At 45.7% G+C, this 144,179-nt stretch overlaps 2 protein-coding genes across 2 annotated transcripts in view; one reads left to right on the top strand and one right to left on the bottom strand.

Annotated features, from left to right (window-relative positions):
* The window catches only part of LCMT2 (leucine carboxyl methyltransferase 2), a 394,048-nt gene extending 370,520 nt beyond the window's left edge, over nucleotides 1-23,528 (top strand). The window contains 1 exon segment of the mRNA XM_083170637.1: nucleotides 22,982-23,528. Coding sequence (XP_083026763.1) covers nucleotides 22,982-23,140 — 159 coding nt within the window. The 3' untranslated portion in view covers nucleotides 23,141-23,528.
* A 25,870-nt stretch (nucleotides 23,529-49,398) lies between these two features.
* Nucleotides 49,399-134,008, bottom strand: LOC146058353 (tyrosinase-like). The gene is made up of 4 exons (XM_083170636.1): nucleotides 133,189-134,008; nucleotides 72,253-72,454; nucleotides 58,889-59,024; nucleotides 49,399-49,783 (listed from the first exon to the last, which is right to left on the bottom strand). Exons 1-4 carry the CDS (start codon nucleotides 133,993-133,995, stop codon nucleotides 49,600-49,602), a joined length of 1,329 nt encoding a protein of 442 aa, XP_083026762.1. The 5' UTR covers nucleotides 133,996-134,008; the 3' UTR covers nucleotides 49,399-49,599.
* Nucleotides 134,009-144,179: the final 10,171 nt, after the last annotated feature.

Below are 144,179 nucleotides of genomic sequence, written 5' to 3'. Positions count from 1 at the left end.
TGTACTGTTTTGGAGAATATTGGGGACAGTGGCACTCGGTCAATACAGTGACTTAAATTAAATTTAACCCACGTGGAGAAGCGGTGTACATTCCTGGTACAATTTATTGTACTAGCTAAGATGGGGAAAACATCAACTGCGGCAGCGCGGTTAGAAAAATATGCGCGAGCTCAGAACACAAGTAACTCGACTCCCAGTACTCCACACTCTACCCCAGTAAAAGCTGGAGGGACACAGCCACATAATGAAGTAACCTTACAACAAGTGCTAGACGCAGTTAGCACGTGTGAAACTCACCTATCAGGGCAAATTGATAAGTTACAATCGGATCTCACTCTGCTGAGAGACGATGCCCAAAAAATAAGGGATCGGGTACTAGAAGTGGAGAACCGAATCTCATGCCTAGAAGATAGTATGGTACCAATGCAAAAACAGCTAAAAAGTACGTCTAGCAAAGTTACTGAGCTGCAGAATAAAGTTACTGATATGGAGGGGAGACTACGTAGGAGCAACCTACGTGTTATAGGTCTTGAGGAGCGAGCTGAGGGGAAATCCCCGGAAAAATTTATGGAAGAGTGGATACTGCAAGTGTTTGGGAAGGAGTCCCTAACCCCCTTCTTTGCAGTTGAGCGTGCACATCGAGTACCCTCTAAACCCCCCATCCCAGGTGGTCCACCCCGCACTATGCTGTTAAAACTTTTGCATTTCCAAGATCGGGACAATCTGTTAAGACTGGCCAGATACAGCGAGAATATGTGCTTTAACAGACAGAAAATATCATTCTTCCTTGATCTCCCATATACAATCCAGAAAGAGAGATCGCGATTTAAGGAGGTGAAGAGCAGGCTCAGAGATCTGAATTTAAAATATTCTATGATGTACCCCGCTAAACTTCTTGTGATGCATAATGAGGAGTCTAAATTTTTTCTTTCACCTGAAGATGCAGCAGACTGGTTGAATAAAACTTACCCGGGCCGCACCCAGTTGATGGCCAGTGGAGACCCAGCATTGTAAACTGGACAGTAGATAGTACACAGAGTCTAAATCCTGAGTTAAAAAAAAAAAATATATATATATATATATATATATTATGGAATGGTTCAGTGACCCAGGGCGGGGGGGGAGGGGGGAGGGGGAGGTTAACTACAGCGTATATTGAGGGTATGAATTAGTAAATGTAAGTTTTGGAATGTAATATAATACCCTTAAGTATTGAAGGTCTGGGGAGCTGAGTACGCCTTAAAAAAGGTAAACCTTAGTGGCAGAGTGTAATTGCCTCCAAAGGGAGTTATAGTGTAGTTAAGTGTAGAAGAGTGAAGAAGGGGGATATATTAGGTATGCCTAAGGGGATAGGTTATACAGGGTGGGGGGGGGGGGTTATGTGTTTGTTTTGTATTATATGTAAAGTATGTTAATTGTATAACCTGCAACCCCGGGTTGAAAGGAGACCTGGTATCGGAGCTACGGTGCTGTTGTGAAAGGGTGGAAATGGGGGAGAAAACTGGCAATGGTTAGGGTGTTAACATGGAATGTTAGGGGGATAAATGAAAAAATTAAGAGGTCACTTGTGCTGAAGCAATGTAAAACAATGGCCGCAGACATTATATGTCTTCAAGAGACCCATTTATTTGGGGATAAAACCCTAGCGTTAAGAAGACCATGGATTGATAAATCGTACCATTCCCAGTTTTCTCCTTCATCCAGGGGGGTATCGGTGATAGTAAAGAAAAATATTGGATTTGAATGTATAACGAGTAAAATCGATCCGCAGGGGAGATATGTGTTCCTAGATGCCTATATTGCAACATGTAGAATCTGTATAATTGCGGTATATATTCCTCCGCCATTTTCCTATGATGTGCTCAGGAAAGCAGTAGATTTTGTAGCTGAAAGACCTGCAGCACAAATTATATGCCTTGGGGATTTCAATGCGGTTATTAACCCAAAAATAGATAGACTACAGATGAAAATGGTAAAGCTTGTGAAAAATAAAGGACTGGCCGAATTTATTAATCAGTTAGGATGGCGGGATATCTGGAGAGAGAGACATCCTAGTGTTCAGCAATACTCATGCTACTCTGCCCCACATGATTCCTTCTCAAGGATTGATATGATCCTAGTTTCAGCCGAGCTAACCAATTATGTGGCGCAGATAGAATACAAAGCACGAGGTATATCAGACCATTCGCCCGTAATTATGCAATTAGATCTGAACCTCGATAGAGGCTTCTCGTATTGGCGTTTTCATCCAAGCTGGCTGACTAGATTTAAAAGTGGTGAAGTAATGGGAGGGGAAATCAATGGTTTTTTCACACAAAATACTAGCACTGCCAGCAACACAATTGTATGGGAGACATTTAAGGCCTTCCTAAGAGGAATTCTTATGAAGGAAATTGCTGGGGGAAAAAAGAAAGCCCGGGAATTAGCTAATACACTGGAGGTGGAGATGGTCAGGTCGGAAAACCAGTACTTGATTGATAAAAGCGAGATCTCTAAAGTAACATGGTTAAAAGAACAGCAGAAATGGCTGGAGCACCTCCAGGTAATGGCTACCTTCCGAATCCTAAAAAGTTCTCATCAACTATATTTAAATAGCGATAGGGCAGGTAAATACTTATCATATATGGCTAAGACAAATGCACCCCCTACTACTATAACTAAGATTTATTCAGACAGTGGCCTGATAGTTACCTCTACCCCGGATATAGCAGAAGTCTTCGTGAAACACTTTAAGGATGTATATAGGTCCAGATTGGAAATAGAGACGGAAGATCTAAAAAAAAAATTAAGTCAGCCTAGGCTGTCGCTCCTGCCGGAGGAAAGTAGAGAGATGTTGGAAGAACCTTTCTCTCTTGAAGAAGTGGAAGAAGCCATTTGATTGATGCCCCAGGGTAAGGCCCCAGGGGTGGATGGCTTACCGAGTGAGGTATATAAATTTTTTGGGAAGAACATGGCCAAACATATATGGCAGTCATTTAGGGGGATGGAATTGGATGGCAAACTACCTCATTCAATGACGGAGGCTGTAATCAATGTCATCCTAAAAATAGGCAAAGACCCCTTAAAAGTAGATTCATACAGGCCAATTTCTTTGATCTCTACCGACGCAAAGATTTATGTGAAGATTATGGCAGTGAGATTGGGTAAGGTAATCCATTATATGGTGCATCCGGATCAAACCGGTTTTATTTGTAGTAAATCTACTGCCATTAACCTCCGCAGGGTCTTTTCGTATTTGCAATGGGCCGGAGTTATGGATAAAAGTGTTGGGGTAGCGTCATTCGATGCTAATAAGGCATTCGATTCAGTAGAGTGGCCCTTCCTACGGCAGGTGCTGAACAGCTTTAGTTTTGGACCCCGTTTTATTGAGAGTGTTTTTGTTATATCAATCACCTACGGCAAGGGTATTGGTTAATGGGTACGTATCGGAATCCTTCAATTTATATAGGGGAACCAGGCAGGGGTGCCCGTTGTCACCGCAATTATTTGCGCTGGCAATCGAGCCCCTGGCCTGTAAACTTAGAGACACTCTGGAGACCCGAGGGGGCCGAGACGCTTACAATATCATTTCACTATACGCTGATGATTTATTGGTTGGGCTCTCTGACTATCAAAGAGACCTAGATAATGTGCTCGAAGTAATTCAAGCATATGGGAGCTATTCTGGGTTAACAACTAACTTAAGTAAATCGCAACTACTCATTACTGGAGGACAAGGAAATTTGGTAATCCCTTCACCTTAATATCCACCAAGGGTGAACCAGTTTAAATATCTTGGCATTTATGTGGCGGTTGAAATGGGAAGATATGTGCGAAATAATCTGGACCCCATAATTATCGATATGAAAAGTAAATTTAAAAGCTGGTCAAAACTCCCCCTCACTGTAATCGGACGTATTAATCTAGTCAAGATGGTCATCTTGCCCAAGGTATTGTACGTGCTTCAGCATGCACCGATATATATTGAAGATGCTGTATTTAATAAGATTCAAGGGGTTATATCATCTTTTGTATGGTCAAATAAAAAACCTAGGGTGAGGATGGCCTCATTGACTAGATCGCGAAAAAAGGGGGGACTTTCACTGCCCAATTTTAAGTTATATTATTATGCCTCACAATTAGCACAAACAAAGGGATGGATGAATGGGCAGGAACACCCTACTGAGTTGCTTAGGTTACTGGCATCTGTGGTACCTAGGCATACGCCTCTGCAGGTGCTACTGACTAAAGCGAAAACTAAAGCTCAGGCTCCCTTAAATATGCAGGCTAGGAAGATATGGCAGTGGGTTAGTAAGAACCAGAGGATAGTTGGTACGGATCCAGATACATTCCTGTTCTCCCTAAATAGTACTGAAATAATCAGAGATCATCAGGTAGCGCGAATATGGAATCAATATGGAATCACGTCCATTGGCCAAGTCTACAGTAATAACCATCTGAAATCCTTCACTCAGCTGCAGGAAGAGTTCGAACTCCCAAAACAAATGTTTTTTAGATTTTTGCAATTGAGGAGCGCACTCCTGCTGCAGAATAGAGGGGAAGGCTTTGGTCTAATCAAATCCCCAGTTAAATTGCTTATAAGCAAGATAGGAAAGAGCAAAATAATCTCAAGATGTTATCAATTCCTGTTGGAAAATACACAAGATGAAGACCTAGTTGGGCTAAGGGCTAAATGGGAAAAGAAGGTTTCAGGGATTGATATAGAAACATGGAGAATTGCTCTTAATTCTACTACAGTCGCAACTAATTCCACTAGAGCCGAACAAATACAGTTCAATATATTGCACAGAACATATATGACCCCGGAAAAAAGTTGTAAATTTGCGCCCAACTATATTAACAAATGTCCTAAATGTGATGAATTGCAATGTGGTTTCTTTCATTTAATCTGGGAATGTAAAATAGTACGGAAATACTGGCAAGAAATTGAATATATAATGGAACAAACTGGCATTCCGTTGCAAAATGCCTCGCCCCTGGCATATATTCTGGGGGTTTGGCAAAATGACCAACTCACGTCTGGGCAAAGGCAATTGGCTATACACCTGTGCACCATGGCCAAAGTAATTATTGCACGTTCCTGGATGGCTAAGACTGGTCCAGAAGTTAGAACATGGATCAACTTGGTGAATCTAACTAGTGAACATGAGAGATACATTAGCCTTACACGTAAAACCACAAAAAAAATCTTTGACACATAGGAAGGTTGGTTTAGGACTAATACTATAAAAAATAAAAACATGCCCAATTGGGCTCTTATACACGAAAACACTTAAATACAAATAGGTAAATGTTAAAGGAATTAAAATAATATACATTTAATAAAAATATAAAGACAAAATAAAATGTATATAGTATTCACATTTAATTAAAAGGGGGGGGGGGAACACACACCATAAATACTAGAAGTAGGACACATATATATTTGGAGCTACGGTTGCTCACCCTTTTTTTATTTTTTATTTGGTATTAATCAAATCACTGGTAAAAAAAACAGGAAGAATATAGGGCGTGTTGTATGTTTTCTTACCTACAATTTGATAAAACATAGTTTTTATTGTTAGATGTATAAAACAATGCCATAATCTCCTCCAGGTGTTTTATTAGAAGTGTAGGACGCGAGTAGTAGATATGCCGGTATCCATTAGTAAAATGCCTTTAAATAAGATTCTTTGAATTCCCCTTGGTTAAATGTTCTCGTATAAGATTAACCCTTATCTCATCAAGATGTAACAAACTAATAATATAGAGTGATCTGTTATAGAGTTCCAGCGATATGAATACCCACCTTATAGAGTAGAGGCACAGCTCTCTGATACTTATGTTTTCATATTTCTTTACAAAATATGTATTTAAATCCCAAATGCGGAGGAAAGCAGGTTATGTGTATGTTTGTATGTTAGTATTGTATAAGAAGCAAGTAAATGGTTGTAAATGTATTAATTGTATTGTATATCTTTTTCGGTATTACAGGTTGAGTATCCCGTATCCAAAATGCTCGGGACCAGGAGAATTTTGGATAACGGATTATTCCGTATTTCAGAATATTTTAATATTTCAATGATGTATTTTGAAGTATCTTGCATTTATGCTGTATAAACACATAATATACACACAAATATATTTTATTACCACATAAAATACACACAAACATATTTTAATTGTTCAAAAAACAAGGTTTCAAAACGTGAAACAAAATGTGTGTACTATCTCAGCACTGAATTTGAATGCCAAGCAATCATTGTCTTGCACATATATAGTGCCAGTTACATATCATGTCCCCAGTGATGCTGTTACATATGTCCCCAGTGAGTTTTTAGCAAAAAAAAAAAAATTTTCACTTTCTGGAATGTCCGTATTTCGGAATAATTCGGATAACGGATATTCGGATACGGGATACTCGACCTGTACTATGCTTGTTTGTATGAAATGCAAAGGGAGGAAAAATTTAATAAAGATAAAAAAAAAAAAAAAACACATTGGGGTCAGTGCCAAGCTACACACACACACACAGATACCTACACACAGTGCAGCCTACGGAGCTGCTGTGGAAGAACCACATATAATTACTAGCCTGCAGCCCGGGCACTCCTGCTCCTCCCCCAGCATCTCCTCTGAGCTCCCAGCTTACTCTGCTATCAGTCTTCCCTCCAGCAGCTCACCGCACTAGCTCCCCTCCCTCCTCCTCCTGGATGCCTCCAGCGTGCAGCGGGGGTGTGTTTGTAGGAGAAAGAGATCTATCGCTGCTGCAGTGCTGTTGCTGCCACAACCTCTGGTGAGTCAGCTGTGCGGTCAGGTGACTCTGCTGGCCTGGGCGGCTCAGTCTGACGCTGTCTATGTCCCGCGGTGCCTGGCTGGCCTTTTATCGCGCTAAGCTCCGCCCCCATTGCGGCCATACTCGCACATGCGCAGTCCAGATTTTAGGATGGGGCTGGAATATTCCGGGGGATTGAATGGGCTTTGCGGGGCCTGAAACGGGAGGCTCCCGCAGAATGCGGGAGTGTAGGCAAGTATGGAATAGCCTCCCATCAGAGGTGGTAGAGGCAAATACAGTAGTACAATGTAAACATGCTTGGGATAGGCATAGTGATATCCTTACACAGAAAGAGTAGTAGATAAGTGGAATAGCCTCCCATCAGAGGTGGTAGAGGCAAATACAGTAGTACAATGTAAACATGCTTGGGATAGGCATAGTGATATCCTTACAAAGAAATAAGGATCAAATATGGTTTGAGGTAACGTGTTTAATAAAAGGGGCAGACTAGATGGGCCAAGTGGTTCTTATCTGCCGTGAAATTATATGTTTATAGGTTTCAGGGACTTGGAGAACCACAAGTCCCAGCATGTGGGGCAATAAAGTAGTGCCCCAGAAGTACAAACATACCTACTGTCTGGCTGCCCTTTCCGGGAGAGGGCAGCCAGCTCAGGGGGGGGGGGGTGCTGCTGCTGTGGGGAGTGAAAAGGGGCGGGACGGGGGGGAGCCACACGCGTACCTACTTGTTTATGGGCGTGGCCAGAGCACTTGTGCCGTTTTAGCCCTGCCCACCGCCGTGCAATGCCATTTTAAAGGCATTGCACGGCGGTGGGCGGGGCTAAACCGGCGCGATTCGCCGAAGGGGGGTCGTGGGTGCCGGCAAGGGGGGGGGGGTCGCGAGATCCGGGCGGCTTTGCGGGAGGGTTGCCCTTCTTTCTGAGGGGCCGGGAGGGGGACCTGATTTCCGGGACCCTCCAGGCCATTCTGGCAGGGTAGGCAACCCTGAGTACAAATAGTAAAAAAAAAAAAAAAAAACCACACAGACACACTTACAGTATAACCTTATTTCACACGGAGCCCATGCATATCAACTCACCTGCCTTGATAGAAGATCGGTCCTCTTCTCCAGTAGAATCCATAGTCCGGTACCTGTAGAAGCAAATTATACTTACCACACTGATCTTCAGGGCTTCTCTGGACCCTCTGCAATGCTCTCCGGTATCTGTGGGCGGGTTTATTTACATCCGGAGCTCCACCCCCAGATTGGGACTTAGCCCCGCCAGCCAATCATAGTCCGGGAAAACCACCATGCCGGACCATGATTGGCTGGCGGGGGTGGACTAAGTCCCGGTCTGAGGGCGGAGCTCCGGACGGAGTAATATACCACCCATTCCCTGGTACCTAGCCTGCGACCCCACCATCCCTCCTCTGGTACCTGGCAGCTGGTACCCCCACTCCCCTGGTACCTGGCAGGTGGTACCCCCGCTCCCTCCCTCCTCTGGTACCTGGCAGCATGTGGATCCAGGGCTGCTAGTCGGCATGTGCCCGGCTGATGCATGAAAGGAGGAGGCTGCAGCAGGTGCACAGACAGAGCAGTTTGTAGCGGGGCACTGGGGATCCGAGCAGCGTGATCCATGCTCAGGAGGCATCGGGGTCCGTTAGGAGAATGTGAAGTCAGGGGCAGGGTCCCTGCCGAGGATGGAAACTAGCTAGTTCCCATCCTCGGCAGGGACCCCTCCGCTGACTTCACATTCTCCTAATGGACCACCAGTGCGGCGCAGGGTGGAGGGATTAGTTGGCGCTTACCTCTGTACCACATCCTGGACGTGGATGTGGTGTGTGTGCACTGCAGGAGGACAGGGCACGCAGCCAGTGTGTGGTGTGCGGGTGTCACCCCAGCCTGTCACTCCAGGGTGTCACTCCACGGGGGGCAGGGTTGGTGGGCGATGCGGCGGCGGCCACGAAGTTGCCACTCACTGCGAAGATACGGGTTCTTCAATCACTCAGACACCGAGCAGATGAAACCAAAATATGGTTTATTTTTATCACAGCACACACATGTAGATAAAGACAGGAACAAGAGGCAAATGTAGCATATAAACGTTATCGGGTAGCAGTCCAATGGCAGTCCTTGTAGCAGCAGTTCCAAAGCACAAAACTATCACTTCTCCTCACAGCAGTGATAGCAGATAAGTCCACACGATACCTAGACAGAGCATAACCTCTTAGTCCAGGACAGTCCATCAAAATCTCCCCCCTGGCTTGTGTGCAAGTCATTTTAAAAACTTCTCAATTCCCACGGTGCACAAACCAAAAGTGGGCTTGCAGTGGATCTTGATTGGTGGATTCAAGAGTCAGGTATCACCCCCTCCCAGCTACTGCTGCTGCCCACCCCTGCTGGGGTCGGTTCCAGAAAGTCTGCTAGTGACCAGAGATATGCAAGGGAGTATCAATACAATGAACAATAACCAGCTGATTGCGTTATGTGCTGATCACCCCCTGCGGTGCCCGGTCCCACTAAGTCTGGTATTGACACAAAGGAACTGAAGATAGAGACACAAACACAGTCTGATTACATTATGTCCTGATTACCCCCTGTGAACAACCTTCCTGTTGATAGCAGGGGAATTGGATCACCCCCTGTGGACATAACATATGGGTGAATCCATGCAATGTTCTTTCCTGGCTATTTCCTGTCAGACCATATTTGGGCAAGAGCGATCTGATCTGGAAATACACGCAGCTATGGGGAATATAGACATACATAGAGAACAATAGGGCTAAAATGTACATTAATTACTGTGGAGTTCTACAGCCTAATACTATATGATCTGGAAATACACACACATATATGGGGAATAGAACATCTGCAGAGAACAAGAGGGTACAGACTGACTAAAGTGTACATTCATCACTACAAATAATAAAATATCATAATTACAGTCTTACTGTCAGTCTGCTAACCTCACACTCACCTCCATACCATCCAGTGGGGGACACCTGCTCCATCTTCCGCCCTCCAGTGGCCAGCACCCTAGGCAAATGCCCAAAGCTGCATAGTGGTGGCGCCGGCCCTGGGTACAGGATATTAGTGGTATTGTAGTGTTTGCAGGTAGGGGGATAGCAGTGGTAGTGTATTGTTTGCAGGTAGGTGGTACAGGTTATTAGTGGTAATGTAATGAGTGCTGGTAGAGGGATACAGGGTAGCAGTGGTAGTGTAGTGTGTACAGGGTAGTAGTGGGAGTGTAGAATTTGCGGGTAGGGGGGTACAGGGTAGCAGTGGGTAGTGTCATGTTTGCAGGTAGGGGGGGTACATGGTGTTAGTGGTAGTGTAATGTGTGCAGGTAGGGGGGTACTGGGTATTAGTGGTATTGTAGTGTGTGCAGGTAGGGGGGTACAGGGTATTAGTGGTAGTGTAGTGTGTACAGGTAGGGGGATAGCAGTGGTAGTGTATTGTTTGCAGGTAGAGGGGTACAGGGTATTAGTGGTATTGTAGTGTATACAGATAGGGGGATAGCTGTGGTAGTGTATTATTTGCAGGTAGGGGGGTACAGGATATTAGTGGTAGTGTACTGTGTGCAGGTAGGGGGATAGCAGTGGTAGTGTAGTGTTTGCAGGTAGGGGCTAAGGAGTATTAGTGGTAGTGTAGAATTTGCAGGTAGGGGGGTACAGGGTAGCAGTGGGTAGTGTCATGTTTGCAGGTAGGGGGGGTACATGGTGTTAGTGGTAGTGTAATGTGTGCAGGTAGGGGGTACTGGGTATTATTGGTATTGTAGTGTGTACAGGTAGGGGGATAGCAGTGGTAGCGTAGTGTTTGCAGGTAGGGGGGTACAGGATATTAGTGGTAGTGTAATGTGTGCAGGTAGGGGGGTACAGGTTATTAGTGGTAGTGTAGTGTGTACAGGTAGGGGGATAGCAATGGTAGTGTATTGTTTGCAGGTAGAGGGGTACAGGATATTAATGGTATTGTAGTGTATACAGATAGGGGGATAGCTGTGGTAGTGTATTATTTGCAGGTAGGGGGGGTACAGGATATTAGTGGTAGTGTACTGTGTGCAGGTAGGGGGATAGCAGTGGTAGTGTAGTGTTTGCAGGCAGGGCCGGCCTTAGGCATAGGCAAACTAGGCAATTGCCTAGGGCATTTGGAATGCCTAGGGGCATCAGCAGCTTCTGCTGATTAAAATGATATGCAGCATGCCTATATTCTGTGTGTGAGTGAGGCTGTATCTGAATATGACATAGTGTATTCATGGAAATCACTGTAACATAGCATTCCGTATGCAGGTACAGCCACAGTAGCACACAAAATATAGGCATGCTGCATATAATTTTAATCATCAGAAGCTTCTTGTGTGGGCTGGTCATAACAATGCAAATAAGATGAATTTTCAGCAAAAAAGGCACCCAACGTTAGCAGAACTGGCCAGGAGCTGCATGGCCTATTGAGACAAGATGTATGAGGAATCATCTGTATCCAAGCAGAGGCACAGGTCACAGTTTCAGCGGCTGTGCGAGTGTTGTCTGTGGGTGGGTTGGTTGTGCAATAGTGTTCGGCATATGTGTAAGGGGCATTATGTGTTTCATGTATATAAGGGCATTAATAATGTGCAACATATGTGTAATTGGCATTATGTGTGTCATGTGTATAAGGGCATTAATAATGTGCAACATATGTGTAAGGGGCATTATGTGTGTCATTATGTGTATGTAGGGCATTAATAAAGGTTGGCATAATGTGTAAGGGGCATTATGGTTATAAGGACATTAATAATGTGTGTCATGTGTAAGGGGCATTACTGTGTGGTATTATCAGGGGTGCAGAGAGAAAGGGGTAGGGGGTACAATTTACCCAGGCCAAAGTCTGATGGGAGGGCCCAGTGGGGGCCTCGGGCCTCCTCCCCTTAAGTGACAGCAGCAGCTGCAGTTCTACTCCTCTGCCCAGCACACACTGCTTTGTGCTGGGTTGCAGTGTGGCCATGGAGGTGGTTAAAATACAATATTTTCTCAGGATTTTTTTCTAAGGATATAATGTGAATAATGTGCGGAGTAATGTATATAAGGTAAAGTGTGATGTAACATGAATAAGGGACACCATCACATGATATAATGTGAATAAAGTTGCACTACTATGTGGCATAATTTGAATTGGGGTAAAATTGTGTGGCCATGCCCCTTCCCAGCAAGAACACACCCCTGTTTGGGCTGTGTTTCTATTTAAAATATTGCGGAAATGATGACTGCTATGATGAGGGTTGATGGTGCTGGGAAAGGGGGGGGGGGGGGCACCAGCCAAAATCTTGCCTAGGGCGTCATTTAGGCTAAGGCCGGCTCTGTTTGCAGGTAGGGGGCTAAGGGGTATTAGTTGTAGTGTAGAATTTGCAGGTAGGGGGGTACAGGGTAGCAGTGGGTAGTGTCATTTTTGCAGATGGGGGGGTACATGGTATTAGTGGTAGTGTAATGTGTGCAGGTAGGGGGGTACAGGATATTAGTGATAGTGTAGTGTGTGCAGGTCGGGTGATAGCAGTGGTAGTGTAATGTTTGCAGGTAGGGGGGTATAGGGTATAAGTGGTATTGTAGTGTGTGCAGGTAGGGGGATAGCAGTGGTAGTGTAGTGTTTGCAGGTAGGGGGTGTGAGGTTAGCAGACTGACAGTAAGACTGTAATTATGATATTTTATTATTTGTAGTGATGAATGTACACTTTAGTCAGTCTGTACCCTCTCGTACTCTATAGATATGTCTATTCCCCATACATGTGTGTGTGTATTTCCAGATCATATAGTATTAGGCTGGAGAATTCCACCAAAAGACAATCTCCACAGGGGGGTGATCAAGACATAATGCAATCAGACTGTGATTGTGTCTCTATCTTCATTTCCTTTGTGTAACGCTGGTCAATACCAGACTTGGTGGAACCGGGCACCGCAGGGGGTGATCCAACTCCCCTGCTATTTACAGGAAGGTTATGTCCACAGGGGGTAATCAGGACATAAACCAAATTACCTTGTGGTTGTTCCTCCTTATTGACACTCCTTTGCATATCTCTGGACTCTTTGGAACCAGACCCAGCAGGGGGGCAGCAGCAGAGGAACAGCTGCAGCTTGAAGGGGGGGATATACCTGACTCTTGAGTCCACCAATCGAGATCCAGTGCAAGCCCACTGATGGTATGGGCACGCGTGGGAATTTAGAAGGTTTTAAAATGACTTATACACATGCCAGCTCCTCATGTTAGTCGCAATCCTGGCTCAGGGGTCATACCCTCCACTGGATCTTATGGAACACATCGTTTGCCCGGGGGGGGGGGCATCCTACTAAGCTCTGGTGTGGAGCGTCCGTTCTGTGTGGATTTACACAGGTTTCGGCTGTCACTGCTGCGTGGAATAAGTGATAGTTTTGTGATTTGGAACTGCTGCTACAAGGACTGCCATTTTGGACTGCTACCCGATAACGTTTATATGCTACATTTGCCTCTTGCTCCTGTCTTTATCTACTTGTGTGTGCTGTGATAAAAATAAACCATATTTTGTTTTCATCTGCTCGGTGTCTGAGTGATTGAAGAACTCGTATCCTCACATTTGGCGGCAGCGACAGTGGGATCATTCAGACACCAACCATCGAGCACAGAAAGCACAGAGAACAGAGGATCAGACCATATGTAAGGAAACGGAAAATGCAGTAAGGTGAAGTTCAGCAAGTGAGCAGGTGTCATTCCTGTGAAAGGGAAAATGTTTCCAAGGAAAGAAAATTGATGCCTCAAGACCCCTGGAGCAGAGGAGCTCAGGGATGGAGGTTCTTCAGTGTATCGGCAGGCTGGGAAGCCGGATCTGTTATTTATTGTCAGAAAAATGCAGTATATCTGGAAGTACTGGGAAGAAGCTCAGCAGATGATCAGCGGGTGGAGAGTATCCAGCATACAGGACAAGTTGTGTTACCTGGGGGATGCATTCCTGCACTGTAAAGGTGAGGCCACCTCGTGAAATCTGCTGGGGGAGCCAGAGTTTGTAGAATTTACAGAGGAAGTGATTGCTACAGTTACCCAGATGCTACAAAGAGGACAATATTCTGAGGCTGAAGGACAAGTCCAGAATAAATTGATGCCCCAGATAGAACCAGAGGAAAGGTCCAGAAGGGGGCTACTGCAATCTGGGCAGACAACCGAGGGGTCTGCCACAGAATTATTTGTAACCACAAGAGAAGGGTCGTTGTCAGGGGGGCCCCATTGCCCTTGAAGAAATGAGTATGGAGGAGCTGATAGCAGAATGTCAGCTGCGAGGTATACCCGTCCAATCCTGCACGCGCAGGGAAATCATCCAGCAGATCCTTCAAGATCAGGGGGATCCTACAAAAGCATTTACCGATTATCGGGCATGGATCCTCCATTTCGGTGCACAGCTGAGTGTGTGGGAACAATTGGAGTGTCTGGAGGAGTGCTTTATTGTGGCAGAGGAAGAGGCGACTGATCACAGGCTCCTGGACACCCCAGCATGGCGAGACCAGTGTCGCAGGGTGGCTGATGAAAGGCACCGCCTGCAACAGTTTCTCCCACAGCCTAGGGAAGAAGCTGGTCAGTGTTCTATACTGAGGGAGGTTATCCCCAAAGTGAAGGAAGTGGGCCCGTTAGCCAGGCACCCCAGGAGGAGCTGCACTACAGCTTCCCTTTTGCTGAGATGGAAGATGAAGAGCTATTATCCTGCTGCCAGGGGATCTGATATTCGCCAACATCCAGGCCACAAGAATACCAGTCACAGATGACGTCTTGTTTCAGGCTGCCCAGCATATTCAGCTGGGGAAGGAGGTTATCCAGGAGGAAGAGGAGTACGCAGAAGTGGCTGCAGGTGAGCAACTGGCTTTTAAGGGGACAGAGCTGATGCGGCCTGTCCTGCAGCCACCAGAGGAATTGTTCCTGATGGAGGGTCCCTCCTCAGCCCTGGGCATTGAAACCAAATGCTGTACTGAAATTTGCCATGCCACTAGTTTGGGTTGAAGGGAGGAAGGATGTGACAGAGTGGCGGAAGTGCCAGGGCCAGAGCCCTTATATTGGCCTGCTGTTTGGCAGCTGTTCCTTGTGCAAGAGGGGGAGGTGGAAAGTGCTCCCTGCCCCATTATGCCAGAGGCAAAAGTATTCGTACACCCTATAGGTGTACCCAGTGTAAAAGGTTACAATGTTGAAGAGAGGGGGTACCCAGTGTGAAGTTATCAGACTCTCACTGTAAGACTGTAATTATTATATTTTATTAGGTGTAGTGATTAATGTACTTTTTAGTCCGTCTGTACCCTCTTCCTCTCCGTAGATATTTCTATCCCCCAAATCTGTGTATTTCCAGAACCATAGTAGTACACTGTATATCATATAGTATAACACTCTACATCAGATTCTGTTACCCAAATATGGTCGGACAGGAAATACCCAGGAAAGAACAGTGTATGATTTCACCAAAATGTTATGTCCAATTACCATACTATTGTTCCTGCTATTTACAGGAGGGTGATAGCTGAGGGACAATCTTCACAGGGGGTGATCAGCACACAACGTAATCAGCTGGTGTTTGTTCCTTGTATTTACACTCCTCTGTGCCTTTCTGGACTCTAGTAGACTGTTTGGAGCCTGACCCAGCAGGGGGGGGGGGGGCAGCAGCAGTAGCTGGGAGGGGGATAAACCTGACTCTTGAATCCACCAATCCGGACCCAGTGCAAGTCCACTGATAGTTCAGGTACCGTGGGAATTTAGAAGTTTTAAAATGACTTGTACACAGGCCGGCTCCTCCTTTGTGATTTGGAACTGCTGCTACAAGGACTGCCATTTTGGACTACTACCCGATAACGTTTATATGCTACATTTGCCTCTTGCCCCTGTCTTTGTCTACTTGTGTGTGCTGTGATAAAAATAAACCATATTTTGGTTTCATCTGCTCGGTGTCTGAGTGATTGAAGAACTCGTATCTTCACACCCAGCATCTGAAGAAGAGGAATTGCTAAATCCCTTGTTAGTTCAAATGTATAACTTAGATTGTGATATTGCCCTTGCTGATTCTGCAAACCAGCCGCCTTTTACAAGATGGGTTTGGTATGATGTCACACTGGGGGGTGATCAAGACATAATGCAATCAGACTGTGATTGTGTCTCTATCTTCATTTCCTTTGTGTAACGCTGGTCAATACCAGACTTAGTGTAACCGGGCACCGCAGGGGGTGATCCAACTCCCCTGCTATTTACAGGAAGGTTATGTCCACAGGGGGTAATCAGGACATAAACCAAATTACCTTGTGGTTGTTCCTCCTTATTGACACTCCTTTGCATATCTCTGGACTCTTTGGAACCAGACCCAGCAGGGGCGCAGCAGCAGAGGAACAGCTGCAGCTTGAAGGGGGGGATATACCTGACTCTTGAGTCCACCAATCGAGATCCAGTGCAAGCCCACTGATGGTATGGGCACGCGTGGGAATTTAGAAGGTTTTAAAATGACTTATACACATGCCGGCTCCTCATGTTAGTCGCAATCCTGGCTCAGGGGTCAAACCCTCCACTGGATCTTGTGGAACACATCGTTTGCCCGGGGGGGGGGGCATCCTACTAAGCTCTGGTGTGGAGCGTCCGTTCTGTGTGGATTTACACAGGTTTCGGCTATCACTGCTGTGTGGAATAAGTGATAGTTTTGTGATTTGGAACTGCTGCTACAAGGACTGCCATTTTAGACTGCTACCCGATAACGTTTATATGCTACATTTGCCTCTTGCTCCTGTCTTTATCTACATGTGTGTGCTGTGATAAAAATAAACCATATTTTGTTTTCATCTGCTCGGTGTCTGAGTGATTGAAGAACTCGTATCCTCACAGGGGGTTACAGGATATTAGTGTTAGTATAGTGTTTGCAGGTAGGGGGGTATAGGATATAAGTGGTAGTGTAGTGTGTGCAGGTAGAGAGGTACAAGGTATTATTACTAGTGTAGTGTGTGTGCTGGTAGGGGGGGTACAGGGTATTGCTATTGTAGTGTGTGCTGGTAGGGGGTACTTTATAAGTGTCCCTTTTCTATCTACAAACAGAGATGTGGGGCGCTCTTGGATATCAGGATGAAAAAAGTTTTATTTAATACACATAATTTAAAAGGTATACATAATTAATACACATTAATGCATAAAAAACACACAAGAAAATAATATTAAAAAATAAAAAATTAAATATAAAAATCAAAAATAAAGGAATAAAAAGAATTGCAATGGATGGTAATTTAAAGAATAATAAATGCGTATATATTGACTACACAATAGGTATATAGCAGCACATCAGCTCAGCGTATTCCACCAATGTAAATTCTTCTTTGCCCCTTGTTAGGGTCTAGCAGGTGGATATATACGAATATAGGAGTACAGTTCCTTAATTAAGGTTTTAAGTGTCCAGGAGTTGTGACTGAGACCAATTGGTACAAAGTAGCTAGTGTGCACACTAAGTAAAGTTTGCAGATATAGCTTGGCATAAGCGTCAGTATGGTGAAAACGAATGAGGGAACAAGGACTTCTGTTTTAAAAAGCAGCGTGAAAAAAACAGTGTCCGTCCTGTCCCTTTGCAGGTTCTTACCAGTCGTTGTCTGCTGGTTAATCCACAAACTTGCGCTGGAAGGATAAATCAGCACTACAGCGCCCGCTCTCTCTGCTCTCCGCTCGGCTTAAGAGTGAATGTTGCCGGTCAGCCGGTATTTAGTTATAGCGATAGCCGTTTTCCTCCTGCAGTCTCCTCGCTTGGAGGCTCACACGGCGCTCTGCCACAGCGTCCGTGGGTGATGGTATAATTAGCGGCTTGGAGGGAGTGTAGATTGATGGCTCAGCGTCTGGCAGGTTTGTAATGAAGAGAGCGTCCTTCCTTGAATATGCTGGAACGCGTTTCGCCGCGCACTGGGCGGCTTTGTCAACCAGGTGTGAGAGGTAACTTCTCTGGTCTGCTTAAATGCTGGTCTCTATTAGGCTCAGGTGTCTCTCATTACGTGATCACCTGTGTGATCTTTCAAACTGTAATTCTCCCAGCAGGATTCTCCCTCTCAAATGGAGGTTACATAGATACTTGTGTGGTCTCAAGTGAGTTTGCTTCATCGCTGCTGGTGAGTTTGTAGGTGTACCAATACGTGAAAAGTGCAATTTCTTTTAAGAATAATTGATTAATAAAGAAGAAAAAATAATAATGAAGAAAAAATATGAAAAGTTTTTTTAAAAATAAAAAACATACAAATAAACAGCATTAGTCTAAAAATTATATATATGAATACATATATAATAAATATATATAAAAATATATATAGAAACAAATAATTCATCCTTCATGCATAAGCCACTATGTGGGCTTCCTATTCTGTGGCTATTGCGGACAGACTTATGTGGTGTATCTCCTATCCAAATATATGAATATACATACAAGGAGGAATAATTATGATGAGACCCCTCCAAATTGGAGACAAGTTACCTACAAGAAAAATAGGAGAGGGAGCTCAAATAGGTATGACTATCATAATGAACCATATCAACAAAAGCATTTTTTAGAGAGAGGAAGGAGAATGGAGAGACCCCCAGAAACTCATGTCAGTCAGTACTCACACCCCAACCGGTACGAGACCCTAATAAGAACCCCAAAAAGAGCAAGAGACCTAGACCAAGAGGGAAACGGGGAGGAAAAGGGAAACTCAAACAAAAACCAGAGGTTCAAATAGAACCTGCTGGCGTTTTCAACCTCTCTTCCAAACAACTCACAGATATAGAACTGGGAATTCTTTCGAAAGGCATGAAATTTGCCCCTACCTCAACCCCTAATTATTTTGAGTTATTTATAGAACTTAATAGGTTTGTACGAGCTCTGTGCAGAACCAGGTATTTTGCAATCAATAAGAAAAATGCAAATGAAGAAACTGAAACTATACTGGAGGATTCAGATGAGATAGGAATACAAATGCTCAATGAATTACTGCTAGAAAACACTGATCACACATCTGAAGATGTGATGACAGAGACGCAAATTTATAACACAAATAGAAAAATCTTTAAAAGAAAATCCCAGTTCTTCCCTACACAATATAAATCATGTGCCATAGACACATTCTATCAAACAACCCTGGAGGAGTTTAAAAGTTTGTGCGAATTGAGAACCCATCCAGGGCAGTTTAACTTGGGGGCCGAAGAAAGACAGGCTCTAAAAAGGTTATCATGTGACCCCGCCCTTGTCATCAAGCCGGCTGACAAGGGTGGGGGAATCGTGGTCCAAGACTATGAGGAATATCTAAAAGAAGCCAGGCGCCAGCTAGCAGATGAGGCCTTTTACAAAACCCTCCCATATGACCCCACGCCTGTGTTCAAAAATGAGCTGGTCGAAATGTTACAAGGAGCTTTAGAAAATAGTGCTATAAATAAAAACGAATTTGATTTTTTACACTCACCTTATCCTGTCACCCCTATTTTTTATCACCTCCCCAAGATTCATAAAACACTGCATGATCCACCTGGGAGACCTATTATTTCTGGGATTGGGGGTTTAACATCTAATTTATCACAGTTTGTAGATAGTTTTTTACAGCCACACGCCTCTTCTCTGAAATCACATATAAGGGATACCACTGATTTTATCCAGATGGTTGAAGGCCTCCAGTGGGAGCCTGGATATCAGTTTGTCACCTGCGATGTCCAGGCCCTATACACCAACATTCCACACCAAAAAGGTGTGGAGGTGGTCTCGAGCTATTTAGTCACTGATGAGGACATTTCAGGGGAGAGGCGGAAATTTGTCTTGGATTCTATTAAATTTATTTTAACTCACAATTATTTTCTGTTTGATCACAAGTTCTATCTACAGGTCCTCGGTACAGCGATGGGGACCAGGTTCGCGCCTAGCTTCGCAAATTTATTTATGGGTGCGTTCGAACATGAATTGGTTTGGGAAGGAAGCTATGCGTCGAACCTGGTCCTGTATGGTCGCTATATCGACGACCTGTTCTTTATTTGGCACGGTGACACTTTATCTATTACAAATTTTGTTGATTATTTAAACACTAATGATTTTGGTTTATCCTTCACTTGCACGCACCACCCGACACAAATTAATTTTTTGGATATTATGGTGGAGGTGAGAGATGGAAAAGTGACAGTTTCTAGCTACAAAAAACCAGTAGATGTGTGTAGCTTTATTCCCTATTCCAGTAATCATAAAAAAAGCTGGCTTAACAATGTACCGAGAAGCCAGCTTCATAGGATTCGAAGGAATTGCACTTCGAATACCCAATTTAAAGAACAGGCAAACAACCTTCTAGAAGAATTTAAAAGTCGGGGTTATCCACAAAAAATATTGGAGGAAGCCTCTAACTATGCAGAAAATCTGAATAGAGAAGAAATACTCAAGAAAAATAAATCTAAATCTGATAAAAAATCACAGAAAGATAGGTTTGAAAATAAGACCCCCTTCTTTGTGTCTACCCACAACATAGCTGCTGGCAAAATCACATCCATCATCAAACGAAACTACAAACTTCTCAGTACCGACCCAATACTTAAAAATAATCTAGATGCACAACCCCCTATAATTTTCAAAAAGGCCCGCAACCTCAAAAACATTCTAGCCCCAAGTCAGCTCAAAGATAAAAAGATGAATGGGAGAAATCCAATACAAAGGACTTTAATTGGTCCCGAAGTACGAGGGTTCTTCAGGTGTAACCATATGCATCTACAGATGGTAGAGGCATCAACTTCAGGCAAGAAATTTGAGATAGAGACGTTTATCAACTGTGCCACGCAATATGTGATTTATCTTTTAATATGCCCATGCCACATGTATTACGTTGGACGCACAACGCGACAACTTAAAAACAGAGTGACAGAACATCGAAGGAATATTCTGAATAGGTGTACTAATCACAGCATCCCAAGGCACTACTCTGAAGTGCACAATGGTGATCCTAAAGGGATGCTGGTGATAGGATTGGAACACATCAAAACAACAAGCCGAGGCGGGGACCGTTTCAGGACTCTGTGTAAGCAGGAGGCGGCATGGATCCTGAAACTGCAGTCCCTTAAACCCCAAGGCTTGAACGAAAACATAGATTTAGAGTTTATTTAAAGTTAACATTTATTAATGGGTTTATTATTATTATTATTATTATTTTTATTAAAGTCTTGGGCTCCCTCCTTTGAAGCTTATGCCCTGAACTGTTCTTCCCAGTTCAAAAATTCTTTTCTATCCCTACAAATTAACCTTTGTCATCTCACCCTTTCCTCTTTCTATAGACATGTGCGTACACATATATGCGTGTGTATGCTATGCACACGCATGTGTATGTGCGCAACATTTGAGATATCGGATGATCAAATATCTGTACATATCTCTCCAACACATTAAAAATTGGATCCCTGCCCCTATATTCATGTAATGTTAAACCTGAACATAGGTTACTATATCTGTTTTACTTGTCTATGGCTATAATATACGTGAGATTGGTTATATTATTTTATTATTTAACCAGTCTGGTCTTTAATAGATTATTTTGTAATAACTACACCTATTCACTATGTCTGATATTCCCTAATTGGCATTGATCTGTCTCAATCTGAGAATAATGTGGGGATTGTCAGATGCTAAATTATTTGGTTACAGTTGGGGTGCTTTACTTTAGCTAAATACATGATGCTAACAACCAATGACCCGTAATTTGCTGTACAGAGATCGAACAATGTGTATGTATATTCATATATTTGGATAGGAGATACACCACATAAGTCTGTCCGCAATAGCCACAGAATAGGAAGCCCACATAGTGGCTTATGCATGAAGGATGAATTATTTGTTTCTATATATATTTTTATATATATTTATTATATATGTATTCATATATATAATTTTTAGACTAATGCTGTTTATTTGTATGTTTTTTATTTTTAAAAAAACTTTTCATATTTTTTCTTCATTATTATTTTTTCTTCTTTATTAATCAATTATTCTTAAAAGAAATTGCACTTTTCACGTATTGGTACACCTACAAACTCACCAGCAGCGATGAAGCAAACTCACTTGAGACCACACAAGTATCTATGTAACCTCCATTTGAGAGGGAGAATCCTGCTGGGAGAATTACAGTTTGAAAGATCACACAGGTGATCACGTAATGAGAGACACCTGAGCCTAATAGAGACCAGCATTTAAGCAGACCAGAGAAGTTACCTCTCACACCTGGTTGACAAAGCCGCCCAGTGCGCGGCGAAATGCGTTCCAGCATATTCAAGGAAGGACGCTCTCTTCATTACAAACCTGCCAGACGCTGAGCCGACAATCTACACTCCCTCCAAGCCGCTAATTATACCATCACCCACGGACGCTGTGGCAGAGCGCCATGTGAGCCTCCAAGCGAGGAGACTGCAGGAGGAAAACGGCTATCGCTATAACTAAATACCGGCTGACCGGCAACATTCACTCTTAAGCCGAGCGGAGAGCAGAGAGAGCGGGCGCTGTAGTGCTGATTTATCCTTCCAGCGCAAGTTTGTGGATTAACCAGCAGACAACGACTGGTAAGAACCTGCAAAGGGACAGGACGGACACTGTTTTTTTCACGCTGCTTTTTAAAACAGAAGTCCTTGTTCCCTCATTCGTTTTCACCATACTGACGCTTATGCCAAGCTATATCTGCAAACTTTACTTAGTGTGCACACTAGCTACTTTGTACCAATTGGTCTCAGTCACAACTCCTGGACACTTAAAACCTTAATTAAGGAACTGTACTCCTATATTCGTATATATCCACCTGCTAGACCCTAACAAGGGGCAAAGAAGAATTTACATTGGTGGAATACGCTGAGCTGATGTGCTGCTATATACCTATTGTGTAGTCAATATATACGCATTTATTATTCTTTAAATTACCATCCATTGCAATTCTTTTTATTCCTTTATTTTTGATTTTTATATTTAATTTTTTATTTTTTAATATTATTTTCTTGTGTGTTTTTTATGCATTAATGTGTATTAATTATGTATACCTTTTAAATTATGTGTATTAAATAAAACTTTTTTCATCCTGATATCCAAGAGCGCCCCACATCTCTGTTTGTATTTTTGTAATTTTGGAGGTTGGCAACCCTCTTACGTGGTGGCTGCTGGGTATTCAGTTACACCCCAGTCATCTCCAGCGCCTAAGGCACATTCTCTCCTGCATAATCCCTTTTCTATCTCCTCCTCCTCTATAATGTGTGATGATCTTGTTCTCTTCCAGGCATCCCTGGAGTGGCCGCTGATGTTACATGGCCATAGTTCTGTGCTGCTGCCAGAGGATGGGGGCCTGCTGCTGCTGGGAGGAGGAGGAACCTGCTTCTCTTTTGGAACACATCTAAATTTGCAGCCTTGTGTTCTAGAGCTCCCATTTTTGCTGTGACACATTATTAAACCACACTGCCCATTACACCACACTGCTCAATACACCGCACTGCTCAGTACCCCACACTGCTCATTATACCACACTGCTCAATACACCACAATGTTCATTAAACCACACTGCTCAATACACCGCACTGCTCATTACACCACACTGCTCATTACGCCACACTGCCCATTACACCACACTGCTCAATACACCGCACTGCTCAGTACCCCACACTGCTCAGTACCCCACACTGCTCATTACACCACACTGCTCAGTACCCCACACTGCTCAGTACCCCACACTGCTCAATACACCGCACTGCTCATTACACCACACTGCTCATTACACCACACTGCTCATTATACCACACTGCTCAACACACCACAATGTTCATAAAACCACACTGCTCATTACACCGCACTGCTCAGTACCCCACACTGCTCAATACACCGCACTGCTCATTACACCATACTGCTCAGTACCCCACACTGCTCATTAAACCACACTGCTCAATACACTGCACTGCTCAGTACCCCACACTGCTCAGTACCCCACACTGCTCATTACCCCACACTGCTCATTACACCACACTGCTCATTACATCACACTGCTCATTACATCACACTGCTCAGTACCCCACACTGCTCATTACACCGCACTGCTCATTACACCGCACTGCTCATTACACCGCACTGCTCAGTACCCCACACTGCTCAATACACCGCACTGCTCATTATACCACACTGCTCAGTACCCCACACTGCTCATTACACCTCACTGCTCAGTACCCCACACTGCTCATTACACCGCACTGCTCAATACACCGCACTGCTCATTACACCACACTGCCCATTACACCACACTGCTCAATACACCGCACTGCTCAGTACCCCACACTGCTCAGTACCCCACACTGCTCATTACACCACACGGCTCATTACACCACACTGCTCATTACACCACACTGCTCAATACACCACACTGCCCATTACACCACACTGCTCAATACACCGCACTGCTCATTACACCACACTGCCCATTACACCACACTGCTCAATACACCGCACTGCTCAGTACCCCACACTGCTCATTATACCACACTGCTCAATACACCGCACTGCTCAGTACCCCACACTGCTCAGTACCCCACACTGCTCATTACACCACACGGCTCATTACACCACACTGCTCATTACACCACACTGCTCAATACACCACACTGCCCATTACACCACACTGCTCAATACACCGCACTGCTCATTACACCACACTGCCCATTACACCACACTGCTCATTATACCACACTGCTCAACACACCACAATGTTCATAAAACCACACTGCTCATTACACCACACTGCTCATTACACCGCACTGCTCAGTACCCCACACTGCTCAATACACCGCACTGCTCATTACACCATACTGCTCAGTACCCCACACTGCTCATTAAACCACACTGCTCAATACACCGCACTGCTCAGTACCCCACACTGCTCAGTACCCCACACTGCTCAGTACCCCACACTGCTCATTACCCCACACTGCTCATTACACCACAGTGCTCATTACATCACACTGCTCATTACATCACACTGCTCATTACATCACACTGCTCAGTACCCCACACTGCTCATTACATCACACTGCTCATTACATCACACTGCTCAGTACCCCACACTGCTCATTACACCACACTGCTCCTTACACCACACTGCTCATTACACCGCACTGCTTATTACACCGCACTGCTCAGTACCCCACACTGCTCAGTACCCCACACTGCTCAGTACACCGCACTGCTCATTATACCACACTGCTCAGTACCCCACACTGCTCATTACACCTCACTGCTCATTACACCACACTGCTCATTACACCACACTGCTCATTACACCACACTGCTCATTACACCTCACTGCTCATTACATCACACTGCTCATTACATCACACTGCTCATTACATCACACTGCTCATTACACCACACTGCTCATTACACCACAGTGCTCATTACACCACAGTGCTCATTACACCACAGTGCTCATTACACCACAGTGCTCATTACACCACACTGCTCATTACACCACACTGCTCATTACACCACACTGCTCATTACACCACACTGCTCAGTACCCCACACTGCTCAGTACCCCACACTGCTCAGTACCCCACACTGCTCAGTACCCCACACTGCTCATTAAACCGCACTGCTCAATACACCGCACTGCTCATTATACCACACTGCTCATTACACCACACTGCTCATTACACCACACTTCTCATTACACCACACTGCTCATTACACCTCACTGCTCAGTACCCCACACTGCTCAGTACCCCACACTGCTCATTAAACCGCACTGCTCAATACACCGCACTGCTCATTACGCCACACTGCTCATTACACCACACTGCTCAGTACCCCACACTGCTCATTACACCACACTGCTCATTACACCACACTGCTCATTACACCACACTGCTCAGTACCCCACACTGCTCATTACACCACACTGCTCATTACACCACACTGCTCAATACCCCACACTGTCCATCACACCACACTGCCCATTACACCGCACTGCTCAGTACCCCACACTGCTCATTACACCACACTGCTTATTACACCACACTGCTCATTACACCACACTGCTTATTACCCCGCACTGCTCATTACACCACACTGCTCAGTACCCCACACTGCTCATTACACCGCACTGCTCAGTACCCCACACTGCTCATTACACCACACTGCTCATTACCCCGCACTGCTCATTACACCACACTGCTCAGTACCCCACACTGCTCATTACACCACACTGCTCATTACACCACACTGCTTATTACACCATGTTTATTTATGTTCTTCAAAACAAATTGGAAAAACTCTTAACATTAAAAAACTGTAATTTCAAAAAAAAAAATCATGACTCTTTGCTTCATACACAAAAGTAACCTGGCTTGTAAGGGTCCTGTCCTTTCTGCTATCTGCATTAGGTTCCAAGTCAGGCCATATAGTCCAAGCCGCACTGAGAATACTGTATTAAGGGTTGTTTCCCAATTAGCTCTCTAGTGAATCCAGCAAGTTATGCAGTCCCCAAGGTGTAACAAAGCAATGGCCAGTATCAGCTGGCATGGACAGTCCCCAAGGTGTAACAAAGCAATGACCAGTACCAGCTGGCATGGACAGTCCCCAAGGTGTAACAAAGCAATGACCAGTACCAGCTGGCATGGACAGTCCCCAAGGTGTAACAAAGCAATGGCCAGTATCAGCTGGCATGGACAGTCCCCAAGGTGTAACAAAGCAATGACCAGTACCAGCTGGCATGGACAGTCCCCAAGGTGTAACACAGCAATGACCAGTACCAGCTGGCATGGACAGTCCCCAAGGTGTAACACAGCAATGACCAGTATCAGCTGGCATGGACAGTCCCCAAGGTGTAACAAAGCAATGACCAGTACCAGCTGGCATGGACAGTCCCCAAGGTGTAACAAAGCAATGACCAGTACCAGCTGGCATGGACAGTCCCCAAGGTGTAACAAAGCAATGGCCAGTATCAGCTGGCATGGACAGTCCCCAAGGTGTAACAAAGCAATGACCAGTACCAGCTGGCATGGACAGTCCCCAAGGTGTAACAAAGCAATGACCAGTACCAGCTGGCATGGACAGTCCCCAAGGTGTAACAAAGCAATGACCAGTATCAGCTGGCATTGACAGTTCAAAAGGTGTAACAAAGCAATGACCAGTATCAGCTGGCATGGACAGTCCCCAAGGTAAAATACAGCAGTAACCAGTACCAGCTTGCATGGACAGTACCCAAGGTGTAACACAGCAATTACCATTATTAGCTGGTATGGACAGTCCACAAGGTGTAACACAGCTATGACCAGTATCTGCTGGCATGGACAGTCCACATGGTGTAACAAATCTATGACCAGTATCAGCTGGCATGGACAATCCCCAGTGTGTAACAAAGCAATGACCAGTATCAGCTGGCTTGGACAGTCCCCAAGGTCTAACAAAGCAATGACCAGTATCAGCTGGCATGGACAGTTCCCAAGGTGCAGCTACTGACACATCATAGCTAAAATGCTAATACAAATCAGGTGTTTTAGGTGACTGCCTCATCTTTTAAAGCCATAAGGTGGTTGGCAGGTGTGCTTTAAATAAAGAAAAAACGTGTTCATTTTAGCTATGATGTGTCAGTAGTTGCCAGGTTCTTGAGAGACCAGTTGTTAGTGTAGGCCTTGCAGTGAAATGGGGTTAGGGTGAAACTTAAAAGGGTACTTGTGTACTAGCACGGCGCCTCGATAATTAGTCACCCGATTTTTTTATTTCATCGCATGCCATACACCAGATGGCATGCGATGCGATTTTAACGCATATACAATATTAAATTGTATAAGCACCCTAATGGGTGCTTACAATGCCTAAATGCACCCCCACGCCACCCCCAAGTATAAACGTGAACCCGAAGCGTGGCAAGCGCAGCGAGTCCTACGACCTTTTCATACCCCCACTATCCACGTCGGCGTGGAGTTGATCTTATAAAGTGTGGCGAGCTACCGAGCCCGAAGCGTGGCAAGCGCACGCGGATACCTGTGAAGTCCGCGAGGGGACGCGGATACCTGTGAATGTATCCGCGTCTCCTCGCGGGGCTCGCTGCGCTCACCACGCTTTGGGCTCGGTGGCTCGCTGCACTCGCCACACTTTATAAAATCAACTCCACGCCGACGTGGAAAGTGGGGGTATGAAAAGGTCGTAGGACGCGTACCGCCGCCCCTCGCGGGCTCGCTGCGCTCGCCACGCTTCGGGTTCACGTTTATACTCGGGGGGTGTCGTGGTGGTGCACGATACAATTTTAAAATTTTATGCCATTGTAGAACATTGGCCGATATCGCGTTGCATCTCATCGCATGCGATATGGTCTGCGATGCGATGGGTGCCGTGATAGTACACAAGTACCCTTAAATGCATTGATCAACTCATGATCTAAAATTCCATTATTTATTGAATTGATTATTTGTATGTTAAGGTGAGTTAGTTTGTTGTGGTGAGTGCTGGGCCCTGTATTTGTATTTACTATAGTGTGTGGTCACAGGCCACTGCACCCCAACCTGGGAGGTGTGGATGCTGTTTGCACCCCATTCTTGTGAATGGCGAGTGCGGTGGTACATCTGTATCTATATATATATATATATATCTATCCACGGATAATGAGCTGCACTCGGAGACTTTGTAAATCTGTGAACCCATGTCGACCTCGCAACCTGTTGACTGTTTCACCTGTACATTCTATATGTCGGTATTTTGACCTTGTCAGGATTTTAAATGTTGGGATTTTGTCCTTGTCGGGATTTTGTACTTGTCTGTATTTTGACCCATTCTGGATTTTGACTGCATCCCATTGCCATACATTAGGGGTATTTTTACTCTACACAGACCTATTAGTATATAACTAAATAAGTATGGCATATAATATCTATCCTTCGACTCTTAACAAAAACCATTTTACTTTAAATACTAAGCTTCACTGACATCTATCTATCTATGCCTAGTTATACATGGAGACGAAATTTAAAGGACTGGGTAGTAAAAACAGATGTTACCCATTTGGGCAAGCCTGAGGTAAGAGGAGACAAAGCATGTATCAAGCATGTCTTGACATGCGACACACAATACGTAGTGTACGCTATTATTTGCCCCTGTGGGCTTTATTACATTGGGATGACTTCTAGGAAGTTTAAAGAGAGAATGGCCATGCACAGGTCATCAATTAAATTTGCCCTGGCTGGCAAGAAAGCGGACCAACCTTTTGCAGTGCACTTTAGAGATCTCTGCCACCCTCAGGAGTCGTTACGGTATCTAATCATAGATCATGTACCACCGTCCAATCGTGGTGGTAATCATATGAAAAGGCTACTCAAGTTAGAGGCCACTTGGATCTATCGCTTAGATACTGTGGCTCCTAACGGTCTCAATGAAAGGATCGTTTGGAGCTCATTCATGTGAATTTATGCAGTGCGGTATCGTATTTCCAGAGATTTATTGTCTTGTTCATTCCAGCTTCTTTTTTGTATGTGATTCATTTGTTTGCTATGTATGTTTTTTCTATCTGACATGGTGGGGTGGCCGACCTGCTAGGGTGTCACTGGTGTGAGCAGTTGCACTCTGGTCAGTGTCCGCTTACCCCGCACTGTCACTATATATTTATCTGACATGTCAACTTCCCCGGGGGTGAGAGAACCGTGGGAAGCTTCTGATATTGTTTTATTCATTAAATAATTTGTATAATATTGTGGTTGTAAGGGTGAATCCCTGTAGCAATGTCTGCTGCCCCAGAGCTCCATGATTGCAAGCGTCGGTCATTGGTTGCCATAGTGACGTATCCGTGGGTGAGAGCCGCTGGAGGCGTCATCATGGGCACCGACTGATGACACGGCACGTGTGAGCGACGCATCTGCACCTAGACACACGTTGTGTTTTCCGGCTACCATGGTGACTGATCTACGGGTGAGAGCCGTGGACGTCATCAGAGGGCACCGGTGACACAGGTGCGTGAGCTGAGAGTGCTTGAGCGGAGGGGAGGAGACGGCGCCAATTTACCTGCCCTATTTAAGGTATGTGAAATGTAAATGTTGTATCTGTATCCCTCTTGAGAAAGGGGTAGTGACCCCGAAACGAGCCGTTGAGGCTGATGATACAATAAAGACATGAACCCTGTTTACCACAGTGCCGTGTCGACTCCCGGTTTTCTGGGGATCCTGCATGCTGTTTATCATACAAAGGCACGTGGACTGTTTGTACCTTCATGGTGAGTGCCGAACCAATACATATATATATATATATATATACTGGGGGTACGAGCCGGCACTCACTCCTTATGATAAATCAACTGCCTCTGGGTGCCCTCCGCATAGAGTAAACAGGTAGTAGATAGAAGGCGGCGTCACTCCAAAAGGACTTGAGTAAAGGTATTTATTTGAGCATCACATCAATGGACACAACGCTATGTGTCGACGTTTCAATGGCTATGCATTTTTCTCAAGACAGCGTGTGGCCAAACAAACATGAATAGATATGCATACAGATATTTATACTCACAATACCACGTGGAGGTCCGTCCGGCCGGACAGACCTGCAAAACAAAATACAACAGGAGGTTACTTAGGCATATGTAACAACAATAAACAACAGTTATATAACGATGCAATTACAGGCACAGTAAACTGGCAGTGTCACAGAGCACGTATGACGGGGAGGAATTACAAGAACACATCCCAATTTAGCCGCTCATTCAGACCTTGCGGCTTGGAGGTACCTAACTTGTAAATCCATTTGGATTCAAGTTTTAGTAATAGTCCATCCCTGTCACCCCCACGTTTAAGGGGGGGCACATGGTCTATCAGAATGAAGCGCATATCGCTGACAGTGTGAACGGCCTCCAACCAGTGCCTAGCAACAGGCTGGTCGGCCGTTTTTGTCCGCAGAGCTGCATTAATGGATGAACGGTGCATGGCCATTCGTTCACGTATGGTCCGCACCGTTTTGCCAACGTAGTGTAATTTACATGGGCAGGACATAAGGTACACAACGTGAGTGGTTAAACAAGTGAGTACATGCTTGATATGTATAACAGATGAATTGGCCGGGTTCTGGAAGTTCCGGCAGACTATCATATTCTTGCATGTTATACAATTAAGGCACCGGTAACAGCCGGGTGCCCTCTGTAGAAATGTGGTCGAGGTCGATCTGAGTTGGGCATCAATGCCGGTGATATCGGTGTGTACCACCCGGTCTTTGATGTTCCTTCCTCGAGTATAACAGGCCATCGGTCTGACATTTCTGAAGCAGGGTAATGTACTGTCAGTTTTGACTATGGGCCATAAGGCCTTTGTGGCTCTCTGTACCACAGGGCTGGATGTAGAAAATTCCTGCTTCAGGGTAGAATCTCTGTGTTGGAGTGCGGTTTAGGGACCAAGAGCGATTGTCTAGGCAGAGCTAAGGTCTCCATTTGCTGCTTTTTAAGTTGGGCTAGATCGTACCCCCTGGTGGCAAAGCGGGTGACCACTTGATTGGTACTTGCAAGGGCTGCTTCCTCAGTGCTGGATATGCGTGCCACCCGTAGCAGTTGGGACTTAGGGAGCCCTCTCTTGAGGGGCTTGGGGTGGTGACTTGAGGCCAACAGCAGGGTGTTTCGATCCGTCGGTTTCGAAAACACCGATGTCGATATATGGCCCTGTTTGATGGAGACTAATACATCAAGATAATTGATGTGTTCACTCTGGATGTTCATGGTGTATTTAATAGGAGAATCGCTCAAATTGATGGAATTGACATGCTGTTCCAAAAGATGTATCGGTCCAGACCACAAGCAAAACAGGTCATCTATGAAGTGGACGTACAGTAGAGCATACTGTTGGAAAATGGGATGATTGAGAAAACTTGTTGATTCTTCCGCGAACATATAAATGTTCGCGAAGCTGGGGGCCACCGGGCTCCCCATTGCACACCCACTAGTTTGTACATAATATGCTCCATTATACAAAAAATAATTCCGCTCCAATGTGAGGGACAGCAGTTTTAAGAACAAAGATTGGTCCATGTCACTGATGTTATTCTTGTGCATGAATCTAGCCACAGCCTCCACCCCAGCTTTTTGTGGGTTGGAGGTGTAAAGACTGCTCACGTCCAGTGTGACTAGAACAGTATTCTCTGGAATATTAGTGAGATCTTGTAACCGCATCAGGAATGCAGACGTATCTTTTATGAATGTTGGTTGTCTTTGTATGTAAGGTTGGAGAATAATATCCAAGTATTTTGAAACAGGCTGGTACAATGAATTGTTGGCACTAATAATTGGACGGCCCGGCGGGTGCTCAACCGACTTGTGGATTTTCGGAACCGTGTAAATGATGGGGGTAACCGGATGTTTTTGAAATAGTGCTTGTGCCAAGTCCATGTCAATGACATGGTTTTGTACTGCCTCCTGGAGAATACCTTCCAATTCCTTTTGATACTGACGGGTAGGATCCGTCGCAAGAAGATGGTAAGTCGAAGTATTGCTCAATTGAGTTTCCAACTCACGTTTGTAGTCGTGCAGGTCTTGTATCACGATTGCTCCGCCCTTATCCGCCGGGCGGATAATAATGTGGCGATAGTTAGACAAAGTAGATAACGCATTTTGTTCAGCTCGGGACAAATTATGATGGATGGAGGGCTTTGCTGCATTGTACTTAGTAACAGATTCTGCCACCAGACGTGTGAATGTGGGTACGGACTTATTGGTCGAAGGAGGGTCAAAAGTAGATTTGATACGTGACCTAATAAAGTCCTGTGTGACCGAGTTGTGTAAGGGCTCAGGTTGATGTTGAAAGTACTCCCGCAGACGCAGGTTACGATGAAACCTGTGTTGGTCGATCTGCCATTGCACATCATTATGGGGATTAGTTGGGACGAATGTAAGTCCTTTGTTCAATACAGATAATTCCGGGTCGGTGAGGGTATGAGATGACAAATTATAAATCAGGTTCTGAGGGCTTTCAGCTCGCGTGATCCTTTTGTTTTGGCCCCCCCTGTGGGTGGACGTCCTCTTGCTCTGCCTTTTTTGGGCTGAGCGGCCGGATCCTGCCCTAAAGGGGGGTAACCCCGATGTCTGTGGATCATCAGAATCCTGGACTCGAAAGTCGCTATCCGAGTTTGAGGTGGGGGTTTCGCAACTGCGGTTTTCCCGTCTCCGCCGGTAATCGTTTAAACCGCTTCTTTGATAGTTCATTGGTTTAGAGTCGCCTTGGTCCCTAAACCACGCTCCAACACAGGGATTCTACCCTGGAAGCAGGAATTTTCTACATCCAGCCCTGTGGTACAGAGAGCCACAAAGGCCTTATGGCCTATAGTCAAAACTGACAGTACATTACCCTGCTTCAGAAATGTCAGACCGATGGCCTGTTATACTCGAGGAAGGAACATCAAAGACCGGGTGGTACACACCGATATCACCGGCTTTGATGCCCAACTCAGATCGACCTCGACCACATTTCTACAGAGGGCACCCGGCTGTTACCGGTGCCTTAATTGTATAACATGCAAGAATATGATAGTCTGCCGGAACTTCCAGAACCCGGCCAATTCATCTGTTATACATATCAAGCATGTACTCACTTGTTTAACCACTCACGTTGTGTACCTTATGTCCTGCCCATGTAAATTACACTACGTTGGCAAAACGGTGCGGACCATACGTGAACGAATGGCCATGCACCGTTCATCCATTAATGCAGCTCTGCGGACAAAAACGGCCGACCAGCCTGTTGCTAGGCACTGGTTGGAGGCCGTTCACACTGTCAGCGATATGCGCTTCATTCTGATAGACCATGTGCCCCCCCTTAAACGTGGGACAGCAGAGTGCCGGGACGCACATCGTTTATATATATATATATATAACGGAAGAAAGGATGGCACTCCAGGGTCTTTGATCAAACGTGCTGTATTTCAAAGCAAATTAGCCAACGTTTCGAGGGTGGTCCCCCTTTGTCAAGGCGTGTGGGTGATATTTTCGAACTCAATCACTTATTTTGGAAGAAAGGTTTGTAGAAAGAGGGTATAACCCCAAGAACATCCAAGAAGCACAGACTAAGGCATGGGTCTTCAAACTGTGGCCCTCCAGATGTTGTGGAACTACATGTCCCAGCATGCCCTGACAGTTTTGGCATGCTCTTATAGGAAAAAATGTGGCAATGCATGCTGGGACATGTAGTTTCACAACATCTGGAGGGCCGCAGTTTGAAGACCCATGGACTAAGGCCGTTGAGAAGAATAGAAACGAACTCCTATCTGGCAATGGTAAGAAGGAAAGAAGAGAAAACAATTAGGCCATTCATCATGCAGTTCAATCGAGAAAATCATTTAGTCAGGAAAACGTTGGAGAAGCACTGGGGTATACTATTGAAAGAACCAATTTTATTTGAAAGAGAAAGAATGTCACTGGGGTGGTGCACTTCAGGAGAAGGGGGTATTCTTAAAAAGTAACTTTTAATTGAAGTAGCTAAAAAAGTTGCGAAATATAGACTAAACACAAACATATAAGACACGGACAGTGTAGTTAAAAAGGACACTAAGTCCTCACACAGTGTTCCCCACTGTCTAGCCGTCCCCTTATAGATTAATGTAGCAGTGGTTGCGCGTCACCGTTAACACATAAATTGGTTAACCCAGTTATGTCACTTATTACCCTACACTTTAATATATGTCAGGGAACTAATATTGTGTCCCGTAGGTAGAAGTGATAGTTCAGGTTGTGTGTATGGGGGGTGACAGGTGCTTTACATACATTTGGCAAGGGATACAGCTCCGAGCCTGTGCTGTGAGGCTACGAGCATATATTCCCCTGACGCTGGCCGGGTGATACCGAGGCAGTCACATCCACGCGCTGGCGGCTAAGTCAGCGCTAGAGTGTGAGACTGGCCGGGGAGACCCGCCGTTGTCTGTTAGCCGTGGTTCAGATGTCGGGTTTGCGCCGGAGTGTCAAACAGTAACACTGCCGGTCAGTCACCACCCCGTCTGGAGCTGCGGTGAGTGGCGCCACCACACCGCTTCTGAGGCTCCACGGACTCACTGGAGAGTGAAGTCCGGTTTCGGTAACGTCGCAGCGTTTAAGCTAGACATATACAAAATACATTTCAAGGGGGGAAGGGAGGCAGGGGGATATGCACTGCGGGAGCAGTCGGTCTGCGTACGCTTCGCAATGGAGCTTCGTTAGGACCAACCTGACAATTGTACGGAAGCCTATTTATACCATATGAGGGGGTGTCTGTGGGCGTGTGACGATTTCAAAACGCCCATGTGCAATAAAATAATGGTCATTGTGCCGTATGAGACATACGGGATTCATTCATCAATGGTGAACAGTATAATATGCAGAATTAAGACAGACATCTGTGTCAGTCCTTATGATTCTTATTGTATGTTTCATATGTGATTTTACCACAGTAAATTTTATTCCGTGATATCGCATGGTGTGGACAGGATTTGGTCCTGTTATAGACACAGGTCCTAGTTACATGCATTTGGTTGGGAAGGAGTTATGCGGGTATGTAGTGCAATGAAATCCATTGAATTTAGGAGTTTTGTACAGTGGGAGGATATAGGTATAATCCACATAAGGTATTAAAAAAATGCAGGCATAAATATATTTCCAAGGGCTTATTATAAATTGGTAAGTTTCTTGTGATATCGTGTGGTGTGGATGAGATAATAATAGTGAAACGGAGAAAGATGCTGGTTTGAGGTACATTAATATAATCTAGTGTCATATTGTACGGAGTTTGAAACAGACATCCGTATCAGTCCAAGTAATTCTCCTTCCAAGTTTCAATAATGATTTTACCACCAGTCGTGTTTCATAACTTGGTACAATATAGATGGGATTAGGTCCTAATATAGACGCAGATCCTATTCTCAGACATTAGGTTGTGCGTGGACGGGGTCAGAAAAGGAATATTATGAATAGGGTTATTGTGTAGTGAGAAGGTATATCGTGTAATATGGATGAGATAATAATAGTGAAGCGGAGAAAAGTGCTGGTTTGAGGTACATTATTATAATCAAGTGTCATAATATACGGAGTTTGAAGTAGACATCCGTACCAGTCCAAGTAATTTTCCTTCTATATCTCATTAAGGATGTTACCGCCGATCGTGTTTCATGACTTGGTACAGTGTAGACGGGATTTAGTCCTAATATAGACGCAGATCCTTTTCTCAGATTTAGGGTTATGCGGACAACTAGTCCTGTAATCTCCATTGGATTTAGACGTTTATATAAAGTAGGAGGATGTTAGTGTAAGTCACATATTAAATGGGGAGGATGCAGACATGAGTGTCTTGCAAGGGTTTACTATAGATAAATAGCAGAGAAACTTTCTTGTAGCGTCGTATGGTGTGGACGGGGTCATAATGGTGAAACGGGAAAGAAATGTTGGTTTAAAGTATATGGAAGGATTTGATATATATTCCGATATTATATATCAGGTCTCGCCCAACATTAACAGATAGAAAAATATATATTTTCATTCAAAAAACGATCTATAGGGCTATGTGAAAGAAGGGAAAACCTCTTTTGTCCATCTGTCATGCTGGTTTGATGACAGATGTTAATGGGAGCACAGATATGATGAGTCTTATATAGGTGCTCCAGACGTTGATGCTGCAGTTTTAATTATGCAGCAGTAATGGGTTTGCGTGGGATATTGTTTTGGAAGAAATCTTATCCATATTTCTATATTTTAGGTGTCGTGTAAGGAGGGCGCACCCCACCAACACGACAAAGCACAGACCCCAGCGCCAGCCGCGGAGGAGTCGGGAAACGAGGTGAGTATTGCAGGGTGTATAGAAAGGGATTTTGGACGCATCCATATCATAGAATGATTGCATGGGTGCTCGTGTTATAGTACGTCCATAAGTGATGTACACTGATTAATAGTAGTGATGACAGTGAGCATAAGTGCTGCCAGCAAAATGGGGATATGTGGGAAATAGTGGATTCAATTGTGGAGTGAGAGGGTAGGTTAATTTAGTGCGGTCACTATATTCGGTGGACCAGTAATCAAATGACTGGGCTCCATCCTTAGTTAAGAGATAAGAGAAGTGAGTGGACATGAGTGTTATGACATATATGAATCATCTGGTGCAAATATATACTTTATGGTTAAAGTGATAAGGGAGGAAAAAACAAGTGGGAAAACTCATCAAACACTGTGTGGTGAAGTCAAACAATACAAAACTAAACCGGTGAGGGAAGGGGGTTGGTTGTCAAAAGTGGATGTGGTGTAACATGATGTCTGAATGGTACTTCCCTTCCATGGGAATACCCATATCAGAGTGATACAGGGTGATGTCTGTATGGTACTTCCCTTCTTGGGAATACCCATATCATAATTCGAACACGGTTGAGGTTGTCTGAAATACTAGATAAATTCCTTATTGAGTGGAATATCATTATATAAAAACCGTGTAGTTGTTCTCTTCGTTCAAACCTCCAGGAGACACAGTACCCATCAGGAAAATCAAGCGGGTTTCTTGTCTAAGAAGTTCCCGGTCCCAGTCTCCCCTCCGTATTCCCATTTCCACATTCTTCATTCCGAACACTTTTAACCCAGATGGATTACCCCCATGATACTTAAGGAAGTGCCTAGCCACTGGTGTTAAGGCTTTAAATTTTTCTTTGTCTTTGGCTGCATTCCTGATGCTCAGATGGTGTTCAGCAAATCGTTTTTTGAGGGGTCTGCGGGTCTTACCAATATAATGTTTGCCGCAGGGGCACTCCAGATTATAGATAACCCCCGCGGTTTCGCAGTTGATGTATTGGTTAATTTTCCAAACTTTGTCATATTTGTCAATGTAATTTTGTCTGGGAGTCATGTGAGGGCACATTTTACATGTCCCACATTTGTATGAGCCTTTTTTAGTTATTTTGGCTCTGGTGTCCTTGTCCAAATGGCTATGGACTAGAATGTCCCTCAAGTTACTACTCCTCCTCCAGCTGATTTCTGTTCTGTCCCCCAAGATTTCCACCAAATCTTGGTCCGTCTTGAGGACATGTAGATGTTTATTAAGTGCTTCTTGTACTCCACGCCATTCCTGGCAAAAAGTACCAATGAATCTCACTTTTTTTGGTTGGTCTATGCTTTTAGCCTTAGGGACAAGTAGAGATTCTCTATTATATTGGCATGCTTCTTTTCTGGCCCTTCGTATGGCTCTTTTACTGTAGCCACGATGTCTGAGTCTGGTATCGAGTTGATTGGCTCTTTCTTCGTACACATTCGGTTGGGAGCAATTGCGCTTGGTCCTTAGAAATTCTCCCTTGGGAAGACCCCTGATAACCGGAGGGAAGTGTGCACTGCTGTTATGTAACAGCGAGTTTGTGGCCGTCTTTTTACGAAAAATGTCGGTAGATATAGACCCATCTGTTTCTATGGTAATGCGGAGATCCAGGTATTCGACCTCTTTCTGACTGGTGTGGAAGGTGAGTTTGAGATTCAGGTTGTTGTTGTTTAACTCTGAGATAAATTCATTGAACAAATTTATATCCCCTTCCCACACTATAAGCAGGTCGTCGATATACCTGAGCCAAAGAAGAATATGCTCAGTATATCTTTCATGTTTGTCGGTGAACACACACTCGCGTTCCCACCACCCCAGGTACAGGTTGGCATACGTGGGGGCACAAGTGCTCCCCATCGCAGTCCCCTGCACCTGGAGGTAGAAATTATCTTCGCACACAAAGTAATTCTTTGTCAAGACAAATCTCAGTAATTTGATGATGAATTCGTTCAGGGGTGTGGCCAGGTCCATACTCATGAAGTATTTGGAAGCCTGTATACCATGCGTGTGTATAATGCTGGTATACAGGCTCTCTACGTCACAAGTGATTAACCAGGATTCAGAGTTAAGAGTAATGTCTTGTATTTTATTCAATACATCCATGGTATCACGTACGTAGGATGGTAGTGTGGGGACAAATTTTCTCAAATGATGGTCCACAAACTGTGAGGCCCTCTCTGTAAGACCCCCCATCCCGGACACAATTGGTCTGCCCGGTGGGTTCTCCTCACACTTGTGGACCTTTGGCAAAAGGTATAGTGTGGGGATCTTAACTTCTTTTACCAGGAGAAAGTCATGCTGGGTTTTGGTTATGACACCTTCCCTATAGGCTGAGTCTAACATCCTCTTATATCCCTCCAGATAGTCATTGGTGGGGTTGAAGAGGAGTCGTTTATAGCATGAAGTGTCCCCCAATTGACGTGCCAATTCTTTGCGGTACTTATCTATGGCCCAGAGTACCACATTACCCCCTTTATCCGAGGGTTTTATGATGGTATCCTTCCACCCCAGGATTTCCCTGAGGGCTTCTCTTTCTTGTGGACTGAGGTTGTCTTGAAAATCATGTAAATTCTTACTGATTTCAATGTTGTCTAGATCTCTACTGACCAACTCCACATACACTTTTACTTGGGGACATAGGGAGAAGTCAGGGGAGAATGTGGACTTCTTTTTCAGTTTGGTGTTGTGGGTATCTGGATTCGCTGTTAATGAGTCTATTGTGGTTCCTGATTCACTGTCCTCATAGAGTTCACCCAACGTTTCTAGTATATTTAAATCCTGAGTGTCAAAGAATTGGTCTATACATGGTTGGGAGATTTCTCTGTCAGACACATCATTGACCAGTGTTTCTCTGAGAGCGTTATCCAGTCTTTTTTTGAAGAATTTCTTCAAAAGGAGTTTTCTTCCATACAGATTGAGATCTTTTTCAAATTCGAATCGATCTAAGGATTTGGAGGGCGAGAAACTGAGACCCTTGTTAAGTAAGGAAATCTGATCGTCACTAAGGATGTGGTCAGTAAGGTTGATGATCCTCAAGGAGTCATCTGGGACTACCTCCTGTGTCTCCTGATGTCCTGACGGTCCTCCCTCCACTCTCTTGGTCCTCTTTTTGGTCTTCTTTTTTCCCCTCCTCGTCCTCCTAAATCTCGCCCCAGGTTTTCCCTTAGGTCCCTGGGACTGACCCCTAAAAAATCACGTCTAGTTCTAATATTGGGGTTTTGATCTGATTCATAGTCGGAGGAGTCCACTTCTGAGGTGGTATATCCCCCATTGCTGCTATGTATGGGTGCTCTCCTATTGTTGAGATTCCACCTGTACACCTTGTTGGTCTGAAAATCGTTCTGGTCCCTGAGTAATTTACTCTTTTTCCTGCTAACAGTTTCCTTTTCTATATTATCAAGGTCTAGTTTGATTTTCTGGTACGTTCTCTGGAATTTATCCAGAGATTCGAAATTCTTCAGTTTCTCGCTAATGACAGTGATCTCTTGTGCATATTTGTTAAGCATGATTTCATCATGCTTCACCAATATATTAATGAGACTGAGCGAACAGGTGGTAAGTGTTCTCTCCCATTCAACTTTAAGTGACTCATGGGCCAGTTCAAACGATGGAAAAACTTTGGGTCTGAGACCCCTGGGAGTTATTTGTTGTTTAATGTATGTCTCAAAAGTGGCTTTGTTCCAGAAAGTACGCGTTTGTTTAGCCAGGGCTGTTTCTAGGGCATATATATTGTTTAGCCAATCTTCTTGGGTGGTGTTAATCTGTGATATGTCCCTTTCAAGCATAGTTTCTAGGCTTTTTTTGAAATTCATTTGCCTATTATTGAGCTCCTGGCTCAGACTAAAAGTCGGCATCGTGGGTGTGGTATCGGGGAGTAGCGACATAACGCTGTTAATGGTCACACAGTTTCTCGTTTCAATTGTCAGGTTTTAATTCATATGAACACAATATAACAATAAAGACACAATTAGTGCCGTGCTGACCGGTGCAGGAGGGTGAATTAATTCACCATATAATTGGAGCAAAAGGAGAAAGGGTTTGCACCAGTCGCACAGGAAAAATATTTGTAAATATAGATAGGAACCCCTTGTTATTAGATCACATTACTTAATTCTTAGCGAGATCTTGATAATGACAAAGTATAAGGGGGTGCTACCACTGGACATGGAAAGAGACAATTTTATTTGAAAGAGAAAGAATGTCACTGGTACTTTTTGCCAGGAATGGCGTGGAGTACAAGAAGCACTTAATAAACATCTACATGTCCTCAAGACGGACCAAGATTTGGTGGAAATCTTGGGGGACAGAACAGAAATCAGCTGGAGGAGGAGTAGTAACTTGAGGGACATTCTAGTCCATAGCCATTTGGACAAGGACACCAGAGCCAAAATAACTAAAAAAGGCTCATACAAATGTGGGACATGTAAAATGTGCCCTCACATGACTCCCAGACAAAATTACATTGACAAATATGACAAAGTTTGGAAAATTAACCAATACATCAACTGCGAAACCGCGGGGGTTATCTATAATCTGGAGTGCCCCTGCGGCAAACATTATATTGGTAAGACCCGCAGACCCCTCAAAAAACGATTTGCTGAACACCATCTGAGCATCAGGAATGCAGCCAAAGACAAAGAAAAATTTAAAGCCTTAACACCAGTGGCTAGGCACTTCCTTAAGTATCATGGGGGTAATCCATCTGGGTTAAAAGTGTTCGGAATGAAGAAAGTGGAAATGGGAATACGGAGGGGAGACTGGGACCGGGAACTTCTTAGACAAGAAACCCGCTTGATTTTCCTGATGGGTACTGTGTCTCCTGGAGGTTTGAACGAAGAGAACAACTACACGGTTTTTATATAATGATATTCCACTCAATAAGGAATTTATCTAGTATTTCAGACAACCTCAACCGTGTTCGAATTATGATATGGGTATTCCCAAGAAGGGAAGTACCATACAGACATCACCCTGTATCACTCTGATATGGGTATTCCCATGGAAGGGAAGTACCATTCAGACATCATGTTACACCACATCCACTTGTGACAACCAACCCCCTTCCCTCACCGGTTTAGTTTTGTATTGTTTGACTTCACCACACAGTGTTTGATGAGTTTTCCCACTTGTTTTTTCCTCCCTTATCACTTTAACCATAAAGTATATATTTGCACCAGATGATTCATATATGTCATAACACTCATGTCCACTCACTTCTCTTATCTCTTAACTAAGGATGGAGCCCAGTCATTTGATTACTGGTCCACCGAATATAGTGACCGCACTAAATTAACCTACCCTCTCACTCCACAATTGAATCCACTATTTCCCACATATCCCCATTTTGCTGGCAGCACTTATGCTCACTGTCATCACTACTATTAATCAGTGTACATCACTTATGGACGTACTATAACACGAGCACCCATGCAATCATTCTATGATATGGATGCGTCCAAAATCCCTTTCTATACACCCTGCAATACTCACCTCGTTTCCCGACTCCTCCGCGGCTGGCGCTGGGGTCTGTGCTTTGTCGTGTTGGTGGGGTGCGCCCTCCTTACACGACACCTAAAATATAGAAATATGGATAAGATTTCTTCCAAAACAATATCCCACGCAAACCCATTACTGCTGCATAATTAAAACTGCAGCATCAACGTCTGGAGCACCTATATAAGACTCATCATATCTGTGCTCCCATTAACATCTGTCATCAAACCAGCATGACAGATGGACAAAAGAGGTTTTCCCTTCTTTCACATAGCCCTATAGATCGTTTTTTGAATGAAAATATATATTTTTCTATCTGTTAATGTTGGGCGAGACCTGATATATAATATCGGAATATATATCAAATCCTTCCATATACTTTAAACCAACATTTCTTTCCCGTTTCACCATTATGACCCCGTCCACACCATACGACGCTACAAGAAAGTTTCTCTGCTATTTATCTATAGTAAACCCTTGCAAGACACTCATGTCTGCATCCTCCCCATTTAATATGTGACTTACACTAACATCCTCCTACTTTATATAAACGTCTAAATCCAATGGAGATTACAGGACTAGTTGTCCGCATAACCCTAAATCTGAGAAAAGGATCTGCGTCTATATTAGGACTAAATCCCGTCTACACTGTACCAAGTCATGAAACACGATCGGCGGTAACATCCTTAATGAGATATAGAAGGAAAATTACTTGGACTGGTACGGATGTCTACTTCAAACTCCGTATATTATGACACTTGATTATAATAATGTACCTCAAACCAGCACTTTTCTCCGCTTCACTATTATTATCTCATCCATATTACACGATATACCTTCTCACTACACAATAACCCTATTCATAATATTCCTTTTCTGACCCCGTCCACGCACAACCTAATGTCTGAGAATAGGATCTGCGTCTATATTAGGACCTAATCCCATCTATATTGTACCAAGTTATGAAACACGACTGGTGGTAAAATCATTATTGAAACTTGGAAGGAGAATTACTTGGACTGATACGGATGTCTGTTTCAAACTCCGTACAATATGACACTAGATTATATTAATGTACCTCAAACCAGCATCTTTCTCCGTTTCACTATTATTATCTCATCCACACCACACGATATCACAAGAAACTTACCAATTTATAATAAGCCCTTGAAAATATATATATATGCCTGCATTTTTTTAATACCTTATGTGGATTATACCTATATCCTCCCACTGTACAAAACTCCTAAATTCAATGGATTTCATTGCACTACATACCCGCATAACTCCTTCCCAACCAAATGCATGTAACTAGGACCTGTGTCTATAACAGGACCAAATCCTGTCCACACCATGCGATATCACGGAATAAAATTTACTGTGGTAAAATCACATATGAAACATACAATAAGAATCATAAGGACTGACACAGATGTCTGTCTTAATTCTGCATATTATACTGTTCACCATTGATGAATGAATCCCGTATGTCTCATACGGCACAATGACCATTATTTTATTGCACATGGGCGTTTTGAAATCGTCACACGCCCACAGACACCCCCTCATATGGTATAAATAGGCTTCCGTACAATTGTCAGGTTGGTCCTAACGAAGCTCCATTGCGAAGCGTACGCAGACCGACTGCTCCCGCAGTGCATATCCCCCTGCCTCCCTTCCCCCCTTGAAATGTATTTTGTATATGTCTAGCTTAAACGCTGCGACGTTACCGAAACAGGACTTCACTCTCCAGTGAGTCCGTGGAGCCTCAGAAGCGGTGTGGTGGCGCCACTCACCGCAGCTCCAGACGGGGTGGTGACTGACCGGCAGTGTTACTGTTTGACACTCCGGCGCACACCCGACATCTGAACCACGGCTAACAGACAACGGCGGGTCTCCCCGGCCAGTCTCACACTCTAGCGCTGACTTAGCCGCCAGCGCGTGGATGTGACTGCCTCGGTATCACCCGGCCAGCGTCAGGGGAATATATGCTCGTAGCCTCACAGCACAGGCTCGGAGCTGTATCCCTTGCCAAATGTATGTAAAGCACCTGTCACCCCCCATACACACAACCTGAACTATCACTTCTACCTACGGGACACAATATTAGTTCCCTGACATATATTAAAGTGTAGGGTAATAAGTGACATAACTGGGTTAACCAATTTATGTGTTAACGGTGACGCGCAACCACTGCTACATTAATCTATAAGGGGACGGCTAGACAGTGGGGAACACTGTGTGAGGACTTAGTGTCCTTTTTAACTACACTGTCCGTGTCTTATATGTTTGTGTTTAGTCTATATTTCGCAACTTTTTTAGCTACTTCAATTAAAAGTTACTTTTTAAGAATACCCCCTTCTCCTGAAGTGCACCACCCCAGTGACATTCTTTCTCTTTCAAATAAAATTGTCTCTTTCCATGTCCAGTGGTAGCACCCCCTTATACTTTGTCATTATCAAGATCTCGCTAAGAATTAAGTAATGTGATCTAATAACAAGGGGTTCCTATATATATTTACAAATATTTTTCCTGTGCGACTGGTGCAAACCCTTTCTCCTTTTGCTATTGAAAGAACCAGTTTTAGGACCAAACCTGCCAGAGAAACCTTTTATCGTCTTTCGGAGATCCAATAATCTAAAAAGTATACTGGCCCAAGCAAATTGAAACATTTGAGCCAAGAACATCGAGATAGAAATGTATTTCTGAGTACAGCGAACGGGTGTAAACCCTGCAATAGATGTATAGGATGTAAATTCATGGACAGGACATTTTTTTTACATACCACATCAGAACATCGAACATTTAAACTTAACACTGCCTGCACATGCATGACTAACTTTGTTATCTATAGGATAAAATGCAGTTGCGGACTCACGTATGTGGGAAAGACAATGTGACTATTAAAAATCCGAATCCAAGAGCACATGCGTAATATAAAAAATAAATTACTACTGCATAGTCTCTCAAGACACTACTCGGAGAACCATGACGCCAAAGTGGAAAAAGATAACTTCTCATTCACAGTGATAGAATATATCAAATGGGACCCCAGAGAGGGAGACAGAGAACTAAAATTATCCCAAAGAGAAAGCTTTTTGATCTACACTCTAAATACTTTAATACCAAAAGGATTGAATGAGAATATGGATATCGTCTCCTTCCTTTAATTCAGTGACCAAATGACCCTTAGAAAGCTTGGGACCCACGCCTCTTTAATCTATTAATAATATCATACCTGACTACGAACCACCTTTATCTATCCATATAGGATGATTAGTTATCATGATAACTTGATTTCTGACTATCCTAGTTTCTGATGATTGATATCATGTTTATTATCATCTTTATTCCATTTCTTCTATAATCATAGGTTCTAATTATTTTAATATTTAGATTATGTGACCCACTAATTGGAGATATCAATCTATTTCCTGAGATATTGTCACCTATTGATATGAAGCCACATATCTACTAAGATTATTTATCACTCTTTATACTTGACGATATTAATTGTCACATTGTACGTCACTCTAAACGGTCCATCATTAAGGTTTATATATATGAATTGTAAGTCACTGTAAAACGTTTTATTATTAAGGGTCTATATATAAATCAATTTATCACTGTAAATGTTTTAGCATTAAGGTTTATATGAATTGTACGTCACTGCTAACGTTCTATTATTAAGGTTTATGTATGTGAATCAATTTATCACTGTAAATCTTCTCTCACACACTTATATGTACATACTAATCTAATTATGCCACTGTAAATATGTGTTCATTATATTGTATATAATTGGACAGAGGGGGTTGCGGGTTCTGCACTCAAATAGTTCGATTTCTGCCCTGTATTGTCGGGCTCTAACCGCTATTTTAATTTTGTGTAGCGGGGGTGCTATCCTGACCAACTGAGGGTCAGTAATCAAAAAAGGGGGGGGGGGAGGTTGGGAAGAAAAGCAGTTGTTTATGGATGCACTCCTGATCCTCAAGGATCAATAATTTGTTTACAATGGATTTTTCTTTTCAGATAAAACCGTGGGGGTTCCTGTTGTCTTTATTGAATCTGTGTTTGACAAGGAATTACCCACACATTTGCGAAAATAAGAAGTTAAAAATATCCCAACATACAAACATACTCAAAGTGAAGAAGAATAAAGATTGGTGTTGGAAAGAATTTTAAAACGTGTAGGCAGATTCTAATAGGATGATATTAATTTATAATATTTGGGTGGTATTCCCTTATGATGTGTGTGTTGTGTTATTCTATGTCACACCGTTTATATCGATAGGGTCACTTTTGTACTTGCCCTAAATTAGATTTAGGAGATATGTGGGTTTTTCGAATAATTGTGTTGGTATTGGTCTTGTAATTTTATTCATACAGTTTTCATGAATAGATCACTCATATATATTGGCCAGAATTTTCAAGGCTCTATGTCACAATCTATTATGCGTATATGCTCTCTCCTGTGGATTATGTGATTTGGCCGCAGGTTCAGCTCTATGTCACACTTATATTTCAATGTGTATATTTGGTTCTCCACAGAATACTATTGATAATCTTGTGTGTGGTTTGGCCACGAGTTTGGCTCTATGTCACACTTATTCACAAGATTTTTGGGAAGTTCTATCACATATATATATTTTGTTGTTACATCAAACTTAGGTGATGGGTTGGGTGTTTGATATGGCCTTGAATTTGGCTCTGTCACACTGAGTTTTGACTCTATACGGTGATTTTGGCCGCAAGTACAGCTCTATGTCACACTTGTTTTGAAGGTATATGTTTGGTTCCCCAAGGAATGCTATTAATATTCCTGTGTGTGATTTGGCCACGAATTTGGCTCTATGTCACACTTATTTTACAAGATACTCGTGAAGTTCCCTCATATATACACATTTGGCTGTTTTTTCAGCTTTAGATGGTAGATTTAGGCGTGTGAAATGGCCTTGAATTTGGCTCTATGTCACACTGAGTTTATTAACTGAGGGTATTAATGGGACATGTCAAACCGTAAGATTTTTTGTCTTTGGAATTTCATAGCTTTTTTCAAATATTTTTTTTTTATTCTGAAATGTAAAATTTCACTGTAAGAATAACCATTGGATTTTTAAAAATGTTTAACAATAACACACCCTTGGCAACGAACATTACCACTGGCTACAAGCATTAAAAAACCCTGGTACCCAGGGAGCAAGTTATATGCCTTTTCAGATCTGAAAGAAAAGTATAATTTATCACACTCACAGTTCTATATGTACCTACAAGTGAGACATTTTGTGCAGATGTAGCCCAGAGCAATGCAGGGACAAACAGAAACAGACCCGATAAACACTCTCCTCACAATTACTCGCACCTCTACCTATAGGCTTAAGCTATACTATTGTCACCTAATAAATACCGAAAGGGACAAGATATGAAGGAGGTCTCTATCTAATTGGAAGGTGGACATTCCCGGTATTCAAGAGGTTAAGGATATTATGGTTCACCCTCTCCTGACATATATATATCTGTTTTCAGCATCTCTGAAAGAAGTATCCCTTAAGATTATGTCAAGAGCCTATATAGTGCCGGTTCAAAGAACACACATGGTACCTGATGCTTTGGATAGGTGCATGAAGTGCAACAGAACCAAGGCAACTCTGTTCCATAATCTTTGGGAATGTGGTAGGGTGGCAGTTTTCTGGAATAAGGTGACTAACTTTATTAACTCTGTATTTAGCATTAAGGTCTCAAAGTCACCACTGGCCTGTCTACTGCTGAATTTTGGGGGATGGGATTTGGGAACCAAAAAGAAATTGATCATCCCTACATTATCTGTTGTGTTATGCTCGGCTAGTAGGCTGATACTTAATCATTGGATAAAAAGATCTGCACGTTTGATTACAGAACTTAATTAAGAGTGTCATTCTAAAAACAATCACATGGAAAGAAGAGCAGCGCTTCCAGATGTGGAGAGCGGCGTTGTTCGCTTTTACAAGAAATGGGGTATTTATATCGAACAACTGAATGAGTGTACTAAGGAACATATTTTCAAACTATTCGATAATACCACCCCCACACCTGCAACTCCACCACCCGCAAAACAACTGTACCCACCCCTCCCACACCCACAGCACCCCTCACACCCTCCCCTACCTGCGGCAACCCCGCATCTGCCACTCCCTCATCCACCCACCCGACCTTCCTCTACCCGCAGTATCCATGCAGCCAGCTGCGGCAACAGCACACCCGCCCATCACCCACACGCACTACCCACGCACCCCTCTCGGTGCACAACCACACATAACCAACCCACGCGGCCCACCCCGCACTTACAACTGGCCCACCCTTGCACCTTTCCATGCGCATAGCACCCTTGCACCCAACCCTCACACACCCACCACACCCCTACCTACGACTTCACCACCCGCAACACCCCGATATCCACGTGCCCAAACAATGCACCTGTCCATCTCCATCACGCAGTTCCCCCCCAACAACTAATCACTCTTCATACCAACAAAACAACCTACACCCCCTTCACAATCAAACGCCCTTTTCAGCTTCAACATTTAATTTATAACTAAAATACCAATACAGGTCATCCTCCATTTAATAAAAAACACATTTTACACACTAAAGTCGTTCACATGTTAATTGGCCAGAGCCCCTTACGACAGTGTGAAGAGCGCCCGTAGGGCACGATAAATCACCTAGTTTACACATATATACACACACACACACACACATATATATATATATATATATATATATATATATATATATACAGTATATATATATACACACTATAAATCCTGTATTCATCTCCCCCTTACCATAAACACTGTCTGTTACACCTACGGCCCGATTCAGACCCTCACCCTGGGCTGCACATGTCCGCAGATCAACGAGCAGGTAGCCACTGCCCACTGCCTTATAAGGGTACACATCCATTCATAAGCGCCACAATCAGTTCATGTTTACTTACCATTGAATGATTGGGGCGGGCGCCAACATCATGTGCCCGCCCCTAGCTGTTATAACCACACCTGCATTTGCTGGGCAGTCCCAGTGTTTGATTGGGTTTGCCATGGATCCACCTGACACGTCCATCACCTGTCACTCAGGCCCTGCACATGCGCATTGTGGAAAATGCAAAGTCCGCAAACCATAGGATGGCAGAATTTACACCTGGAATTGGACCCTAATTCTCCAATATTCTCCCTTTCCTCCGCCCGCAGCAGCAGTGGACCACAGTGCAGCAGGATAGCTGCTTCGGGCTGCTAATGATCAGCTTACACCACACAGCGGCGGCCTGTACCCCAGTAACAACAATACACAGTTCTGCTGAAATATTTATTTTGCAAATGCTGGTTACAATGTATGAAGGATAATTCACTAGAATATAATTGGCTAATATCAGATTGATTGCAACGTCTTCTGACTGATCATATGTAATAGAATTCTTACTAAGGTTAATCAGTTATTCCGGCAAGCTGATGATTCTTTATAACAATCTTTTAATCATTAAATCTGTTTTGGTATATTGTTTAATGCAGAGATAACGTCAGATAAAATCACCATCATCTCTGCGCCATTCTGTCGCCATAGTCTAATAACCATTATAGGAACTGTAGCTATACCCTATGTCATAGCATGAAAGATACAGATCCCTATTCTTAACGCACTCAGGGTATGGTGTAATGCAGTCGTCTGCTCTATGCCCTACGTATGGGACATCCGAGGGATAATCCGAAGGTTGGATAGATATTTGGTCACCAAATACGCAGAATGCCCTGTAACAAGATAAAACGAAGAACAGCGTCAGTGGGATTTTATATCTTTAAGAGATGGATTATGCCAGACATACTTGGCTAGGTTGTCAGATATCTATGTATATAAGCATAGCTGGCACTACCCACTCAGCTAAGGGTGGCACCAGGCTGGAGAGGCGCTCTTCCTGCTCTGCGCCACTCCTGTCACTGCACCTTTCACACTGTATAACAGGCAGCTGGAAGCCCTTTCCACCCCCCTGAGACAGCATCATTAGCCTACACAAGGTGCGATGGTCGGATTCATTTTGAACTTTTAAGTTCAAAGCGCATCGCATGCAGTTCACATTGTAGCTACCGCGCATCACATATCGCAAGGCAAGAAAGTATGTGCAGCCCATACTGTATATTCTGTACTAGTTCAAATCACACACTGTTGTAGTGCCTCTCATGCCATACTGTGTGTGGGCACCTTTAGAAAAGGGGGCTAGGCTACACTGCGTGATGGGCAGAGCTACATGGCCAAGGGATGCAGAGAAGAGGATGAGCTGCTACAGATCCAGCAGCCACTTGTAGGTAAGTGGAGGGAAAGCGAGTGAATCAATGTGTGTGTGTGTGTGTGTGTGTGTGTAAACAGCAATATTGGGGGCATTATGTATATGGGGCAGAGGTTAGGGTTACCACCTGTCCGGGATTACTCCCAACAATCCGGTAATTAAGCCCGGTGTCCGGAGTCCGGACGGGTGACGTTTCCGGAATATCCAATGTCCGGGAACAGGCAGGGGGGGGTGATGTTCTAACATCTGCACCCCAGCTCCGCCCCTTATCGCCGCCCATCGCATTCATAATTATCACATATGCGCTACCTGGCTGCTGCTGCTGCGGGGGGGGCTGGCTTTCCTCCTTCCTGCACCCGGAAGAGGATCAGTGCAGGGTCCAGGCAGCACAGCTCTGTGCTGCCCGGACACAGGAAAGGGGGGGCAATGCGGGGCGGCGGGGGTCAGTGCGGGACAGAGGTGGGTCGGTGCGGGGCGACGCATTAGAAGCCCATAGGCGGGAGATGCTTAGTGCGTCCCAAAATGCGGTAAAAACTCGATAATGGGGTTTTTACCGCATTTTTAGCTTAGAGAATCTCCCCCTACAGTATATATCCTTAACAATAGAGGCCCTTAAAAAGTCAGTAGCTGCTAGGCAGCTGGGTTTATATTATTGTATGTGTATGTTGTATAAGATATATATATATATATACATATGAGTAGAATTCAGCCCGGCACTCCTCCTAAGGATCTTAAGCTGCCATGGTGCCTTCTTGTAACAATAGTATAAATCGTTTGGATGGACAAAAGAAGGCACTCTGGAGGTCTTTGTATAGAAACAAATTTTAGTGAAGCAATACCAACGTTTCGGGGTCTGCTAACCCCTTTGTCAAGGTGCATAAAATAAAACAAGTCAAACATACCTTATGTCAGTGCTGAGGTGTGTGCGGGAGCTCCCGCTGCTGGGGAGGGCGGTGTCTGATGTCACTACTGGTGTGATGCATCACATGGGGGAAACTCTCCCAGAGTCTCAGACAAAGGGGTAGGGTCATAGGGAATATAGAGTGTAAACATCACTGATGTGACTGATACGCTCTCTGTAATGTGTGTGTACATGTGATAGGGAATATAGAGTGTAAGCAGCACTGGGGCAGGGGCTGATGTGACTGATACGCTCTCTGTAATGTGTGTGTACATGTGATAGGGAATATAGAGTGTAAGCACCATTGAGGCAGGGGCTGATGTGACTGATACGCTCTCTGTAATGTGTGTACATGTGATGGGGAATATACAGTGTAAGCAGCACTGGGGCAGGGGCTGATGTGACTGATACGCTCTCTGTAATGTGTGTACATGTGATAGGGAATATACAGTGTAAGCAGCACTGGGGCAGGGGCTGATGTGACTGATACGCTCTCTGTAATGTGTGTACATGTGATAGGGAATATAGAGTGTAAGCACCACTGGGGCAGGGACTGATGTGACTGATACGCTCTCTGTAATGTGTGTACATGTGATAGGAAATATAGAGTGTAAGCACCACTGGGGCAGGGGCTGATGTGACTGATACGCTCTCTGTAATGTGTGTGTACATGTGATAGGGAATATACAGTGTAAGCAGCACTGGGGCAGGGGCTGATGTGACTGATACGCTCTCTGTAATGTGTGTGTACATGTGATAGGGAATATAGAGTGTAAGCACCACTGGGGCAGGGGCTGATGTGACTGATACGCTCTCTGTAATGTGTGTACATGTGATAGGGAATAAAGAGTGTAAGCACCACTGGGGCAGGGGCTGATGTGACTGATACGCTCTCTGTAATGTGTGTACATGTGATAGGGAATATAGAGTGTAAGTGTGAGGTTATCAGATTCACTGTAAATCTGTAATTACTATATTTTATTAGGTGTAGTAATTAATGTACTATTTTAGTCCGTCGGTACCCTCTTGTTCTCCATATATGTCTATATACTCCCTATATGTGTGTGTAGTTCCAGATCAGATCGCTCTCGCCCTAATATGGTCTGCCAGGAAATACCCAGGAAATAAGTCACCAAAAGGTTATGTCCCATTACCATACTTTTGTTCCTGCTATCACAGGAGGGTGGAAGCTGAGGGGCAATCTCCACAGGGGGGTTTACAATTCTTTGCAAACCTCTGGGCTCTAGCAGACTTTGTGGAACCGGCCACCACAGGGGGTGATCAGCCCATAATGTAATCAGCCGATTATTGTTCCTGCTGTTTACATGAGGGGGATAGCTGAAGGACAATCACCACAGGGGGTGATCAAATTCCCCTACTATCAACAGGAGGGTTGTCCACAGGGGGTGACCACCACATAATGTAATCAGACTGTGTTTTATATCTTGTGTTGACTCTGCTATGCATATCTTGGCTACTTCCAGACTTTCTGGAACCGACCCCAGCAGGGGGCAGAAGCAGATGGGCAGCAGCAGTACCTGGGAGGGGGGATAAACCTGACTTGAATCCACCAATAGGGATTGAGTGCAAGCCCACTGATGGTATGGAGAAGCGTGGGAAATTGGAAGTTTTTAAAATGACTTGTACACCTGCCAGCTCAGTATGTTAGTCGCAATCCGGTCTCAGGGGTCCTACCCTTCACTGGATCTTGTGGAACACATCGTTTGCCCGGGAAGGGGGCATCCTACCAAGCTCTGGTGTGGAGCGTCTGTGTTGTGTGGATTTACACAAGGTATCGTGTGGACTTATATGCTATCACTGCTGTGTGGGCTAAGTGATAGTTTGCCCTGTGGAACTGATCTGGGACTGTGACTATACAAGGACTGTCTGTTTGGGCCTGCTACCTGAATATCTTTCTACTCTGCAATTTACATTTGCCACTGTTTATTGTCTATTTGTGCGTGCTGTGGAAAATAAACCATTCTTCTGGTTTCATCTGCTCGGTGTCTGAGTGATTGAGGAACTCGTACCCTCACATTTGGCGGCAGCGACAGTGGGATCATTCAGACACCAACCGTCGAGCACAGAAAGCACAGAGAACAGAGGATCAGACCATATGTAAGGAAACGGAAAATGCAATAAGGTGATGTTCAGCAAGTGAGCAGGTGTCAGTCCTGTGAAAGGGAAAATGTTTCCAAGGAAAGAAAATCGATGCCTCAAGACCCCTGTAGCAGAGGAGCTCAGGGATGGAGGTTCTTCAGTGTATCGGCAGGCTGGGAAGCCGGATCTGTTATTTATTGTCAGGAAAATGCAGTATATCTGGAAGTACTGGGAAGACGCTCAGCAGATGGTCAGCGGGTGGAGAGTATCCAGCATACAGGACAAAGTGTGTTACCTGGGGGATGCATTCCTGCACTGTAAAGGTGAGGCCACTTCTTGGAATCTGCTAGGAGAGCCAGAGTTTGTAGAATTTACAGAGGAAGTGATTGCTACAGTTACCCAGATGCTACAAAGAGGACAATATTCTGAGGCTGAAGGACAAGTCCAGAATAAATTGATGCCCCAGATAGAACCAGAGGAAAGGTCTAGAAGGGGGCTACTGCAATCTGGGCAGACAACCGAGGGGTCTGCCACAGAATTAATTGTTACCGCAAGAGAAGGGTCGTTGTCAGGGGGGCCCCTAACTGCCCTTGAAGAAATGAGTATGGAGGAGCTGATAGCAGAAGGTCAGCTGCGAGGTATACCCATCCAATCCTGCACTCGCGGGGAAATCCTTCAGCAGATCCTTCACGATCAGGGAGATCCTACAAATGCATTTGCTGATTATCGAGCCTGGATCCTCCATTTCGGTGCCCAGTTGAGTGTGTGGGAACAATTGCAGTGTCTGGAGGAGTGCTTCGTGGTGGCAGAGGAAGAGGCGATTGATCGGGGGCTCCTGGATACCCCAGCATGGCAAGATCAGTGTCGCAGGGGGCGTGATGAAAGGCACCGTTTGCAATTGCTTCTCCCCCATCCTAGGGAGGAGCTGCACTACTGCTTCCCTTTTGCTGAGGTGGGAGATGCAGAGCTATTATCCTGCTGCCAGGGGATCTATGAGGACTGCGTCCAAGAAGAGACCGCCGTGGTTAGAGGAGTATCCGACAACATCCAGGCCACCAGCCCACCAGTCACAGATGACGTCGTGTTTCGGGCTGCCCAGCATACTCAGCTGGGGAAGGAGGCTATCGCGGAGAAGGAGGTGTGCGCAGAAGTAGCTGCAGGTGAGCATCTGGCTTTTAAGGGGACAGAGCTGACACAGCCTGTCCTGCAGCCACCAGCGGAATTGTTTGTGATGGAGGGTCCCTCCTCAGCCCTGGACATTGAGACCAAATGCTGGACTGAAATGTGCCATGCCCCTAGTTTGGGTTTGGGGGAGGAAGGACATGACGGGGTGGTGGAAGTGCCAGGGCCAGAGCCCCTATATTGGCCTGCTGTTTGGCCCCTGTTCCTTGGGCAAGAGGGGGAGGTGGAAAGTGGTCCCTGCCCCATTGTGCCCGAGGCAAAAGTATTAGTAGGTTACAATGTTGCAGAGGGGGGGTACCCAGAATCCGAAGAAGAGGAATTGCTACAGCCCTTGTTAGTTCCAATGTATGACTTAGACTGTAATCATGCCCTTGCTGGTTCTGCAAACCAGCCGCCTTTTACAAGATGGGTTTGGTATGATGTCACCCTGTGGGACTCAGGTGGTATATCCAAACCCCAGATTCTCGGCTCTGCATCCCGCTATTCCAGGTTGTTATTGGTTCCTGAACAGCTGGGTACCGGGACTACAATAGTAGGGGAAGGAATGTGAGGTTATCAGATTCACTGTAAATCTGTAATTACTATATTTTATTAGGTGTAGTAATTAATGTACTATTTTAGTCCGTCGGTACCCTCTTGTTCTCCATATATGTCTATATACTCCCTATATGTGTGTGTAGTTCCAGATCAGATCGCTCTCGCCCTAATATGGTCTGCCAGGAAATACCCAGGAAATAAGTCACCAAAAGGTTATGTCCCATTACCATACTTTTGTTCCTGCTATCACAGGAGGGTGGAAGCTGAGGGGCAATCTCCACAGGGGGGTTTACAATTCTTTGCAAACCTCTGGGCTCTAGCAGACTTTGTGGAACCGGCCACCACAGGGGGTGATCAGCCCATAATGTAATCAGCCGATTATTGTTCCTGCTGTTTACATGAGGGGGATAGCTGAAGGACAATCACCACAGGGGGTGATCAAATTCCCCTACTATCAACAGGAGGGTTGTCCACAGGGGGTGACCACCACATAATGTAATCAGACTGTGTTTTATATCTTGTGTTGACTCTGCTATGCATATCTTGGCTACTTCCAGACTTTCTGGAACCGACCCCAGCAGGGGGCAGAAGCAGATGGGCAGCAGCAGTACCTGGGAGGGGGGATAAACCTGACTTGAATCCACCAATAGGGATTGAGTGCAAGCCCACTGATGGTATGGAGAAGCGTGGGAAATTGGAAGTTTTTAAAATGACTTGTACACCTGCCAGCTCAGTATGTTAGTCGCAATCCGGTCTCAGGGGTCCTACCCTTCACTGGATCTTGTGGAACACATCGTTTGCCCGGGAAGGGGGCATCCTACCAAGCTCTGGTGTGGAGCGTCTGTGTTGTGTGGATTTACACAAGGTATCGTGTGGACTTATATGCTATCACTGCTGTGTGGGCTAAGTGATAGTTTGCCCTGTGGAACTGATCTGGGACTGTGACTATACAAGGACTGTCTGTTTGGGCCTGCTACCTGAATATCTTTCTACTCTGCAATTTACATTTGCCACTGTTTATTGTCTATTTGTGCGTGCTGTGGAAAATAAACCATTCTTCTGGTTTCATCTGCTCGGTGTCTGAGTGATTGAGGAACTCGTACCCTCACAGTAAGCACCACTGGGGCAGGGGCTGATGTGACTGATACGCTCTCTGTAATGTGTGTACATGTAATAGGGAATATAGAGTGTAAGCAGCACAGGGGCAGGTGCTGATGTGACTGATACGCTCTCTGTAATGTGTATGTACATGTGATAGGGAATATAGAGTGTAAGCAGCACTGGGGCAGGGGCTGATGTGACTGATGCGCTCTCTGTAATGTGTGTACATGTGATAGGGAATATAGAGTGTAAGCAGCACTGGGGCAGGGTCTGATGTGACTGATGCGCTCTCTGTAATGTGTGTACATGTGATAGGGAATATAGAGAGTAAGCAGCACTGGGGCAGGGGCTGATGTGACTGGTACTCTCTCTGTAATATGTGTGTACATGTGATAGGGAATATAGAGTGTAAGCAGCACTGGGGCAGGGTCTGATGTGACTGATGCGCTCTCTGTAATGTGTGTACATGTGATAGGGAATATAGAGTGTAAGCACCACTGGGGCAGGGACTGATGTGACTGATACGCTCTCTGTAATGTGTGTACATGTGATAGGAAATATAGAGTGTAAGCACCACTGGGACAGGGGCTGATGTGACTGATACGCCCTCTGTAATGTGTGCGTACATGTGATAGGGAATATAGAGTGGAAGCAGCACTGGGGCAGGGGCTGATGTGACTGATAGGCTCTCTGTAATGTGTGTACATGTGATAGGGAATATACAGAGTAAGTACCACTGGCGCAGGGGCTGATGTGACTGATACGTTCTCTAATGTGTGTGTACATGTGATAGGGAATATACAGTGTAAGCACCACTGGCGCAGGGGCTGATGTGACTGATACGCTCTCTGTAATGTGTGTGTGTGTACATGTGATACGGAATATAGAGCGTAAGCAGCACTGGGGCAGGGACTGATGTGACTGATACGCTCTCTGTAATGTGTGTACATGCGATAGGGAATATAGAGTGTAAGCCCCACTGGGGCAGGGGCTGATGTGACTGATACACTCTCTGTAATGTGTGTGTACATGTGATAGGGAATATAGAGTGTAAGCAGCACTGGGGCAGGGACTGATGTGACTGATACGCTCTCTGTAATGTGTGTGTACATGTGATAGGGAATATAGAGTGTAAGCAGCACTGGGGCAGGGGCTGATGTGACTGATACGCTCTCTGTAATATGTGTGTACATGTGATAGGGAATATAGAGTGTAAGCAGCACTGGGGCAGGGGCTGATGTGACTGATACGCTCTCTGTAATGTGTGTACATGTGATAGGGAATATAGAGTGTAAGCACCACTGGGGCAGGGGCTGATGTGACTGATACGCTCTCTGTAATGTGTGAAAATGTGATAGGGAATATAGAGTGTAAGCAGCACTGGGGCAGGGGCTGATGTGACTGATACGCTCTCTGTAATGTGTGTGTACATGTGATAGGGAATATAGAGGGTAAGCAGCACTGGGGCAGGGACTGATGTGACTGATACGCTCTCTGTAATGTGTGTACATGTGATAGGGAATATAGAGTGTAAGCAGCACTGGGGCAGGGACTGATGTGACTGATACGCTCTCTGTAATGTGTGTGTACATGTGATAGGGAATATAGAGTGTAAGCAGCACTGGGGCAGCGGCTGATGTGACTGAAACACTCTCTGTAATGTGTGTACATGTGATAGGGAATATATAGTGTAAGCAGCACTGGGGCAGGGGCTGATGTGACTGATATGCTCTCTGTAATGTATGTACATGTGATAGGGAATATAGAGTGTAAGCAGCACTGGGGCAGGGGCTGATGTGACTGATACGCTCTCTGTAATGTGTGTACATTTGATAGGGAATATAGAGTGTAAGCAGCACTGGGGCAGGGACTGATGTGACTGATACGCTCTCTGTAATGTATGTACATGTGATAGGGAATATAGAGTGTAAGCAGCACTGGGGCCGGGGCTGATGTGACTGATACACTCTCTGTAATGTATGTACATGTGATAGGGAATATAGAGTGTAAGCAGCACTGGGGCAGGGACTGATGTGACTGATACGCTCTCTGTAATATGTGTGTACATGTGATAGGGAATATAGAGTGTAAGCAGCACTGGGGCAGGGGCTGATGTGACTGATACGCTCTCTGTAATGTGTGTACATGTGATAGGGAATATAGAGTGTAAGCACCACTGGGGCAGGGGCTGATGTGACTGATACGCTCTCTGTAATGTGTGAAAATGTGATAGGGAATATAGAGTGTAAGCAGCACTGGGGCAGGGGCTGATGTGACTGATACGCTCTCTGTAATGTGTGTGTACATGTGATAGGGAATATAGAGGGTAAGCAGCACTGGGGCAGGGGCTGATGTGACTGATACACTCTCTGTAATTTGTGACTCTGAATGCGCTGCGGTGTATGTGTGCGCTTTATAAATAACTCACAATAATTAAAAGTATACATATTTGTATCACTGTATTTTGTGCATGATTATAGTGAATTATATGACTGTCCCTCTATGATGTGTGTGTGTGTGTGTGTGTGTGTGTGTGTGTGTGTGTGTGTGTGTGTGTGTGTGTGTGTGTGTGTGTGTGTGTGTGTGTGTGTGTGTGTGTGTGTGTGTGTGTGTGTGTGTGTGTGTGGCTGAATGGATTTAGTATCATTGGATCACATTACATTATACAGGCTGGTGATGGATTATTTATGCATATCCCGGGTGTCTGTTACATATAATGGGGAAATGATGGCATTACACTGATATACTTACTTTTCGACGAATGCATGGTGAAATGCAAATGTGGGGTCGTTGCAGGAAGTAGGAACTTGGCCCATGGTACCGCCTATTGCAACATGAACAGCGTTGTGATTGGTAGTTGCTGATTGGTTAAAACGATTTATGTTACCTGTGAGAATATAAGGAGACAGATATAATATTACACAACTGTGGGCACTATTACACCAGATTCCCCTCACTAGTCACCTGCAGATCACTCCCCAGTAACCACAAAGGGAGAAGACGGCCAGGTCAGTTGGGACAAATAAAAATGCAAGTGGTCTTGACCTGGGAACCTGTGCCCAAAGGGTACTTGTTTCCTAGAACGGCCACAATCGCGGGTAATTTATAATGGCATGCGCGATGCCCGCGATTTTACATAGGAAATAATGTTAAATTAGAATGACCGCGATGGCCGCGATTTTACATGTTAAATGGATAATTGAACTCAATTTAAATAGGGAACAATGTTGAAGGCACCCTGAAGTGTGAAATGGACCCCCCAATTGTTAACGCCACCCCACGATCAACGTGAACCCAAAGCATGGCGAGCGCAGCGAGCCCGCAAGGGGCTGCGGTATGCGTCCTCCGACCTTTTCATACCCCCACTATCCACGTCGGCGTCGAGTTGAGAATAGAAAGTGTGGCGAGCGCAGCGAGGGGACGTGGATACCTGTGAAGCCCGCGAAGGTACGCGGATACCTGTGAAGGTATCCGCGTCCCCTCGCGGCGCTCGCCACGCTTCGGGTTCACGTTCATCGTGGGGTGGCGTTAACAATTGGGGGGGGGGGCATTTCACACTTCAGGGTGCCTTTAACATTGTTCCCTATGTAAATTGGGTTCAATTGCCCATTTAACATTCTTCCCTATTTAAATTGAGTTCAATTATCCATTTAACATTATTCCCTATGTAAAATCGCGGGCATCGCGTCGGTCGCATCGCATGCGTTTTTAGCTGCATGCGATGCGATCGATGCGATTTTTTTTTTATTCGCGATCTAAATCGCTGTGGCCGTTCTAGGATACAAGTACCGCCCAAAGCTCAGTTTGTGGCTCTCTGACAGTGTTTCCCAGTACCCAGTGGCGGATTCAGGGGGGGGGACACCCGGGCACGTGCCCCCCCTGTCATTTAATTTGTAGATGAGGACTAGAGCTTTCCAACGAGCCCAGCCCCGTGTCTCTAGCCCCCCGGGAACCGGAGATATCGCCTGGCAAAGCTGTAACATTTTTTCCCCATAGGATAATATGGGACCCGTCAATTCCGACCCCCACCCAGTTTAGACGGCTGCAAGTTCCCCCCCCTGGCATCACAGGAGCTTGTGGTTGATGTCATTCAAATCGCTGGGCCTTCAATATGATACCAGGATGGTCCATATCGGTCAATCGGTTCCAGAGATATAGCGTGTAAATCGATTTTTTTTCTCTTTTTGAAATGTAATTTCATGGCTGTTCATGTTCTTTGAGGGCAGATTACTCTGGAACCAAACGTTCCAGTTTCACTGGACCAAAATCATTCAAAGCCCACTCAAAAGTTCTTCAATATCATACTTGTTTCATGTAAATGGGTCAGTTAGTTCCAAAAATATAGCCGGTTAAATGAGATAACTGGTTAAAGGGGGGGGGGGGGAGGGGGGGTGTTCTCTCCCCCTCACACCAGAAAATGCAGGGACTAGGCTGGTGTAAAAGGGGCCAACCTGGGAATGCATTTTCTGGTGTGAAATGGGTATTATTTCAAATAGCTGGGACCTGCAGTGCTCTGAATACAGCCAGGCTCTGCCACTATCATTGGCTATCACTTCTGCCTGGCGGCTGTCCCCCATTTACCACGAGCATGTATTCCCCGTTGGCAATGAGCATGTAATCCCACATGGCAAGACATGGATTTCTTCTCTCTCTCTCCCTTTTTTCCTTTCTCTGTCCATAGGAGGAGACCAAGAATCCAATAATCTCTCTACCTTTTTGCTTTAGAGGCAAAAGTATCCTACAAGTAGAGAACTACTCATATTTCGCTAAGTTTTACAAGAATTATTCATTGTGAAAATTAGTATACTTAAGAACATTATTGCTAATACTATGATAACAATTCTGCTCAAAAGTATTGCTAGTATCACCACTTTTTACTGACTTTCTAACGAATTGTCTCAGGAGCAGATTGGGTGCTTTAATTGTGTATGTACACATTGTCTGTTACTACTTCCAGTGTTACTACTGTATATAACTAAACGTATATACTGAATTGACCTGATCCTAGACTGGGGAAACGGTAACAGTGACATCTTTCACAGACATCCATGTACTGTATGTTTCAAAATACAATTGGTTTCTTTTTGCTAGCATCCTTCCCTCCCTCAAATGGATCTGTTTGTGTGATTGTTCCCAGTGTGTAGGGACTATATATTCATAACTGTCAGAGAGGGTGTACCCCCCGAACTGGATTGGAGGGACTCTATCCCATAGATATTCACAATTTTTGGGGGGCAATAAGTATACAATTTCTTTTTCACAATTTATTTATGCTATTTGTTTTGTGTGTCCATGTCTAGTGCTTATTTTAAAGATATTCTAATTAAAAGCTAAATTTTATTCAAATTTTCACTTCTCTTCTGGCTAAAATCCCAGAACACACCACAAACGTATTACTAGTATTTATAACCTTTGCATATGTGATAACCTTCGTGTCACCCCAAATAACTGTTCTACAAACATTATCTTTGAATCTTACAAACTATTTAATTAATGAGTGCCCCAACAAAAAGAGAGTCTTTTCCTTCTTTTTTTGAGATACATTTTAGGCGTCAGAAGATGACTGTCGGCCAGCAGACCCAGATACAAGGCCAGCAAGCCCAGGTCCATGCGATACATGTTAGGCGTCAGAAGATGACTGTCGGCCAGCAGACCCAGATACAAGGCCAGCAACCCCAGGTCCATGCGATACATGTTAGGCGTCAGAAGATGACTGCCGGTCAGCAGACTCGGATACAAGGCCAGCAAGCCGAGGTCCAGGCGATACATGTTAGGCGTCAGAAGATGACTGCCGGTCAGCAGACCCAGATACAAGGCCAGCAAGCCCAGGTCCAGGCGATACATGTTAGGCGTCAGAAGATGACTGCCGGTCAGCAGACCCAGATACAAGGCCAGCACGCCCAGGTCCATGCGATACATGTTAGGCGTCAGAAGATGACTGCCGGTCAGCAGACCCAGATACAAGGCCAGCAAGCCCAGGTCCAGGCGATACATGTTAGACGTCAGAAGATGACTGCCGGTCAGCAGACCCAGATACAAGGCCAGCAAGCCCAGGTCCAGGCGATACATGTTAGGCGTCAGAAGATGACTGCCGGTCAGCAGATCCAGATACAAGGCCAGCAACCCCAGGTCCATGCGATACATGTTAGACGTCAGAAGATGATTGCCGGTCAGCAGACTCAGATACAAGGCCAGCAAGCCCAGGTCCAGGCGATACATGTTAGACGTCAGAAGATGACTGCCGGTCAGCAGACTCAGATACAAGGCCAGCAAGCCCAGGTCCAGGCGATACATGTTAGGCGTCAGAAGATGACTGTCGGCCAGCAGACTCAGATACAAGGCCAGCAAGCCCAGGTCCAGGCGATACATGTTAGGCGTCAGAAGATGACTGCCGGTCAGCAGACTCAGATACAAGGCCAGCAAGCCCAGGTCCAGGCGATACATGTTAGGCATCAGAAGATGACTGCCGGTCAGCAGACTCAGATACAAGGCCAGCAAGCCCAGGTCCAGGCGACACATGTTAGGCATCAGAAGATGACTGCCGGTCAGCAGACTCCGATACAAGGCCAGCAAGCCCAGGTCCAGGCGACACATGTTAGGCGTCAGAAGATGACTGCCGGTCAGCAGACTCAGATACAAGGCCAGCAAGCCCAGGTCCAGGAGATACATGTTAGGCGTCAGAAGATGACTGCCGGTCAGCAGACTCAGATACAAGGCCAGCAAGCCCAGGTCCAGGCGATACATGTTAGGCGTCAGAAGATGACTGCCGGTCAGCAGACTCCGATACAAGGCCAGCAAGCCCAGGTCCAGGCGATACATGTTAGGCGTCAGAAGATGACTGCCGGTCAGCAGACCCAGATACAAGGCCAGCAAACCAAGGTCCAGGAGATACATGTTAGGCGTCAGAAGATGACTGCCGGCCAGCAGACCCAGATACAAGGCCAGCAAGTCCAGGTCCAGGCGATACATGTTAGGCGTCAGAAGATGACTGCCGGTCAGCAGACCCAAATACAAGGCCAGCAAGCCCAGGTCCATGCGATACATGTTAGACGTCAGAAGATGATTGCCGGTCAGCAGACTCAGATACAAGGCCAGCAAGCCCAGGTCCAGGCGATACATGCCGGTCAGCAGACCCAGATACAAGGCCAGCAAGCCCAGGTCCATGCGATACATGTTAGACGTCAGAAGATGATTGCCGGTCAGCAGACTCAGATACAAGGCCAGCAAGCCCAGGTCCAGGCGATACATGTTAGACGTCAGAAGATGATTGCCGGTCAGCAGACTCAGATACAAGGCCAGCAAGCCCAGGTCCAGGCGATACATGTTAGGCATCAGAAGATGACTGCCGGTCAGCAGACCCAGATACAAGGCCAGCAAGCCCAGGTCCATGCGATACATGTTAGACGTCAGAAGATGATTGCCGGTCAGCAGACTCAGATACAAGGCCAGCAAGCCCAGGTCCAGGCGATACATGTTAGGCATCAGAAGATGATTGCCGGTCAGCAGACTCAGATACAAGGCCAGCAAGCCCAGGTCCAGGCGATACATGTTAGGCGTCAGAAGATGACTGCCGGTCAGCAGACTCAGATACAAGGCCAGCAAGTCCAGGTCCAGGCGATACATGTTAGGCGTCAGAAGATGACTGCCGGCCAGCAGACCCAGATACAAGGCCAGCAAGTCCAATTCCAGGCGATACATGTTAGGCATCAGAAGATGACTGCCGGTCAGCAGACTCAGATACAAGGCCAGCAAGTCCAGGTCCAGGCGATACATGTTAGGCGTCAGAAGATGACTGCCGGTCAGCAGACCCAAATACAAGGCCAGCAAGCCCAGGTCCATGCGATACATGTTAGACGTCAGAAGATGATTGCCGGTCAGCAGACTCAGATACAAGGCCAGCAAGCCCAGGTCCAGGCGATACATGCCGGTCAGCAGACCCAGATACAAGGCCAGCAAGCCCAGGTCCATGCGATACATGTTAGACGTCAGAAGATGATTGCCGGTCAGCAGACTCAGATACAAGGCCAGCAAGCCCAGGTCCAGGCGATACATGTTAGACGTCAGAAGATGATTGCCGGTCAGCAGACTCAGATACAAGGCCAGCAAGCCCAGGTCCAGGCGATACATGTTAGGCATCAGAAGATGACTGCCGGTCAGCAGACCCAGATACAAGGCCAGCAAGCCCAGGTCCATGCGATACATGTTAGACGTCAGAAGATGATTGCCGGTCAGCAGACTCAGATACAAGGCCAGCAAGCCCAGGTCCAGGCGATACATGTTAGGCATCAGAAGATGATTGCCGGTCAGCAGACTCAGATACAAGGCCAGCAAGCCCAGGTCCAGGCGATACATGTTAGGCGTCAGAAGATGACTGCCGGTCAGCAGACTCAGATACAAGGCCAGCAAGTCCAGGTCCAGGCGATACATGTTAGGCGTCAGAAGATGACTGCCGGCCAGCAGACCCAGATACAAGGCCAGCAAGTCCAGGTCCAGGCGATACATGTTAGGCATCAGAAGATGACTGCCGGTCAGCAGACTCAGATACAAGGCCAGCAAGTCCAGGTCCAGGCGATACATGTTAGGCGTCAGAAGATGACTGCCGGTCAGCAGACTCAGATACAAGGCCAGCAAGTCCAGGTCCAGGCGATACATGTTAGGCGTCAGAAGATGACTGCCGGTCAGCAGACTCAGATACAAGGCCAGCAAGCCCAGGTCCAGGCGATACATGTTAGGCGTCAGAAGATGACTGCCGGTCAGCAGACTCAGATACAAGGCCAGCAAGTCCAGGTCCAGGCGATACATGTTAGGCGTCAGAAGATGACTGCCGGCCAGCAGACCCAGATACAAGGCCAGCAAGTCCAGGTCCAGGCGATACATGTTAGGCATCAGAAGATGACTGCCGGTCAGCAGACTCAGATACAAGGCCAGCAAGTCCAGGTCCAGGCGATACATGTTAGGCGTCAGAAGATGACTGCCGGTCAGCAGACTCAGATACAAGGCCAGCAAGTCCAGGTCCAGGCGATACATGTTAGGCGTCAGAAGATGACTGCCGGTCAGCAGACTCAGATACAAGGCCAGCAAGTCCAGGTCCAGGCGATACATGTTAGGCTTCAGAAGATGACTGCCGGTCAGCAGACTCAGATACAAGTTTTGCATGAGGAGTTAAAGGCAGTGAGGAAAAGTGAGCTAGAGTGGGAGAGACTACCGAAACTCACCCCAGCTGATGACATATGGGCATTCCTTTGCATGTTTGAGCGCACAGCCACTAGTTTTGGATGGCCTGCAGCGGAATGGTCTGACAGGCTGGCTCCCCGTTTAACAGGGGAGGCACAGCGAGCATACAATATGTGGATAGGACTGTGGCGGAGGCATGCTCCTATCCTAGCCTAAAAAAGACTATATTTGACAGGATTGGAGTGACGGGGCCTAGCAAAGCCCAGAAGTTCCATGACTGGAGGCTGAAGGGCTCTGAGCCACCCAGAATTCAGCTGGCCAAACTAGCCTGGCTGGCAGGCGCCTGTTTGCAGCCAAATAAAAGCTTTACAGTGAGGATTGTGGAGATAGTCATCACTGGAGCAGGTCATTGTGGGTGTTAAGGCCCCCATTCATTATGCGACTTGGGCCCGATTTCTCCCGATTTGGATGAATCGGGCAGGGAAATCGTCCCAAATCGCATGTTTTGACACCCTGTCCATCCCGATGCGTGGTCCCGTGCGCATTGGATCGGAGTCGGGCAGTCGTACCGGCTGCACATAAGATTTCCTAAATCTTATGTGCAGTCTCCAGGCAGGGTCAGCGGGCGGGTGACCTGACAAATAGTCAGCAGGTGGGGGACGCCGGGCATGGGGAGAGGCTGGCAGGGGCAGCTGACACAGGCAGCGGGCGGGGGGACGCCAGTGAAGGTGAACCGGTGAGGGGGACAGCTCACGTGCTGGGCAGGAGGACCAGGCAGCCGCAGCTTCAATACAAACGAATGGGGAGGCAGTGATTGGCTGAGAGCTCTCTCAGCCAATCACTGGCTCCCCATTCTTTGTATTGGGTTTTTCTTTCTTCCTCGCAGCTGTGGCTGCCTGGTCCGAGTCCTGCCCAGCACGTGAGCTGTTCCCCTCGCCGGTTCACCAGCGTCCCCCCGCCCGCTGCCTATGTGTTAGCTTCCCCTGCCAGCCTCTCCCCATGACCGGATCACCAGTGTCCCCCGACTGCTGTCAGCTCACCCTGCCCAGCTGTTCCCTGCAGCTCCCCAACGTCCCCCACCCGGCTCTCCCCTGCAGCTCCCCGGGGACTGCATATGATAAATCCATCAGATTTATCATATGCTAAATTTGGCACATCAAGTGCCTAATCGTGTGTCCCCTTCCCGGGGAGCTGCAGGGGAAATCAAGCCTTACTTGTCTCTAGGAAGTCGGACTAATGTATGGGGGCCTTTAGACCGCTCGGTGCAGCAGTGAGCCCTTCAGGCTGAACCCCAGATATTTGAGGAGCTGGCAGTGGTGATTGAGTGGCACCTAATTCTGGGAAAGCTGAATAAAGCTTTTTCCCCCTTCTCCAACCTTACTCCCTACTCTCACGGGTGCACCTCCACATCAGGGAATCTGGATATGGCTGTCACTGCACATTGCTCTCAGTGCTGCAGGTACACCCGGGTTCCCTGTATGTCAGTAACTGCACGTTGCTCTCAGTGCTGCAGGCACACCCGGGTTCCCTGTATGTCAGTAACTGCACGTTGCTCTCAGTGCTGCAGACACAACCGGGTTCTCTGTATGTCAATCACTGCACATTGCTCTCTGCAGTGGCGTAACCACAGCACCTCAGCCCCCGCGGTGCGGACGCTGGGGGGCTGCGGTGCTATTGTAATGCCCCTTCCCCCGCAGCGTTACCTATATTCGCTGCGGTGGTCCCGGCTCCCCTGGCTTCATTCTGATGCTATTGCGACGGGCTACCATAAAATGTCCGCCCCCATATAGCAGCCATTTCTCTGAAACTGTCTGCTGTACGGGGGTGGCCATTTTGTGATGGTCCGTGTTTCATAGCATCAGAATAAAGCCAGGATGGGAGCCAGGACCAGTGCAGCGAATACAGGTAAATATGCGGGGGATGGGGGGCATGGGCGTCTGGAGTGGTGGTGGGGGGGCGCCAAAACAATAGTTACGCCGCTGGCTCTCTGGGCTGCAGCCACTCCAGGGTTCCCTGTATGTCAATCACTGCACGTTGCTCTCAGTGTAGCAGTCATTCCCGGGTTCCCTGTATGTCAGTCACTGCACATTGCTCTCAGTGTAGCAGTCAGTCCCGGGTTCCCTGTATGTCAGTCACTGCACATTGCTCTCAGTGTGGCAGTCATTCCTGGGTTCCCTGTATGTCAGTCACTGCACATTGCTCTCAGTGTGGCAGTCATTTCCGGGTTCCCTGTATGTCAGTCACTGCACATTGCTCTCAGTGTGGCAGTCATTTCCGGGTTCCCTGTATGTCAGTCACTGCACATTGCTCTCAGTGTAGCAGTCATTCCCGGGTTCCCTGTATGTCAGTCACTGCACATTGCTCTCAGTGTAGCAGTCATTTCCGGGTTCCCTGTATGTCAGTCACTGCACATTGCTCTCAGTGTAGCAGTCATTCCGGGGTTCCCTGTATGTCAGTAACTGCACATTGCTCTCAGTGTGGCAATCAGTCCCGGGTTCCCTGTATGTCAATCACTGCACATTGCTCTCTGCAGTGGCGTAACTACAGCACCTCAGCCCCCGCGGTGCGGGCGCCGGGTGGCTGCTGTGCTATTGTAATGCCCCTTCCCCCGCAGCGTTACCTATATTCGCTGCGGTGGTCCCGGCTCCCCTGGCTTCATTCTGATGCTATTGCGACGGGCTACCATAAAATGTCCGCCCCCATATAGCAGCCAGTTCTCTAAAACTGTCTGCTGTACGGGGGCGGCCATTTTATGATGGTCCGTGTTTCATAGCATCAGAATGAAGCCAGGATGGGAGCCAGGACCAGTGCAGCGAATACAGGTAAATATGCGGGGGATGGGGGCATGGGCGTCTGGAGTGGGGGGGCGTGTTTTATTATCGACGGGGGGGGGGGGGGCGCCGAAATAATAGTTACGCCGCTGGCTCTTTGGGCTGCAGCCACTCCAGGGTTCCCTGTATGTCAATCACTGCACGTTGCTCTTAGTGTAGCAGTCATTCCCGGGTTCCCTGTATGTCAATCACTGCACATTGCTCTAAGCGTGACAGTCATTCCCGGGTTCCCTGTATGTCAGTCACTGCACATTACTCTCAGTGCTGCAGCCACACCAGGGTTCTCTGTATGTCAGTCACTGCACGTTGCTCTCAGTGTAGCAGTCATTCCCGGGTTCCCTGTATGTCAATCACTGCACATTGCTCTAAGCGTGACAGTCATTCCCGGGTTTCCTGTATGTCAGTAACTGCACATTGCTCTCAGTGTGGCAGTCATTCCCGGGTTCCCTGTATGTCAGTAACTGCACATTGCTCTCAGTGTGGCAGTCATTCCCGGGTTCCCTGTATGTCAATCACTGCACATTGCTCTCAGTGTGGCAGTCATTCCCGGGTTCCCTGTATGTCAGTCACTGCACATTGCTCTCAGTGTGGCAATCATTCCCGGGTTCCCTGTATGTCAGTCACTGCACATTGCTCTCAGTGTGGCAGTCATTCCCGGGTTCCCTGTATGTCAGTCACTGCACATTGCTCTCAGTGCTGCAGCCACACCCGGCTTCCCTGTATGTCAGTCACTGCACATTGCTCTCAGTGTGGCAGTCATTCCCGGGTTCCCTGTATGTCAGTCACTGCACATTGCTCTCAGTGTGGCAGTCATTCCCGGGTTCCCTGTATGTCAGTCACTGCACATTGCTCTCAGTGTAGCAGTCATTCCCGGGTTCCCTGTATGTCAGTCACTGCACATTGCTCTCAGTGTGGCAGTCATTCCCGGGTTCCCTGTATGTCAGTCACTGCACATTGCTCTCAGTGTGGCAGTCATTCCCGGGTTCCCTGTATGTCAGTCACTGCACATTGCTCCCAGTGTAGCAGTCATTCCCGGGTTCCCTGTATGTCAGTCACTGCACATTGCTCTCAGTGTAGCAGTCATTCCCGGGTTCCCTGTATGTCAGTCACTGCACATTGCTCTCAGTGTGGCAGTCATTCCCAGGTTCCCTGTATGTCAGTCACTGCACATTGCTCTCAGTGTAGCAGTCATTCCCGGGTTCCCTGTATGTCAGTCACTGCACATTGCTCTCAGTGTAGCAGTCATTCCCGGGTTCCCTGTATGTCAGTCACTGCACATTGCTCTCAGTGCTGCAGCCACACCCGGGTTCCCTGTATGTCAGTCACTGCACATTGCTCTCAGTGTGGCAGTCATTCCGGGGTTCCCTTTATGTCAGTCACTGCACATTGCTCTCAGTGTGGCAGTCATTCCGGGGTTCCCTTTATGTCAGTCACTGCACATTGCTCTCAGTGTGGCAGTCAGTCCCGGGTTCCCTGTATGTCAGTCACTGCACATTGCTCTCAGTGTAGCAGTCATTCCCGGGTTCCCTGTATGTCAGTCACTGCACATTGCTCTCAGTGCTGCAGCCACACCCGGGTTCCCTGTATGTCAGTCACTGCACATTGCTCTCAGTGTGGCAGTCATTCCCAGGTTCCCTGTATGTCAGTAACTGCACATTGCTCTCAGTGTGGCAATCAGTCCCGGGTTTCCTGTATGTCAGTCACTGCACATTGCTCTCAGTGTGGCAAGTATTCCTGGGTTCCCTGTATGTCAGTCACTGGACATTGCTCTCAGTGTAGCAGTCATTCCCGGGTTCCGTGTATGTCAGTCACTACACATTGCTCTCAGTGTGGCAGTCATTCCCGGGTTCCCTGTATGTCAGTCACTGCACATTGCTCTCAGTGTGGCAAGTATTCCCGGGTTCCCTGTATGTCAGTCACTGGACATTGCTCTCAGTGTAGCAGTCATTCCCGGGTTCCGTGTATGTCAGTCACTACACATTGCTCTCAGTGTGGCAGTCATTCCCAGGTTCCCTGTATGTCAGTCACTGCACATTGCTCTCAGTGTGGCAGTCATTCCCGGGTTCCCTGTATGTCAGTCACTGTATGTTGCTCTCAGTGCGGCAGTCATTCCCGGGTTCCCTGTATGTCAGTCACTGTATGTTGCTCTCAGTGCGGCAGTCATTCCCGGGTTCCCTGTATGTCAGTCACTGCACATTGCTCTCAGTGTGGCTAGTCATTCCAGGGTTCCCTGTATGTCAGTCACTGCACATTGCTCTCAGTGTAGCAGTCATTCCCGGGTTCCCTGTATGTCAGTCACTGCACATTGCTCTCAGTGTAGCAGTCATTCCCGGGTTCCCTGTATGTCAGTCACTGCACATTGCTCTCAGTGTGGCAGTCATTCCCAGGTTCCCTGTATGTCAGTCACTGCACATTGCTCTCAGTGTAGCAGTCATTCCCGGGTTCCCTGTATGTCAGTCACTGCACATTGCTCTCAGTGTAGCAGTCATTCCCGGGTTCCCTGTATGTCAGTCACTGCACATTGCTCTCAGTGCTGCAGCCACACCCGGGTTCCCTGTATGTCAGTCACTGCACATTGCTCTCAGTGTGGCAAGTATTCCCGGGTTCCCTGTATGTCAGTCACTGCACATTGCTCTCAGTGTGGCAGTCATTCCGGGGTTCCCTTTATGTCAGTCACTGCACATTGCTCTCAGTGTGGCAGTCAGTCCCGGGTTCCCTGTATGTCAGTCACTGCACATTGCTCTCAGTGTAGCAGTCATTCCCGGGTTCCGTGTATGTCAGTCACTACACATTGCTCTCAGTGTGGCAGTCATTCCCGGGTTCCCTGTATGTCAGTCACTGGACATTGCTCTCAGTGTAGCAGTCATTCCCGGGTTCCGTGTATGTCAGTCACTACACATTGCTCTCAGTGTGGCAGTCATTCCCAGGTTCCCTGTATGTCAGTCACTGCACATTGCTCTCAGTGTGGCAGTCATTCCCGGGTTCCCTGTATGTCAGTCACTGTATGTTGCTCTCAGTGCGGCAGTCATTCCCGGGTTCCCTGTATGTCAGTCACTGCACATTGCTCTCAGTGTGGCAAGTATTCCCGGGTTCCCTGTATGTCAGTCACTGCATGTTGCTCTCAGTGTGGCAGTCATTCCCAGGTTCCCTGTATGTCAGTCACTGCACATTGCTCTCAGTGTAGCAGTCATTCCCGGGTTCCCTGTATGTCAGTCACTGCACATTGCTCTCAGTGTAGCAGTCATTCCCGGGTTCCCTGTATGTCAGTCACTGCACATTGCTCTCAGTGTGGCAGTCATTCCCAGGTTCCCTGTATGTCAGTCACTGCACATTGCTCTCAGTGTGGCAGTCATTCCCGGGTTCCCTGTATGTCAGGCACTGTATGTTGCTCTCAGTGCTGCAGCCATAATCAGGTTCCCTGTATGTCAGTCACTGCACATTGCTCTCAGTGTGGCAAGTATTCCCGGGTTCCCTGTATGTCAGTCACTGCACATTGCTCTCAGTGTGGCAAGTATTCCCGGGTTCCCTGTATGTCAGTCAGTGCATGTTGCTCTGTGTGGCAGTCAGTCCCGGGTTCCCTGTATGTCAGTCACTGCACATTGCTCTCAGTGTGGCAAGTATTCCCGGGTTCCCTGTATGTCAGTAACTGCACATTGCTCTCAGTGTGGCAATCAGTCCCGGGTTCCCTGTATGTCAGTCACTGCACATTGCTCTCAGTGTGGCAATCAGTCCCGGGTTCCCTGTATGTCAGTCACTGCACATTGCTCTCAGTGTAGCAGTCATTCCCGGGTTCCCTGTATGTCAGTCACTGCACATTGCTCTCAGTGTGGCAGTCATTCCCGGGTTCCCTGTATGTCAGTCACTGCACATTGCTCTCAGTGTGGCAGTCTGTCCCGGGTTCCCTGTATGTCAGTCACTGCACATTGCTCTCAGTGTGGCAGTCATTCCCGGGTTCCCTGTATGTCAGTCACTGCACATTGCTCTCAGTGTGGCAGTCTGTCCCGGGTTCCCTGTATGTCAGTCACTGCACATTGCTCTCAGTGTGGCAGTCATTCCCGGGTTCCCTGTATGTCAGTCACTGCATGTTACAGCAGCTGCTGTATTTCTTACCTTCCAGACAGTTGCGGAATGATATTGAATTCCAGTTGTATGGTGGTGCATCCAGTACTAAGGAGAAGCAGTAGAATAGGTCCTGTCTTGTTGGTATCGCCATTCCTGTGTGATTCACTCTGCGTACAATCCTCGGACGTTCACATTCACAGTCCTCCATTAAACAAGAGGTTTGACCAAAATCAAAACCTGCACAAATCTCCTGAAAAGAAAAATATCTAGATTCAGCACCCACCATATGGAATGCCCTTCCATGCACATTAAGACTCTTCCCTAGTCTCCAAGCGTTCCCTGAGAACATACCTCTTTAGGCAGCCTATAATATTCAGGACCCCCACACAACCTCCAGTAGCATTCATAGCTATTTGCATCCCATCAGGACTGTCTTGTAATCTAGTGGGACTGCTAGGCTATGGAATCCTATCCTTATGTATCCCCCCTATTATCCCTATATACTGTAAGCCTGTGAGCAGGGCCCTTCTACCTCTATATGAGATGGTTTCTGCATCCCATCAGGACTGTCCTGTAATCTGATGGGACTGCCAAGCTATGGAATCCTATCCTTATGTATCCCTACTATTATCCCTATAGACTGTAAGCTTGTGAGCAGGGCCCTCCTACCTCTATATGAGATGGTGTCTGCATCCCATCAGGACTGTCCTGTAATCTGATGGGACTGCCATGCTATGGAATCCTATCCTTATGTATCCCTACTATTATCCCTATAGACTGTAAGCTTGTGAGCAGGGCCCTCCTACCTCTATATGAGATGGTTTCTGCATCCCATCAGGACTGTCCTGTAATCTGGTGGGACTGCAATGCTATGGAATCCTATCCTTATGTATCCCTCCTATTATCCCTATAGACTGTAAGCCTGTGAGCAGGGCCCTCCTACCTCTATATGAGATGGTTTCTGCTTCCCATCAGGACTGTCCTGTAATCTGGTGGGACTGCCATGCTATGGAATCCTATCCTTATGTATCCCTCCTATTATCCCTATAGACTGTAAGCCTGTGAGCAGGGCCCTCCTACCTCTATATGAGATGGTTTCTGCATCCCATCAGGACTGTCCTGTAATCTAGTGGGACTGTCATGCTATGGAATCCTATCCTTATGTATCCCTCCTATTATCCTTATAGACTGTAAGCCTGTGAGCAGGGCCCTCCTACCTCTATATGAGATGGTTTCTGCATCCCATCTGGACTGTCCTGTAATCTGGTGGGACTGCCATGCTATGGAATCCTATCCTTATGTATCCCTCCTATTATCCCTATAGACTGTAAGCCTGTGAGCAGGGCCCTCCTACCTCTATATGAGATGGTTTCTGCATCCCATCAGGACTGTCCTGTAATCTGGTGGGACTGCCATGCTATGGAATCCTATCCTTATGTATCCCTCCTATTATCCCTATAGACTGTAAGCCTGCGAGCAGGGCCCTCCTACCTCTATATGAGATGGTTTCTGCATCCCATCAGGACTGTCCTGTAATCTGGTGGGACTGCCATGCTATGGAATCCTATCCTTATGTATCCCTCCTATTATCCCTATAGACTGTAAGCCTGTGAGCAGGGCCCTCCTACCTCTATATGAGATGGTTTCTGCATCCCATCAGGACTGTCCTGTAATCTGGTGGGACTGCCATGCTATGGAATCCTATCCTTATGTATCCCTCCTATTATCCCTATAGACTGTAAGCCTGTGAGCAGGGCCCTCCTACCTCTATATGAGATGGTTTCTGCATCCCATCAGGACTGTCCTGTAATCTGGTGGGACTGCCATGCTATGGAATCCTATCCTTATCTATCCCTACTATTATCCCTATAGACTGTAAGCCTGTGAGCAGGGCCCTCCTACCTCTATATGAGATGGTTTCTGCATCCCATCAGGACTGTCTGTAATCTGGTGGGACTGCCATGCTATGGAATCCTATCCTTATGTATCCCTCCTATTATCCCTATAGACTGTAAGCCTGTGAGCAGGGCCCTCCTACCTCTATATGAGATGGTTTCTGCATCCCATCAGGACTGTCCTGTAATCTGGTGGGACTGCCATGCTATGGAATCCTATCCTTATCTATCCCTACTATTATCCCTATAGACTGTAAGCCTGTGAGCAGGGCCCTCCTACCTCTATATGAGATGGTTTCTGCATCCCATCAGGACTGTCCTGTAATCTGGTGGGACTGCCATGCTATGGAATCCTATCCTTATCTATCCCTCCTATTATCCCTATAGACTGTAAGCCTGCGAGCAGGGCCCTCCTACCTCTATATGAAATGGTTTCTGCATCCCATCAGGACTCCCGTAATCTGGTGGGACTGCCATGCTATGGAATCCTATCCTTATGTATCCCTACTATTATCCCTATAGACTGTAAGATTGTGAGCAGGGCCCTCCTTCCTCTATATGAGAGGGTTTATGCAGCCCATCAGGACTGTCCTGTAATCTGGTGTGACTGCCATGCTATGGAATCCTATCCTTATGTATCTCTCCTATTATCCCTATAGTGTACGCCTGTGAGCAGGGCCCTCCTACCTCTATATGAGATGGTTTCTGTATCCCATCAGGACTCTCCTGTAATCTGGTGGGACTGCCATGATATGTAATCCTATCCTTATGTAACCCTCCTATTATCCCTATAGGCTGTAAGCCTGTGAGCAGGGCCCTCCTACCTCTATATGAGATGGTTTCTGCATCCCTTCAGGACTGTGCTGTAATCTGGTGGGACTGCCATGCTATGGAATCCTATCCTTATGTATCCCTCCTATTATCCCTATAGACTGTAAGCTTGTGAGCAGGGCCCTCCTACCTCTATATGAGATGGTTTCTGCATCCCATCAGGACTGTCCTGTAATCTGGTGGGACTGCCATGCTATGGAATCCTATCCTTATGTATCCCTCCTATTATCCCTATAGACTGTAATCCTGTGAGCAGGGCCCTCCTTCCTCTATATGAGATGGTTTCTGCATCCCATCAGGACTCTCCTGTAATCTGGTGGGACTGCCATGCTATGGAATCCTATCCTTATATATCCATCCTATTATCCCTATAGACTGTAAGCCTGCGAGCAGGGCCCTCCTACCTCTATATGAGATGGTTTCTGCATCCCATCAGGACTGTCCTGTAATCTGGTGGGACTGCCATGCTATGGAATCCTATCCTTATGTATCCCTCCTATTATCCCTATAGACTGTAAGCCTGTGAGCAGGGCCCTCCTTCCTCTATATGAGATGGTTTCTGCATCCCATCAGGACTGTCCTGTAATCTGGTGGGACTGCCATGCTATGGAATCCTATCCTTATGTATCCCTCCTATTATCCCTATAGACTGTAAGCCTGTGAGCAGGGCCCTCCTACCTCTATATGAGATGGTTTCTGCATCCCATCAGGACTGTCCTGTAATCTGGTGGGACTGCCATACTATGGAATCCTATCCTTATGTATCCCTCCTATTATCCCTATAGACTGTAAGCCTGTGAGCAGGGCCCTCCTACCTCTATATGAGATGGTTTCTGCATCCCATCAGGACTGTCCTGTAATCTGGTGGGACTGCCATGCTATGGAATCCTATCCTTATGTATCCCTCCTTTTATCCTTATAGACTGTAAACCTGTGAGCAGGGCCCTCCTACCTCTATATGAGATGGTTTCTGCATCCCATCAGGACTGTCCTGTAATCTGGTGGGACTGCCATGCTATGGAATCCTATCCTTATGTATCCCTCCTATTATCCCTATATATTGTAAGCCTTTGAGCAGGGCCCTCCTACCTCTATATGAGATGGTTTCTGAATCCCATCAGTACTGTCCTGTAATCTGGTGGGACTGCCATGCTATGGAATCCTATCCTTATGTATCCCTCCTATTATCCCTATAGACTGTAAGCCTGTGAGCAGGGCCCTCCTACCTCTATATGAGATGGTTTCTGCATCCCATCAGGACTGTCCTGTAATCTGGTGGGACTGCCATGCTATGGAATCCTATCCTTATGTATCCCTCCTATTATCCCTATAGACTGTAAGCCTGTGAGCAGGGCCCTCCTACCTCTATATGAGATGGTTTCTGTATCCCATCAGGACTGTCCTGTAATCTGGTGGGACTGCCATGCTATGGAATCCTATCCTTATCTATCCCTCCTATTATCCCTATAGACTGTAAGCCTGTGAGCAGGGCCCTCCTACCTCTATATGAGATGGTTTCTGCATCCCATCAGGACTGTCCTGTAGTCTGGTGGGACTGCCATGCTATGGAATCCTATCCTTATGTATCCCTCCTAATATCCCTATAGACTGTAAGCCTGCGAGCAGGGCCCTCCTACCTCTATATGAGATGGTTTTTGCATCCCATCAGGACTGTCCTGTAATCTGGTGGGACTGCCATGCTATGGAATCCTATCCTTATGTATCCCTCCTATTATCCCTAGACTGTAAGCCTGTGAGCAGGGCCCTCCTACCTCTATATGAGATGGTTTCTGCATCCCATCAGGACTGTCCTGTAACCTGAGGAAGACCTACGAAGCGTACGCCGGCCGACCCAGCCGTGCGCACGTTCCTCCTGCAATACCCCATCCCTCTTTTTTGTGTTTATGCGAATGTATTTATCAGTCCTTTTTAGGACTCTAATGTACTAGCAGCCGCTCGCCTACAGTCACCCTAAGACCACCCCAGCAGCAGCACGAGCTGGTAGTGGCACAGGGTTGGACTGTCAGACGTAAGGCACCTTCACTGCGGCACTTGTCCCTGGACAGGGAGTGTACGCTGATAGCTGCACTCCGACGGAGCAGACACGGTCTCCCCGCTAGCTGTTAACGACCGGCGTCCTAGGTCTACAGCACGGGGGCACACTGACCACCTCTGACAGCTTCACGCTGTCACACTGCCCTTCCTGGGGAATTATATGCCCACTATAGAGGGCACCTAAAGCCACGTCTGTCTCAGTATCCCCCTGCGACCGCTAACATACTTATACGGCACAGAGAGGGACCACAGACTTATTAGCTGAAAATATAGCACAACGCGTGTGGTGTTGTCCACACTCCTATTCTAATCAATATATCAGTAATACTTTGAGAGGTGATTACTCACCCACCCAACCCATTCTGCAGCACTCACCATAGGTAGTGACTCCAGACGGAATCCATAAGTGACAACACCCAGTTACTGAGACCTCAATGTAACACAATTGTATCCAATATAAGTTATACATTAAGCTGTAAAAGACAGATATCCTGCTAATTGAGCTTTAGTCCGTTGCAAGCTAACCAGTACATACTATCGCATCCAGGTAGCTGTCACTTAGGCTGCTTAGAGAAATAAAGTACGCATTAAAACACAAAAACTATTCTAAAATTGACACATATTATTCCTCGATTATTTTTGTAAAAACCTGAAGGAGAAAATATTAAGTGTCATTGAATTAATAAATATAGAGGGAATTGCTTCTGGAACTCGCACGTGCTTTTTAAAAAAACACACTGTTCTCACTTGTGTCTGTTATATGTTGTATGTCATATTTCGTGTTCTTCATTTTAAATAAAAATTAATAAAAGGTATATTTTATGACTCCATTCTCTATAAATGGTGCACCACCATAAGACAACCCGTTTTCTTTCTTCCCATTACTGTCCTGTAATCTGGTGGGACTGCCATGCTATGGAATCCTATCCTTATGTATCCCTCCTATAATCCCTATAGATTGTATGTCATTTGTATCTACCCAGATTGTTAATATAACTGTTGTCTCCAATTTTAAAGCCTAATGGAATATGCTGCACTATATAAGAAATAATAAATAAATAAATAAATACAATTTATATTACTATATAAATTCCCAGCATGCAGAGCACAGCGGTAACTGGCCTGAAGCATGGCGAGTGCAGCGGTAATGGGCCTGAAGCATGGCGAGTGCAGCGGTAATGGGCCTGAAGCATGGCGAGTGCAGCGGTAATGGGCCTGAAGCATGGCGAGTGCAGCGGTAATGGGCCTGAAGCATGGCGAGTGCAGCGGTAATGGGCCTCAAGCATGGCGAGTGCAGCGGTAATGGGCCTGAAGCATGGCGAGTGCAGCGGTAATGGGCCCTGAAGCATGGCGAGTGCAGCGGTAATGGGCCTGAAGCATGGCGAGTGCAGCGGTAATGGGCCTGAAGCATGGCGAGTGCAGCGGTAATGGGCCTGAAGCATGGCGAGTGCAGCGGTAATGGGCCTGAAACATGGCGAGCAGGGCCGTCTTTTCGTATGTGCTTATTGGGCACTTGCCCAGGGGGCCCAGGTGTATAAGGGCTCTCTGCTGATAGCTGAGGATCCCCTTTTTCCAGGGATACCAGAATTTTGAAAATCGGCCCTGGGGAACTGGAGATATCCAACTTCAAAGCAGCAGTCCACATCCGACCTGATAATTACCCTTCCCATTCATATTTCTCGGGTTCTCTCTGACTAAGGAGGAAAGTTACTAAGATGTCATGTGGCTATGAGCAACCTATCAGATCCTGAGGGTGCTAAATAAATAGGAAGTAGCCTCTGATTGGTTGCCCACAGCAACATCACATGTGAAGTAGAATAAACACAGGGTTGCCTACCCTCACGGAATCAAGGAAATCGGGACACCCTCCTGGCCCCCCGGAAAGGTGGCCAACCCTCCCGGATTCTGGGGGACACCCCCCCCCCCCATTGTGGCTCCCCCCCCCCCCTGACCGTGACGTTTATACTACCTTATGTCTGCAGATCTCCAGGGAGGGGGCTAAAGCGGCATAATCGCATCATTTAGCCCCCCCCCTCCCCGGAGATAGGCAAATTGAATAACTTTCCTTCGTGGGGGCGGGGCTTAATGATGTCACGTTCAAGCCCCGCCCCCGAGCTCCTGCTGAAAGTCTCCTCTCCGGGCTTTTCCCGGAGAGGAGCTTTTAAAAGTCGGCAATCCTGAATAAACATCTTAGTAAATTTCCCCCTTAGCGTTTTTCTGAGAGTATATTCCAAAAGCTGGGACTCTCGCCTTTCTGTCGACACTAGCGGCTTGTCTCTATCATACCCAGAACCAGAGATATCAGCCTTCCAGCAGCCGGTCCCTGCTCCAGCTCCAAACATCTGGTGTAGTTTTATATTTTTGTCAATGGATTGCTCTGGCTCCTGATCTCTGATCCCCATGTTCCCAGCACCTCCTGAAAGTTGGGACTCTAGGTTTTTATACTATTGAAGGCTAAGAAATCTATTTCCAGTTAATGGAGATATCTGCAGACAAACAAGCTGCCCTTCCACCGGAAAATGACGAATATTAAGCCCACTCCATTATCCAACGCTCCCCTGCATATAAAACACCCCCTACCTCCCTGGAAGTAATTTACAAAGGACCCTTAATTCAGCTTAGTGCCCCCTTTCACACGTTAGTGTTCTCCCTCCCACCCAGTGGTGTAGCTAGGTGCCACAGCACCCGGAGCAAGTTTCGCGCCCCCTAAATTTGTAGTAGGTGAGGCTCATGAGCAGTGAAAATTGGGCACGGCTCAACATTATACCACACACCGTAATGCCCATTGCACATGTTAGCGAACTTTGTAATACCAATTACACATAAAGCCACATGCCATAATGCCAATTACACATAAGGTCACACATGATCCTCATCGCATACTATATAATGCACCGTAATGCCCATCGCATACTATATAACACACCGTAATGCCCATTACATACTATATAACACACCGTAATGCCCATCACATACTATATAACACACCGTAATGCCCATCGCATACTATATAACACACCGTAATGCCCATTACATACTATATAACACACCGTAATGCCCATTACATACTATATAACACACCGTAATGCCCATCGCATACTATATAACACACCGTAATGCCCATTACATACTATATAACACACCATAATGCCCATTACATGCTATATAACACACCGTAATGCCCATTACATACTATATAACACACAGTAATGCCCATCGCATACTATATAACACACCGTAGGGCCCATCACATACTATATAACACACCGTAATGCCCATTACACACTATATAACACACCGTAATGCCCATTACATACTATATTACACACCGTAATGCCCATGACATACTATATAACACACAGTAATGCCCATCACATACTATATAACACACCGTAATGCCCATTACACACTATATAACACACCGTAATGCCCATTACATACTATATAACACACCGTAATGCCCATTACATACTATATAACACACAGTAATGCACATTACATACTATATAACACACTGTAATGCACATTACATACTATAGAACACACCGTAATGCCCATTACATACTATATAACACACCGTAATGCCCATTACATACTATATAACACACCGTAATGCCCATTACATACTATATAACACACCGTAATGCCCATTACATACTATATAGCACACCGTAATGCCCATTCCATACTATATAACACACCGTAATGCCCATTACATACTATATAACACAATGTAATGCCCATTACATACTATATAGCACACTGTAATGCCCATTACATACTATATAACACACCGTAATGCCCATTACATACTATATAACACTGTAATGCCCATTACATACTATATAACACCGTAATGCCCTTACATACTATATAACACACCGTAATGCCCATTACATACTATATAACACACCGTAATTCCCATTACATACTATATAGCACACCGTAATGCCCATCACATACTATATAAGACACCGTAATGCCCATTACATACTATATAACACCGTAATGCCCATTACATACTATATAACACACCGTAATGCCCATGACATACTATATAACACACCGTAATGCCCATGACATACTATATAACACACCGTAATGCCCATTACATACTATATAACACACCGTAATGCCCATTACATGCTATATAACACACCGTAATGCCCATTATATGCTATATAACACACCGTGATGCCCATTACATGCTATATAACACACCATAATGCCCATTACATACTATATAACACACCGTGATGCCCATTACATACTATATAACACACAGTAATGCCCATTACATACTATATAACATACCGTAATCCCCATTACATACTATAAAACACACCGTAATGCCCATGACATACTATATAACACACCGTAATGCCCATGACATACTATATAACACACCGTAATGCCCATTACATACTATATAACACACCGTAATGCCCATTACATACTATATAACACTCCGCAATGCCCATGACATACTATATAACACACTGTAATGCCCATTACATACTATATAACATACCGTAATGCCCATTACATACTATATAACACACCGTAATGCCCATTACATACTATATAACACACCGTAATGCCCATTACATACTATATAACACACCGTAATGCCCATTACATACTATATAACACACCGTAATGCCCATTACATACTATATAACACAGCGCAATGCCCATTACATACTATATAACACACCGCAATGCCCATTACATACTATATAACACACCGCAATGCCCATTACATACTATATAACACACCGCAATGCACATTACATACTATATAACACACCGCAATGCCCATTACATACTATATAACACACCGTAATGCCCATTACATACTATATAACACCGTAATGCCCATTACATACTATATAACACACCGTAATGCCCATGACATACTATATAACACACCGTAATGCCCATTACATACTATATAACACACCGTAATGCCCATTACATACTATATAACACACCGTAATGCCCATTACATACTATATAACACACCGTAATGCCCATGACATACTATATAACACACCGTAATGCCCATTACATGCTATATAACACACCGTAATGCCCATGACATACTATATAACACACCGTAATGCCCATTACATACTATATAACACACTGTAATGCCCATTACATACTATATAACACCGTAATGCCCATTACATAATATATAACACACCGTAATGCCCAGTACATACTATATAACACACCGTAATGCCCATTACATACTATATAACACACCGTAATGCCCATTACATACTATATAACACACCGTAATGTCTATTACATACTATATAACACACAGTAATGCCCATGACATACTATATAACACACCGTAATGCCCATTACATACTATATAACACACCGTAATGCCCATGACATACTATATAACACTCCGTAATGCCCATGACATACTATATAACACTCCGCAATGCCCATGACATACTATATAACACACCGTAATGCCCATGACACACTATATAACACACCGCAATGCCCATGACATACTATATAACACTCCGCAATGCCCATGACACACTATATAACACACCGTAATGCCCATGACATACTATATAACACACCGTAATGCCCATTACATACTATATAACACACCGTAATGCCCATGACATACTATATAACACACCGTAATGCCCATTACATACTATATAACACACCGTAATGCCCATGACATACTATATAACACACCGTAATGCCCATGACATACTATATAACACTCCGCAATGCCCATGACATACTATATAACACACCGCAATGCCCATGACATACTATATAACACTCCGCAATGCCCATGACACACTATATAACACACCGCAATGCCCATGACATACTATATAACACACCGTAATGCCCATTACATACTATATAACACACCGTAATGCCCATCACATGCTATATAACACACCGTAATGCCCATCACATACTATATAACACACCGTAATGCCCATCACATACTATATAACACACCGTAATGCCCATCACACACTATATAACACACCGTAATGCCCATTACATACTATATAACACACCGTAATGCCCATTACATACTATATAACACACCGTAATGCCCATTACATACTATATAACACACCGTAATGCCCATTACATACTATATAACACACAGTAATGCCCATTACATACTATATAGCACACCGTAATTCTCATTACATACTATATAGCACACCGTAATGCCCATTACATACTATATAGCACACCGTAATGCCCATTACATACTATATAACACACCGTAATGCCCATGACATACTATATAACACCGTAATGCCCATTACATACTATATAACACACCGTAATGCCCATGACATACTATATAACACACCGTAATGCCCATTACATACTATATAACACACCGCAATGCCCATTACATACTATATAACACAGCGTAATGCCCATTACATACTATATAACACACCGTAATGCCCATCACATGCTATATAACACACCGTAATGCCCATCACATGCTATATAACACACCGTTATGCCCATCACATACTATATAACACACCGTAATGCCCATTACATGCTATATAACACACCGTAATGCCCATTACATGCTATATAACACACCGTAATGCCCATGACATGCTATATAACACACCGTAATGCCCATCACATGCTATATAACACACCGTAATGCCCATCACATACTATATAACACACCGTAATGCCCATTACACACTATATAACACACCGTAATGCCCATTACACACTATATAACACACCGTAATGCCCATTACATACTATATAACACACCGTAATGCCCATTACATACTATATAACACACAGTAATGCCCATTACATACTATATAACACAACGTAATGCCCATGACATACTATATAACCCACCGTAATGCCCATTACATACTATATAACACGCCGTAATGCCCATTACATACTATATAACACACCGTAATGCCCATTACATACTATATAACACCGTAATGCCCATTACATACTATATAACACACCGTAATGCCCATTACATACTATATAACACTCCGTAATGCCCATTACATACTATATAACACACCGTAATGCCCATTACATACTATATAACACACCGTAATGCCCATTACATACTATATAACACACCGTAATCCCCATTACATACTATATAACACACCGTAATGCCCATGACATACTATATAACACACCGTAATGCCCATGACATACTATATAACACACCGTAATGCCCATGACATACTATATAACACACTGTGATACCCATTACATACTATATAACACACCGTGATGCCCATTACATACTATATAACACACCGTAATGCCCATTACATACTATATGACACACCGTAATGCCCATTACATACTATATAGCACACCGTAATGCCCATTACATACTATATAACACACCGTAATGCCCATGACATACTATATAACACCGTAATGCCCATTACATACTATATAACACACCGTGATGCCCATTACATACTATATAACACACCGTAATGCCCATTACATACTATATAACACAACGTAATGCCCATTACATACTATATAACACTCCGTAGTGCCCATTACATACTATATAACACACCATAATGCCCATTACATACTATATAACACACCGTAATGCCCATTACATACTATATAACACACCGTAATGCCCATTACATACTATATAACACACCGTAATGCCCATTACATACTATATAACACACCGTAATGCCCATTACATACTATATAACACTGTAATGCCCATGACATACTATATAACACACCGTAATGCCCATTACATGCTATATAGCACACCGTAATGCCCATTACATACTAGAGTGTTCATTCTAGCACCCGCCATATTTGAAAACCCATGCAGTTCCTCTTCCCTGCCTGGGGTGTCGCTGTCTGCTGTGGTATTTTTAGCACAGGCCTGGTTTGCTTATCAGTGCTGATCTATAGACCACACTGTGCTAAAACCTCTACAGCAGACAGTGACACCCCAGGCAGGGAAGAGGAACTGCATGGGATTTCACATATAGCGCGTGCTAGAATGAAAACTATACTATATAACACCGTAATGCCCAATACAGTACATACTATATAACACACCGTAATGCCCAATACATACTATATAACACACAGTAATGCCCATTACATACTATATAAAACACTGTAATGCCCATTACATACTATATAACACACTGTAATGCCCATTACATACTATATAACACCGTAATGCCCAACACATACTATATAACACGCCGTAATGCCCAACACATACTATATAACACGCCGTAAAGCCCATTATATACTATATAACACGCCGTAATGCCCATTACATACTATATAACACGCCGTAATGCTCATTACATACTATATAACACGCCGTAATGCCCATTACATACTATATAACACGCCGTAATGCCCATTACATACTATATAACACACCGTAATGCCCATTACATACTATATAACACACCGTAATGCCCATTACATACTATATAACACACCGTAATGCCCATTACATACTATATAACACCCCGTAATGCCCATTACATACTATATAACACACCGTAATGCCCATTACATACTATATAACACACTGTAATGCCCATTACATACTATATAACACCCTGTAATGCCCATTACATACTATATAACACACCGTAATGTCCATTACATACTATATAACACACCGTAATGCCCATTACATACTATATAACATACCGTAATGCCCATCACATACTATATAACACACTGTAATGCCCATTACATACTATATAACACACCGTAATGCCCATTACATACTATATAACACACCGTAATGCCCAATACATACTATATAACACACCGTAATCCCCATTACATACTATATAACACACCGTAACGCCCAATACATACTATATAACACACCGTAATCCCCATTACATACTATATAACACACCGTAATGCCCATTACATACTATATAACACACCGTAATGCCCATTACATACTATATAACACACCGTAATGCCCATTACATACTATATAACACACCGTAATGCCCATTACATACTATATAACACACCCTAGTGCCCATTACATACTATATAACACGCCGTAATGCCCATTACATACTTTATAACACACCGTAATGCCCATAACATACTATATAACACACCGTAATGCCCATTACATACTATATATCACACCGTAATGCCCATTACATACTATATAACACTCTGCAATGCCCATGACATACTATATAACACACCGTAATGCCCATTACATACTATATAACACACCGTAATGCCCATGACATACTATATAACACTCTGCAATGCCCATGACATACTATATAACACACCGTAATGCCCATTACATACTATATAACACTCCGCAATGCCCATTACATACTATATAACACACAGTAATGCCCATTACATACTATATAACACACAGTAATGCCCATCACATACTATATAACACACAGTAATGCCCATTACATACTATATAACACACCGTAATGCCCATTACATACTATATAACATACCGTAATGCCCATTACATACTATATAACACTCCGCAATGCCCATTACATACTATATAACACACAGTAATGCCCATTACATACTATATAACACACAGTAATGCCCATCACATACTATATAACACACAGTAATGCCCATTACATACTATATAACACACCGTAATGCCCATTACATACTATATAACATACCGTAATGCCCATTACATACTATATAACATGCCGTAATGCCCATTACATACTATAAAACACGCCGTAATGCCCATTACATACTATAAAACACGCCGTAATGCCCATTACATACTATATAACACACCGTAATGCAGGGCCGTCTTAACAGCAGTGTGGGCCCCTGGGGAAATCAATGCACTCAGGCCCTTACATATTCTCCCCTCCTAGGGGTGGGGGGTGCTATCAGCAGCAGCTTTGATGTCCCACGGGTGGCAGGGGGTGCTCTATCTGCCACTTAACATGTAGGACCTGGAGCAGTAACTTCTGCTAATTACTCCTTTACTGCACATGTGGTGGGAGGTAGAACACTAACGTGTGGAAGGGGGCACTAAGCTGAATGAAGGGTCCCTTGTAAATGACTTCCAGGGAGGTAGGGGGTGTTTTATACGCAGGGGAGGGTTGGATAATGGAGTGGGCTTAATATTCGTCATTTTCCGGTGGAAGGGCAGCTTGTTTGACTGCAGATTTCGCCATTATATGGAAATAGATTTCTTAGCCTTCAATAGTATAAAAACCTAGAGTCCCAACTTTCAGGAGGTGCTGGGGACTTGGGGATTCAAGATCAGGAGCCAGAGAGATCCATTGACAAAAATATAAAACTGTACACCAGATGTTTGGAGCTGGAGCAGAGACCGGCTGCTGGAAGGCTGGTATCTCTGGTTCTGGTTAGGAAAAAAACATTTTGTATCCCAATTGCACACTGAGTGAAAAATAACTACATAATAATCAGATAATACAGAGATCTTGGTTGCATATATCTCCCCCCCCCCCCCCCAGTGACAGAGATGCCTTGACGTACGGCCTGGGGGCTTAGCCCTATATCTGCAGATATATGCAACCAAGATCTCTGTATTATCTGATTATTATGTAGTTATTTTTCACTCAGTGTGCAATTGGGATACAAAATGTTTTTTCCTAACCAGAATTACCCCTCCCTTTTGACACCTGAGTGACACACCTCTGATTGAACAGATTACCAACAAAAGTGTTGTGCAAAAAAAAAAAAAAATCTCTGGTTCTGGGCATGATAGTGTCGACAGAAAGGGGAGAGTCTCAGCTTTTGTAATTTTCTCTCAGAAAAACTCTAAGTCAGAGAGAACCTGGGAAATATGACTGGGAATTGCAATTAACAGGTCAGATGTGGACTGCTGCTTTGAAGTTAGATATCTCCAGTTCCCCAGGGCCAATTTTCTAAATTCTCTTATCCCTGGAAAAAAGGGGAACCTCAGCGATCAGCATTGGGCCCTTATACACCTAGGGACCCTGGGCAAGTGCCCATTAAGCCCATACGAAAAGACGCCCCTGATCCTGTGGCATGAAGCTGTGCAATTTCCTAAGGGATAAAAAAGATTTCACCAATGGAAACATTTTCAGATGGACCACTAAGACCCGGTACCAAAACCGGAATCAAAACCGTAGATACGTCCACAACTACAGTTCATCTGAAACAGATATATCAAAAGGGATGAACCTTCACCAGCCCAACAAAGATCACAGGTTCCTTTTTAGAAGAAGGCCCCAGTGGCTGGGGACACTGTCAAAATCAGGGAAAAGGAAGATCCGGAGAGGACAGAAGAAGAGGAAGGGACTGGCAGACTTGGGACCCACCACAACCTCAATGCCAATCAACCAGGACAAGGAAACCAAACTTATGGAGGATACCAAATTAACAATTAACCTCTCTAAATGAGAGCTGTCCCCGACACATCTCAAACTCCTTGAAAAAGGTCTCTCCTTTTCTCCCAACATATCTTTGAATCGATTCACCTGGGAAAAGGACCTACGTCTGTTTAGCAGAAAGTTACTGCTCAAAAAATACTTTTCCAATAAAGACAACACAACTACCCACTGCCCTGAGGACACCATGAACAAGATCTACAGATGATAGAGATTCTGGAAGAACTACAAGATCCCACCAATCTCCAAGAGAGAGGCCGGGGGCGACCTATCCTAAAGAAAAAGAGCAGCTTCATGCCACAAGATAACCTGAGCCCAGAGATAAAAATCTTCCTGGACACGGTATCCAGAGACATGAATCATCTCACAATCCATTTGGACCAAAGGAAAAACTACAACACTAACCTCACACAAGAAGAACGGCATACCTCAGAGACATTGACTCATGGGATGAACTCATAATAAAACCCTCTGACAAAGGGGGCAATGTTGTACTATGGCCGAAAGAGCTTTACATCCAAGTGCTATCAACAGATGACATTCAACCCCACCAATAATTTCAAAATTACCTATGACAGACTCATAAACCAAGCGCTAATTGACGGTGTCATTCTGAAAAGCGATCACACATTCCTTTCAACAGAACACCCAAGGACACCGACCTTAAATATGCTCCTCAAGGTGCACAAAAGCTTAGCTAATCCCCCAGGAAGACCCATTGTGTAAAGGATTCAAGGACTATCGGAAAAGGCTAGTATCTTTTTGGATAAACACCTCAGACATCTTGTTCTCACTGTCACGGTTTTTGACTCGGATGGGTGAATGCCAGACCGGGAGTTGGCTTGACCTGACTCAAGGGTGCAGAGTTTACCGTACCGGTGGTTTTCGCCAATGACCCCTCCATGTGGGATTTGGGCTTCGCTGCACTCAGTACGCCGGTCGCGGTCCCCTGGTCAGGTTTCCCACATGGTGCTGGTAAACACTGGGTGTAAGGCAGGGTAAGCTCTGGAATACTCATGGTCAGACTAGCCGGGTCAGGAACTTGTAGACAGATACAGGTACTATAGGAGTAGGCTTGAGCAAGAGTCCAAGTACTAGCCGGGTCATACACTGGGAGTCACAGGATGCAGTACACAGGGAGCGGGCAGTAGAATAGCCGGAATCATACACTGGTAACACTGGATTTCAGACCAAGCACTGGGAACACTGGAGCAGGTTGTGAGCCTATACTCTGGCAGCCTCTGTCTGCCACAGAATGCCTTTTTATAGGAAGCACAGGGAGCTAATTACTCACAGGTGCCTTAATCAATGAGGGCTGAGCATGGTCAGTTTACACAGAACTTCCTTGCAGGAGAGATTCACCAGGTGTTGTAACTAATTAGCAGAGCTCAGATCACACAGACTTTCCTACAGCATGGAGTGGACCAGAAGCTGTAATCAGCATGCAATGTTCAAACATACAGAGCTGTCAGCAGCATGAGACAAAGCCAGCAGGATTTCACAAGCAGGTAACACTGAAATACTTGCATATTGTGACACTCACACTCCCTTCCTACGTCCAGGACACACGCGACATACTTACTAGAATTCATGATGTACAATTGGATGATGGCCAACTCCTGGCCACATTAGACGTGGAATCACTCTATACATGCATAGAGCACAACCTTGGATTATCGGCAGTCAGATTCTTACCCATGATGGAAGGGATGACAGATTTTGGAGAGTTCCTCCTAGAACTACTCGAATTTGTTCTCAAAAAGATCTACTTCACTTTTGATGACAAGCACTTCCTACAAACCCGAGGGACAGCTATGGGCACAGCATGTGCGACAACATATGCTAATCTGTTCCTCGGGTGTTGGGAAAGGGAACATGTCTTCTCTGAGAGCAATGACACACATACCAGCAAGATAGTGTCATGGGTCAGATATATTGACAATATCATGGTGATCTGGCAGGGAGATCAAAAAGCCTGATACAATTCATTAACAAACTGAAAAACAATAACCTAAACATTAAACTTACACACTATATCCACCGTGACGAGATCACCTTCCTGGATCTATCAATATACTGTTCTGATAATAACCAACTGCAAACCAAACTTTACAGAAAGCAAACATCAACCAACAGCCTTCTAGTCCATGACAGAGTGCATTTTCCTCCTACCACAAAAAATCTCCCCAAAGGGGAATCTTTGCACTTGAGTAGAAACTGCTCTACCAAAGAGATGTATGAGACTCAAAGTGAAGAACTGACCTCAAGGCTTCTGGCACGCAGGTACAGCAAAAGGTCTCTCAAAAGTGCAAAACATCATGCCCTCAAATCTAAGAGGGATGACCTTCTCTTTACAACTAAAAAACAGATTACAACAGAACCAGCTACAAGATTCATCACCAATTTATGTGACCAATGGAGAGACCTACAAAGTATCATTTGGAAACATTGGCACATTCTGGAGATGGACTCTGACTTCAGAGACATCACATCCAAAGGACCACAGTTTAGCTGGAAAAGAGCGAAGAAATTAAGAGACGGATTGGTCCAGAGCCATTTCCATTAGATGCCCAAATCCAAACCCAAAATTTAAGGCACATTCCCCTGTGGCAAATGTAAAGCGTGCACATACATCAAGAAAAACAACAAAGTGGTCAATCTCTTCGGAAAGACCTTAACAGTGGAACAATTTATAACCTGCTAAACATCAGGGTTATATACGGCCTCGAATGCCCCTGCGGACTTCAGTACGTGGTAATGACCAGTAGGAAATTGAAAATACGACAACTGGAACATGCCAGAAACATACGAAATGCCGAATCCGATGCCCACAAATTCAAAAAGCTAACATCGGTAGCAAGACATTTCCTAACGTAGGGATCACCACAGAAATTGAAAGCCTTTGGATTGGAAAGCATTCGACTGGGAGTAAGAGGTGGCGATTTAACCAGAGAACTACTGCACAAAGAAAGCACACTCCTGAACACACCCAACTAAACACACCCCTGAACTCACACTTATTCTCAATACATTACAGGTCACTAGCACAAGCTATTCCCCGTATATATGTCTTCGCACACTGTGAGGTTAGCAAACTGACCGTAAGACTGTAATTATGATATTTTATTAGGTGTAGTAATTAATGTACTATTTTAGTCCGTCTGTACCCTCTTTATGTCTATATTCCCCCTATATGTGTGTGTAGTTCCAGATCATATATTATTAGGCTGTATAATCCCACCAGAAATGTAATGTCTGTATTTCCCAGGACTTTATTCATGTAAGCATTATACCATTGATACCATTTGCCCGTGCCCTTACTTGGTCATACAGGAAAAGGGTTATCATAAACTGTCCTCCCAAAAGGCAATCTCCACAGGGGGTGATCCAATTACCCTGCTATTGTGCTGCTATTTACAGGAAAGAGATAGCAGAGAAACCATCTCCACAGGGGGGTTTACAATTCTTTGTAAACCTCTGGGCTCTAGCAGACTTTGTGGAACCGGGCACCGCAGGGGGTGATCGAATCCCCCTACTATCAACAGGAAGGTTGTCCACAGGGGGTGATCAGCCCATAATGTAATCAGCCGATTATTGTTCCTGCTATTTACATGAGGGTGATAGCTGAAGGACAATCACCACAGGGGGTGATCAAATTCCCCTGCTATCAACAGGAAGGTTGTCCACAGGGGGTGACCACCACACAACGTAATCAGCTGGTTATTGTTCGTTGTATTGATACTCCCTTGCATATCACTGGTCACTAGCAGACTTACTGGAACCGACCCAGCAGGGGGGCTGCAGCAGATGGCCAGCTGGATATTACCTGGGGGGATGTGTCTGACTCTGGGGTCCACCAATCCGAACCAAGTACCGGCCCACTGGCAGTTTAAGCCCCGTGGGAAATTGGAAGTTTTTAAAATGACTGGCACCCAAGCCAGGAGAGAGATTTGATGGACTGTCCTGGACTAAGAGGTTATGCTCTGTCTAGGTATCGTGTGGACTTACCTGCTATCACTGCTGTGTGGAATAAGTGATAGTTTCGTTATTTGGACTGTGATGCTACAAGGACTTTGCTACCCGGATGTTTTTATGCTACCATTTGAATCTTTTTCCTGTCTTCATCTACATGTGTGTGCTGTGATAAAAATAAACCATATTTTGGTTTCATCTGCTCGGTGTCTGAGTGATTGAAGAACCCCGTATCTTCACATTTGGCGGCAGCGACAGTGGGATCATTCAGACACCAACCATCGAGCACAGAAAGCACAGAGGACAGAGGATCAGACCATATGTAAGGAAACGGAAAATGCAATAAGGTGATGTTCAGCAAGTAAGCAGGTGTCATTCCTGTGAAAGGGAAAATGTTTCCAAGGAAAGAAAATCGATGCCTCAAGACCCCTGTAGCAGATGAGCTCAGGGATGGAGGTTCTTCAGGGTATCGGCAGGCTGGGAAGCCGGATCTGTTATTTATTGTCAGAAAAATGCAGTATATCTGGGAGTACTGGGAAGAAGCTCAGCAGATGATCAGCGGGTGGAGAGTATCCAGCATACAGGACAAGTTGTGTTACCTGGGGGATGCATTCCTGCACTGTAAAGGTGAGGCCACCTCGTGGAATCTGCTGGGGGAGCCAGAGTTTGTAGAATTTACAGAGGAAGTGATTGCTACAGTTACCCAGATGCTACAAAGAGGACAATATTCTGAGGCTGAAGGACAAGTCCAGAATAAATTGATGCCCCAGATAGAACCAGAGGAAAGGTCTAGAAGGGGGCTACTGCAATCTGGGCAGACAACCGAGGGGTCTGCCACAGAATTAATTGTTACCGCAAGAGAAGGGTCGTTGTCAGGGGGGCCCCTAACTGCCCTTGAAGAAATGAGTATGGAGGAGCTGATAGCAGAATGTCAGCTGCGAGGTATACCCATCCGATCCTGCACTCGCGGGGAAATCCTTCTGCAGATCCTTTACGATCAGGGAGATCCTACAAATGCATTTGCTGATTATCGGGCATGGATCCTCCATTTCGGTGCACAGTTGAGTGTGTGGGAACAATTGCAGTGTCTGGAGGAGTGCTTCGTGGTGGCAGAGGAAGAGGCGATTGATCGCGGGCTCCTGGATACCCCAGCATGGCAAGATCAGTGTCGCAGGGGGCGTGATGAAAGGCACCGTTTGCAACTGCTTCTCCCCCATCCTAGGGAGGAAGTTGCTCAGTGTTCTCTGCAGGGGGAGGTTATCCCCGAAGTGAGGCCTCTGAGCCAGGCACCCCGGGAGGAGCTGCACTACAGCTTCCCTTTTGCTGAGGTGGGAGATGCAGAATTATTAACCTGCTGCCAGGGGATCTATGAGGACTGCGTCCAGGAGGAGATCACCGTGGTTAGAGGAGTATCCGACAACATCCAGGCCACAAGCATACCAGTCGCAGATGATGTCGTGCTTCAGGCTGCCCAGCATATTCAGCTGGGGAAGGTGGTTATCCTGGAGACTGAGGACTGCGCAGAGGAAGCGGCAGGTGAGACCCAGGCTTTTGAGGGGGTAGTACTGGCCGTGGACCAGCTTGCCCTGCAGCCACCAGCGGAATTGTTCCTGATGGAGGGTCCCTTCTCAGCCCTGGGCATTGAGACCAAATGCTATAGTGAAAATTGCCATGCCCCTAGTTTGGGTTTGAGGGGGGGAGGACTTGACAGAGTGGCGGAAGTGCCAGGGCCAGAGCTCCGATATTGGGCTGCCGTTTGGCAGATGTTCCTTGGGAAAGAGGGGGAGGTGGAAACTGCTCCCTGCCCCCTTGTGCCAGAGACAAAAGTATTAGCACACCCTATAGGTGTGCCCGGTGTGAAAGTTTACGATGTTGCAGAGGGGGGGTACCCAACATTGGAGGACGGGGGATTGCTAACTCACTTGTTAGTTAACATGCATAACTTATATTGTGATATTGCCCTTGCTGCTTCTGCAAACCAGCCGCCTTTTACAAGATGGGTTTGGTATGATGTCACTCTGTGGGACTCAGGTGGTAGATCCAAACCTCAGATTCTCTGCTCTGCATCCCACTACAGGTTGTTATTGGTTCCAGAACAACTTGGTACAGGAACTAAAATAGTAGGGGAAGGAACCTCCCCAAATGTGAAGATACGGGGTTCTTCAATCACTCAGACACCGAGCAGATGAAACCAAAATATGGTTTATTTTTATCACAGCACACACATGTAGATGAAGACAGGAAAAAGATTCAAATGGTAGCATAAAAACATCCGGGTAGCAAAGTCCTTGTAGCATCACAGTCCAAATAACGAAACTATCACTTATTCCACACAGCAGTGATAGCAGGTAAGTCCACACGATACCTAGACAGAGCATAACCTCTTAGTCCAGGACAGTCCATTAAATCTCTCTCCTGGCTTGTGTGCCAGTCATTTTAAAAACTTCCAATTTCCCACGGGGCTCAAACTGCCAGTGGGCCGGTACTTGGTTCGGATTGGTGGACCCCAGAGTCAGACACATCCTCCCAGGTAATATCCTGCTGGCCATCTGCTGCAGCCCCCCTGCTGGGTCGGTTCCAGTAAGTCTGCTAGTGACCAGTGATATGCAAGGGAGTATCAATACAACGAACAATAACCAGCTGATTACGTTGTGTGGTGGTCACCCCCTGTGGACAACCTTTCTGTTGATAGCAGGGGAATTTGATCACCCCCTGTGGTGATTGTCCTTCAGCTATCACCCTCATGTAAATAGCAGGAACAATAATCGGCTGATTACATTATGGGCTGATCACCCCCTGTGGACAACCTTCCTGTTGATAGTAGGGGGATTCGATCACCCCCTGCGGTGCCCGGTTCCACAAAGTCTGCTAGAGCCCAGAGGTTTACAAAGAATTGTAAACCCCCCTGTGGAGATGGTTCCTCTGCTATCTCTTTCCTGTAAATAGCAGCACAATAGCAGGGTAATTGGATCACCCCCTGTGGAGATTGCCTTTTGGGAGGACAGTTTATGATAACCCTTTTCCTGTATGACCAAGTAAGGGCACGGGCAAATGATATCAATGGTATAATGCTTACATGAATAAAGTCCTGGGAAATACAGACATTACATTTCTGGTGGGATTATACAGCCTAATAATATATGATCTGGAACTACACACACATATAGGGGGAATATAGACATAAAGAGGGTACAGACGGACTAAAATAGTACATTAATTACTACACCTAATAAAATATCATAATTACAGTCTTACGGTCAGTTTGCTAACCTCACACACACATATACACTCACAGTAGTAGTACAGAGTTGATACATCTCACTCCTCACTACTAATACACACAATTTCTCGCGACCATCCCTGTACTAATCACAACCACAGGTAGGTTTTATCACACATGTTTTTCACACAAGTTTTTTTCACTTTTCTTTCTCACGATTTCTCACTTCTATCCTGCCTGTAGAATTTGATCTCTTCAATCCATGGCATACCTGCCATAATTAAGAGCCTCCTGCCTTTCTCCGTTATCCACTACATGTTTGGCATTATGTAACTTTTCTTCATACTTTAGCGATCACAGTATTATACAATATCTTAAACAGCACCTATTCCCATCCTTCCACTTTAGCCCCATTATGATCCCACATTGGTCGACATCCCGTCCTAGTGCCAACTCAAATTTTCTTCGCCCCTCCCTCCTTGTTAGGCGAGTCTACGGAAACCATTTACAAACAGGTTCAATTTGCTTTTCCCTGTTATCAATCCCTTCTCTCTGAGCATCTATTCCTCCCCTTTCTTTTTCTGGGAATAAAAATACCTCTGTATTACTGTACTTATACCACAGCGGACATTGACTCTGGTCTCTAATGAATTACCACATACAGAAAGGATAAACCCTCACTTTCTATATCTTCCCCAGAGTTATGTGGGCAACAGAGAAAATAATATGGGATACTAGTGACCAAATACTTTGGAAACATGCTCCCAAATCTATGCTTTAATGGGATCCACCGGGTCTTCTCCCCCGGCTAATTCATGCTGTCAGTCTTCAGGACTGAACTCCCCCAGCCTCCTGGCTAACGAATCACGGACAGCGTGATTAGACGTTAAATAGGCGGAGGTCTGCCTATCTCCACACACACAATAGGAGCGAACGGCGAATAGCCGGGAGAGACCATAAACTATAAGTCTGGGCTACCAAGGCCATGAAGTGCTCCCATTGTCTAGCTGTTATCAGGATGGGGGCAGGGAGGTAGCAGGGAAAGTATAGGGGGAAGGAAAGAGAGAAGCAGGTAGTAGGCGCCTCCCCAGGGGAGTAGACTCATACTTAAGGACAGGTATAGGGGGAGGATCAGAGAGAGCAAGGAGTGCACGCAGTAAGGATTGTCCCACCCACCCACCCTTGGAGGAAGAAGGAGCAACATCCAAACAGCATCTAGTTACAGCAGAGACTGTCTTAACAGAAACGGAAGTACTGCGGGCTAGCCAAAGTTTGGCGCCAGTAAACGGAGGCACCCCTGAAGACCGCAGTGCTATCTTTGCCACCTAAGCGAGTAAGATTATATTTGTAATCTGATTAATAAATGTGACCTTTAATTCGCCAAAATAAATTACTCAGTTTGATTATTCCAGGTGAAGGGGAAAGGGAGGGGCGGTTTCAAGGGTGGGTTTCTTAGTCTGTTAGGGTTAAAAGAATGGCGGGAGCATCAGACGCTCAGAGGTTTATGCTCACCTTGAGAAAGCCTACCAGGTGAAATGATCGTTGGTGGTGATAGTGGAGGAAACGCTCTTAACTGTCGCCTCCCGCAGCAGCAGCAATTCATCTTCCAAACCTACCCGGGTGCTGTGGAGTGCATGGAGTGACTGTGCACTGACAGGTACAATCTCTCTTCCGACTTCTCCCGTCCCTGCTCACTTAACCCCCTCCTATTTCCACATACCCTACCCACTTTCTCTAACCTATTTCTCAGCTGGGTTAACCTGTTAGATGCTGCTCATCCTCCACCACTATATATATTGGAGTATATGTGGAGGAAAGCAGCGCACCTATCCCAGCACATATAGCAATCCTTCTTCCTGAATACTGCCCCATTCCTAGGGAACACTCATCCGGGTTTAGTCCCAACACTCTACCCTGCACTGGAGTCATTCTAACCAGTGAGACTCTGGGACACACAAGGACAGCAGTACCCCTATTTTTCTGCTCTAAGGACCCCCCTTTCTGTATACAAGCCCGCTCACCCGCCATACCTAGGAGGCCCATCAGACGTAACCTGATGGTAGCTAGTATAAGGCGTATTTGTATGTATTAATTCCATCTTTACTTTAAGGTATATAAAGCTGGGCAGCAGCCGCTTTCACTAAGGGGACCTTAGAGCAGCTCTTCCTAATACCCCATAAGGAATGGTTTTCTCCCACAATACCTACAAGACCCACTAAATAAGTATTCAGTGGCAGCTGGCAACTGGACCGGGGGTTCCTGCCAAAACAGGAAAGGGGACTGCCTCATCTATAACCAGGCTCCCCTCCGTTGCTACAGGTACATAAAGTTGGTTTGGGATCACCTACCCTGATCCAATTTGGGAGACTCAGGCTCTAACCTTAACGTCTAACTGTATCTCTCTCCTACCCTAACGTTGCTTTTTCCTCCCTCTCTCCCTTCCCCAATTCTTTTCCTTCTCTCCTTTTTTCCCCCACCTCTTCCCCCTATCCCCCTTCTTTCTCTCCACGGGAGGGAGATAGAGACATTTCTGTTACCTACTATTGACACTCCATAAATTCTGTTGATGTAAATGATTGACACCTACTCACATTTATACTTGTGGAGTTATAATAATGGTCAACGGTGTTGCACGGACTATTAGTTGCTGAACTGCTTAGACATTTGATGGGCGTAATTTTCAACGCCCTCTACAACTACGTACTACAGATTATCTGCATACCATAGGCATATTCTTTAAGCACCGAACCGAGATCATTTGCATACATTATACTCTAAATATCTTCACCGGGTACTCCTACACGATACTACTTTCAGTCTGTAGAAAGCTACTGCATACTATGTATTCTTCTGTATAAAATACTAAGTTTCCCTTCTCACAAGCCTAGTAATAACGGAACAAGATAGTACAGTGTATAACACATCTGCAGTTAACAGTCCGATACATTGTGTTATACCTATACTGTGTAGATACTAAGTTTTTTTTTCTCTCTCAAGCTAAGAGACAATTGTGTTGGAAATAAAGCTGTATTCCTGTCCTTGTCCCGCTAGGGACTAAGGAAATACTGATATGGTTTACAGACTATATAGTGCATTTTAAAGCACAGGTATACAAGCCATAATCACACCCTAATATAATTCTCTCTAATTTTTCTAGCACAGACGTTAAGTCTCTTTTCTCTCACTAGCTTAGAGACAACGTAACTTTAAGTCAATACAGCATACAGGATAACTGCAGTGAACAGTTGGTTACATTATATAAGACACTAGGGGCCTTATTCTAATCCATTCTTTCTGAAAAAATCCTTCTTAGATGGGCAAAACCATGTGCACTGCAGGTGGGGCAGATGTTACTTGTGCAGAGAGAATTAGATTTGGGTGGGGTTTTACTTCAAAGTGAGATCTATATTGCAGTGTAAAAATAAAGCAGTCAGTATTTACCCTGCACAGAAACAAAATAACTCACCCAAATCTAATTCTCTCTGCACATGTTACATCTGCCCCCCTGCAGTGCACATGGTTTTGTCCATCTAAGAAGGATTTTGTCAGAAAGAGTGGATTAGACTAACCCCCTAGGTTTGTGTGTTATTTTCCTATAAATGAAATGATAATTGTGCTGGAAACAAAGGTGTATCCTTGTCCCTGTCCCTTTGGGGGCCAAGGGAATATTTGTATGGATTACAGAACATACAGTGCATTTCTAAGCACAAATACACAAGTGTGATTATTATGTTTGTCTATATGTGCATGTGTGTCAACGTCTAAAAAAAAGTTTGTCTAGTACTCGAGAGTAATCATGCCACTGTATAAAGCATTAGTGAGACCGCACCTAGAATACTGAGTACAATTCTGGGCACCGCACTATAAAAAGGACATCATTGAATTAGAAAAAGTCCAAAGGCGAGCAACAAAGCTTATTAGGGGAATGGAGAATTTAAGCTACGAGGAGAGATTAAGCAATTTGGGACTATTTACATTAGAAAAGAGACGCTTAAGGGGGGACATGCTCAACATGTACAAATATATCAGGGGCCAATATAAGGGACTGTCACACACCCTCTTTTCTACTAGAAAGCAGTCTAGGACGCGAGGGCATAAGTATAGATTAGAAGAACAAAGATTTTGTTCAGCTAGAAGAAAAAATTTCTTTACAGTCAGAGCAGTCAAACTTTGGAACTTTCTTCCTGGAGAGGTGGTGTCGGCAGACACATTAAATAAGTTCAAAATAAGGTTGGACAAACACTTATTGGTTAAAAACATCCATGGGTACTTATGAGAAATATAATCTGTCAATCTTTTATAAACATCCTAGTTTGAACTAGATGGACGCAAGTCTTTTTTCAGCCTTGCCTACTATGTAACTATGTAGTAATCATTTTTAAATAAATTATTAAAAGTTATATTTTATATAAAAACCGTCAAACACTCTTGGAATACTTTTCCCCACAATTTCGTATTACTATAGTTTTACTAGTATACAGCTCACATTTAATATAGTAAGCTTGAGGTTAATTTCCTTGACCTTAGAATCTTTGCAGAAAATGGGAAATTGGAGACTACAGTCTATTACAAACCCTCAGACTCCAATTCTTATATCAATCACTGTAGCAATCATCTCAAAAGATGGGTATTTAATGTCCCTAAAGGACAGTTTGTGCGTTTGAAATGCAATTGCTCTAGTTTAACCAATTTTGAGATAAGTGCGGATAAAATGAAGAACAAATTTTAGGATATAATAATACACTGTTAGATAAAGCTTTGGATGAAACTAGGGCTCTCGCCAGGGCCGGCGCTACCCGCTCAGCAGAGGATGCAAAGCAGGTAGGCGCCGGGCAGGAGAGGCGCTGTCCTGCTCTGCATCCTCTGCTGTCTGTCTCTGTGGCTGCCGGCTGCTGCGCCTGGCTGTCACACTTGATGACAGGAAGCAGCGCTGAGGCACAGCTCCCTCCAGGCTCCTACCTGTCCTAAACATCAGATGAGAGGCCAGGGCAGCACGCAGCAGCAGTAGTACTGTACGTGCGAAAGGGGGCGGAGCTACACGGATGGAGGGGGCCCAGCTACATGGAACAGAAGGGGCGGAGCTATGAGGGTGCAAGACTGAAGACACAGGAGAGGATGAGCAGCTGCCAGAAGAGTAAAGTGTGAGTGTAGTGCTACTAATGTCAGCAACTGGTGTGGGCACGTCTATAGGCAGCACTACTAATGTCGACAGCTGCTGTGAGCATGTGTGAATTCAGCGCTACTAATGTCGGCAACTGGTGTGGGCACGTCTATAGGCAGCACTACTAATGTCGGCAACTATTGTGGGCACGTGTATAGTCAGCACTACTAATGTCGGCAACTATTGTGGGCATGTGTATAGTCAGCACTACTAATGTCGGCAACTGGTGTGGGCACGTGTATAAGCAGCACTACTAGCATGTGTGTAGACAGCATGTGTGTAGACAGCGCTACTAATGTTGGCAACTGGTGTGGGCACGTCTATAGGCAGCACTACAAATGTCTGCAACTATTGTGGGCACGTGTATAGGCAGCGATACTACTGTCGGCAACTGGTGTGGGCACATCTATAGGCAGCACTACTAATGTCTGCAACTGGTGTGGGCACATCTATAGGCAGCACTACAAATGTCGGCAACTATTGTGGGCACGTGTATAGTCAGCTCTACTAATGTCGGCAACTATTGTGGGCACGTCTATAGTCAGCGCTACTGATGTCTGCAACTATTGTGGGCACGTGTATAGTCAGCGCTACTGATGTCGGCAACTATTGTGGGCACGTGTATAGTCAGCTCTACTAATGTCGGCAACTATTGTGGGCACGTCTATAGTCAGCGCTACTGATGTCGGCAACTATTGTGGGCACGTCTATAGGCAGCGCTACTGATGTCGGCAACTATTGTGGGCACGTCTATAGGCAGCTCTACTAATGTTTTTTTTTTTTTTTTCATAATTTTTATTAGTACAAGTTTATAAAGTGAAACCAGTTTGTCCAGTACAAATTATGTCACATTGTGTAATCCAGTTAGCACACAGTTTCAAATACATACGGTAAAAGGAAGGCAATGGGATTAAAAATAGGCCCTGGCAATTAAAGTACGCAGGCCCACCATGGCAACAAAAGTGAAGGATGTAGTTGTGCGCGCGCCGAAGGCGCGCTCTGGAAAAGGGGGTGTGGCCACTCAACAGGGGGCATGTCCTTGAGTGTAGTGTACAACACCATATACAACTTCTACACATTATGCAACAAAATACTAGACCCCATTATACTTGCCCCTTACACATGCCAAATGGAATGAGCCAAAATTCACATAATGCCACATGGATTGAGCCAAAATTCACATAATGCCACATGGATTGAGACAAAATTCACATAATGCCACATGGATTGAGCCAAAATTCACATAATAACACACGGATTGAGCCAAAATTCACATAATAACACACGGATTGAGCCAAATTTCACATAATAACACACGGATTGAACCAAAATTCACATAATGCCACGTGGATTGAGACAAAATTCACATAATGCCACACGGATTGAGCCAGAATTCACATAATGCCACACAGATTAAGACAAAATTCACAATACGCTTCATAAACAGGGACATTGTCCACCAAAGGCGCGCATTAAACATTTACACCAGGCATGTCCAACGTTGGCCATCCAGATGTTGTGAAACTACACATCCCAGCATGCTTTGCAATAGTTTTAGCATTCTCTAATAGCAAAACTGTGGCAAAGCATGCTGGGATGTGTAGTTTCACAACATCTGGAGGGCCAACGTTGGACATGCCTGCTTTACACCATAATGTCCATTGCACGTTAAGTTACACGGCATGATGTCCATTATGTATTATGCCAAACACCATAATGCCTATTAAAAATTATTCTACATACAGTAAGTGCTGCTTATCTACATGCTCATTGCCAAGGGTTCCATGCTCATTGCCAGAGGTTCCATGCTTGTTGCCATGTGGGATTACATGCTCATTGCCAACGGGGAATACATGCTCGTGGTAAATGGGGGACAGCCGCCAGGCAGAAGTGATAGCCACTGATAGTGGCAGAGCCTGGCTGTATTCCAAGCACTGCAGGTCCCAGCTATTTGAAATAATACCCATTTCACACCAGAAAATGCATTCCCAGGTTGGCCCCTTTTACACCAGCCTAGTCCCTGCATTTTCTGGTGTGAGGGGAAGAGAAAACCACCCCTCCCCCCCCCCCCCATTAACCAGTTATCTCATTTAACCGGCTATATTTTCGGAACTAACTGACCCATTTACATGAGACAAGTATCATATTGAAGAACTTTTGAGTGGACTTTGAATGATTTTGGTCCAGTGAAACTGGAACGTTTGGTTCCAGAGTAATCTGCCCTCAAAGAACATGAACAGCCATTAAATTATATTTCAAAAAGAAAAAAATCGATTTACACGCTATATCTCTGGAACCGATTGACCGATATGGACCATCCTGGTATCATATTGAAGGCCCAGCGATTTGGAATTGAATGACATCAACCAAAAGCTCCTGTGATGCCAGGGGGGGAACTGGCAGCCGTCGGAACTGGGTGGGGGGTCGGAATTGACGGGTCCCATATTATCCTATGGGGAAAAAATGTTACAGCTTTGCCAGGCGATATCTTCGGTTCCCGGGGGGCTAGAGACACGGGGCTGGGCTCGTTGGAAAGCTCTAGTCCTCAAAGTAAATGACAGGGGGGGGCACGTGCCTGGGTGACCCCCCCCTGAATCCGCCACTGGCTGTAATGCCCTATCTCCCCATCATATTATAATGATGCTCCTCTCGTATTTGAATTTATCGTGCCCCCCCCACCCCTTAGACATGTCATGAGCCGTGGGTAGCTGTGCAGCAACAAGTGGAGAACACCACCGAGACATAATTCACATAGCATATAGTACACTCTTTACCCATTACCCCCCCCCCCCCCCTTCTCTCTTTCCTTCTAGGCCATTCAGTAATATAGTCCAGACCACCACATCCTATGATATCACTTCACCAATTTTTCCAGATTGCGTAAAACTTATTTTCCGCTCCCCTGGCCAAGTATACGTATCTCTCATGGGCAATAGTATCCTCTACTAGTGCCTTCCATGCAGTTATATCCGGTGCTTCCCTTGCCATCCATTTTCTCGAGATGCATATCTTAGCCAGGGTGCATAAGTTAATAAAGAATTTAGGATCATGTCCGCCCAAAGAGTCACCTTCCACTATAGCTAATATGCAAGATCTAGGTGTACATACCCTTCTAGGGATACCTTTTGAAACCATTACGTCTATAACAGATGACCAAAAAGCCACTATTTTGTGGCAGGACCATATCATGTGCCAAAACGTTCCCGCTGGGGCATAGCATTTCGGACAATTGATATTATCTCTACCCCCCATTCTGTATAATCGCTCTGGGGTTAGATAAACCCTATGTACAATGTAAATCAGGTATCACGTTACCAAACCGAGAAGCCAACCCATGTCTCATTTGAATGTACCTGAACAGGTATTTATTCGGAAGTGCAAACTCCGTTTTCAAGGATTGAAAAGACCTTAACCCCTCAGCGTCGTACAGCTGACCTATTGCCTTTATACCCATCCCCGCCCAGACTGTGTTAGTCTGGAGGGCTTTCAGCTCCCGCAAAAAACGAGTATTATATAATAGTGTCTCAGGGTCCAGCCCAGTCGATCCCAAGAACTTTTCCAGTCGTCTTCAGATCATAACGCCCTGCTTAATTAGCGGTGGCCAAGTTTCCTTCAAATTTCCGCTCAAGAGTAATTGCAGGGGGTCGTGGCCTGGAGATATCAACCCTACCAATTCTTGAATTAGTTCCTGTTCCCTCCCAATTTGTATCCAATTCCTCAAGTGGGTTAGTTGGGAAGAAAGATAGTACAACCTAAAGTCTGGTAGTGCAAGCCCCCCAGCCCCCTTAGGTTTAACAAGAATATCCTTTCTCAAGCGTACTCTTTTCCTACCCCACAATAAGGATGAAATCAGGCCATCTAAAGTCTGTAAAATACTACCAGATATATAACATGGCGAATGCTGTAACACAAAAACTATTTTGGGTTGGATAATCATTTTTATCATATTGACTCTACCTGTCATAGACAGCGGTAGCTTTCCCCATGGCCCAATTTTAGATTTAACATAATCCACTTAGGGGGTAATATTAAGTGGGATAAACTTGGCCATGTCCCTAGAAATCCTCATGCCCAGAGATTGGAGTTCGTCCACTCGTTTTAGGGGATTTTGAGATGATAACTCCACATTAGAGGCCAGGTTTAAGGGGAGAATGCAAGATTTAGACCAGTTAATCATGAGCCCAGAATAACTTATATCTAGAACCTCTGGTATTGCTTTTTTAAATTTACTCACAAATAAAAGGATATTGTCCGCATAAAGCGCGACTCGGTCCTCTCTTGCCCCTGTTCTTCTCTCCTGCAACCTAGAGCTGCTCCTAATCAAACAGGCGAGGGGTTCTATTGCTATAGCAAACAGCCCGGGTGACAAGGGGCAGCCTTGGCGCGTTCCCCTTTCTATAGCAAAGCTTGGGGTAATATACCCATAACGGCCACCCTTGCCCCTGGGGCCTTTTACAGCAACTTGATCCAGTTGGTATATATAGGACCAAAGCCGACCCACTCTAGAACTGCCCAAAGATATTCCCATTCAAGGGAATCGAAGGCTTTAGCCGCATCTAAAGAAATAACCGCTGGATCATCCCCCAAATCATACGGGGCCTGCAGATGACAATATAACCTATTCAGATTTGTTGACATGGAGCTCCCCGGTATAAAATCGGTTTGGTCCGGGTGGATTATTTCGTTAATGACCGAATTAAGGCCCTTATTCTACTTCATTCTTTCTGACAAATTCCTTCTTAGATGGACAAAACCATGTGCACTGCAGGGGGGTATATGTAAAATGTGCAGAGAGAATTAGATTTTGGTGTTATTTTGTTTCTGTGCAGGGTAAATAGTGGCCGCATTATTTTACACTGCAATATAGATCTCACTTTGAAGTAAAACCCCACCCAAATCTAATTCTCTCTGCACAAGTTACATCTGCCCCACCCACAGTGCACATGGTTTTGCCCATCTAAGAAGGATTTTGTCAGAAAGAATGAACTAGAATAACCCCCTAAGTCTTTTTGCTAGTATCTTTGCCAAGATCTTAATATCGTTAGTTAATAACGATATAGGCCTGTATGATTCTACTAGCTCCGGATCCTTATCTTTTTTAGGTTAGAGCCTCGGACATTGACGGGGAGATAGCCCCTTTAAGACATAACTCATCAAATAAAACCAGAAATTTCTGGGAAAAGAAGTCCTTATGTATTTTATATAATTCTTGGGGAATTCCGTCCATTCCGGGGGCCTTGCCACCTGGAATATCCACAATGGCCCCCTCAATTTCCTGGATAGTTATAGGGCTATCTAGCCTATCCCTGGATTCCCTGGATAACACCGGATGCTCTATTCCAGCCAAATAACTACATGTATCCGCATAAGTATGACCCTGCTGTGGTATATAGTTGCTTATAGAACTGCCTGAAGCTTTCTGCGATTTCGTGGGTCTGATTAACTACTCCTCCCCCTCCTCTCTAATCTCGATTACAGTGTAATTGGAACGCTCTGATTTAGCCCAGCCCGCTACAGATTTCCCTGGCCTATCCCCTTCGGCATATCTTTTATGCCTATTGAAGAGCTCTTTATACATTATTTTTTCCGATAGACACTTCCGCCAGGCGTCTTGGGCCGTTTCCCATGCCTCTTTGTCCTGTTGGGTCTTTGTCTGCAAATATTGCAGGTTTAAATTACGGCACTTTAATTTGAGTTGTAGTTCCTCACTCTTATGTTGTTTCTTTAATTTTGCTATCTCTTTATGAGGGAGCCCCTAAGATTGGCTTTGAAAGCATCCCATATGATGTCTATCGGGGCAGAGCCCTGGTTATCCTCAAGAAAAGCCTGCCATTGGGGAGCCAAAGTTTCCCCCACTTTAAGATGTGTTAACCAAAAAGCGTTTAATTTCCAGAAGGTGAACCCCTTCGTCTCGCCCAAATCCACCACAATTTCCAGTGGGGAATGGTCGGAAATTCCTCTGGTCAAATACCTTACGCTCTGTACACGGGGCAACCAATCCCTTGTGGCCAGGGCCATATCAATCCGTGAAAATGAGGAGTGTGTGTTAGAAAAACAGGAATATATCCTTTCCCTAGGGTGTTTCATTCTCCAGGCATCTTCTAAACCCAATTCTCTAATAAAATTCATAAAACCATTTCCCCGTATATTACGGATTTGTCTTTTCATGCTTTCCCTATCAAATTGGGGGTCCAGGATATTATTAAAGTCTCCCATAACCCAAGCCGGAGTGTTGGGAAAGAGAGCCATAAACTCCGCCACCTTTTTGATAAGTTTACAGCACTACTAATGTCGGCAACTATTGTGGGCATGTGTATAGTCAGCGCTACTAATGTTGGCAACTGGTGTGGGCACGTCTATAGGCAGCACTACTAATGTTGGCAACTATTGTGGGCACATGTATAGTCATCGCTACTAATGTCGGCAACTGGTGTGGGCACATCTATAGGCAGCACTACTAATGTCGGCAACTATTGTGGGCACGTTTATAGTCAGGCTACTAATGTCGGCAACTATTGTGGGCACGTGTATAGTCAGCACTACTAATGTCAGCAACTGGTGTGGGCACGTCTATAGGCAGCACTACTAATGTCGGCAACTATTGTGGGCACGTGTATAGTCATCGCTACTAATGTCAGCAACTGGTGTGGGCACGTCTATAGGCAGCACAACCAATGTCGGCAACTATTGTGGGCACATGTATAGTCAGCTCTACTAATGTCGGCAACTATTGTGGGCACGTGTATAGTCATCGCCACTAATGTCGGCAACTGGTGTGGGCACATCTATAGGCAGCACTTCCAATGTCGGCAACTATTGTGGGCACGTGTATAGTCAGCACTACTAATGTCAGCAACTATTGTGGGCACGTGTATAGTCAGCGCTACTGATGTCGGCAACTGGTGTGGGCACGTCTATAGGCAGCACTACTAATGTTGGCAACTATTGTGGGCATGTGTATAGTCAGCGCTACTAATGTCGGCAACTGGTGTGGGCACATCTATAGGCAGCACTACCAATGTCGGCAACTATTGTGGGCACGTGTATAGTCAGCACTACTAATGTCGGCAACTATTGTGGGCACTATTGTCGGCAACTATTGTGGGAACGTGTATAGTCAGAGCTACTAATGTCAGCAACTGGTGTGGGCACGTCTTTAGGCAGCACTACTAATGTCGGCAACTATTGTGGGCACGTGTATAGTCATCGCTACTAATGTCGGCATTTATTGTGGGCACGTGTATAGTCATCGCTACTAATGTCGGCAACTATTGTGGGCGCATGTATAGTCAGCTCTACTAATGTCGGCAACTATTGTGGGCACGTGTATAGTCATCGCTACTAATGTTGGCAACTGGTGTGGGCACGTCTATAGGCAGCACTACTAATGTTGGCAACTATTGTGGGCACATGTATAGTCATCGCTACTAATGTCGGCAACTGGTGTGGGCACATCTATAGGCAGCACTACTAATGTCGGCAACTATTGTGGGCACGTTTATAGTCAGCGCTACTAATGTCGGCAACTATTGTGGGCACGTGTATAGTCAGCGCTACTAATGTCAGCAACTGGTGTGGGCACGTCTATAGGCAGCACTACTAATGTCGGCAACTATTGTGGGCACGTGTATAGTCATCGCTACTAATGTCAGCAACTGGTGTGGGCACGTCTATAGGCAGCACAACCAATGTCGGCAACTATTGTGGGCACATGTATAGTCAGCTCTACTAATGTCGGCAACTATTGTGGGCACGTGTATAGTCATCGCCACTAATGTCGGCAACTGGTGTGGGCACATCTATAGGCAGCACTTCCAATGTCGGCAACTATTGTGGGCACGTGTATAGTCAGCACTACTAATGTCGGCAACTATTGAGGGCACGTGTATAGTCAGCGCTACTGATGTCGGCAACTGGTGTGGGCACGTCTATAGGCAGCACTACTAATGTTGGCAACTATTGTGGGCATGTGTATAGTCAGCGCTACTAATGTCGGCAACTGGTGTGGGCACATCTATAGGCAGCACTACCAATGTCGGCAACTATTGTGGGCACGTGTATAGTCAGCACTACTAATGTCGGCAACTATTGTGGGCACTATTGTCGGCAACTATTGTGGGCACGTGTATAGTCAGAGCTACTAATGTCAGCAACTGGTGTGGGCACGTCTATAGGCAGCACTACTAATGTCGGCAACTATTGTGGGCACGTGTATAGTCATCGCTACTAATGTCAGCAACTGGTGTGGGCACGTCTATAGGCAGCACAACCAATGTCGGCAACTATTGTGGGCACATGTATAGTCAGCTCTACTAATGTCGGCAACTATTGTGGGCACGTGTATAGTCATCGCTACTAATGTCGGCAACTATTGTGGGCACGTGTATAGTCATCGCTACTAATGTCGGCAACTATTGTGGGCGCATGTATAGTCAGCTCTACTAATGTCGGCAACTATTGTGGGCACGTGTATAGTCATCGCTACTAATGTCGGCAACTGGTGTGGGCACATCTATAGGCAGCACTACCAATGTTGGCAACTATTGTGGGCATGTGTATAGTCAGCGCTACTAATGTCGGCAACTATTGTGGCCACGTTTATAGTCATCACTACTAATGTCGGCAACTGGTGTGGGCACATCTATAGGCAGCACTACTAATGTCGGCAACTATTGTGGGCACGTGTCTAGTCAGCGCTACTAATGTCGGCAACTATTGTGGGCACGTGTATAGTCAGCGCTACTAATGTCTGCAACTATTGTGGGCACGTGTATAGTCAGCGCTACTAATGTCTGCAACTATTGTGGGCACGTGTATAGTCAGAGCTACTGATGTCGGCAACTGGTGTGGGCATGTCTATAGGCAGCGCTACTAATGTCAGCAACTATTGTGGGCACGTGTATAGTCAGTGCTACTAATGTTGGCAACTATTGTGGGCACGTGTATAGTCATCGCTACTAATGTCGGCAACTGGTGTGGGCACATCTATAGGCAGCACTACCAATGTCGGCAACTATTGTGGGCACGTGTATAGTCAGCACTACTAATGTCGGCAACTATTGTGGGCACATGTATAGTCAGCGCTACTGATGTCGGCAACTGGTGTGGGCACGTCTATAGGCAGCACTACTAATGTTGGCAACTATTGTGGGCATGTGTATAGTCAGCGCTACTAATGTCGGCAACTGGTGTGGGCACTTCTATAGGCAGCGCTAATAATGTCAGCAACTATTGTGGGCACGTGTATAGTCAGCTCTACTAATGTCGGCAACTATTGTGGGCACGTGTATAGTCATCGCTACTAATGTCAGCAACTGGTGTGGGCACATCTATAGGCAGCACTACCAATGTCTGCAACTATTGTGGGCATGTGTATAGTCAGCTCTACTAATGTCGGCAACTATTGTGGGCACGTTTATAGTCATCGCTACTAATGTCGGCAACTGGTGTGGGCACATCTATAGGCAGCACTACTAATGTCGGCAACTATTGTGGGCACGTGTCTAGTCAGCGCTACTAATGTCGGCAACTATTGTGGGCACGTGTATAGTCAGCGCTACTAATGTCGGCAACTATTGTGGGCACGTGTATAGTCAGAGCTACTGATGTCGGCAATTGGTGTGGGCATGTCTATAGGCAGCGCTACTAATGTCAGCAACTATTGTGGGCACGTGTATAGTCAGTGCTACTAATGTTGGCAACTATTGTGGGTACGTGTATAGTCAGCGCTACTAATGTCGGCAACTATTGTGGGCACGTGTATAGTCAGCGCTACTAATGTCGGCAACTGGTGTAGGCACGTGTATAGTCATCGCTACTAATGTCAGCAACTGGTGTGGGCACGTCTATAGGCAGCACTACCAATGTCAGCAACTATTGTGGGCACGTGTATAGTCAGCTCTACTAATGTCGGCAACTATTGTGGGCACGTGTATAGTCAGCGCTACTAATGTCTGCAACTATTGTGGGCACGTCTATAGGCAGCACTACCAATGTCGGCAACTATTGTGGGCACGTGTATAGTCAGCACTACTAATGTCGGCAACTATTGTGGGCACATGTATAGTCAGCGCTACTGATGTCGGCAACTGGTGTGGGCACATCTATAGGCAGCACTACCAATGTCTGCAACTATTGTGGGCATGTGTATAGTCAGCTCTACTAATGTCGGCAACTATTGTGGGCACGTTTATAGTCATCGCTACTAATGTCGGCAACTGGTGTGGGCACATCTATAGGCAGCACTACTAATGTCGGCAACTATTGTGGGCACGTGTCTAGTCAGCGCTACTAATGTCGGCAACTATTGTGGGCACGTGTATAGTCAGCGCTACTAATGTCGGCAACTATTGTGGGCACGTGTATAGTCAGAGCTACTGATGTCGGCAACTGGTGTGGGCATGTCTATAGGCAGCGCTACTAATGTCAGCAACTATTGTGGGCACGTGTATAGTCAGTGCTACTAATGTTGGCAACTATTGTGGGTACATGTATAGCAGGGACGTGCAGTCAGGGGAGGCAGGGGAGGCAGTGCCTCACCTGTCATAAATGATTAAAAAAAATACAAAGATATTTAACACACATATAGTGTGCAATAAATATCTTATTTGTATTTTTTTTTTATATAATTTATGTGGTGGGACACTGTGGGGAGGCTGGGAGGCATCGGGACCTGTGCCTCCTGCTGACAATGTAAAATTGCCAGCAGCGGGGGGGGGCGGATCTAAGGACGGGCACAAAAAGTGGCTGAAAATCCCATTAGAAACCAATGGGGAAGCGGCACATACACATCTGCCTCAGTGACAGGGCTGTCACTGAGACAGATGTGATAGGACAGCAAATACAGGCTGTCATACACTGACAGCCTATATCCGCTCTCAGAGCCAGCCCTATCTGCCGGGATCAGAGCGTGCAGCAGCAGCTGGACCAGCCGGGGGACACTAAGTACCAGACACCCCCTCCCCAGAAGCTGTTACCTTCAAGAGTCGGGCACTGGCAGCGGGCATCTGCGGTGGCAGGTATCGGCGCAGGCAGCAGGCAACACGGCGGTAGTGGGCGGCGGGAGCGGGACTCGTTCACAGCGCAGGGGCCAGGACGGTAGTGTTCCTTGTGCTGTGTGCAGGGAGCCAGGTAATGTGCTCCTGCAGCCGCACACGTGAAAGCCTGTGTCCTGTCCCCGTAGCTGTCGCTGAGAAGCGCAGTAGAAGATCCAGCGGCTGCAGCAGGGTGGTCTGTGAACGGGTGTCCGGTGGGAGAGGAGGGTGAGCGCATAAACCGGGAGAGCAGGGCACGGAGAGGCAGCCCTTCCCGCTGCGTGACAAGAGGGAGCACCCTTCTCCTGGTCCTGGCTGGGGGGTGGCTGCTGGTACACACAGACTGCCCGGCCCCAGATGTCTGCTTTATCTTCCAGCCTCAGACTCCGGGGGCCGGCCTGTGTGCTAGCAGCTTGGGGGAGCACAGCATCGGGTGCATACCTCACTGTGTAAGGTGACTTCCAGCACACACATATATATATATATACTTGGTATCAATCAATCAGAGCCTCACCAGTGACTGACCTCACCGCACGTCACTGGTGTATAGTCAGCGCTACTAATGTCGGCAACTATTGTGGGCACGTGTATAGTCAGCGCTACTAATGTCGGCAACTGGTGTGGGCACGTGTATAGTCATCGCTACTAATGTCAGCAACTGGTGTGGGCACGTCTATAGGCAGCACTACCAATGTCAGCAACTATTGTGGGCACGTGTATAGTCAGCGCTACTAATGTCTGCAACTATTGTGGGCACGTGTATAGTCAGAGCTACTGATGTCGGCAACTGGTGTGGGCATGTCTATAGGCAGCGCTACTAATGTCAGCAACTATTGTGGGCACGTGTATAGATAGTGCTACTAATGTTGGCAACTATTGTGGGCACGTGTATAGTCATCGCTACTAATGTCGGCAACTGGTGTGGGCACATCTATAGGCAGCACTACCAATGTCGGCAACTATTGTGGGCACGTGTATAGTCAGCACTACTAATGTCGGCAACTATTGTGGGCACATGTATAGTCAGCGCTACTGATGTCGGCAACTGGTGTGGGCACGTCTATAGGCAGCACTACTAATGTTGGCAACTATTGTGGGCATGTGTATAGTCAGCGCTACTAATGTCGGCAACTGGTGTGGGCACTTCTATAGGCAGCGCTACTAATGTCAGCAACTATTGTGGGCACGTGTATAGTCAGCTCTACTAATGTCGGCAACTATTGTGGGCACGTGTATAGTCATCGCTACTAATGTCAGCAACTGGTGTGGGCACATCTATAGGCAGCACTACCAATGTCTGCAACTATTGTGGGCATGTGTATAGTCAGCTCTACTAATGTCGGCAACTATTGTGGGCACGTTTATAGTCATCGCTACTAATGTCGGCAACTGGTGTGGGCACATCTATAGGCAGCACTACTAATGTCGGCAACTATTGTGGGCACGTGTCTAGTCAGCGCTACTAATGTCGGCAACTATTGTGGGCACGTGTATAGTCAGCGCTACTAATGTCGGCAACTATTGTGGGCACGTGTATAGTCAGAGCTACTGATGTCGGCAATTGGTGTGGGCATGTCTATAGGCAGCGCTACTAATGTCAGCAACTATTGTGGGCACGTGTATAGTCAGTGCTACTAATGTTGGCAACTATTGTGGGTACGTGTATAGTAAGCGCTACTAATGTCGGCAACTATTGTGGGCACGTGTATAGTCAGCGCTACTAATGTCGGCAACTGGTGTGGGCACGTGTATAGTCATCGCTACTAATGTCAGCAACTGGTGTGGGCACGTCTATAGGCAGCACTACCAATGTCAGCAACTATTGTGGGCACGTGTATAGTCATTGCTACTAATAGAATTTGACGGCAGATAAGAACCACTTGGCCCATCTAGTCTGCCCCTTTTTTTAGACATGTTACCTCACACCATATTTGATCCTTATTTCTGTGTAAGGATATCAATATGCTTATCCCAAGCATGTTTAAATTGTACTACTGTATTTGCGTCTACCACCTCTGTTGGGAGGCTATTCCACTTATCTACTACTCTTTCTGTGAAAAAATTCTTCCTCGCATTTCCCCTGAATCTTCCTCCCTCTAGTTTCAGTGCATGTCCTCGTGTTCTGTTGCTCCTCTTCCTGTGAAGAATGTCTCCCACCTGTACCTTGTTAAAGCCCTTGATATATTTGAAAGTTTCTATCATGTCCCCCCTTTCCCTTCTCTGCTCTAAAGTATACATATTAAGATCTTTTAGTCTTTCCTGGTACGTTTTTTGATGTAGGCCATGCACCATTTTAGTTGCTCTTCTTTGTACAGTCTCTAATGTATTTATATCCTTCTGGAGATATGGCCTCCAGAACTGAACACAATACTCTAGGTGAGGTCGTACCAATGACCTATACAGTGGCATTATTACTTCTTTCTTTCTACTGCTGATACCTCTCCCTATGCAACCAAGCATCTGACTTGCCTTCTTCATTGCTTTGTTACATTGCCTACCTGCTTTTAAGTCCCCTGAAATAGTGACACCTAGATCCCTCTCTTCCTCAGTAGTTTCCATTATAGTGCCATTTATACTATATTGAGTCTTTGGATTTCTGAGACCCAAGTGCATGATTTTGCATTTTTTGGCATTAAACTGTAGTTGCCATTCTCTTGACCATTTCTCTAATCTGCCTAGATCCTCAATCATTTGTTTTACCCCTCCTGGTGTGTCTACCCTGTTGCATACCTTTGTGTCATCTGCAAAAAGGCACATTTTACCCTCAATTCCATTTGCAATATCACCAATAAAGATATTAAAAAGCACCGGTCCAAGTACAGATCCCTGGGGTACTCCACTTGTAACCTTTCCCTCCTTTGACTGTACTCCGTTTACTACAACTCTCTGTTTTCTGTCCTGCAACCACGTTCTTATCCATTCAACTATCTTAGAATCCAATCCCAAGCTTTCAAGTTTATTTAACAGTCTGCGATGTGGGACATTGTCAAAGCCTTACTAAAGTCTAGATAAGCTACATCTACAGCCCCACCTTGATCTATTACTTTAGTCACCCAGTCAAAAAAGTCAATAAGATTTGTTTGACATGATCTTCCCCCAGTAAACCTATGCTGTTTTGGATCCTGTAAATTGCTGGTTTTGAGATATTCTACAACTCTTTGTTTTAAGAGTGTTTCCATCAATTTCCCTACTACTGATGTAAGGCTCACTGGTCGATAGTTGCTTACCTCTTCCTTGCTTCCACTTGCCCACATGTTGGCAACTGGTGTGGGCACATCTATAGGCAGCACTACTAATGTCGGCAACTATTGTGGGCACATGTATAGTCAGCGCTACTAATGTCGGCAACTGGTGTGGGCACGTGTATAAGCAGCACTACTAGCATGTGTGTAGACAGCATGTGTGTAGATAGTGCTACTAGTGTCGGCAACTTGCGTGGGCACGTCTATAGGCAGCACTACTAATGTCGGCAACTATTGTGGGCACGTGTATAGGCAGCGATACTACTGTCGGCAACTGGTGTGAGCATGTGTATAAGCAGTGCTACTACTGTCGGCAGCTGGTGTGGGCATATGGTTAGACAGTGCTACTGCTGTTGGCAACTGGTGTGGGCACGTGTATAGGCAGCGCTACTGCTGTCGGCATCTGGTGCGGGCATATTTGAATAGGCAGTGCTACTAATGTCGGCAACTGGTGTTGGCATATAATTACGCAGCACTACTAATGTCTGAAAGTGGTGTGTGCACGTGTATAGGCAGCGCTACTACTGTCGGCAACTGGTGTGGTCACATGGTTACACAGTGCTACTAATGTTGGCAACTGGTGTGAGCACTATGTATAAGCAGAGCAACTACTTTTGGCAACTGGTGTGGGCGTTATGAATAAGCTCCCTTCAAATGTGGGCATATGCAGGAGTTCTCGGGGCATTATGTGTAGCATAATGTGTGTAAATGTCATATGGGCATTATGGTGCATGACATATTTTGTAAGGAGAATTAGGGTGTGTGGCATAATGTGTAATGGGCATTATGGTGTGCTGCATATTATGTAAGGGGCAGCATGATGTGTGGCATAATGTATAATTTGCATTACTGTGTGTGGTATAATGTGTAATGGGCATTGAGGTGTGAAGCATAATGTGTTATGGGGATTACGGTGTAATTGGTACTTTTATGTGACCAACCCCCTTTCTCATGAAGCCACGCTCCTACATTTTTTAGCGCGCCTACGGCGTGAACTCTCCCTCTTTTTTAACTTATGGCACCAAAATTGTGCTACTATGTGGTGTAATTTGGAGTGAGAGTACTATTGTGTGCCCATTTCCCTTCCTTGTGAGATCACACGTTTTTCTTTCGGTGTGCGTTGTCCCTTTGTAAAGCTTGGGTGGGCGCAAATTCATAGTTTGCAGGAGGGCGCCGAACCCCCTAGCACTGGTCCTGCCGCTAATGCAGGCGTCCTCAAACTATTTTGCTCTGGAACCCCATCAGACAATAAAATGGATACTTGTGTAATATCTGGGCGCCCGATTTTTTAATTGCATCACAGCGCAACACATGCAATATAGTGGCATACAATTCATGCGATGCGATTTTTCATTGTAAAGACTCAATTTTTAATTGTATAGTCACCCATGGTTGATTTTATACCCCCACTATCCAACTACGCATGGAGTTGACTTTATATAGTGTGGCGAGGGGACGCAGAATACATGTAAAGTAATCCGCGTCCCCTCGCCACGCTTCGGGCTCGGTGACTCGCTGCGCTCACCACACTATATTAAATCAACTCCATGCGTAGTTGGATAGTGGGGGTATGAAATCAACCATGGGTGACTATACAATTAAAAATCAGGTCTTTACATTGAAAAATCGCATTGCACCACAAAAAATCGGGCGCCCAGATAATACACAAGTACCATAAAATGTTTTACAGGATCCCAGCAAGTTACTGCAGAAGGTCATCACATCACACACGTGTAGTCAGCAGACAGCACATACATGGCAGCATTGTGGAGGCACAAAATGATGGCAGGAGACTAAAATAACGACTCAACAGATTTTTTGACTCCTTGAATCACTGACTGAGATTAGAAAAGTCATCAGCCTGATGGTCAGCAACATGGAGTCGCGACTCCATTCTCGGGTCAGGATCCACAGTTTGAGAACCGATGCACTAATGGTTATAGCACATATATGGTATATATCAGCGATTTCAGTGCTTTCTATATGCATACACACCTAGTGGATAGTTTGGTGCTATACTCCAGTGTCCCCTATAGCTGATGTCAGCATAGTCGGGAGGTATATTGAGGACCGGGCTGCAGCGTCACTACTGCGCCCGGAGGGAGATCGCAGTCTACATCGTGTGGAAGCACCGCAGGGCCAGCTTCCAAGCCGGAGCTTCAGGAGTCACGGTGTTTAGTGCGTAACACACAGTGCCTGTGGGCAGATGGACTCGCGGGTATCGACACCGCCGGAGCGCACCTTCAGAAATATTTTTAAAAACAGATCAAAATGCATTCAATGGGGGGAGGGAAGTGGGGCACACACACGAAGTGTACGGTTGGCGTACGCTTCGCCAGTGAGCTTCATCAGGACCACCTGAGGGGTGCCTGGAAGACCAATAAGTACCTGTCTTCTCATAAATGACTATAGCCTACATGGCTCTGGGCAGGGCTATCATACCTCCCTCTCTTATTACTATGTATGACTATAGCCAACAGACCAGGGCTCTCTTACCTCCCTGTCTAATCACTGTATGTATTACTGTAGCCTGTAGACCTCTGGGCAGGGCTTTTACCTCCCTGTGTCATTTCTGTGTGTATCACTATAGCCTGCAGACCTCTGAGCAGGGCTCTCTTACCCTCCTGTATTATCACTGTATGTATCACCATAGCCTGCAGACCTCTGGGCAGGGCTCTCTTACCCTCCTGTATTATCACTGTATATATCACCATAGCCTGCAGACCTCTGGGCAGGACTCCTCTATCCTCCTGTATTATAACTGTATGTATCACTATAGCCTTCCAGACCTCTGGGCAGGGCTCTCTTATCCTCCTGTAATATCACTGTATGTATAACTATAGTCTGCAGACCTCTGGGCAGGGCTCTCTTATCCTCCTGTAATATCACTGTATGTATAACTATAGTCTGCAGACCTCTGGGCAGGGCTCTCTTATCCTCCTGTAATATCACTGTATGTATAACTATAGTCTGCAGACCTCTGGGCAGGGCTCTCTTATCCTCCTGTAATATCACTGTATGTATAACTATAGTCTGCAGACCTCTGGGCAGGGCTCTCTTATCCTCCTGTATTATCACTGTATGTATCACTATAGCCTGCAGACCTCTGGGCAGGGCTCTCTTATCCTCCTGTATTATCACTGTATGTATCACTATAGTCTGCAGACCTCTGGGCAGGGCTCTCTTATCCTCCTGTATTATCACTGTATGTATCACCATAGCCTGCAGACCTCGGGGCAGGGCTCTCTTACCCTCCTGTATTATCACTGTATGTATCAGTATAGCCTGCAGACCTCTGGGCAGGACTCCTCTACCCTCCTGTATTATCACTGTCTGTATCACTATAGCCTTCCAGACCTCTGGGCAGGGCTCTCTTATCCTCCTGTAATATCACTGTATGTATCACTATAGTCTGCAGACCTCTGGGCAGGGCTCTCTTATCCTCCTGTTTTATCACTATAGCCTTCCAGACCTCTGGGCAGGGCTCTCTTATCCTCCTGTATTATCACTGTATGTATCACCATAGCCTGCAGACCTCGGGGCAGGGCTCTCTTATCCTCCTGTATTATCACTGTATGTATCACTAAAGTCTGCAGACCTCTGGGCAGGGCTCTTACCCTCCTGTAATATCACTGTATGTATCACTATAGCCTGCAGACCTCTGGGCAGGGCTCTCTTATCCTCCTGTATTATCACTGTATGTATCACTATAGCCTGCAGACCTCTGGGCAGGACTCCTCTACCCTCCTGTATTATCACTGTATGTATAACTATAGTCAGCTGACCTCTGGGCAGGGCTCTCTTATCCTCCTGTATTATCACTGTATGTATCACTATAGCCTGCAGACCTCGGGGCATGGCTCTCTTACCCTCCTGTATTATCACTGTATGTATAACTATAGCCTGCAGACCTCTGAGCAGGGCTCTCTTACCCTCCTGTATTATCACTGTATGTATCACCATAGCCTGCAGACCTCTGGGCAGGGCTATCTTACACTCCTGTATTATCACTATATGTATCACCATAGCCTGCAGACCTCTGGGCAGGACTCCTCTATCCTCCTGTATTATAACTGTATGTATCACTATAGCCTTCCAGACCTCTGGGCAGGGCTCTCTTATCCTCCTGTAATATCACTGTATGTATAACTATAGTCTGCAGACCTCTGGGCAGGGCTCTCTTATCCTCCTGTAATATCACTGTATGTATAACTATAGTCTGCAGACCTCTGGGCAGGGCTCTCTTATCCTCCTGTAATATCACTGTATGTATAACTATAGTCTGCAGACCTCTGGGCAGGGCTCTCTTATCCTCCTGTAATATCACTGTATGTATAACTATAGTCTGCAGACCTCTGGGCAGGGCTCTCTTATCCTCCTGTATTATCACTGTATGTATCACTATAGTCTGCAGACCTCTGGGCAGGGCTCTCTTATCCTCCTGTATTATCACTGTATGTATCACTATAGTCTGCAGACCTCTGGGCAGGGCTCTCTTATCCTCCTGTATTATCACTGTATGTATCACCATAGCCTGCAGACCTCGGGGCAGGGCTCTCTTACCCTCCTGTATTATCACTGTTTGTATCAGTATAGCCTGCAGACCTCTGGGCAGGACTCCTCTACCCTCCTGTATTATCACTGTCTGTATCACTATAGCCTTCCAGACCTCTGGGCAGGGCTCTCTTATCCTCCTGTAATATCACTGTATGTATCACTATAGTCTGCAGACCTCTGGGCAGGGCTCTCTTATCCTCCTGTTTTATCACTATAGCCTTCCAGACCTCTGGGCAGGGCTCTCTTATCCTCCTGTATTATCACTGTATGTATCACCATAGCCTGCAGACCTCGGGGCAGGGCTCTCTTATCCTCCTGTATTATCACTGTATGTATCACTATAGTCTGCAGACCTCTGGGCAGGGCTCTTACCCTCCTGTAATATCACTGTATGTATCACTATAGCCTGCAGACCTCTGGGCAGGGCTCTCTTATCCTCCTGTATTATCACTGTATGTATCACTATAGCCTGCAGACCTCTGGGCAGGACTCCTCTACCCTCCTGTATTATCACTGTATGTATAACTATAGTCAGCTGACCTCTGGGCAGGGCTCTCTTATCCTCCTGTATTATCACTGTATGTATCACTATAGCCTGCAGACCTCGGGGCATGGCTCTCTTACCCTCCTGTATTATCACTGTATGTATAACTATAGCCTGCAGACCTCTGGGCAGGGCTCTCTTATCCTCCTGTAATATCACTGTATGTATCACTATAGCCTTCCAGACCTCTGGGCAGGGCTCTTACCCTCCTGTAATATCACTGTATGTCTCACTATAGCCTGCAGACCTCTGGGCAGGGCTCTCTTACCCTCCTGTATTATAACTGTATGTATCACTATAGCCTGCAGACCTCGGGGCAGGGATCTCTTATCCTCCTGTAATATCACTGTATGTATAACTATAGTCTGCAGACCTCTGGGCAGGGCTCTCTTATCCTCCTGTAATATCACTGTATGTATAACTATAGTCTGCAGACCTCTGAGCAGGGCTCTCTTATCCTCCTGTAATATCACTGTATGTATCACTATAGTCTGCAGACCTCTGGGCAGGGCTCTCTTATCCTCCTGTATTATCACTGTATGTATCATTATAGTCTGCAGACCTCTGGGCAGGGCTCTTACCCTCCTGTAATATCACTGTATGTATCACTATAGCCTGCAGACCTCTGGGCAGGGCTCTCTTACCCTCCTGTATCATCACTGTATGTATCAGTATAGCCTGCAGACCTCTGAGCAGGGCTCTCTTACCCTCCTGTATCATCACTGTATGTATCAGTATAGCCTGCAGACCTCTGAGCAGGGCTCTCTTACCCTCCTGTATCATCACTGTATGTATCACTATAGCCTGCAGACCTCTGGGCAGGGCTCTCTTACCCTCCTGTAATATCACTGTATGTATCACTATAGCCTGCAGACCTCTGAGCAGGGCTCTCTTATCCTCCTGTAATATCACTGTATGTATCACTATAGTCTGCTGACCTCTGGGAAGGGCTCTCTTATCCTCCTGTATTATCACTGTATGTATCACTATAGTCTGCAGACCTCTGGGCAGGGCTCTTACCCTCCTGTAATATCACTGTATGTATCACTATAGCCCGCAGACCTCTGGGCAAGGCTCTCTTATCCTCCTGTATTATCACTGTATGTATCACTATAGCCTGCAGACCTCTGGGCAGGGCTCTCTTACCCTCCTGTAATATCACTGTATGTATCAGTATAGTCTGCAGACCTCTGGGCAGGGCTCTCTTATCCTCCTGTAATATCACTGTATGTATCACTATAGCCTTCCAGACCTCTGGGCAGGGCTCTTACCCTCCTGTAATATCACTGTATGTATCACTATAGCCTGCAGACCTCTGGGCAGGGCTCTCTTACCCTCCTGTATTATAACTGTATGTATCACTATAGCCTGCAGACCTCGGGGCAGGGCTCTCTTATCCTCCTGTAATATCACTGTATGTATAACTATAGTCTGCAGACCTCTGGGCAGGGCTCTCTTATCCTCCTGTAATATCACTGTATGTATAACTATAGTCTGCAGACCTCTGGGCAGGGCTCTCTTATCCTCCTGTATTATCACTGTATGTATCACTATAGTCTGCAGACCTCTGGGCAGGGCTCTCTTATCCTCCTGTAATATCACTGTATGTATCACTATAGCCTGCAGACCTCTGGGCAGGGCTCTCTTATCCTCCTGTAATATCACTGTATGTATCACTATAGCCTGCAGACCTCTGGGCAGGGCTCTCTTATCCTCCTGTATTATCACTGTATGTATCACTATAGCCTGCAGACCTCGGGGCAGGGCTCTCTTACCCTCCTGTATTATCACTGTATGTATCACTATAGCCTGCAGACCTCTGGGCAGGACTCCTCTACCCTCCTGTATTATCACTGTATGTATAACTATAGTCTGCAGACCTCTGGGCAGGGCTCTCTTATCCTCCTGTATTATCACTGTATGTATCACCATAGCCTGCAGACCTTGGGGCAGGGCTCTCTTACCCTACTGTATTATCACTGTATGTATCACTATAGCCTGCAGACCTCTGGGCAGGGCTCTCTTATCCTCCTGTATTATCACTGTCTGTATCATTATAGCCTTCCAGACCTCTGGGCAGGGCTCTCTTATCCTCCTGTAATATTACTGTATGTATAACTATAGTCTGCAGACCTCTGGGCAGGGCTCTCTTATCCTCCTGTAATATCACTGTATGTATCACTATAGTCTGCAGACCTCTGGGCAGGGCTCTCTTATCCTCCTGTATTATCACTGTGTGAAGGAATTGCATTGGCGATAAGTGAATTGTGACATCCTCTACTCCACAGTAATTAATGTACATTTTAGCCCTATTGTTCCCTATGTATGTCTGTATTTCCCAGGACTTTATTCATGTAAGCATTATACCATTGATACCATTTGCCCGTGCCCTGACAGGAAAAGGGTTATCATAAACTGTCCTCCCAAAAGGCAATCTCCACAGGGGGTGATCCAATTACCCTGCTATTTTGCTGCTATTTACAGGAAAGAGATAGCAGAGGAACCATCTCCACAGGGGGGTTTACAATTCTTTGTAAACCTCTGGGCTCTAGCAGACTTTGTGGAACCAGACACAGCAGGGGTTGGGAGCAGCAGTTGGACAACTGTGGATTGAAGGTGGGATATACCTTATGCTTGAATCCACCAATCAGGAACTTGGGCAACCCCACAGATGATGCGATCACCGTGGGAATTTGAAATGTTTTAAAAAGTGTTTTTTGGTGAGACCAGAGAGAGCTGAAGGAGAAGAGAGGAGGAAGGAGGTTAGTCGCAGTCTTAAGGTTCAGAGGTATGCTCTACCTGTGTCTTGTGGAACGCCTCATCCTCGCTTCTGTGGAGTTGCCAGTGTTTTGTGGACTTATACAGTTTTCTGCTATCACAGCTGTGTGGACAAGTGATAGTTTGCCCTGTGGAACTGATCTGGGACTGTGACTATACAAGGACTGTCTGTTTGGGCCTGCTACCTGAATATCTTTCTACTCTGCAATTTACCTTTGCCACTGTTTATTGTCTATTTGTGCGTGCTGTGGAAAATAAACCATTCTTCTGGTTTCATCTGCTCGGTGTCTGAGTGATTGAGGAACTCGTACCCTCACATTTGGCGGCAGCAGCGGGACCACTCAGACACCAACCTTCGAGCAACGAGTCATAAACACCTCAGGGAATGGATCCAGCACCACTATGCTACCGATACAGCAAAAAGGATCAACTGCAGGATCTGTGCCGTACGAGGCAGATTGAGTTTGAGGCATTGGACACCAGAGCAGCATTAATGGCAAAGCTGGCACAATGGGACCAAGAACACCCTGGACAGGAGGACGATGAGGACCCCGTCCTAGAGCGGAACGAGGTGCAGGGGGCCAACAGGACAAATGCTTCAGGGGCTGCGCTGCCTGTTGGAAATGCAGATCAGTTGCAGGACTTGCTGGCAGCTCTGGGACAAGGAGCCTCAGTTTTGGGAGCTGCATTGGGGTTGCAGTCCTCTATACCCACTACGGCAGCATCAGTAAGCCAGGTGGCCAGGCTGAGATATAATGACATCCCACCTTTTGATGATGCCGGTTCGGATATTGATACCCATTTGCAGATGTTTGAATCTGTTATGACTTTGCATGGAATTGAGGCAGCAGAGTGGCCTCGATTTCTGTTCCCCAGTCTGAGAGGAAGGGCTCTGGAAGCATTCCATGCCCTGAGCCCAGAGCAGGTGCTGGTATATGAGGAGGTACGAAGTGTCCTGCTTGCTAGATATGCGGTGACTGCTGAATCATACCGTGTGAAGTTTCGCACCATAACCCGAAAAGGCGATTCTTCATTTACAGAGTTTAATAACCTGTTGCGGAGGAACTGTGATAAGTGGCTGTCCGTGAAGCAGGCCCTTACTGTAAAAGATATTAAAAATGCTTTTATCTTGGAGCAGCTGCTGAACAAGATGCCTCTTGAGATCAGAGAATGGGTAGCAGATCGGACCCCTACCACCCCCGAGAAAGCGGCACAACTAGCGGACGAGTTCACAGCTAACAGGCCTCGGTGGAGAGGGGCCAACATCGAGGAAAAGACTAATCTCCGACGGGCCCAGCCAGATCGGGATCTACCGGCGGCCCCCCAACGCCCAGCTCCACAGCCCCCCAACCCCCGGCCTTGGGGACCCGAGCTACCAGGAGCCCGTCGCTGCTACAACTGTGACAAGGTGGGTCATGTCCGCCGAGATTGCCCCCGGGGAAGAGGACCATTTCCAGGTGCCCGACATGCCTTGCCTCGAGTAGCTGTGTGCCAGGAACCATCATTTGGGGGAGGGGGAGGGGAGTACTGTCCTGATGCGCCAGAGGCGGAGGAAGTAGTATACCAGGTGGAGGTGGTAGCAGCTATTGGAAAAGCCACCCCGGATAACATGAAGCCACATCTACAGCCTGTAAAAGTTAATGGGAAGGAACTGCAGGGGTTAAGAGATTCGGGTGCCTCCATCACCCTTATCCGCCCAGAATTAATCCCCCCCTGCCAACTACTGAAGCAACGGAAAATTAAGATCTCCATGGCAGGGGGGCAGATCACTGTCATCCCCATGGCCCGGGTACACTTGGATTGGGGTCAGGACTCTGGGGAAGTGAACGTGGGACTTCTGGAAGGGCTCCCCACCCATGTTATTCTAGGAAATGATTTGGGTGGTGGATTGGCCAGTTGTTTCGTGGGAGCTATCACCCGGAGCCAGTCACAGGCTGGAGAGATAGCACCTGAGGGCCCTCTCCCGCCAGCACCAGGAATTACTGCTACAGCCCCTGAGCCACCGCCGGTGAGTAACATGGTACCAGACTTGCTTGACTGTGACGTGAATCTGGGGGAGGTAGATAGAGTGGAATTTAGGGAAGCCCAACAAACAGATCCGTCCCTAGCTAGCCTCCGCAGGGCAGCAGGACGGAGTGATTGGGGAACTCAGGAGGATCGTATTCAGTGGGAGGAGGGGAGACTGTACAGGGTGCCAGCAAAAGCAGACCCATTAGAGCCCGAAGTCCCTAGGAAACAGTTAATTGTTCCCCAGCAGTACCGTGCGCGATTGCTAGCACTTGCCCATGACATCCCCTCAGCAGGCCATTTAGGGATTCGTAAAACCCGGGCCCGACTGCTGCGGCACTTCTTCTGGCCAGGAATAAACCAGGAGGTAAGACAGTATAGAGAGTCATGTGGGGTCTGTCAACGCCTCGGGGGACCCCCACGTCGTGTCCCCCTACAACCCATGCCTGTGATCAGTGAGCCATTCAAGAGAGTGGCCATGGACATTGTTGGGCCTTTTAAGAAACCGAGCAGAACAGGAAAGAAATACATACTGACTGTGGTTGACTATGCGACTAGGTACCCAGAGGCGGTGGCGCTGGCATCCATAGATGCTGAGCATATTGCCCAGGCTCTCATGGATATCTTTAGTCGTGTGGGATTTCCCGAAGAAGTGGTCACCGACCAAGGTGCGCAATTTCAAGGGGACTTACTGCAGACCATATGGGCCAAATTTGGGGTCCATCCCTTTCGCACTACTGCCTATCACCCCCAAACAAACGGATTGTGTGAGCGATTTAATGCGACCCTTAAGCAGTTGCTACGGGCATATGCTGAATCAGAGGGGGGAGACTGGGAGAAATCCTTGCAACAGCTTCTATTCGCATACCGCGAAGTAAGGCAAGATTCTACCGGGTTCTCCCCTTTTGAGTTACTATATGCCAGAAGGGTCCGGTAGGGTTACCACCTTTTTGTTGAAAGATTCCCGGACATTGGCCCGCCCCTTGACACACCCACTGCCCCGCCCCCAGCCCCGCCCTTTGACCCGCCTTATGTTGATTTTTTTTTACCCTTTGCTTCACTTTCATTCTTGATTTTGCATACCATAATGCCAGTTACATGTTACATCACACACAGTAATGCCCATTACACGTTATGCCACACACTGTGATGCCCATTACATGTTACGCCATTCACCACAATGCCCATTATAGGTTATGCCAGGACTCAAAACATTTTTTTTGTAAAGGAGGGACAATATGGACACCGTAACGCCGATTACACATCACACACCCATTACATAGTATACCAAATGCCATAATGTCAATACAATGTTATGCCACACATCGTAATGCCTATTAAATGTTATACCAAACACCGTAATGCCCATTACACATTATATTAAACACCATAATGCCCATTACACGTTATCCCAAACACCGTAATGCCCATTACACATTATATTAAACACCATAATGCCCATTACACGTTATCCCAAACACCGTAATGCCCATTACACCACACACTGTGATGCCCATTACATGTTACGCCTCACATGATGCCCATTACATCACACATACTGTAATGCCTATTACACATTATGCGACACACTGTGATGCCCACACACACATGGGGTGACAGAGCTGCATACACAGGGTGACAGGGGCACACACAGGGTGACAGGGGGCACACAAGGTGACAGGGGGCACGCAAGGGGACAGGGGGCACACACAGGGTGACAGATAAAGGGACAGTAGTAAGAAAGAGGGATAGGTTCACATATATACTGCGTGACAGAGGGGCAAAGCATACAAAAATTCCCTAACATGTTGCAGCCTGCAGAGAACCCGAACCTCCACACCCCCACCCAGGTGACAGCAACAGTACAGACCCTCTATCCTTACCAGGTGATGCATGCATGCTCCTCTGCATGCATGTTCTGGAGTAGGGCAGGCAAGTGAGAGCATTGGAGGGCGCCGAGCAGGGGTAACTTCACTGTCCAGGAGAGATAGCTGCGGCGCGAGACCTGCCTGTCAGTCCTGGCATTTCAAATTTTGCACCCCCCGCCAATAGGAGCTCGCATCTGGGCAACCAATCAGGAGCAGCAGTGGTGGCGTGGCTGATCCACCCCCCCCCCCCCCCCACCCGCTGGACTGGAACACCACCCATCCGGACTCTGGACACTGGGTTTAATTACCGGACTGTCCGCGTCCGGAGTAATCCCGGATGGGTGGTAACCCTGGGGAATCGGCATATGCAGGGGGGGAGGGGTTCGTCGGTCCATTGAATCCAGACAGCTGAGCTTGCCCCCAGCATAGATTATAATATACCCCAGTATATTTATAATATTAATAAAGCTTAAGTTAGCTGACTAGCTAGCTGATATTTATTTAAAGGTGCTGGGCTGGCTGGGCCTAGGGAGGTTGGCTGGGGCCTGGGCTGGGCCAGGCACATTGCCCAGTAGGTGACCTGGGCTGGGCGCGCAGAAGGGGGACTGCCTGGCAAGTTACAACCCTGGCTGCACTGGTGATTGGCTGCGCTGCTGCTGTAGGTAGCCAGGTAGGCTGTGTGCACCTCTGGACAATTACGCCACACAAACTCACACTGCACCGTGCGCCGACCAGAGATGCTGAGCACTCACGTCACGTGTGTGTCTCACAGGTCACATGGTCGCAGCCTGCAGGAGGAGCCAGACGAGTGACACTCATACTGTCACTCTGACTCTGTGTCCCGCCTCCTCCCTTCTCCTCCCAGCCAGCCAGCGCAGCGCCGCAGCGGAGTGTGTGTCACTCAGCAAGAACAGAGACAGTGACACTGAAGAAGGAGGAATAGGAGGACGGTCCTACTCCCCCCCCTCCCCCGGCGCCGGCTTCCCCACGTGGGTTACGGGCTGCCCCGCTGCCGGGTATGTAATAAATTAGTTTAGCTGACTGTCAACGTGTCACCGGGCAGCCGCGGGGGGATCAATTACCGGACAAACTATAGTCCGGGACAGCCACCCTTCCGGACTCCGGACGCCGGTCTGACTTACCGGACTGTCCGGAGTAATCCCGGACGGGTGGTAACCCTAGGGTCCGGGGTCCTCTCGACTTAGTCAGGGAAAGCTGGGAAGGATCATTCCAGGAACCGGAGGTTCCGGTCTTAGAATATGTGGCCCAAATGAGGGAGAGACTGCAAAGGCTAATGCAGCTTGCGCATGACCATATGCTGGAGGCACAGGGAAGGCAGTGCAAGTATTACAACCAGCATGCACGTGAACGGGAGTTGGAAGTGGGTCAGAAAGTGATGGTACTGGTACCTGTACGAAAGCACAAGTTACAGGCGACCTGGGCAGGGCCATATACTGTAGTGGACCGACAGGGGCAGGTAGATTATATCATTGCCCTAGATCAAACCGGGAAGCGGGTGGGCACCTACCACATAAATAGATTAAAAAAATATGTCACCAGGGAAATAGGGGCTGTGGCAATCTGCTGCCCACCAATGGATGACCCAGAGACTGACCCCATCCCTGACATTCTGGCAGCAACCAAGAAGGATGTGGGGGTGGAGGCCGTGCCCATAGGCACACAGTTAACTGAAACCCAGACCCGACAAATGAGGGAGGTTTTGGAGCTAGTGGGGCCTCAGTTCACTAGCAGGCCAGGACGCACTCATGTAGCAGCCCATCATGTCGACACCGGAGCAACTCGGCCCATTAGGCAACCAGCATATCGGCTGAATCCCGAGGTGCTCAATATGATGAAAAAAGAGGTAGACGAAATGCTGGCGCTTGGGGTCATTGTGCCATCAAATAGTCCCTGGGCCTCCAGCGTGGTCTTAGTGCCCAAGAAGGATGGGAGTACACGCTTCTGCGTGGACTATAGGAAGCTGAATGAGGTGACAGTGACAGACGCATACCCCATGCCCCGGGTAGATGAGCTGTTAGACAGGTTGGGGATGGCTCGCTATGTGTCCACCCTGGACCTTAGCAAGGGGTACTGGCAGATACCCCTTACCAGAGAGGCACAGGAGAGGTCAGCGTTCAATACCCCATTTGGGCTTTTTGAATTTACTGACATGCCCTTCGGGATGAAGAATGCCCCTGCCACCTTCCAGCGTACAGTAGATCGCATACTGACAGGGTGTCAGGAGTTTGCCCAGGCCTACCTGGATGATATAGCAATTTTTAGTGAGACCTGGGAGGATCATCTGCAGCATGTAGCCCAGGTTTTAGCAGAGATTAGCCAGGCAGGGTTGACAATCAGACCGGATAAGTGTCAGATGGGGATGGCAGAGGTGCTGTACCTTGGCCACAGGGTTGGGGGAGGCCGTATTCGTCCAGAACCAGCAAAAATTGAGGCCATTCTGAAGTGGCCTCACCCCACTAACCAAAAACAGGTACGTGCCTTCCTGGGCACAGCGGGGTACTATCGTAAATTTGTTCCTCAGTACAGCACCATTGCCAAACCACTGACTGACCTAACGACCAAAAAGTACACCCGAAACATTGACTGGACCCCTGACTGCGAGCAGGCTTTCTCCCAGCTTAAGGACATCTTGTCCCGGTCCCCAGTGTTAGCCGCCCCTGACTTCCGCCGGCGGTTCATTGTGCAAACAGATGCTTCAGCTTGTGGAATAGGAGCTGTGCTAAGTCAAATAGGGGAGGATGGGTGTGAGCACCCAGTTGCCTTTATTTCCCGAAAACTAGTTGCCCGCGAGATAGCCTACGCCACCATTGAAAAGGAGTGCCTAGCCATCGTCTGGGCACTAAAGAAGTTGCAGCCCTATGTGTATGGGCGTGAGTTTTCAGTGGTAACAGATCATAACCCCCTTAGTTTTCTACAACGTACAGCTGGAGACAATGGACGGTTACTGAGGTGGAGCTTAGCCCTACAACTGTACAACTTCTCTATTTCTCACAAAAAGGGTAAAGATCATGGAAACGCGGATGGCCTATCCCGTCAGCAGAAACCAGACCCAGTGCCACCTAACACCAGGAGACCAGCCCTTGCCATTACCCAGGACACCAGGAACATGGACTAAAATGTGGGGGAGGAAATGTGAAGGAATTGCATTGGCGATAAGTGAATTGTGACATCCTCTACTCCACAGTAATTAATGTACATTTTAGCCCTATTGTTCCCTATGTATGTCTGTATTTCCCAGGACTTTATTCATGTAAGCATTATACCATTGATACCATTTGCCCGTGCCCTGACAGGAAAAGGGTTATCATAAACTGTCCTCCCAAAAGGCAATCTCCACAGGGGGTGATCCAATTACCCTGCTATTTTGCTGCTATTTACAGGAAAGAGATAGCAGAGGAACCATCTCCACAGGGGGGTTTACAATTCTTTGTAAACCTCTGGGCTCTAGCAGACTTTGTGGAACCAGACACAGCAGGGGTTGGGAGCAGCAGTTGGACAACTGTGGATTGAAGGTGGGATATACCTTATGCTTGAATCCACCAATCAGGAACTTGGGCAACCCCACAGATGATGCGATCACCGTGGGAATTTGAAATGTTTTAAAAAGTGTTTTTTGGTGAGACCAGAGAGAGCTGAAGGAGAAGAGAGGAGGAAGGAGGTTAGTCGCAGTCTTAAGGTTCAGAGGTATGCTCTACCTGTGTCTTGTGGAATGCCTCATCCTCGCTTCTGTGGAGTTGCCAGTGTTTTGTGGACTTATACAGTTTTCTGCTATCACAGCTGTGTGGACAAGTGATAGTTTGCCCTGTGGAACTGATCTGGGACTGTGACTATACAAGGACTGTCTGTTTGGGCCTGCTACCTGAATATCTTTCTACTCTGCAATTTACCTTTGCCACTGTTTATTGTCTATTTGTGCGTGCTGTGGAAAATAAACCATTCTTCTGGTTTCATCTGCTCGGTGTCTGAGTGATTGAGGAACTCGTACCCTCACACACTGTATGTATCATTATAGTCTGCAGACCTCTGGGCAGGGCTCTTACCCTCCTGTAATATCACTGTATGTATCACTATAGCCTGCAGACCTCTGGGCAGGGCTCTCTTACCCTCCTGTATCATCACTGTATGTATCAGTATAGCCTGCAGACCTCTGAGCAGGGCTCTCTTACCCTCCTGTATCATCACTGTATGTATCAGTATAGCCTGAAGACCTCTGGGCAGGGCTCTCTTACCCTTCTGTATCATCACTGTATGTATCACTATAGCCTGCAGACCTCTGGGCAGGGCTCTCTTACCCTCCTGTAATATCACTGTATGTATCACTATAGCCTGCAGACCTCTGGGCAGGGCTCTTACCCTCCTGTAATATCACTGTATGTATCACTATAGCCTGCAGACCTCTGGGCAGGGCTCTCTTACCCTCCTGTATCATCACTGTATGTATCAGTATAGCCTGCAGACCTCTGAGCAGGGCTCTCTTACCCTCCTGTATCATCACTGTATGTATCAGTATAGCCTGCAGACCTCTGGGCAGGGCTCTCTTACCCTTCTGTAATATCACTGTATGTATCACTATAGCCTGCAGACCTCTGGGCAGGGCTCTCTTACCCTCCTGTAATATCACTGTATGTATCACTATAGCCTGCAGACCTCTGGGCAGGGCTCTCTTATCCTCCTGTAATATCACTGTATGTATTACTATAGTCTGCTGACCTCTGGGCAGGGCTCTCTTATCCTCCTGTATTATCACTGTATGTATCACTATAGCCTGCAGACCTCTGGGCAGGACTCCTCTACCCTCCTGTATTATCACTGTATGTATCACTATAGCCTGCAGACCTCTGGGCAGGGCTCTCTTACCCTCCTGTAATATCACTGTATGTATCACTATAGCCTGCAGACCTCTGGGCAGGGCTCTCTTATCCTCCTGTAATATCACTGTATGTATCACTATAGTCTGCTGACCTCTGGGCAGGGCTCTCTTTTCCTCCTGTATTATCACTGTATGTATCACTATAGCCTGTAGACCTCCGGGCAGGGCTCTCTTATCCTCCTGTAATATAACTGTATGTATCACTATAACCTGTAGACCTCTGGGCAGGGCTCTCTTATCCTCCTGTAATATCACTGTATGTATCACTATAGCCTGCAGACCTCTGGGCAGGGCTCTCTTATCCTCCTGTATCATCACTGTATGTATCACTATAACCTGTAGACCTCTGGGCAGGACTCCTCTATCCTCCTGTATTATAGCTGTATGTATCACCATAGCCTGCAGACCTCTGGGAAGGGCTCTCTTATCCTCCTGTATTATCACTGTATGTATCACTATAGCCTGTAGACCTCTGGGCAGGGCTCTCTTATCCTCCTGTAATATCACTGTATGTATCACTATAACCTGTAGACCTCTGGGCAGGGCTCTCTTATCCTTCTGTAATATCACTGTATGTATCACTATAGCCTGCAGACCTCTGGGCAGGGCTCTCTTATCCTCCTGTATCATCACTGTATGTATCACTATAACCTGTAGACCTCTGGGCAGGGCTCTCTTATACTCCTGTATGTATCACTATAGCCTGCAGACCTCTGGGCAGGGCTCTCTTACCCTCCTGTAATATCACTGTATGTATCACTATAGCCTGCAGACCTCTGGGCAGGGCTCTCTTACCCTTCTGTAATATCACTGTATGTATCACTATAGCCTGCAGACCTCTGGGCAGGGCTCTCTTATCCTCCTGTAATATCACTGTATGTATCACTATAACCTGTAGACCTCTGGGCAGGGCTCTCTTATCCTCCTGTAATATCACTGTATGTATCACTATAACCTGTAGACCTCTGGGCAGGGCTCTCTTATACTCCTGTGTTATCACTGTATGTATCACTATAGCCTGCAGACCTCTGGGCAGGGCTCTCTTACCCTCCTGTATCATCACTGTATGTATCACTATAGCCTGCAGACCTCTGGGCAGGGCTCTCTTATCCTCCTGTAATATCACTGTATGTATAACTATAGTCTGCAGACCTCTGGGCAGGGCTCTCTTACCCTCCTGTATTATCACTATATGTATCACCATAGCCTGCAGACCTCTGAGCAGGGCTCTCTTATCCTCCTGTAATATCACTGTATGTATCACTATAGCCTGCAGACCTCTGGGCAGGGCTCTCTTACCCTCCTGTAATATCACTGTATGTATCACTATAGCCTGCAGACCTCTGGGCAGGGCTCTCTTATCCTCCTGTAATATCACTGTATGTATCACTATAGCCTGCAGACCTTGGGGCAATCAATCATGCTGGTGCCAGGAGATAAATATTAGTAAATAATGTCACAAGTTACTCACCCGGAAATGGGAGAAGACATGAGTGGAAGGAATTCTTCCATTTATATCCATCGATCCTAAAAATTCATCAGTGAAAAGTACAAATTCTCGTTCCCGGCTCCAGTCATAGTAAGGAAAGGCCAGGTTTGGGTTACCCATGCACTTCCGTAGTTGGGTCTCTAGTCTCATAATTAGATAACGATGGAAGGTAAGAAAGCCGGTGCTATCATGGGCAAAATTCACAACGTTCCTCTCTACATTGTTAATTATTAATGGTAGCGTGGCGTAATAGTGAGTGTAGCACCAGGTATCATAGTAGGAGGCTGAAATGAACACATAGGTTTCTGTGCGTAAGCGATCCATAGCTTTCAGAATAACATAAGTTGGGTCAATTGCGAATTTGCAATACGTTAATGCGGCTTTTATGTAGTTCCATTCATTCGCTGTCAGCTGCCGGATTTCCTTCCTGATTACTCTAGTAAATGTGTCGCAGTTCTCGCCACTGTACGCGTACTTGCATTCACCACAGTCGGGGCCAGCGAACGTGCCTGTGCATTGACATGTCATATTGTAAAAGAATCTTGGGTAAAAATCCCGGTCATCTTCATGAACATTTATAGGAGTCTCGGCTCTGTTTGCCTTTAAAAACATACATTTGCCCCGACCCAGATCTTCCCCACAACGTGAGCCCTTATAAAAGGGGCAACACACTCGAGGATATACATTGCCCAAGCTCTTATCATGGCAAGCCTTCACAAAACTCAGAGCATTGGCACTGCCAAGACACAGAAGCAAGAGGAAGCTAGTGGTCAGCGTTGTGGTGTCCATTGGTCAGAGGACAAAGACCTGCAGGGAAAAGAATTGAGAAAATGTAAGATACAGAACAATAACCTGTACAAACATATATCATACAGAAACTGTACATATAACCCTGTGACCCGCGCCTTAGTGACACACACATACATCATGCAGACACTGTACATATAACCCTGTGACCCGCGCCTTAGTGACACACACATACATCATACAGAAACTGTACATATAACCCTGTGACCCGCGCCCTAGTAACACATACATACATACATCATACAGACACTGTACATATAACCCTGTGACCCGCACCCTAGTGACACATACATACATCATACAGACACTGTACATATAACCCTGTGACCCCGCACCCTAGTGACACATACATACATCATACAGAAACTGTACATATAACCCTGTGACCCGCGCCCTAGTAACACATACATAGATCATACAGACACTGTACATATAACCCTGTGACCCGCGCCCTAGTAACACACACATACATCATACAGAAACTGTACATATAACCCTGTGACCCGCGCCCTAGTAACACATACATACATACATCATACAGACACTGTACATATAACCCTGTGACCCGCGCCCTAGTAACACATACATACATACATCATACAGACACTGTACATATAACCCTGTGACCCCGCACCCTAGTGACACACACATGCATCATACAGAAACTGTACATATAAGCCTGTGACCCGCGCCCTAGTGACACACACATACATCATACAGAAACTGTACATATAACCCTGTGACCCGCACCCTAGTAACACACACATACATCATACAGAAACTGTACATATAACCCTGTGACCCGCACCCTAGTAACACATACATACATCATACAGAAACTGTACATATAACCCTGTGACCCGCGCCTTAGTGACACACACATACATCATACAGAAACTGTACATATAACCCTGTGACCCCGCACCCTAGTAACACACACATACATCATACAGACACTGTACATATAACCCTGTGACCCCGCACCCTAGTAACACACACATACATCATACAGACACTGTACATATAACCCTGTGACCCGCGCCCTAGTAACACACACATACATCATACAGACACTGTACATATAACCCTGTGACCCCGCACCCTAGTGACACACACATGCATCATACAGAAACTGTACATATAACCCTGTGACCCGCGCCCTAGTAACACATACATACATCATACAGACACTGTACATATAACCCTGTGACCGCGCCCTAGTAACACATACATACATCATACAGACACTGTACATATAACCCTGTGACCCCGCACCCTAGTGACACACACATGCATCATACAGAAACTGTACATATAAAACTGTGACCCGCACCCTAGTGACACACACATACATCATACAGAAACTGTACATATAACCCTGTGACCCGCGCCTTAGTGACACACACATACATCATACAGAAACTGTACATATAACCCTGTGACCCGCGCCCTAGTAACACACACATACATCATACAGCAACTGTACATATAACCCTGTGACCCGCGCCCTAGTGACACACACATACATCATACAGAAACTGTACATATAACCCTGTGACCCGCGCCTTAGTGACACACACATACATCATACAGAAACTGTACATATAACCCTGTGACCCGCGCCCTAGTGACACACACATACATCATACTGAAACTGTACATATAACCCTGTGACCCGCGCCCTAGTAACACATACATACATCATACAGAAACTGTACATATAACCCTGTGACCCGCACCCTAGTAACACATACATACATACATCATACAGACACTGTACATATAACCCTGTGACCCGCACCCTAGTAACACACACATACATCATACAGAAACTGTACATATAACCCTGTGACCCGCGCCCTAGTAACACATACATACATCATATAGACACTGTACATATAACCCTGTGACCCGCGCCTTAGTGACACACACATACATCATACAGAAACTGTACATATAACCCTGTGACCGCGCCCTAGTAACACATACATACATCATACAGACACTGTACATATAACCCTGTGACCCCGCACCCTAGTGACACACACATGCATCATACAGAAACTGTACATATAAAACTGTGACCCGCACCCTAGTGACACACACATACATCATACAGAAACTGTACATATAACCCTGTGACCCGCGCCTTAGTGACACACACATACATCATACAGAAACTGTACATATAACCCTGTGACCCCGCGCCCTAGTAACACACACATACATCATACAGCAACTGTACATATAACCCTGTGACCCGCGCCCTAGTGACACACACATACAGTACATCATACAGAAACTGTACATATAACCCTGTGACCCGCGCCTTAGTGACACACACATACATCATACAGAAACTGTACATATAACCCTGTGACCTGCGCCCTAGTGACACATACATACATCATACAGAAACTGTACATATAACCATGTGACCCGCGCCCTAGTAACACACACATACATCATACAGAAACTGTACATATAACCCTGTGACCCGTGCCCTAGTAACACACACATACATCATACAGAAACTGTACATATAACCCTGTGACCCGCGCCCTAGTGACACACACATACATCATACTGAAACTGTACATATAACCCTGTGACCCGCGCCCTAGTAACACATACATACATCATACAGAAACTGTACATATAACCCTGTGACCCGCGCCCTAGTAACACATACATACATACATCATACAGACACTGTACATATAACCCTTTGACCCGCACCCTAGTAACACACACATACATCATACAGAAACTGTACATATAACCCTGTTACCCCGCGTCCTAGTAACACATACATACATCATACAGACACTGTACATATAACCCTGTGATCCCACATCCTAGTAACACACACATACATCATACAGACACTGTACATATAACCCTGTGACCCCGCACCCTAGTGACACACACATGCATCATACAGAAACTGTACATATAAAACTGTGACCCGCACCCTAGTAACACACACATACATCATACAGAAACTGTACATATAACCCTGTGACCCGCGCCCTAGTGACACACACATACATCATACAGACACTGTACATATAACCCTGTGACCCCGCACCCTAGTGACACACACATGCATCATACAGAAACTGTACATATAAAACTGTGACCCGCACCCTAGTAACACACACATACATCATACAGAAACTGTACATATAACCCTGTGACCCGCACCCTAGTGACACACACATGCATCATACAGAAACTGTACATATAAAACTGTGACCCGCACCCTAGTAACACACACATACATCATACAGAAACTGTACATATAACCCTGTGACCCGCGCCCTAGTGACACACACATACATCATACAGAAACTGTACATATAACCCTGTGACCCGCACCCTAGTAACACACACATACATCATACAGAAACTGTACATATAACCCTGTGACCCGCGCCCTAGTAACACACACATACATCATACAGAAACTGTACATATAACCCTGTGACCCGCGCCCTAGTAACACATACATACATCATACAGAAACTGTACATATAACCCTGTGACCCGCGCCCTAGTGACACACACATACATCATACAGAAACTGTACATATAACCCTGTGACCCGCACCCTAGTAACACACACATACATCATACAGAAACTGTACATATAACCCTGTGACCCGCGCCCTAGTAACACACACATACATCATACAGAAACTGTACATATAACCCTGTGACCCGCGCCCTAGTAACACATACATACATCATACAGAAACTGTACATATAACCCTGTGACCCGCGCCCTAGTGACACACACATACATCATACAGACACTGTACATATAACCCTGTGACCCGCACCCTAGTGACACACACATACATCATACAGAAACTGTACATATAACCCTGTGACCCCGGACCCTAGTAACACATACAAACATTATACAGACACTGTACATATAACCCTGTGACCCGCGCCCTAGTAACACACACATACATCATACAGACACTGTACATATAACCCTGTGACCCTGTGCCCTAGTGACACAAACATACATCATACAGAAACTGTACATATAACCCTGTTACCCGCTTCCCAGTAACACATACATACATCATACAGACACTGTACATATAACCCTGTGACCCCGTGACCTAGTAACACAAAAATGCACCATACAGACACTGTACATATAACCCTGTGACCCTGCGCCCTAGTAACACATACATACATCATACAGACACTGTACATATAAAACTGTGACCCGCACCCTAGTAACACACACATACATCATACAGAAACTGTACATATAACCCTGTGACCCGCGCCCTAGTGACACACACATACATCATACAGAAACTGTACATATAACCCTGTGACCCGCACCCTAGTAACACACACATACATCATACAGAAACTGTACATATAACCCTGTGACCCGCGCCCTAGTAACACACACATACATCATACAGACACTGTACATATAACCCTGTGACCCGCTTCCCAGTAACACATACATACATCATACAGACACTGTACATATAACCCTGTGACCCCGTGACCTAGTAACACAAAAATGCACCATACAGACACTGTACATATAACCCTGTGACCCTGCGCCCTAGTAACACATACATACATCATACAGACACTGTACATAAAACCCTGTTACCCCACGTCCTAGTAACACATACATACATCATACAGACACTGTACATATAACCCTGTTACCCCACGTCCTAGTAACACATACATACATCATACAGACACTGTACATATAAGCCTGTGACCCGCGCCCTAGTGACACATACATACATCATACAGACACTGTACATATAACTCTGTGACCCCTTGCCCTAGTAACACATACATACATCATACAGACACTGTACATATAACCCTGTGACCCCTTGCCCTAGTAACACATACATACATCATACAGACACTGTACATATAACCCTGTGACCCGCGCCCTAGTAACACAAACATACATCATACAGAAACTGTACATATAACCCTGTGACCCGCGCCTTAGTGACACATACATACATCATACAGAAACTGTACATATAACCCTGTGACCCGCGCACTAGTGACACAAACATACATCATACAGAAACTGTACATATAACCCTGTGACCCCGCACCCTAGTAACACATACAAACATCATACAGACACTGTACATATAACCCTGTGACCCCTTGCCCTAGTAACACATACATACATCATGCAGACACTGTACATATAACCCTGTGACCCCGCGCCCTAGTAACACACACATACATCATACAGACACTGTACATATAACCCTGTGACCCCGCGCCCTAGTAACACATACATACATCATACAGAAACTGTACATATAACCCTGTGACCCACGCCCTAGTAACACACACATACATCATACAGACACTGTACATATAACCCTGTGACCTGCTTCCCAGTAACACATACATACATCATACAGATACAATAACCTGGGGAAAGGGGAAGGGGGGATTTTGTATATGCACTAGCGTCAATGACAATTACACAGAGAAAAGTATATGTCTAAATGTTTCATTCCACAATAAGAGGATATATTGTTGGATACTAACGTATCTGTCAATTATGTAGGTGGAGGTGCTCCCTAGAGAGTGATATAATGTAACAAGGAAGGAAAGAAAAGAACTCTCTCTTTTTTAGGGGCACAACTTTATTTGTTAAGTATAATTAAAAATTAGCTTTTATTAGGTGATTAATTTAAATATTGGGAGCCAACCATAAAGACACAAAACAATTTTACATACACACATAAAACATTTAACGCCTGTCAGACAAACTGTATCTGACAAACTGACAGGAAAAAAATAAAAAAAAAATTCTAATTCTTAATTCCAAGCTAGCGAAAATATACCTTGTGAGGAAATATTTAATATGCTTGTAATGTGATATTGTCCAACTAATTGTTACATCAAATTATATTGAGATACTGCAAATGGCAACATCAAGTCTGGAAATTTTAAACAATGTTATAATACTGTAGTCAGTACAGTGTCTGACTTGTATGCGGTCTTGTAGTTACTGGTATTTATCTGAGATACTGCGGATAACAACAGCACTAGAATCAGAGGTTTGTGAGACTGTTGCCATACAATTTATCCGTCTAATGTCTCGCTGATATGGTTCTGTGGTTGCTACTTTTTGTCACCACAACTATCTTGTTCATCTTAGGTAACCAGGTAGTACAGACAAAACAAAATATACAAAAATGTATCAAGAACTGCTTGTATATATAGTCAAACACTACTGACAGTAGGAGGAAGAATATCCCTAATGTTTTGCGGTCTTCCTGTTAGCCAATCGAGTATCTCACAAAAAACATAATATACAGTGAATATAATAAACATCAGTGCAATATGTGGCTATTAATCATTAGGCCACTTTTCCTATTAAGGGTACAATAACATAACTCCTTAAGACTTAGGTGGATAATGAAAGGGAGTGCCTTCCTGTGCTACAGTGTACACCTACTGTATATAGTAGATTTATCAATCTAGGCTCAATAATTACTGTGAGAAATATTATGAGAGATGCATCATACAGACACTGTACATAAAACCCTGTTACCCCACGTCCTAGTGACACATACATACATCATACAGACACTGTACATATAACCCTGTTACCCCACGTCCTAGTAACACATTCATACATCATACAGACACTGTACATAAAACCCTGTTACCCCGCTTCCTAGTAACACATACATACATCATACAGACACTGGAAATAAAACCCTAGTTACCCCACGTCCTAGTAACACATACATACATCATACAGACACTGTACATATAACCCTGTTACCCCGCTTCCTAGTAACACATACGTACATCATACAGACACTGTACATAAAACCCTGTTACCCCACGTCCTAGTAACACATACATACATCATACAGACACTGTACATAAAACCCTGTTACCCCACGTCCTAGTAACACATACATACATACATACATCATACAGACACTGTACATAAAACCCTGTGACCCCACGTCCTAGTAACACATACATACATCATACAGACACTGTACATATAACCCTGTTACCCCACGTCCTAGTAACACATACATACATCATACAGACACTGTACATAAAACCCTGTGACCCCGCGCCCTAGTAACACATACATACATCATACAGACACTGTACATAAAACCCTGTTACCCCACGTCCTAGTAACACATACATACATCATACATAAACTGTACATAACACAGTGTGACCCCATGCCCTAGTAACACATACATACATCATACAGACACTGTACATAAAACCCTGTTACACCGCGCCCTAGTAACACACACATACATCATACAGACACTGTACATAAAACCCTGTGTCCCTGCGCCCTAGTAACACATACATACATCATACAGACACTGTACATATAACCCTGTTACCCCACGTCCTAGTAACACATACATACATCATACAGACACTGTACATAAAACCCTGTGTCCCTGCGCCCTAGTAACACATACATACATCATACAGACACTGTACATAAAACCCTGTTACCCCACGTCCTAGTAACACATACATACATCATACAGACACTGTACATATAACCCTGTGACCCTGCGCCCTAGTAACACACACATACATCATACAGACACTGTACATAAAACCCTGTGTCCCTGCGCCCTAGTAACACATACATACATCATACAGACACTGTACATAAAACCCTGTTACCCCACGTCCTAGTAACACATACATACATCATACAGACACTGTACATATAACCCTGTGACCCTGCGCCCTAGTAACACATACATACATCATACAGACACTGTACATAAAACCCTGTTACCCCACGTCCTAGTAATACATACATACATCATACAGACACTGTACATAAAACCCTGTTACCCCACATCCTAGTAACACATACATACATCGACATAAACTGTACATAAAACCCTGTTACCCCACGTCCTAGTAACACATACATACATCATACAGACACTGTACATAAAACCCTGTTACCCCGCTTCCTAGTAACACATACATACATCATACATAAACTGTACATAGCACAGTGTGACCCCATGCCCTAGTAACACATACATACATCATACAAACACTGTACATATAACCCTGTTACCACACGTCCTAGTAACACAAACATACATCATACATCATACATAAACTGTACATATAACCCTGTGATTTCACATCCTAGTAACACATACATACTTCATACAGACACTGTACATATAACCCTGTGACCCCGCGCCCTACTAACACATACATACATCATACAGACACTGTACATAAAACCCTGTTACCCCACGTCCTAGTAACACATACATACATCATACAGACACTGTACATAAAACCCTGTTACCCCACATCCTAGTAACACATACATACATCATACATAAACTGTACATAACACAGTGTGACCCCATGCCCTAGTAACACATACATACTGTGAGGTTATCAGATTCACTGTAAATCTGTAATTACTATATTTTATTAGGTGTAGTAATTAATGTACTATTTTAGTCCGTCGGTACCCTCTTGTTCTCCATATATGTCTATATACTCCCTATATGTGTGTGTAGTTCCAGATCATATAGTATTAGGCTGTATAATCCCACCTCAAATGTAATGTCTGTATTTCCCAGGACTTTATTCATGTAAGCATTGTACCATTGGCAATCTCCCCAGGGGGGTTTACAATTCTTTGTAAACCTCTGGGCTCTAGCAGACTTTGTGGAACCGGCCACCACAGGGGGTGATCAGCCCATAATGTAATCAGCCGATTATTGTTCCTGCTGTTTACATGAGGGGGATAGCTGAAGGACAATCACCACAGGGGGTGATCAAATTCCCCTACTATCAACAGGAGGGTTGTCCACAGGGGGTGACCACCACATAATGTAATCAGACTGTGTTTTATATCTTGGGTTGACTCTGCTATGCATATCTTGGCCACTTCCAGACTTTCTGGAACCGACCCCAGCAGGGGGCAGAAGCAGATGGGCAGCAGCAGTACCTGGGAGGGGGGATAAACCTGACTTGAATCCACCAATAGGGATTGAGTGCAAGCCCACTGATGGTATGGAGAAGCGTGGGAATTGGAAGTTTTTAAAATGATTTGCACACAAGCCAGGAAGAGATTTTGATGGACTGTCCTGGACTAAGAGGTTATGCTCTGTCTAGGTATCGTGTGGACTTATATGCTATCACTGCTGTGTGGGCTAAGTGATAGTTTGCCCTGTGGAACTGATCTGGGACTGTGACTATACAAGGACTGTCTGTTTGGGCCTGCTACCTGAATATCTTTCTACTCTGCAATTTACCTTTGCCACTGTTTATTGTCTATTTGTGCGTGCTGTGGAAAATAAACCATTCTTCTGGTTTCATCTGCTCGGTGTCTGAGTGATTGAGGAACTCGTACCCTCACACATACATCATACAAACACTGTACATAAAACCCTGTTACCCCACGTCCTAGTGACACACACATACATCATACAGACACTGTACATAAAACCCTGTTACCCCACGTCCTAGTAACACATACATACATCATACAGACACTGTACATAAAACCCTGTTACCCCACGTCCTAGTAACACATACATACATCATACAGACACTGTACATAAAACCCTGTTACCCCACGTCCTAGTAACACATACATACATCATACAGACACTGTACATATAACCCTGTGACCCGCTTCCTAGTAACACATACATACATCCTACATAAACTGTACATAGCACAGTGTGACCCCATGCCCTAGTAACACATACATACATCCATCATACAGACACTGTACATATAACCCTGTTACCCCGCTTCCTAGTAACACATACGTACATCATACAGACACTGTACATAAAACCATGTTACCCCACGTCCTAGTAACACATACATACATCATACAGACACTGTACATAAAACCCTGTTACCCCACGTCCTAGTAACACATACATACATCATACATAAACTGTACATAAAACCCTGTTACCCCACGTCCTAGTAACACATACATACATCATACAGACACTGTACATATAACCCTGTGACCCCACGTCCTAGTAACACATACATACATCATACAGACACTGTACATAAAACCCTGTTACCCCAAGTCCTAGTAACACATACATACATCA

The sequence above is a fragment of the Crinia signifera genome, chromosome 2, assembly GCF_055691185.1.
Source record: "Crinia signifera chromosome 2, ASM5569118v1, whole genome shotgun sequence".
Taxonomy (NCBI): domain Eukaryota; kingdom Metazoa; phylum Chordata; class Amphibia; order Anura; family Myobatrachidae; genus Crinia; species Crinia signifera.
The sequence above is the reverse complement of the archived record's forward strand: the minus strand, read 5'-3'. Positions and strand labels throughout refer to the sequence as shown.

Excerpts from the sequence above, each read along its gene's own strand:
- LOC146058353 (XM_083170636.1), bottom strand. The coding sequence starts at position 133,995 with ATGGACACCACAACGCTGACCACTAGCTTCCTCTTGCTTCTGTGTCTT. Across the intron at positions 72,455-133,188 it reads ATGTCTTCTCCCATTTCCGG|GAGATTTGTGCAGGTTTTGA; the intron begins GTGAGTAACTTG and ends TTTTCTTTTCAG. Across the intron at positions 59,025-72,252 it reads ATTCCGCAACTGTCTGGAAG|GTAACATAAATCGTTTTAAC; the intron begins GTAAGAAATACA and ends ATATTCTCACAG.